The 138,564-nt window shown below is 39.5% G+C and overlaps 13 protein-coding genes, 1 long non-coding RNA gene and 3 other non-coding genes across 37 annotated transcripts; 9 read left to right on the plus strand and 8 right to left on the minus strand.

Moving 5' to 3' along the window:
• Window positions 1–1,631: 1,631 nt before the first annotated feature.
• Window positions 1,632–2,975, minus strand: LOC147151511 (N-acetyllactosaminide beta-1,3-N-acetylglucosaminyltransferase 2). The gene has a single exon (XM_086024641.1). The coding sequence runs from the start codon at window positions 2,973–2,975 to the stop codon at window positions 1,632–1,634; it is 1,344 nt and encodes a 447-aa protein (XP_085880767.1).
• A 2,900-nt stretch (window positions 2,976–5,875) lies between these two features.
• On the minus strand, window positions 5,876–9,523 carry fgl1 (fibrinogen-like 1). The gene is made up of 7 exons (XM_086023578.1): window positions 9,385–9,523; window positions 9,097–9,256; window positions 8,860–9,028; window positions 8,560–8,657; window positions 7,070–7,158; window positions 6,729–6,916; window positions 5,876–6,539 (listed from the first exon to the last, which is right to left on the minus strand). Exons 1-7 carry the CDS (start codon window positions 9,451–9,453, stop codon window positions 6,341–6,343), a joined length of 972 nt encoding a protein of 323 aa, XP_085879704.1. The 5' UTR covers window positions 9,454–9,523; the 3' UTR covers window positions 5,876–6,340.
• Window positions 9,524–9,531: 8 nt separating this feature from the next.
• Window positions 9,532–12,738, minus strand: LOC147151513 (uncharacterized). Of its 2 annotated transcripts, none has more exons than XM_086023580.1 (5): window positions 12,571–12,738; window positions 10,684–10,743; window positions 10,263–10,382; window positions 10,041–10,143; window positions 9,532–9,975 (listed from the first exon to the last, which is right to left on the minus strand). In XM_086023580.1, exons 1-5 carry the CDS (start codon window positions 12,736–12,738, stop codon window positions 9,911–9,913), a joined length of 516 nt encoding a protein of 171 aa, XP_085879706.1. In that variant the 3' UTR covers window positions 9,532–9,910. The 2 variants fall into 2 exon arrangements, with proteins under 2 accessions (XP_085879706.1, XP_085879707.1); XM_086023581.1 differs by lacking the exon at window positions 12,571–12,738 and adding an exon at window positions 11,535–12,277.
• LOC147151514 (cyclic nucleotide-gated channel alpha-2-like) lies at window positions 12,441–20,726 on the minus strand. Of its 6 annotated transcripts, none has more exons than XM_086023573.1 (11): window positions 20,549–20,726; window positions 20,197–20,286; window positions 18,521–18,631; window positions 18,258–18,449; window positions 18,070–18,177; window positions 17,825–17,931; window positions 16,901–17,392; window positions 16,515–16,789; window positions 16,331–16,429; window positions 14,975–15,352; window positions 12,441–13,362 (listed from the first exon to the last, which is right to left on the minus strand). In XM_086023573.1, exons 2-11 carry the CDS (start codon window positions 20,283–20,285, stop codon window positions 13,177–13,179), a joined length of 2,037 nt encoding a protein of 678 aa, XP_085879699.1. In that variant the 5' UTR covers window position 20,286; window positions 20,549–20,726; the 3' UTR covers window positions 12,441–13,176. The 6 variants fall into 6 exon arrangements, with proteins under 6 accessions (XP_085879699.1, XP_085879703.1, XP_085879698.1 ...); XM_086023577.1 differs by lacking the exons at window positions 20,197–20,286; window positions 20,549–20,726 and adding an exon at window positions 19,555–20,096 and having other exon boundaries at window positions 14,975–15,141; window positions 15,259–15,352; window positions 18,521–18,652; XM_086023572.1 differs by lacking the exons at window positions 20,197–20,286; window positions 20,549–20,726 and adding an exon at window positions 19,555–20,095 and having other exon boundaries at window positions 18,521–18,652.
• Window positions 20,727–22,429: 1,703 nt separating this feature from the next.
• On the minus strand, window positions 22,430–28,016 carry LOC147151515 (wee1-like protein kinase). Its single transcript, XM_086016660.1, has 9 exons — window positions 27,596–28,016; window positions 25,938–26,137; window positions 25,795–25,843; window positions 24,189–24,361; window positions 23,820–24,088; window positions 23,664–23,744; window positions 23,366–23,451; window positions 23,111–23,281; window positions 22,430–22,611 (listed from the first exon to the last, which is right to left on the minus strand). Exons 1-9 carry the CDS (start codon window positions 27,920–27,922, stop codon window positions 22,519–22,521), a joined length of 1,449 nt encoding a protein of 482 aa, XP_085872786.1. The 5' UTR covers window positions 27,923–28,016; the 3' UTR covers window positions 22,430–22,518.
• A 927-nt stretch (window positions 28,017–28,943) lies between these two features.
• Window positions 28,944–38,925, minus strand: LOC147151516 (plastin-3-like). 2 transcript variants are annotated; one of them, XM_086016640.1, is made up of 16 exons: window positions 38,761–38,925; window positions 37,872–37,940; window positions 36,678–36,829; window positions 36,324–36,453; window positions 34,831–34,963; window positions 34,262–34,343; window positions 33,807–33,972; window positions 33,495–33,634; window positions 32,714–32,809; window positions 32,091–32,277; window positions 30,993–31,071; window positions 30,745–30,865; window positions 30,523–30,656; window positions 30,271–30,394; window positions 29,947–30,071; window positions 28,944–29,805 (listed from the first exon to the last, which is right to left on the minus strand). In XM_086016640.1, exons 2-16 carry the CDS (start codon window positions 37,930–37,932, stop codon window positions 29,673–29,675), a joined length of 1,863 nt encoding a protein of 620 aa, XP_085872766.1. In that variant the 5' UTR covers window positions 37,933–37,940; window positions 38,761–38,925; the 3' UTR covers window positions 28,944–29,672. The 2 variants fall into 2 exon arrangements, with proteins under 2 accessions (XP_085872766.1, XP_085872775.1); XM_086016649.1 differs by lacking the exon at window positions 38,761–38,925 and having other exon boundaries at window positions 37,872–37,942.
• A 4,333-nt stretch (window positions 38,926–43,258) lies between these two features.
• ptcd3 (pentatricopeptide repeat domain 3) lies at window positions 43,259–52,215 on the minus strand. 2 transcript variants are annotated; one of them, XM_086057264.1, is made up of 23 exons: window positions 52,073–52,215; window positions 51,695–51,747; window positions 51,365–51,404; window positions 50,337–50,382; window positions 50,033–50,101; window positions 49,705–49,809; window positions 49,447–49,570; window positions 48,861–48,964; window positions 48,531–48,695; window positions 47,972–48,032; window positions 47,653–47,735; window positions 47,396–47,540; window positions 47,254–47,304; window positions 46,868–46,957; window positions 46,702–46,730; window positions 46,426–46,532; window positions 46,219–46,297; window positions 45,798–45,888; window positions 45,549–45,634; window positions 45,311–45,456; window positions 45,151–45,192; window positions 44,292–44,450; window positions 43,259–44,212 (listed from the first exon to the last, which is right to left on the minus strand). In XM_086057264.1, the coding sequence occupies exons 1-23, from the start codon at window positions 52,198–52,200 to the stop codon at window positions 44,167–44,169; spliced, it is 2,049 nt and encodes a 682-aa protein (XP_085913390.1). In that variant the 5' UTR covers window positions 52,201–52,215; the 3' UTR covers window positions 43,259–44,166. The 2 variants fall into 2 exon arrangements, with proteins under 2 accessions (XP_085913390.1, XP_085913382.1); XM_086057256.1 differs by having other exon boundaries at window positions 43,260–44,212; window positions 51,365–51,407.
• Window positions 52,216–52,232: 17 nt separating this feature from the next.
• polr1a (RNA polymerase I subunit A) lies at window positions 52,233–69,996 on the plus strand. The gene is made up of 37 exons (XM_086057243.1): window positions 52,233–52,581; window positions 52,862–52,970; window positions 53,165–53,260; window positions 53,409–53,558; window positions 53,860–53,964; window positions 54,113–54,198; window positions 54,436–54,524; window positions 54,801–54,878; window positions 55,055–55,172; window positions 55,258–55,399; window positions 55,494–55,661; window positions 56,270–56,392; window positions 56,888–57,115; window positions 57,269–57,376; window positions 57,455–57,601; window positions 58,161–58,352; window positions 58,853–59,002; window positions 59,112–59,295; window positions 59,370–59,452; window positions 59,790–59,948; window positions 62,029–62,127; window positions 62,253–62,405; window positions 62,510–62,592; window positions 62,666–62,831; window positions 63,370–63,493; window positions 63,587–63,687; window positions 63,779–63,978; window positions 64,231–64,398; window positions 64,492–64,627; window positions 64,754–64,914; window positions 64,993–65,122; window positions 65,220–65,327; window positions 66,148–66,405; window positions 66,603–66,803; window positions 67,612–67,729; window positions 67,803–67,967; window positions 69,590–69,996. Exons 1-37 carry the CDS (start codon window positions 52,505–52,507, stop codon window positions 69,688–69,690), a joined length of 5,064 nt encoding a protein of 1,687 aa, XP_085913369.1. The 5' UTR covers window positions 52,233–52,504; the 3' UTR covers window positions 69,691–69,996.
• On the plus strand, window positions 59,521–59,656 carry LOC147151519 (small nucleolar RNA SNORA5). The gene has a single exon (XR_015085971.1). It is a non-coding gene; the product is annotated as a small nucleolar RNA SNORA5 (small nucleolar RNA).
• LOC147151520 (small nucleolar RNA SNORA5) lies at window positions 60,834–60,966 on the plus strand. The gene has a single exon (XR_015085970.1). It is a non-coding gene; the product is annotated as a small nucleolar RNA SNORA5 (small nucleolar RNA).
• On the plus strand, window positions 62,908–63,043 carry LOC147151521 (small nucleolar RNA SNORA5). Its single transcript, XR_015085969.1, has one exon. It is a non-coding gene; the product is annotated as a small nucleolar RNA SNORA5 (small nucleolar RNA).
• Window positions 69,997–70,376: 380 nt separating the features above from the next.
• On the plus strand, window positions 70,377–81,400 carry st3gal5 (ST3 beta-galactoside alpha-2,3-sialyltransferase 5). Of its 3 annotated transcripts, XM_086057294.1 has the most exons (9): window positions 70,380–70,541; window positions 72,046–72,141; window positions 74,111–74,228; window positions 74,837–75,046; window positions 75,230–75,366; window positions 75,701–75,887; window positions 77,215–77,373; window positions 78,545–78,601; window positions 78,695–81,400. In XM_086057294.1, exons 1-9 carry the CDS (start codon window positions 70,534–70,536, stop codon window positions 78,797–78,799), a joined length of 1,077 nt encoding a protein of 358 aa, XP_085913420.1. In that variant the 5' UTR covers window positions 70,380–70,533; the 3' UTR covers window positions 78,800–81,400. The 3 variants fall into 3 exon arrangements, with proteins under 3 accessions (XP_085913411.1, XP_085913420.1, XP_085913401.1); XM_086057285.1 differs by having other exon boundaries at window positions 70,377–70,536; window positions 78,545–81,400; XM_086057275.1 differs by having other exon boundaries at window positions 70,381–70,541; window positions 78,545–81,400.
• A 3,077-nt stretch (window positions 81,401–84,477) lies between these two features.
• Window positions 84,478–99,484, plus strand: LOC147151523 (long-chain-fatty-acid--CoA ligase 1-like). 3 transcript variants are annotated; one of them, XM_086017954.1, is made up of 21 exons: window positions 84,478–84,576; window positions 88,443–88,799; window positions 89,207–89,321; window positions 91,285–91,349; window positions 93,004–93,105; window positions 93,204–93,303; window positions 93,396–93,571; window positions 93,813–93,845; window positions 93,954–94,005; window positions 94,103–94,176; window positions 94,383–94,460; window positions 95,203–95,337; window positions 95,419–95,553; window positions 95,807–95,902; window positions 96,087–96,159; window positions 96,241–96,329; window positions 96,393–96,509; window positions 96,592–96,735; window positions 96,865–96,969; window positions 97,224–97,295; window positions 97,723–99,484. In XM_086017954.1, exons 2-21 carry the CDS (start codon window positions 88,605–88,607, stop codon window positions 97,861–97,863), a joined length of 2,097 nt encoding a protein of 698 aa, XP_085874080.1. In that variant the 5' UTR covers window positions 84,478–84,576; window positions 88,443–88,604; the 3' UTR covers window positions 97,864–99,484. The 3 variants fall into 3 exon arrangements, with proteins under 3 accessions (XP_085874080.1, XP_085874089.1, XP_085874098.1); XM_086017963.1 differs by lacking the exon at window positions 84,478–84,576 and adding an exon at window positions 86,639–87,411; XM_086017972.1 differs by lacking the exons at window positions 84,478–84,576; window positions 88,443–88,799; window positions 91,285–91,349 and having other exon boundaries at window positions 89,220–89,321.
• Window positions 99,485–99,635: 151 nt separating this feature from the next.
• cenpu (centromere protein U) lies at window positions 99,636–104,355 on the plus strand. Of its 2 annotated transcripts, XM_086023265.1 has the most exons (13): window positions 99,640–99,897; window positions 100,712–100,766; window positions 100,866–100,947; window positions 101,150–101,267; window positions 101,844–101,916; window positions 102,105–102,191; window positions 102,272–102,335; window positions 102,724–102,820; window positions 102,963–103,041; window positions 103,174–103,221; window positions 103,455–103,516; window positions 103,764–103,920; window positions 104,002–104,355. In XM_086023265.1, the coding sequence occupies exons 1-13, from the start codon at window positions 99,782–99,784 to the stop codon at window positions 104,098–104,100; spliced, it is 1,137 nt and encodes a 378-aa protein (XP_085879391.1). In that variant the 5' UTR covers window positions 99,640–99,781; the 3' UTR covers window positions 104,101–104,355. The 2 variants fall into 2 exon arrangements, with proteins under 2 accessions (XP_085879392.1, XP_085879391.1); XM_086023266.1 differs by lacking the exon at window positions 104,002–104,355 and having other exon boundaries at window positions 99,636–99,897; window positions 103,764–103,926.
• A 100-nt stretch (window positions 104,356–104,455) lies between these two features.
• On the plus strand, window positions 104,456–110,023 carry casp3b (caspase 3, apoptosis-related cysteine peptidase b). Of its 4 annotated transcripts, none has more exons than XM_086055866.1 (7): window positions 104,456–104,575; window positions 105,449–105,537; window positions 106,338–106,492; window positions 107,137–107,265; window positions 107,441–107,616; window positions 109,096–109,216; window positions 109,359–110,023. In XM_086055866.1, exons 2-7 carry the CDS (start codon window positions 105,461–105,463, stop codon window positions 109,595–109,597), a joined length of 897 nt encoding a protein of 298 aa, XP_085911992.1. In that variant the 5' UTR covers window positions 104,456–104,575; window positions 105,449–105,460; the 3' UTR covers window positions 109,598–110,023. The 4 variants fall into 4 exon arrangements, with proteins under 4 accessions (XP_085911992.1, XP_085911999.1, XP_085912016.1 ...); XM_086055873.1 differs by having other exon boundaries at window positions 104,492–104,579; XM_086055890.1 differs by having other exon boundaries at window positions 104,557–104,575; window positions 106,342–106,492.
• LOC147151526 (uncharacterized) lies at window positions 109,033–112,528 on the minus strand. The gene is made up of 3 exons (XR_015090140.1): window positions 112,424–112,528; window positions 111,415–111,594; window positions 109,033–109,221 (listed from the first exon to the last, which is right to left on the minus strand). It is a non-coding gene; the product is annotated as an uncharacterized LOC147151526 (long non-coding RNA).
• On the plus strand, window positions 111,853–128,358 carry irf2b (interferon regulatory factor 2b). Of its 5 annotated transcripts, none has more exons than XM_086055837.1 (10): window positions 111,853–112,065; window positions 113,258–113,334; window positions 114,315–114,409; window positions 115,478–115,577; window positions 116,626–116,802; window positions 117,043–117,089; window positions 117,860–117,965; window positions 118,200–118,349; window positions 119,271–119,308; window positions 121,005–128,358. In XM_086055837.1, the coding sequence occupies exons 3-10, from the start codon at window positions 114,323–114,325 to the stop codon at window positions 121,272–121,274; spliced, it is 975 nt and encodes a 324-aa protein (XP_085911963.1). In that variant the 5' UTR covers window positions 111,853–112,065; window positions 113,258–113,334; window positions 114,315–114,322; the 3' UTR covers window positions 121,275–128,358. The 5 variants fall into 5 exon arrangements, with proteins under 5 accessions (XP_085911963.1, XP_085911972.1, XP_085911954.1 ...); XM_086055846.1 differs by having other exon boundaries at window positions 111,854–112,064; window positions 113,252–113,323; XM_086055828.1 differs by having other exon boundaries at window positions 111,855–112,065; window positions 113,258–113,323.
• Window positions 128,359–138,564: the final 10,206 nt, after the last annotated feature.

Consider the following 138,564-nt stretch of genomic DNA (forward strand, 5'->3'; position numbering starts at 1 on the left):
CCTGGGTTTCAAACTATTTTGAGAGTTCTATAAAAACTTAACCTGAAAAAATAACTTCCTTCATTCCAAATGTTTGAATGTGTGGTCTGATGACCACTGGAAAAGACTGATGGCAAGATGTGCCGAAAAATACAATCTACAAAACTAGTTGCAAGGAGTAATCGTATTATTATGACGTATTTCACCTACGTTTTTTTCACAATATTTGTTATTGACAACTAACACACTTATCAACAATTTATTCTTTAGGCTTTAGTCATGCAATCACAACTTCCTACAATTCTGACTTCATTTCATAGTAGTACATCTCATGCATGCACTTAAAACTTTATAATAAACAACTGTGCTGCATTTGTAGCCTCCTGGACTGAAAATGCCCACAATTAGATTTGCCTCATTGTGTACGGCAACTGACTCACTGTGTACTTGACAACTGTGTGCTACTAGTACTAGTGGTAACTTTATAAATTTCCACTAGTTAACATCTAGCATCTAACATGTAGTTGTCCTTTGGATGCCAGTAGAGTGCAGAAATGTCATACAGTTGTGGAAAAAAATGTTACTAGTGGGCTGAAATGTCTTACTTGTGAGTATAAAGACGGTACTAGGACACTTACCTTGAGCTGGGTATCAAGGATATCAAAAATATGCTCAAACTTTTCACATCTTTACATTTAAGAAAAACAAAACAACCCTGATGCGTATACTACCAAATTGCACAAAAATAACTCGCCAATGTCAATAACACAGACGTAAACAATACAGTACATTCACATAATAATAAATACAAACAATAGCAAGATTAAACATTACATAGAAGGATGAGCTGACTCTTGATTATGATGTTGATCATTTAATGACGGCCATGCCTTTTATGCATGTACCATATTTAGATCACATTTAATTTTCAATGTTTTCTCTGTTGTTAAGCATTGCAGTAGGTGTGTTAATTTATGTTTGGGCAGACATACTGTAGCTGTAAGACTAAAACCAATTCCTGTACTGTATTTCATTGATGTCAAGTTTAAGTGTAAACTGAGGGTGAGTAGGTTAAATCGAGTGGATTTAACATAGTAGTGGCATAGAAGTCACTTCTAAAGGGACAGATTAGAACCAAATCTCTCTCGTCTGATTTGCATACTTTTGCAAAACATATGACTAGCCTGCTAGCTAACACTTGCTCAACGGGGCGCTGTCACCTCAACATCAAAACAACACGTTTGTGTCATTACTCCAAGGAACAGAAAAGTCAATTAATGAGCCAATCGCTCAACAATCATGTTAACCATGTCTGAATTTCCTCTACGTCTATTTTATAATCATCTTAACTTTTAAAATGTAAATGCTAGCCGGCATCCCGTTTCCCTTCGAAGCAATTTACGGGTACGTCATTTTTTTTTTTTTTTTTTACTAAAACTCCACACATTAATACTACAGAAGTAGAGAAGAAGTTGAAACTTTCCAGTCAAGACATTTACCCTATTTTCTAAAATACTCTGCCTTGTTCAAATGACATTGACGCTTTTGTTTAGTAGGTTTGGAAGTACCTTATAGGTAGAACATCACCTGTTTTTAGATCAGTTTTGCAAGCGTTGTTAAACTATACTTTAGTCGCGCTAAAGTCCTACTCGTCAAACCCTCAGTGGCACATGCCAACACTGGTTCTGTGTCTTCGACAATTCATCCCACAGTTCAATCAGCTGCGTGGGGCTTCGTTTATGGACCATTAGGATGGTGTGGTATGCACACGGCTCCTTCTCTTCATTGCCAGGGAAGTCAAACGTGAGGAAGCCCGGGTGGTGGATGGGGTGAGCGTTAAGCCGAATCATGCACATCCCAACAAAAACGTCGTCAATAGGGAAGAGGTGAACTCTTCCAGAGATTTTGTGAAGGCGTTTAGCTAGCAGCCCTGAGTACACCAGTCCTCCGCCACCTGCGTAAGTGGGATAAAGTCCCTTGTAGAAGCTTTCTGGCACAAAGTACTTAGACTGGTGAACCCGTTTGGGAAAAGCTGCAGCGATGACATCGCCGACCATGAATTCGTTCATGGTTTGACCTGCGTTTGGCTTCTCTAGCTGGTCGCGGAGGTAGGCGATCGCGTTTGGCGTGTTGACAAAAACATCGTCGTCTCCCTTAAATACAAAGCGAGTCTGGCCGCAGTGGTGGGAGAACCAGTTCCAGAAGAGAACATCCTTCAGGGCGAGGTTGAAAAAAGTATCGCTGAAGTCCCACTGTAAAATATCGCCGTATTGTTGATCCTCCATCTGCAGCATTTCTGATGCATCCCATCCAGAGTCTTTGCCTATCAGGAACACCCGGCGGATATATCCTCCAACTTCCTGCCTTCGACTGCTGTTCTTCCTGCGTGCGGCCACCCAGCCCACTCGGCCCCAGGTCTGTCGGATGGCCTGACGGTTCTTGAAGTTCACCTCGGTGGACTTGATGGCGAAGAGGAGCAGCGGCGGTTCCTTCTCATCGACTGCTCCTGCTCCACAGGTTGCATCTTTAGACTGGATGAGGACCGGGTAGTTTCTCCGGTTCATGTGGCTCACAAAGTCTCGCATCTGCTGCGGTAGCCGCTCAATTTTTCTCCTCATGAGCTCCGAGTCAGTCACCTCAGAGAAGCTTAGCCTCAGAAGGGAATCATCAAAGGCCTTACTGTTGAACCGCTTGTGGGCGTTTTGAGGATTCAAGACGGGGTTGAAATGGAGGTCAATGGCCACCTGTAGTCGGTTCCAAAAGGCCTCTTCGTGGAGCTTCCAGAAAGTTTTAGGAATGGTGCCAAAGCTCTGATGTTTAAAACTACCATAGGCAACAAAGTGATGACTTTTTAGGGAATTCATTGAATTTAAGGCTGCCTTATTCATGTTTGAACACACCATGATGCCAAGGTAGAGGAAGAGTAGGACCAGGCAGATGCACGGACTGCACACGCAGATCAACCATCTACGCCAGCGACGGTGGCACTGTGCCATTCAACTGCAAATGCACACAAAATATCTTAGTTTGGGCAATGTATCGTTTGCAATAGAAGTGAGTTGGCTGTGGTCTTTTGACCGCTGCAAGAAATGTTACCTAACCTTAATGAGTTATTCAAACAATGAAGAGAATCTGGAAAACGACACTCAAATCCTTTGGTCTTGTTAAGAGAATTCTTGCTACTCATTGATCTCACAATGTGCAAGTACCAAGCTTTATAAACTTACATTTGAACTATCGTAAAGGTAATTGATTTTTCAATAAAACATTACTTTATTACTATTTATTTCTGTTCGCAAGAGTGAATACGTTAAAAATGTCATCAACGTACTGTTCCCGTTATTTTGATTGAATGAAATCTTAATTTTCTTGAAATATGCAAAGTGCAAGATTCAAAAGGTATTTTACATACACACATTCCTGCAAAACCAGAGGAAAAAAAGTTCAGTTATCACTTTATAATGTGATAAAGTTCATATTTTAACGTGATAAATTTCATGTTTGAACGTGATGGGACATTGCGTTAAAAAGTGATGTTTGACTTCACATTCTGCAAAAAAATACAAAGGATGTGTATCTTTTCAAACACGACCTTATTTATTTATTACTTTATCATAGTATAATATAAGATCTCCGTAGTTATGTAGCTACTAACTTTGATATGTAAGAACCAAAAAGGACTCCGCTAGTGAACCGGAAAGAATTGCTTTGTTTGGCTTTGCCGAATGCACAAGTCAAACTTATCAGGTTTTAACGCGATAAGTTAAAATTATAACATTAAACCTATCACGTTATAACATGAAACTTATTACAGTACAACATAATAAAACATCAAAATTATCACATTAAAAATGTGTAATTTACCACTTTATTACCTAAAATTTATCACACTAAAATGCCAAATTCATCACATTAAAATGTCAAATTTATCCCTATAAAATGTGAAGCTTATTATAACGTGATATTGAACTTTTGTTTTTTTGGGGGGCGGGGGGGGGGGGGGGCAGCAATAAGCCTCCGTACTTTTTAACAGATAATTTGAGATAATGAGTAAATTCAAAATTCATTTTGTTCTGCTCACCTCTTTTGGCCCAAGACCTCTTCCTTTACTGAAGCACTTCTAATAAGCAGGGACAATTAGCTTCCCTGCATGCTCGAGTGGTCACTCCAATTGTTCCTCATTCACTGAAATATTTCAGCAATTTGGTCTGTTGACCAATGAGATCCTTCCAATTTCAGGGGAGAGATAAACTGAAACCCGTATTTCTTTAGAGAAGTAAATATAGAGGCTGCCAGTATGCGCAAAAGTGGTCCACCCACTTAGAGGGGAAAGACCTGTTGCCTCGTCAGGTACAAACTAGTGGCGGAGCCAGAACATGGCTAGCGGGTGGGCCTGGAAAAATCAGGGTGGGCCCGAATATTTCTCTCACTGAGCACAATCCTCCTGTCCCGACACATCATATATTCAAATAAGATGACCAACTGAATAATATGAAGTTCAGATCTTCCTTAGACAACCAGTTATGCCATTCTTAATATTCAATAAAATAAAAATTAAAAACACAACAAAATGCAAATTAAAAAATAATTTCCTAAGCATTAAAAAAACAAAAAAAAATTTCATGAATCTCACTGGGTGGGCAGTTGTCAATCTGGGTGGGCCAGCACCCACCCAGGCCCACCCATGGCTCCGCCCCTGGTACAAACGAAGGTGCTGGCAAAATGATTTGCATAAGCGAGAAACGGCAAAGAGGAACTGCAAATGATGCCACTGCTCAGTACATCAAATTTTCTTCCAGTCAGATACTTCCAGTTCTGCCCTCTGTAGTTACTTGGTATTTTCGTTGATAGACTTTTTAACTTCCAAGTCACGTCTGCTTCCGGGTCCAAATTCTGCTCCTGATGTGATAATGTTATTTGATGTTAAAAACAATTCTTATCTTTAAAGACTGTTTCCTCCGTTGCAATATTTTACCCCAAAAACTGTAAGGTGAATAACATTTATCGAAATGCTGACCACATTGATGTTTAACATGTCCACCACCCCCACCTGAAAACAACCACCCCACCCACACCTGCCCCAGCCACCCCTGCAGAACCAGTTGAGCAAATCTTAAATGTTGCAAATCTTTCAGCGAAAGTCTCCTGAAGAAATGTATGCAGATTATTGGTTAAATCACTCTCAAGCGTCCGTCAGGTTTGACAGGAATTGCGATGTTCCCCCGCATGCTCCCGTAATCCAGTAAAACAATACTCAAGGTGACCAAAGATAGAAAACCGCACACTCATCAATCTGTCCACTGACAATAGTCACGCAAATAGAAGTCTTGCGTGATCAAACGTAACCAGATGCAGTCCTGAAACTGAATTGTCAGAGGCAGCAACCTGCCACCGAGAACATCAATCCTTCCAGATGATTTATAGCAAATCTCAGATTACACCCTGGACGCCGCCAGTCCATCACAGGGCACATATAGGGACAGACAACGTACCACTACACCAGCAGTGACCCATATAACGATCAACAACCCATATTTGACATACATGAGGAGCAATAAGAAAGCACCTAACAAATAATGCAAAACGCTATTGACAGGCTAATGAATAGCATCGGTGTCCTGACGTAATCACCCTTCAAGCAATGGTTACTTGAACATAAACGGTGGAGTAGAGGTGTCAAAATTAATTAATCAAAAACGAATCGATTATTGAATTAACTGACAACTATTTTAATATGTAATTGTTAATTGATGAAAAAAATTTATATAGCCATTGCTTGCCTTAATATTGTCCAATTCCTCTGATTTAAGCCTTTCAACAGTAATTATTGTCTGATTTCTGTAGTCTCTCATGAAAGCAGACTGACTTATCTTCTGTGTTTAATCAAAATAAGACATTGCAAGCATCTGCTTTTATTTTGAAAAACAATGGGCAGTTTGGATAATGGATGGATGACCCAACCAGTAACTGAATCAATTTCAAAAAGGTCGGTGGGTTTAACATTGATGCTTCTGTGTTATATTCCTTAATTGTTGTTTAGTTGTTGTTGTTTTATAATCGCTAATCAATACCACATAAACAACAACAATTTGTTAATCAACAGTAATCAAGGAAAAAAACGTTTTATTACACACTTAATGAGAAATAAAATGATATCTGATTATTCATTGATGGGGTAATTGATAGAATAATTGAGTCTAAAAATATTTGATAGCGACAGCCCTATGGTGGAGCAACACATATAGACAGACTATATAACACTATGCACAGGCATATATTCTTTATCCTCAGCAAAAGACAACTAATATTATTGCAGATTAATATCATTTTCATTAAACTTGCATTTCAAGACACCTTTGACTTAAGATGGAGGATCTCTGCGAACAACATTCGGGTCATCCAAAGGATCAATTTTGAAGTTGTCCGGTCGTAGTTTCATGATGCTGCTTTTCAGGGAATACCACCACCCTCTCCAGGTGTACCAAACCACACCATCATCTGTCAGTCCACTATAGTAGCCACCAGGATAGTACCTGCCATTGAGATGGGCTGAGTGGCACCTTGGGAGAAACAGAATAAAAAGAAAAGGGAGGAATTTCAGTCATTTTAAATGTGATGACCAGCCGGTTGCATGTATTTTAAAGAAAAAAAATCCCCTTCAAATAGTTTAACATTTATTTTGATAGTTCAATTGTAACCCTATATGACCGCATTTAAAAATAAAGGTACTATATGAGACAAGTACATACTTGTTGAACCACCAGCCTCCTTTATCTTCCCGCGCACAACTGCCTTGGTAGTTATCGTTGTCCTTGTCATAAGTGCTGAACTGGACACCCTGGTGACTGGCCCAGTCCGACACGCCAGCCTGGTAATTCCCCGACAGAGCGTCTCCCGCTGTGCCAGTGTAGGTGCCAAAAGTGAGTCTGTAGTGATCCTGCAAAGGACAGAAATGATCATTGATTGATTGAATTTATGGAAGATATGGCCAAGAGGAAGTACACGATAGACATTTATACTCAGAGAAACATAACGAGTGACAGGGAAAAGGATGGAACTGAAGATTTGAGTAATTATAAGCAACTAACACCTTCTCATCTGCAACTTTGAAATTCCTGTACTCAGCATGGCGTCGGTTACCCTCAAAGTCTTCCAGATGAATCATTAGGGTGTAATTGCCTAGAACCAATAAATGAACAAAGAGGATTATTATCCTCAGAATGAGCCTCCTGTTAGGCATACAGGAGTTCAACCCGAAACATTTCTTTTCAATAATATGTTCAGTGCAGCCCCACTAGTCTAAATTTATATTCTGAATAATATTGTGTTTGTGGAAATTAAGCAGCAAAATCCACCAGTTTTTGCCATCTCAGGGGGCGGCCATTTTGTCACTTGCTGTCGACCAAAAATAACTTCACAGTTGCTCAGGTAACAGCCAATCACGGCTCAGCTTCAGAAGACAGTGTAGACTAGTGGGGGTGCATACAACATATCATAGTGAAAAATACGGAGTGAAAGTTGGTTGAGGTTTGTAGACGGAAACGCAAACGGAAGCCAGTTTAAAATGATGGGCGGACTGGCCTGTCGGTGATTACTACGTATTTGTTACGGCTGGACAAAAAGGCGCATGGACGGGTACGACGGCAGGGTACCGCGACAAACAATAAACAGACCGGGAAATTTTTATGAAATGCCCAGCTCTGGTGTTTGTGGAGTATGAGTTAAGTTGCGAAATCCTGACGTTTTTGTTCATCTCAGGCGGTGGCAATTTTGTCACTTGCTGTCAACTGAAAATAACATCACTGTTGCTCAGGGCTCATAGGCAACAACCAATCATGGCTCAGCTTCAGAAAACAAGTGAGCTGTGACAACTGTGATACCATTTTCCATCGACAGAAGTGACAAAATGTCCGCCCCCTAAGATGGCAAAAAACAGGTGTAATTTGCTGCTTAACTCATATTACACAAATGCAATATTAATCATAACGGCATGTTTAAATGAGTGAAGGCGCATAGAACATAATATTGCAAAGAATTTTGTGGGGTTGACTTCCTCTTTCAAGGAAACACACTTCCCCACAATTTAAATGAGTTTCCAGATGTCTTAAAATGTAGAGTACTGCTTTCGTTGCCATGACAACAGTTGGTAGCGCTAGGGTGTTGTGATGAGGCATGTGGCAAGCTTGTTCTCAAGCTGCCAAATTCTGAAGAGAAAAGCAAGCGCCCATGAAGATAAATGGAAAGTATTATTTGTATTTCATTCATGGAGGCATCCCGTATTATTTCATAAAAACAGTTTATTTCTTTACATTTTATTGCATTATGTTTTTATACAATACAGTCCTTTCAATAACGAATGGTTTAATGGAATTTAAATTCATTTCAGTAACACTGATATGACATAAACAAAGGGGTACCAGAAAGTGCATTAGGATATTGTTTGGTAGCTTTCACAACACAAATGTAACCAAAAAAAAACAAAAAAAAAACATGTCAATCACATCTAATGTATAGTGCTGGACTGTATAGTGCTTGGGGAAATTGATGTACATACAAAGATTATGATCAATGCATACTGACCTTGTGCAGTGATAGAATGCAGGTTGTCATTCCCAAGCCAAAACTCCCCGAGGTCTGCAACCATGTTTCCGAAACCAGTCTTGTATTCCACCCATGATCTCGATCGATAGATAGATAGATAGATAGATAGATAGATAGATAGATAGATAGATAGATAGATAGATAGATAGATAGATAGATAGATAGATAGATAGATAGATAGATAGATAGATAGATAGATAGATAGATAGATAGATAGATATTCCTCATTATACAGTTTGATTTGTATTCATTTCATTATTGAGGCTACAAGAGCCACACCTGTTAAAATTCTCTGCTCCACTGCTCCTTTTTTGTATCACAGTCCAACCACCTCCTTCACTCATATCACAGTAGACTCTGACTGGAGCAGTGGAGCCATACGGTTGGATGTTGTAGTAACCACTAGCTTTAGAGCCAGAAGTGAAGAGCTGGGCGCAGTCTGCCAACACTGAAAAATAAAATAAAACTTGCCATAAACGGACGACTGACCTTGTTAATGTCGCTTTGCATTCTGACCTTCGTGTTGTGTTTGGTTGACTCTGGTATTTGCCTCATTGTCAGCTTGGTTAAACAGTCGTAGTCTGCGTAGGAGGAGGTCTTGTTTTTTAAGCTGACTTTTCAGAAGCTGCTCTTGTTCCCGCAGCCTCTTCAGTTCCTCGTCACACTGGTTTGATGCCTGCACAAGCGTACAAGAACGATTGTGACAAATTCCTGTCACTGGTATAATGCAACTCAGTTCATCAAATAAGTCCATGAAAGACTATAAGACATAGAATCAGAGAAAGTTGCCGTAGCGAGACTTACACACAGGGAATGAAAGCAAATTACGAAGACCATCAAACGAATGCCATGCAGATGGAGCTGTGCAGCCATCCTCTTCCTAGTTTGTTGGCAATTAAATGACAGAAAAAAATCAACAAACCTCTTCTCTGCATTCAGTGGTGCTTTCAATCTTTTTTTCCTTTTTCTAGCTCTTCCCAACACTTGGAACATAACAAAGCCAGGGCCAAGTCACTGACGAAATGCCCGATTATCTGCAGTGATAAAACCTTCAAAGTATGCAGGAAATATTAAGAACAGATGCACACTTAACAATTTCTTCACATGTTCATGTTATGATGTTTAACTGAGCAGATTTGAAGAAGACAAGAAATCAGTTGTTTTGATCATATTTGTTCATTCAGTTTACATTTTGAGATTATTTGGAAAAGAGTGAAATGAAAAAAAAAAAAATCTTCCACTTTCTACACTTCAGCACTTTTGTCACATTTTAGGTAGGGGGCGTTCAAGAACAGTGAAGGGGTTCGTGGATCTGTTGAATCTTCATTTCTTAGTGACTGTCACTCTGGCAACCGTGAGTGTCTCTTCTTCTTGCCAATGTTGCGTCAGCTTGGCCTAACACAAAAGAAGAGCATGTTATTTTGCATGCATGATTCAGCTTCCACTTGAAACAGAATTACCTCTGCTGTGCATGGATTGCCTCTCCTGTGAGATCTCTGGGTCATCTTGTTGTACATCATCAGACTTCTTATAGTAATATTGTTGGTCAGGGGGGCCAAACCTCTAAATTCAAAGAGGCATAGAGTTAGATACCTGATCCAACCCGAGTCAAAAATCGAGTCAAATCATGTTCGAACAGGCTGATCCAGAGAGAGGGAGAAAAAAAATCTAGCTCAACGCACCTCGTCAGGCCACATGAAGCTGATGAAAAGAATAACGGGAAGTCCAACGGTGAAAACGTAGACGCCCCAGAGCCAGGGGCGTTGATGCGTAGCCAAGAGGAGACTTTCAATGAGGTTGGGCTGCAACAAATATAAAAACTCATTAACATACTGCAACACACAAAAGCATCTCAAATAAGTGGGACCTCTTCTGCAATTCCCAAACAATTCAGGCTGCGTTTGATTGAACTTTTGGGGCTCCATTTTTTGAGACAGCCCGTCTGCGCCGTGGCTCAAAATCCGGCAGATCCTGATTTTCGCATGAGCGCAAATTTAGCGGTGCACAATTTGGTGGCAGTAAGTAACTCACTCACTCATTCACAAAATGCTAAGCTCTTCCCCTCTTCTGAGGGGCAAGATTGAAATGTATACAACTTTTTACCTGTTCTGCTGCGGACACTGGTACCACACTGGCTACTGTCAACACAATGCAAAGCTCCATCTGTGAAACATACAAGCAGTGCATACACTAAGCAGCCACAACACTTGACCGCTTGCACAATACTGAATAATGACAACCAGTACAAAAGCTGTATCAAATATCCTGTATTTACAATGATAACCAATTGTTTGTATGCTTTCTTTGTAGCTGTAGTGGTGTCTTCTTATATATTCGATTTTTTTTTACATGGATAATCATAATCAACAATCCATTGTGCATCATATAAAAATGAAGCTACATCAAACAGATTTTTGAGTTTATTATATGGATAATATGTGCACTTTGAGATTTGTTGCCCAAATGTAAAGTGCGTTATAAATTAAATTTATTATGACTATTAATATTAATTTGTTTATTTCAACATGAAAAAAAGTAATTTTCAAAAAGGTAGTGGTAATAAATTCTAGTACTGTTGATTAGGGCTACTAAGGCATAAATTATGTCTCATAAATTATACACTGCCGTGTATATAACCATGTCTATATTACCACACGTAAAGTGTGACCAGGAATAGAGCAGTAGTCAAAGTGTGCAGTGCGAAAAAAAACACGACGAAAACTAAAATCTGTGAATTGGGAAATAAACAGTGAACAAAGGACATACTGTATGTTTCTGTTTTACTCTTGATTCTCTCGATTTAGCACAATCAATCATTACACTAACACAAGGAAGGTTTCAAGAAATGTTTTTAAAAAGCAACAACACCACTTAGATGATGAAGATAAAATGAGCAAAAAATGTCCCCGAATTCATGAGAAAAAAAAAAGAAAGAATTGACAATGGTCTATTACCTTTCCCCACACACATACAACGTTCCTTTCCACAGGTCAATCTCACAGTCACTTCCTGGAGTCTTCCAGAAATGTTATGTTGGACTTTGGTCATTTAGAGTCACTAACTGACACAGAGACAGAGCATGCAGTGACCGTATCCTCAATGTCAGAAAGAAATTTCATTCATTTTGTTAATTAACAAGCAACAAAAAATACCTTTGTATTGAAACAGTATTATGACATTTCATTTAAGTGGCAAATTTGATATACAACTGAAACAGTTTAAATTTGCAAGTCAAAGTACTGTAGGATACTGATACAATAATGACAAACAGTACATACTTTCCCTAAATTCCACACAGGAAATTCTCTTTATATTCAACTGTTCTTTTTGCACGTGATACAACAAAAAAGAACCAACAGGGGGAAAATACTACTGCAAAAGGTTTTGTTACCATGTCCTTGCAGCGTTTATTGTTGAGGGATCTAAAAATATCACAATTCTTCACATTCAAACTGATGAACAAAAACATTGATGGATATTCAAAAAATCATACATAAAACGCTTCCATTAATACGTCTAAAAGCAATAGAATAAATCGAATCTGGTTTTGGGTTTGCAAATCCATAGAACTGTTCATAAGCAACTTCTAATTTAAATAGAATTCTCACAGAAAGGACTCACGCTGTGTGAGTTAAAGATTCACAGACTATGGTTAATGCAATCAAACAAATCTTACTGGCATCCCTGCGTAAACAAAGGTATATTAATAGATTTTTTAAAACGTCAACAGAAGAGGCAGACGTTTGCACAAAAGAAGTTCATTTCTCAATTTGCGAGCAGCAGACTGCAAGTTCTTCAACCTTATAATTTTTCATCTTGTGTGGAGGACAATAAGTTGGTCACAGTGACAGACAGACGGGTTCACGTGGTGGAGGGGATTTATTTCCCCAAACAATGAGGCAAACAAGGTACTCGGGGTTGGGGGGGGATAAATCTAAAGACTAAACAGGAAACTAAAGACAAGCAAACAAAAGAGATAACGAGGCACACCTGGATAAGACGCGAGTGGGTCGAGGGGACTGATTGGCAGACACAAGGAGCAGAGTTGACGAGAACAGGTGGAAACAAAAACCTAAAGGGCAAGACAAGCCGTGAACATGGGACACAAGAAAACAAGACAAGCAAAATTAAATCCAAACAACAAAATGTCAAGATCATGACATGGTTAGCAGGCCGCAGTGAACAGGACAACGAAATGACACCAGCCCCATCAAGTATGGAGGAGCCTGACAATTGAAGGCTCTGGAAATTACTATTGTAAGGTTGTACTGAATCTTACAACGAACAGAAAGCCACTGCAAACATTTCATTGATCATTCATAGTTCAGAATGAATTAAAATGGGCAAAAGTGTAGAAATATTCTTGATGAGGAAAAAACAGGAACCAATTAACAGTTTCAATGTGTTCATCAAAAAGCATGGCCTGTTTGACAACTAAGGTTTGTCAAATTCGGGCCCATATTTTTAGAAAGTGGCCCTGAACAGGTGACAACAATTAATTAATCTTCCATTGAGCTTTAATAGTCTTTTGTATTTCTTTAACTTAAACAACCCTCCATACAAAATGACTTGTAAACGTTTCCGTTGTTGAATTAATTAAAGGCGAATATTTATTTGGCTCCTCATCCCGCCGCCACCAGATGCGCTGTCGTTGCCGTCTGTATCTGACAGAAATCCGCTGCCTGTGGTTGCCGTGGTGATGTTGTGCTCGAGGGCTGTCATTCGCTGCTTCATTCGAAGCTGAGCAGAGTTGAATTCACTCTGCAGACGTGCCAGACTTGTCTGAAAATTAGAATTAGACACGACAGACATTCTTCATAAAATACAGTGGTGCTTTGACTTACGAGTTTATCGCATTATGTGACCTCGCTCGTAACTCAAGTATGGAAGCGCCATTAATCCATTCCAGCCCCCCGTCCCCTCCAAAAAAACAAACAATTTTGTTACGTGCTAAGAAAAAGAGGATTTTACACTGTTGGACTGTTAAAAATATATATAGTTATATAACATATCGTCGCTGTCCTATGAAAAACAATTTTGAAGAAAAAAGAAAAGTGTTCACGTTAATGCAATGTCTGTAACACGGAAACACCATTCACGTAAAAATAAGAAAATTGAAAAAAAATGGATGTGTTTTTCACAGGACAGCGACGATATACTGTATATATAATGAAATAGAATATCAATAATTAAACAGTGGTCGACTGGTTAGCACGTCTGCCTCACAGTTCAGAGATCGTGGGTTCGATCCCGGCTCCGGCCTCCCTGTGTGGAGTTTGCATGTTCTCCCCGTGCCTGCGTGGGTTTCCTCCGGGTACTCCGGTTTCCTCCCACATTCCAAAAACATGCATTGTAAGTTGATTGGACTCTCTAAATTGCCCCTAGGTGTGATTGTGAGTGCGGATGTTTGTCTCTGTGTGCCCTGCGATTGTCTGGCAACCAATTCAGGGTGTCCCCCGCCTACTGCCCAAAGACAGCTGGGATAGGCTCCAGCACGCCCGTGACCCTTGTGAGGATAAGCGGTATGGATAATGAATGAATGAATGAATGAATAATTAAACAGTTTTCACAACATTTTGGGCATCTGCATAGAGGCATGTTAGACTGGGCGTTGGTAATTTATCAGACACCCGCAATACGCCGTATTTAAAAAAGTGCCACTTAAGCCATTGTGGACATGAACACAGGCGACTCTATTCGCCACCAATCAAAACGGCTGCTCTCATTCCCTTTTTGTGGCACACTCACATCTTGCATAGGGAATCCGTGTGCAGAAAACAAAGCAGCGATTTTTTCTGCGGCTGGAGTATTGTTACTGCGCTTTTCCGGTGTGTCAACAGTTGCAGGCCCACTAGTTGAAGCACGGCATTCTGATTAATGTTGCGTTTGTGGAATATAAGTTTAGCAGCAAAATCCACCCATTTTTTATCCATCTCAGGGGGCGGCCATTTTGTCACTTAGGTAAACTGAAAATGACATCATTGATGATCAGGGCTCAGCTAATGGACAATCATGGTTCAGCTTCAGAAAACAGGTGAGCTGTGATTGGCCGTTCCCTGAGCAACGGTGATGTCATTTTCAGGCGACAGAAGTGACAAAATGGCATGGACAAAAACGGCTGGATTAATTCTTATTCCATAAACGGAATATTTATCAGAATGCCTTGTTTCAACTAGTGGGCCTGCATAGAACATATTCTTAAAAAATATATGTTTTGGTTGACTTCGTCTTTAAATACATAATGATCTACTGACGACTCAAATATGTCCATGGAAATCAAGTACCTTATAACCAAACACCACCCATACAAAAGTACTCGGAGCTTGAGTTGGGGTACTTGTAAGCCAAGGTACTACTATATAAGTGAATTTGGCTGGAACAGCAGTAAACTGACCTGTAGTCGATCCACACTGGTTTCCAACCTCTCCACCTTCTCCTCTAGCTCCTCCCCGGCAGACACATTGACTTCTTCCAGGAGCCCCTCCTTCTGCAGGATATCCCGACCCCTCTGCTCCAGTTGAGACCTGGCGTGGGGGAACTCCTGCAGCGCATCCATCAGGTCTTGTTTGGAAAGGCAGAAAAGGTCCGAGTACCCCAGACTGCGAATATTAGCCGTGCGTCGGTTCCCCATCTTGCTGCCACTGATATTCAGGATGCTGATTTCTCCGAAGCAGCTACCTGCTGTGAGGACAGCTAACTGCGTGGCTCCATCCTCTCCCACCACGGCAAGGCGGCCATCTTTAATTATATACATCTCCTTACCCACATCTCCCTTAGAGAAAGGAGAATTGACAATGAAATGTTAATAATAATCCTAATACTTATTATAGGTCTTGGAGCAACAAAGCTGCTGAATCATTGTATTATATTTTTCAATCATACCATTGGTTGGCAAAGCTATGGGGAGGGGACACAAATGATCGAGGGTGGAGGGTGGTCCCCAAGTGCATCTCTAAGCGCATTTAAATGGAATGAAATGTTTAAAGGTGATTGAAATTGGTTGTGAGCACTCCCACAGGAACACAGCCCTCCTTCTCACAGAACTGCCAGCCTGCGCTCAACTGAGAAATCACCAATATTGGGTCTAACTTGCCTTCGTACAGAGATACACCACGTGCTGCGCAGGATTTACACTGGTCACAAAAATAGCGCTTCAAGTGTTTGTCTCAGATTGATAAACATGATTTTCCCTAAAAAAAATTTCCAAGCACCCATTTCAAACTATTTCCACATATTGAGCACCATCATCACCTGTGAAACATATTTGATATGTCTGCATTACCCTGATATATGACACATTAAACAACCTACATTTGCAGGTGACCAAATTACACATAAATAGCTTTTAAAGCGTCAACAAAAAACAGTGAACAAATAATACAACAATTTGACAAATATTTGAATGTAACAGTGTTCAGTTGGCCTAATTACTTCACTTGCTGCCTTAGGCAATCATTTTGCTTATTTAATGATAGACATGAGTATCCGATTTTTTTTAAATCCACATTTGGCCCAATTGTTTTTATTTTACAGAATGAATCTGCATACCGGTACATGTATACATGTATACACACATGCACATATATAAACTATGCAAATCCACATTTGGAAGAGATTCTGAAGAGATCCGATTCCATGCTTTTTGTTCTTATTTACAATAATGCATTTCAGAATTGTGCCAGTTGAGTGCAAAAATTGTGTCACTTCAACCGTGCAGTGTAAATTCAACCCAAGAGTACTTCAAACTGACCTTTCTACAGATGTAGTCTCCTGGACTGAAAACCTGTGGTTGAAGTTTGAGCACCAGCTCTACCAAAAGGCCTGCCTCGCAGTCCTGGAAAATACGCACCTACATATACACAAATACGAGCACGAATATTTCCTTGTCGTAAGAGGAGCTGGATTACAACATTGCACTACAATGAGATCTATACCTTCTTTAGAGTGTCCAGGTGAACGTTGATTGCAATCTCTGCTCTTAGTTTACTAGGTAAGCTCCTCAGCACTTCCTGTTCATCGACAGTCTTCTTATTGGTCCATAGGTAGTCAAACCACCGAATGACACGCTGTTCTAACACCTTGTTGACATGCCTGAAGTGCATGTAATGTTTCAGAGAATCTACACGAGCCTGAAAGCCTGCTCTCGTAGCATTCATATTTGAGATCATGGCTCCAACATTCCCCACAATGGACGCAAAAATCAGAACGCCTACCTGGAAAGGAAAAAAAAACAGCTCTGATTGACTAAAACCACAAACCTTCAGAAAGAAAGACATTTCTGTGTTACAATAACATGGTAAGTTATTTAACGACTAATAACCTACCAGAAAGTCAAATATTAGGAAGAGATACTCCTCATCTCTCACAGGAGGTGGGGTCTCTCCAATGGTAGTCAGCGTCAAAGTGGACCAGTACAGGCAGTATATGTAACTTCGGGTCAGGGAGGCATACTCTGGATCCGAGGCATTGGGATAAACCCAGGAGTCGGAACCCAGTCCCAAGACTTTGGAGAAGCTGTAGTATCCGCAAGCATTCCAGTGGATAATCACCAGGATGTAGACGACAAGTTTACAAATGCGAAAGGTATTTGGGTAGCCTGTTCTCATTTCTGTACGTTCACAGAACTCAAAGAGCCGTGGAAAGCGCAGCAGACGATTGAATCGGAGAAGGGGAGTGAGACTGACTCCGAAAGTCAAATACAACAGATCAGTTGGAAGGATGGAGCAGATGTCCAGCTTACACTGTAAGCTTCGGATATAGGTTTCCCTCAAACGGTGGCCATCTTTCACCATCAGTCCCTGCTCCAGGAAACCTTGAGAAATAAACATACATGGATTGCAATATAATACAAGTTATCTTAATAAGATGACAATGATGACAGTCATTGATCTTTTGATAGTTGGTAGACCATCAATTTGTTTGGGTTTCCCATAGGAATGAATGGAAATAGAAACAATCGAATTGTCACCGGCTTACATCCGTTACACGCGGATCTACACGCTAATTGTTTAGTGTATTTCAGCGGATTGATGATGAAGTGCCGAGTTCACAAGTGAAATTACAATCAATGTTTTTAATCTGACAGAGTAATTCACTTGCAGTCTAGATGTGGAGGAGTGAACATATCCTGCTCTGACTACATCTGGAATGGACTTCTGCTTGAACTCAGAATAATACGCAGCTCGATGCTACCGCATCTTATCAATCTACTTATCATTTAGTCTTTCGATCAAATTTTGAGTACCTGTGTGGAGACGAACAGCGATGTCGAGCATGTAGACTCCATCGCAGATGGAGTCCATGACCAGCCACATCAAAACATTCCTCGTCTGCAGTTTGTCAAAACAGGCCCTACAAAACCACATGCATTCACGCAACAGCAACAGTAAGTGACACACGATACTGAATCCATCGCAGACCTATAGCTGAAGAAGAATCGGCAATACTTGATATTTGAGAATTAGTGGAGAAACCAAAATGATTTCTAACCTGACAACTAATAGGGTCCAGTTATAAAAAACAGCAGGACCAATCACCATCAGCCAGTGGTAATACACATCATCCGATGGCGATAAGATGATATTGTTACACTTCCTGCTAAAATAGAAAATAATAAAGAGTGAACCGCCTTGGTGTTTGTTCTACTCTCTGAAAACACGGCTGTGTATTTTCCTTACTTTCTATTTGTGCGTCTCATTTCACTATCAGTATCGGAGCCCTGGTGACTGTGACTAAAACGGCTAGGTGGGGCACGTATGTCCAAGTGGGCAGGGCCCCGGAAACGCTCCAAAAAAGAATCAGGCCGCTCTGTCTCCTCAGCTACGTTCTTCTGAGCACATTCTCTGAGAGTCATCACTATGTTCACTATCCTAAGAAAATAATAATCATAAGCAAAAAAGACACCAAAAACGTCACTGTTGCAGATCGATCAATCTCATACCTGGAGAGAGCACCTCGGCCATGTGGGGAATTCTGTGAATTGACTTCTTTCCTGTCAATAGCCGCCATTCGCTGTAATTCTGAGGATGTGTCATCACACATCGACTGCCCTCTACAAAATACAAATGCCAAGCTGCGAGTAGAGTTGACAAGTTATGACAGTAAATTTATGCTGAAAATATGAATATTTTAGATGGGACCAGTGTCTTCATACTGTTGCGCTTTGCTAGCATGATCATTTTGTATTTGTGTGTTCTACCGTTTGTACTGTCAAACAAACACACAACCAACCCTCCCCCCAGCTCCCGAAAATCAACCATGTGACAGCTGATAACTTGAAAACGTCCTAGATCTCGCTTCTTACCAACAAACTTAGTTTTTATTGCGAAAGATTATGTGTTATGACATTGTGATTGGCGGTAAACATCTGATTCTGCGTTGACGCGATGTCATTCACTTGTGAGTCAACATTTGAAATCGCAGCCAAAAGTTGCAGATAGCTTGCTGCTGAATTGTTCAGTGGCATTCAATCACATTGCTTCGTGAGCAGCTGGCTTTAGCCAAGAGAGTTTGCATGCAGTGTGAAGTCACCTCGATGCTCTCAAATTTGAAGCTTGATGATGGTACCGGCTGCCAGCTTTAGGTTTTCAAAATATACATTTGCGTCTGGCCCACTATAGCTTGCTCTCTAACAGCAAAATAAATTTACAAGTTGTTAGGGTCAGAGTTAGAGGATTACAGAGCGTTAGGGATAGGTTTAGAGCTAACTAATATAGGCCGCACGCTAGCAAGGTGCAGCGGTTTTAGTGAAGCTTGCTTTGGAGGTTGAATTTTCAAATATATCTATGGGGTGCTATTGACCCAAATTTGGGGGAACATTTAAATATGGGAAAGCCCTCAGAAAGACAATACAGTATAGACTTGGTGTTATGGCAGAAATTCTGTTTTACCATGAGCTTCAATGTTGTTAGTCGAAGGTAGTTCTGACTTGTCCATAGTAGCACATCTTATCCATGATTTAATTCAATTACTCACGCGGACTCAAAGTTCCTTTTTTGTTTTCTTGTATTGTCTTGAAGGTTTTGTAATCCAACAAAGTTAGCAATATCATTCATTACAGCAGGTGGATAACAAACATGTACTTAGACTCTGCGCACGGTCAAAAGCTGTTTGCTTCCGTGACTACCAGCACACTGTATACTAAACACTGTCTGCTATGATACTACTACTGCAAGTGCATTAAATTTTTATGACGACAGAAATTGAGATGCTACTTTATGATGACAGAATTGAGATAATACTTCAAAGCATTGGCTCTCACACTTGGCCTTAAAAGAATCACAACAACCTGAGCAATTTCAGTGGGGGCAAAAGATTCAACGACAAGCATGGAATTAGCATCAATTGTCGGATTAACCTGTGACGTCGGATCAGGATAAAATAATGACTACATAGGATTTGAATACTTCCACTTAATGTTAATATATCGCATCTACTGTATGTGTGATATGTGTTTTTATACACATGGTGACAAGTCTCAAACACCTCACATTTAAAATTGCCTCCAAAAATGACATGGAGACATACTCCTGTTTTGCGCCTTAGTTTTATATATTTGTCAAGAGGCAAAATGTTCCTGAATAACATGTACCCGATTAAAGCTGAACGTGCGTGTACCTGCTAAGTGGGCTGTCAGCATGGTCACTGTCCTCCTCTGCCCATGTTTTCACAGATAATCTTTGTGAACTGTGTACTTGACGCGGCATACTGCACACCAATGTACATAGTTACATTGTGTCAAAGGAGACATTATCATTCAGTTTGAGAACACATTTGTAAAAGTGCAAACGATTATGTCACAGTGTACACAAATTCTCATAATAAATCAAGGAAATTCATGTCAGTAAACACAGTAAGAACAGGAAGGTCAGCATGTATCACCGCGTAAACCAAAAGGCATAGCAACAAGCTGTATAGTTGTTCACATTAGGAAATGAACATGAAATAAGAAGAAACTGGTTCAACACACCTGGTAAATTTCCTGATGTAATGTTCAGCTCATGTAGAAATCTTCATCCATCAACCTTACCGTATTTGCATTCAGGTAGTACTGATTGTGAAGACTAATACATAAAAAAACGGTGAGCAAGTCTAGCATCTCTTGGATGATCACATGACATTCAAGCTTTGACAAAAGTATCCTTTAAAATGCAAATCGTGTGTATGTGCATGTGTTGGTTTTTACTCATCTGAATTCATGAGCATCGTTTGAAGTGGCCTCACAACCGCGTGTCTTGTCTTCTGATTACAGCGAGCCGTGTGACTATGCACAGATAGGCCAAACCTTCTGTTTTGAGTCCCTTGCCTAAAAGGGTTTTAATTTAAGAATTTGCAGTTTTTTCTGTATTCACATGAAACAAGGAAGAATGTTCTCCAGATCGTGATTATGTATGACATGAAATCATGTAGCCTACAGGTGAGTGGGTTGAAACAGTACTCCAGGGCACTCGTGCGTCCTCTCTGTTCAAACGGACCAGTGGTTTTGAATTAGCGTGTGCTGCTTACATAGTTATTTTTCATTTTGTCACTTTCTGTCAACTGAAAATGACATCACAGTTGCTCAGGGCTGTGATGTCATTTTCAGTCGACAGCAAGTGACAAAATGGCCACCCTCTGAGATTGATGAAACACAGGTGGCTTTTGCTGCTTAATTCGTATTCCACATTACCGGCAATTACAATACTGTATCATGTTTAGACGAGTGGGGCTGCATAGAACATAGCATTGTAAATAATTTTTGGGGTTGGCTTCTGCTTTAAGTCGAGTTATTACGATAAATGTCAACAGTTGAAACATCACTGTAATTTTGACCTGTTGACTTCTCGGAATTTTGGCCTGTAGGAGCGAACGCTGGATATTTTTAACTGAAACCCGTCAGCCAATCGGAGAAAGGTGTTCCTCGAGTCAAAGACAAAACGAAAGGGTCAAGGAGACTACTGAGAAATAATTGTTTTGAAGGTGTTTTTTTAACCAAATTTTCTACAAGCGGTATCACACAAAAAGGCCCCTTTTTTCCAACACAAAAACTCAATTTCTATGGAACCCATCGTCCGATTCTCAAAATTCTTGGTGCGTTGTACCACGGTATAGTTAAAGTGGCCATTGCATCCAGTCTCGGCATTTTGACAGACTTGGCATTTTTGGGACATCTTGTCACTTTGCCACTTCAAAAAGGTGACAGAATGAAGGTCCTATTAATAATTAACAGGAAACAACCTAAGAACACAGGACGCATCAAAGGTGCAGACCTGTACAGTTTGGGGTGACATGCTTTTCCCCCCTCGTGTTCATCTCATCTCTATCAGCTGTGAGAAAACAGAGGGATGTGCACATCCTCAATGACTGACATTGTGTTTTAGCCCCTCCGGCGTTCGTAGAAGATGACGCCGCTACTGTGAAGTTTTCGCGGTCTTCCCTGGATGAGCGACACTTGGCAGTTGTCCGCTTTGACGGTAACGTGCGGCGACAGCAAGTAGGTCCACACGTGACCCGTGTATGTGCCGTGACCCCTGTGAGCCAAGATGGATGACAGCGTGTATGTCAGCTTCTTGTGGTGCTCCACATGTATGTCTTACTCTTCACTGGCGCTAACGTACGCTCTAGCATCTCCTCGGGGCAGGTTGAACAGTCAGGATGTCAAGAAACATCCAGAAATGGTCGGTCTTCGTCTTCGTCTCTCGCTCGAAAACGGCAGCACGATGAAACAGGGAGGACACGCTGTCTTTTGTGGAATCTTTTTTTATGCCTATTGGAAGCAATGACTAGAAGGTTAATTTTATAAAGCACACCTTTGGACATGATTATGTTAATCGCGAGATACGTTTGTTAGTTTGGAAAAAAAACCACACGATTTGTGGTAATTGTTTTTAATCGGGCATATGTGCAAGAAGTGAAAATGCGACTCAAACTTTATACAAGAGTGTTCAATGATATTTGTATTTACAACATCAGTCTGTTTGCTGTCTGGATTACTGGGTGTCTGATGATGTCAGAGGTCGAAGGGCGTCTCTTTGGGTCAGGGTTTATCATCAGCTGAAAAACAAAATTGGTACAGGATATATTGATAAAATCGCTACCGTAATTTTCTCCTTGAAGAGCATAATTACCGTATTTTTCAAACTATAAGTCACACTTTTTCTTCCTGGTTTGGCTGGTCAATTTACACTCAGGTGCGACTTTTATATAATAAAATTAGAGCTTGGACTGGCACCCAAAATCCCCATTCCCTAATCATGTTGACATTTCTTTTGGCGGTTGGCAGATAATTTCCCCCAAAATGTGACTTATACTCCGGGGCGACTTATTTATGTTTTATAAATAAAGTTGAGTTGAGTTTTCCTTCTTCATGATGCATTTTCTTACTAGTGTGACTTTTTCTCCAGAGCAACTTATTGTCTGAAAAATATCGTAAATTAGCATTATCCCTTAATCCATGTTAGTGGATGGAGTACCAAATTCTAAAAATAAACCAAATTTATGCAATTGCCAACATGTTAAGGTACATGTTATTATAAAAACACTCTGCAGTCACCTCAAGAAGACTGACAAACTCTGATGCAAGCACACGCGGCATGGCGGGAAGCTCGCCCTGACGGATTTTGTGCCACTGGTGTCCGTTGGGGGGCAGAGCCTCCGCCCCCGAGGCGCCAACGACAGTGAGAGCGAGAGCAAAAATGTCGGCCTTTGTCAAGTTACTGTAGTCCTACAACAGCAAACAGGAGGGACCTGTTAATAAGTGAATTTCTCAAATGAAGAAAGTTTTTTTTTCCTTCGAATGATGACAAACCTCTTGTAGAACTTCATTGGCCAGATATCTGCTGTCACCTTCTTCCACGTGAAGACTATTTACCTGCGTCACATGACCAAGATCGCCTGGAAGTTGGAAACATTTGTTTAGATAAAAAATGTCAATGTTTATCAAGGGAAGGGTTGTCCTTAATTTACGACGGAGTGGGTACAGCTATAACCGAGCTTGCCGGATTTTTAATACCATGCACTCCGTTCGCAACCTCGGAATGTAAACCAAGAACACCCGGTAGAATGAAGCTGACAGAGCAGCGGAAGAGAAAAAACAAAATTCAAACCTATTTTGTAGGTAACACCGTTGGTCAACATGCCATCCTCATCACAGCTGCTTCCAGACCTCTTGGATACGAAGATGTTGCCTTGGAAACAAAAACATCGATCAGACTCGATCAGTTTTCACTGCATCTATTTGTAGCACAACCGCTAAAACCCACTCGGTTTGATGTCCATGTGCACCAGCGACATTGAGTGGATGCACGCGAGACCTCGCGCAACTTGCAGCAGAAGATCTTTGAGGTCCACTTCCGACATAGGGGTGAGGCGCTTAGAGTTGCGTTCAATGACATCCGCTAGCGTGCCGCCGTCGCAGTACTCGTTCTGGATGAGCAAGTGGTCGTCCTCCACCCAGGACGAGTAGTAACGCACCACGTTGGGATTCTGGGCTAGTATGGCGTGGGCAAACACTTCCCGCATGACACATTGTCTGCATGGGAAGAACAAAGACACTTCAAAATATTTTCACTGTCTATGGAGAAACCTTCAGCTTCATATCAATTCTTTGTCATATGAAATGCTCCACGTACTTATCTACTGATCCCATAAGTGGTTTCTTTGATCGCTTGATGGCGTAGATGCAGCCATCCAGCCTTTTCACACATTTGAACACTGCCGAGAACTGCCCACTGCCGATCGTCTCCAGCTCGAGGAACTCTGAGGTGTACCGGGACGTCACATCGTTTCTCATCGCAGTCAACCTCTAAACGTAGCAAGCAAAGGGGGATTACAGTCATTTCTCGTGATTTATACGGCCCCTAACATAGCATGCCCCCCCCACAAATTCACCCTTAAAAAGCATTTATTTTCTCTGTACTTGTGTATAATATTTCCCCCCGGTTTGCTGGTATCCTTCATTATCAGCGTGAATAATATGAAGGAATACAGATTCAAAACACACCCCTAAAGTGTAAATGCTTTTAAATTCAGGTTAAAAATGATGCTCTTCCCATACTCATGACTAAGGTCGTTGAAAGCCTTTTAAAAACCACGTTTTCCAAAATCTTGTTCTTGCACTGTTCGTTCTTTTACTTTAAATGTTTAACTCTTTTGTTTGTAACTGATTTTAAATGTTATACTTTCAATTATGTGAAGCACCTTGTGTATGAAATGCGCTATATAAATAAAGCTGCGTTGCCAACGCATATGCCTCACTACTGGCATTCACTAAAACATGTAGCATCATAAGAAAAGAAACTATAATGATTATCTAGTGGTGTAAAAAATAGACTCAGTGACGTTAGAAAAAGCCCACGTACATTGTAACATAAATTCTGCATCCTCCCAGTCACTTTGCAAGGAGCAACAATCGTTACAACGTTAGGCGACTATTAATTATGCAAATAGCCAACAATATGCATTTATGAGCTCAGAATAAATGCCGGGTTTCCGCAAACAGCTTGTGGCCGATGCTAGCGGGCTAATGTGGCTAACTGGCATACGGCCATTTGGACTAACTGCAGGGTACGAGCACAGGACATGTACTTATTTTTCATCATAAAATCAGTGCTAAGGAGAACATCACTTACATGAGGTAAGTAATTAGGAGTTCTATTTCATCCCTACTGACCGCCAGGGGGTGGTGCTTAAAGCACTGAATATTCCCTTCGTGCATGCGCAGGGAATATTCAGTGCTTTAAGCACCGCCCCCTGGCGTTTATTCGGGATTCATTGAACCGTAGTTACAGACGTAACTTTTGTTATAAGGGAACTAAGTTCTTATTTAGCTGTGCTGCACCAGAAACAGGAAATTAAATATCCATAACAATGGCAGATCAAACTTACTGTATTATGTATACATTTTATATTACATTAATTTGTAACATTAGAATTTAAATATGTTGGAATGCAAGCACACCTTTTATTTATTTATATCACAACCTCTATTTACTGGTACTCATCTGTTACATGTGAAAGGTTTTCATAATTTATATTTAGCCTTTCACAATATGGGGGACAATTTTGGATTTTTTTTTTTGCAAAAAGTTGCGTATTAATAATTTGGGAAATTAAGGTAAATACAATTCCCATCATACTCGGCTGCTTTGCAATAATTGGAAATAAGACGTGACTTGTGACTAGTCTAGGTTCTTTCTTGAAACAAAAAAACATCCTCTTCAGAGAAAATGTAATTACCTTAGAGTCTCCTTTAGCATTACTTGTATTTTTGTCTTCTCCATAAGACCTGGACAACAAAAACATAATCGTCAATTTTTTTAAAGTGGAGAACGCATGTGACGAAGGACATTGATCTGCAAGGCTAAGTAACATATACATACACGTGTGTTCTCTTGCGCTGGTTCTTCTGCAGTGTAGGAGACTGGATGAGGAGGGAGAGGGGACTGAATGGGTTCAAATTGACCTGAGGTCTGATGCTGTTGCCCTCTGTGCTGGACCTTGCTGAAAGTTTCCCATTCTTGAACAGGGAACGCCTGCAGGGGAATGTGAGGCTGGAGTTCTTCGCTGGGGATAACACACTCTGTGCAAACAAACACATTGTATTTTATTCAATACAAATAGTTGGGTCACTTGCATGCATGCCCACTCATCAAGTTTGAAATTTAACAATCAAACAAAAGTTTTAAAAAAATGTGATTGTGGGTTGGTTGAACTGAACTGAATTTTGCACCACACTGGGTTTGTCTACTCCTTCCTTTAAACTTCAATTTAAGTTACACTGCTGGAATACTAAGTCCAAGTCAAAAGGTAAGCAGAGCTTTATTTCGGGTGGTTTTGATAAAGGGAGGAAGGAAACAGTTTCTGGTGCTCTTTGCAATTGCATCACTTTTACAAACAAATGTAACAAAATACACTAACTTTAAATACAGTAACCGAAAGCATATTATCAGCACAGCTGCTGGTAATTTAAGATGACAGTGTCATTGTTTTCTTATGTCCCCACAAGCGTAATAGCACATACTGTAATAATTGCTAACAATGAGAAGAGAGCATGAAACTATAAAATATAAATAACGCCGGAAAAACTTTGGTCGCTACTTCGCAGATTTTCTCTAATGTGAGGGTACCTGGGACAAAACCCTCATGATAAACGAGGTATTACTGTACACTATGGGTCACCAACCAAGGTGGTGCCTACAGGCACCAGGTAGCATATTGTACAAGTGATCATTTGAAAATGCACACACTGGCAAGATTTATATAAAGTGTTGCATATTGATATTTGTCCATTTCCTAATTCTAGTGAGAAATCATGATCATGTATGGTTCATAAATACATAAATGAATAATAACAATAACATTGTGTAGGTAATTTCAGCAAGTGTGTTTCAAACTGTGTAGCCATTTCCAATCATCATTACCCAAGAAGGAGCTCTCACATTCATAAAGGTTCGTGACCCCTGCTGTACACAACTGTTCAAAAGTTTGGGGTCACTTAGTTTAATCTAAGCTTTAACACTCGATTCATCATAAAGTACAAGTCTAGTAGACGTTGAGTGCTATAAAACAGTAAACTTTTAAAAGAAAAATACATTCATTAGTTACCGAAGTTTTTCAATAGTTGTATATGTAATAAATATAATACTCTTTTTAAGATAGCAAAAAATAACTGGGGAGATCACCTAAAACATTATTTCCGACAACAATTAAAAATAATGGATCCCACTTTTTAATCCGGTTTACTATGCATTCACATTGTGAAGACTCCTGTAATACTGCATTAAATTGGCAGTTTTTTCTCCTATTTCCTTTAGAGTAATTTGCAAATAGGTTTATATTCGTTTTTACATTACATGTGTGGTAAATACGTTAATTAGCATATATTAATACAAATGACCTACCAAGGACCTGCCCCAACTGTCGGTTTTGTAACTCCAATTTGAATTCCGACCGTTAAATAACACCGCAAGCAAAAACAACAACAACAGATCGATAGCAACGGACAATGGTAGTCAGAGCGTTAACGGCCACTACTAACCGTTGCTTGATGCGGCGTGTCGAAAAGTCTTCGTCTCCTGACATTTTTGCACCGAGTGTTCGTGGATTGGGTTTGTAGGGACGCTCGTTCCGGTGAGTCCTCGTAGAAACGTGAAGGCTTCTTAGAGGGCGTGGAGCATGTGGCCAAGAGACCAGTGTTCAGGGATCCGCAGCCTTTCAGGCCCCATGGCATTACCTCGTCACCCCCGCACGAACGGTTCCTCCGGGGGCTTCTACGGTATTCCAGCCGCTTGACAGCGGTGCTTCGTCGCTCGCGCGTTGGAAAGCTCTTTTCGGTGTCCCGGCTCGGCCGCGGTGTTGTCTCCATGGCTCCGTTCGTCTTCTCCTGCACGTGGCTTTGACTAACGTTACAAAAAAACGCGTTTCAAAGCACCGCCAGACTGTTTGTGACGTCACATGGGGCAGCCAATCAGCAGCTCCTTTGTTTACTTCTGTTTGTTTGGTTGGCAGCTGGCGACTGTAGAAGTGTCGCTATCGCCACCTAGTGAGCTTCAGTATTAGTGTTGAACTGATATCGCAATAAATCAGAGCATTGTGGAAAATCATGTCATTTATTTCAGTAGCTAAACTAAACAGTAATTATATAGGCTCACCACACAGTGGAATATTTAATAATTTTGAATACAAGTGACTGATGGAAAAAAAATACCTCAAATAATTATATTACATTAAAAAATTCTGATCGTTTTAAGTGTATGAAGTTTGTACGAATTGGACTGGACTTCAAAGTATTTTCCTATGCGTTTTATAAAACTACTGCTGAACTACTGTATTCATTAAGATGCTCATATACATCTGTACAATGTAGGTGGAATGTCTATATTAGTCTGAGAAAAACATACTTTGAGTATTCAATGTATTTTTTGTTCCAAATTGTACTGAAACTTTCAATATTTACACCCACCAGGACAGCAACCCCACTTCCAGGCCTACAACGTAATGCTGCCATTTCACCTTCAGTAGCTTGCTCATTTGGTGATCCTCTGATAAAATAAATGAATAAATAAAAACACTAGAGGCGTTGTACCTGTGGTGGTTGTAGAAGTTTCAACAGTTAACACCTCCACTTTTCCTGGTAAAAAGTTTCACCATGCAGTGCACCCACACTTTTTTTTAACACACCCAGACATGCATGACGCACTCCTGTCTGTTGTCTAACAATAAGTTGTCTAACAATAAGCACAACGAATAATGATTTCATTTTCTAAATGTTCTATTTTGCTTTCAATAAAATATTCTGCGTTAGTCTGTACCACCACTAAGAAACACACTATCATTTTCATCTTAAAAGCGTATGCAGAAAATATCAATCACCTAACACACAACAGTGTATTTAACCAGTTGTTTATTCCAACATTTAACTTATTTCTTAGATTTACTAGAGTGAAGTTAGTGAACCGAATCATCTCAATGTCGGCAGTGTTTCCGCTGACTCCGCTCGTTGGAGTCAGTAAGTGAATCATTTCAAACAAATCATCGCAGCCTGTGGCGTTTCAGTGAGTCTGTGAACTCGCCTGCGTACTTGGCAGCAGCTCTCATAGGCAAGTGAATCAGAAATAATTCTGCTGCATTGAAATTCACCACTGTAATCTGTAATAATTATTCCAAATGCCATAAATTCAGCCTTATGGGAAATCAATGTTATTATTTCTGTTGTGACATATGCAAGGACTGTTTTACATTGTTTTATGAAAACATGGCCTACCTTGGTTATCTATAAAATAACTTTTCCCATGTACAACAGTACAGTATGTGTGAAAACAAACAAGGCCTTTAATTCATTTCTATTTCTAAACAGACTTATCCCAACTCACAGTGAGGTTGCAGCATTTCCCAGCATGCACTGGAGAGAGCTGTTGGCTACACTACTGCAAAATTGTGACCCTGAAAACAACTCAGACACTATGTCGCCCCTGAAAGAAAGACTTACATGAAGAAACCCCAAGCTGCTAAATTGACACCATGTACCCATTTGGCTTCCACAGAACCAACACGTCCAGTCCAAACAGCAAAAAGAGTCAGTCACTAGAAGTGGATATGAGCATCCGATCTCTCCTTTAGACCCTCTTCATGCCTCTGCCCATCAGGCAGGCGAAGATGGTCATCACCATTTTGGGGTTGACCTCCACCAAGTCCTCAGGCAGGGCATATACCTTGGCGCCGATTTTTCTTGCCATGGAAATGGCATACCTGGTGCAGGGTAAAGACAAATTTACAGTCATGCTGACATAAAATGGATGGTAAAAACTAAAATGAAAGGTTATACAGTATGATTTCATAAAATTCCCCAACATGATCTATCAGTCAAGAAGAAAGGTCGTTTTTTTTTACTTGGCATTTTTGAGTTTGTCCTCATCTGTCATTTTTTCTTTTTGAACCAGCTCGAAGTTCACACTCCCTGGTTGGATGGCATCGATTAGGTCCAAAACTGGAAGACTAGTATTGAGTGACCTGTCCTGGACAACAAAACGAAGAAAAATCTTACAATATGAGCATCGCAATTTTGTTTGTGCACATTTGTAAGGTTTAAACATTCAAACATTAACAGTGCGCTTTTAAAACACCGTCATATCGTCCAACATCTTTTTTTTTTTTTTTTAAACTAGCTCAAGAACAAATTTAAATCAGGACCACCGTTAGAAATATTTTTATTACCTTGAAGCTTTTGATAGAAGAAGTCTTGCCAGCTTCGGACAAAGTTTTGTTCACCCACGTGATAATTAAATCCTCTCCTACCACTTCGCCATCCCCGAGGTCTTCGAGCAGGTTTAACGTGTACCTGCATTAGGACCAAAAATGACCTTTGTCAGACAATAAAACGTGTAGTTTTGTTTGGAATTCTATTTAACGACTCCAATACATCCAGTCTTGCTCATGGGGGTGTCATGAAGTTGAATTTTAAATCACCTTCTCATCAGCTGCCACACCAGCGCGAGGGTGAGGGTTGAATTTCCATCATAGAGGTCCTGTCCCCCGATTCCCACTAGTGAGAAACCAGCTTGCTTCTTACCAAGCTCCACAGCATAGTTACAGTTTTCTATCTGCCACAGACAAAAACACACAAATGTATTTTTTCCCCAATGTATGAAAAGCCATAACCATGTCTAACGCGGCACGATTTAAGTTTACCTTTTTCAAATGGCCTCCCCCTACTGCCTTGAATGGAGGCAAGTTGACTCGAGTGTCCCAGTCCACTGGCACCTTGCTTTTTTCATATAATTGGAGAATCGCCATGGCATCCTGCAGATCGCTGTATTAAGCCACACACACGCACAAAAGTTAGGTGTCCATGTATCAGTATAGTGAAAGAGAGCCAAAGTGACTGCTCCAACAACTGGCTTTTTCTAGGAAGTCATTTGACAAGTAGAGAAACTGACCCATAGATGTGGTGAACACGGGGACTGACTCCCAGAGAGTTCATCCAGTTCCTGAATGTTCTCTCTTCTCTGGTCTCACCTTGGAAGTACCAGAGAAAGAAAAATAGTTTTGGGAAAATTCTAAAAAAAAATCATCAGATTTTTCTCTCTATCTTTAAAGATGAAGTGAAACTAAAAATTTTCTTTATAATATATTCTACGCAGGCCCACTAGCCTAAACACGGCATTCTGATTGATATTGTGTTTGTGGAATGTGAGTTAAGTAGTAAAATCCCACCATTTTCGTCCATCTCGCGGGGGGGGGGGGGCAGCCATTTTGCCATTTGCTGTCAACTGAAAATTACATCACAGTTGCTTTGGGCACAGGTAACAACCAATCTTGGCTCATATTCAGAAAATAGGTGCGCAAGCGAGTGACAAAATGGCTGTCCCCTGAGATGGATAAAAATCGGTGGATTTGACTGCTTAACTCCTATTCCACGCAATATTAATCAGAATGCCATGTGTAGACTTGAGGGGCTGCATAGAACATTTTTGGGTTGACTTCCGATTTAAGTTAAATATTCAAGGACAAACTATTGTAAAACAGTCAATTTTTTTCCTATAATTCACAATTTTATTTCTGTAATTGTTGAGAGACCTCAAAATAAGTCATTTTATTCATTATACCATTTTTAAATTAATCGGCCATTTCATTGGTTATCGAAATTTTATTCTGCCAAATATCGGAATTGGCCTAAGGAAAAAATTCATATTGGTCTGGCCCTAGTTTCAGGTTTCTTTATATGACAAGAAAGTAAGGAGTGATTTTGCGTCACCTGTTTCAAGAAATTCATCAATCAATTTCACACAATGGACTTAATTCTTAATCCATCAATCGATTCCTATGCCTACCCAGACAAGCCCATATTTTCCATGTTTAAGAATGTAATTGCAAAGTAAAGATGCCTGACTGTGAGACAGTTGATGTGAGTTCTCCTCGCAAATCCACAAAGTACAGAAACAATTATGAACTACAGAATTTTCGATGATCTCCTATAAAGTACTGGAAACGTTCATATGTGTGAATGTCAAGCAGTGTTACTGAACGAGTCTTACTCTCAAGATTCCAGTCTTGGTTCTCTGGTTTGGTCAGAGCCGGGTGTTTGTTAAAGAGCGTGGCCACAAAGGCCATGTTGAGCTTTGCGTTTCCGGATACCACATCAGTAGCTGTCACAAACTGTCGACAGCCAAGAAGATCGGCTTGCTGCAGCATGAGCTCTGCTCTCTTTGTAAGATCTTTCTCCTGGTGACACACATACACGTCTTTTAAAGATTGACAAAATGGGCTCGATTTTCAAAAGAAATGCTTCTGCTCGACAACCATGTCGAGATTCGATTCCGCTTTGATTGGCCATGATTTAAGTTGGCTGTGACCCCTCCCACAGCGGCGCAGGGCTCCCTCTCGCAGATCTGCACTCACTTGCGCTTGTTTATAAAATTATGTACATCGGGTCTAACCTGCCACTGTGCAGCGATACGACAGGCGCCATGCAGGATTTACGCCGGTCGCGAAAATAGAGCCCAATGTATGTGTGACATTAATTCATGAATACATTAAAAGTGTTCAGACGTTTTTTTTTTTTAACAAAATTCATCATATAATCGTAGTGACACAATAATGTAGACTATTAGAAAAAGCAAGGCTTTACATACAGTATAACTTTTCCTTTTCAGCTTACATAAAGTCCTGTCATATCGATTTCAACTCGCGCAACGTCCTCTTTGCTGCCATCTGGTGCGATCTGCTCCAGTAGGTGGAAATACGCCTTAGAGTCCTGTACACAGTAACAGAGAAAGGCACAAATAAAGTCTTGAAAGACCAAAATTAATATGAAATTCAACTGTATTGCATGACTCATGACGACAACATGAAAGCTGCAGGATTGTTCAGCCTTGGTAGAGGTCAGTGCTCTCATGAATAGCCAATGCAATGCACGGAATTTACGCACATCATTAAAGTGCAAGTCAACCCAAACTTTTTTTTTTTCAAGAATATGTTCTATGCAAGCCCACTAGTTGAAACAAGGCATTCTGATAAATATTGCGCTTGTGGAATAAGAGTTAATCCACCCGTTTTGTTTTTAGCCATCTCTGGGGGTGGCCATTTTGTCAATTCTGCAGACTGAAAATGATATCATACACCCTCAGGTCTTAGAGAACGACCAATCACAGCTCACCTGTTTTCTGAAGCTGAGCCATGATTGGTTGTTACCCGAGCCCTAACCAACTGTGATGTCATTTTCAGTCAACAGAAGTGACAAAATGGCTGCCTTTTGAAATGGCTAAAAACAGGTGCATTTTGCTGCTTAACTCATATTCCACAATCGTAATTTTAATCAGAATGCCGTGTTTCAACTAGTGGGCCTGCATAGAACATATTCCTAAAAAAATATGTTTGAGTTGACTTCCGCTTTAAAGAACTGCAGTGCTTAATCTTGCATACCAGTAATGTTATCTGACCTTAATATCCCCTGAAAAGTTTGTCAGGGTCATGCCAACTTTCTTCAGGTGGAAATTGGCCCAGCGCAGCAACAACTCCTCTGGGCTGAGTTTCATCAACTCCTCCAAACTCTCCCCTTCCTCCAGGAGCGCCGCAATCGCTGTACGTAGGAAATGAAGCGTGACAGTGTTGAAATCAACTGTTAGCATTTTTTGTATACTATTTTCACCGTTATAAGACGGCTGTAGGTTTTATGTTGTTCAGAATTTCAGGCCTACTATGGAATATATACACGACCAAGCTTATTGTGTAATGGGTCTTTGTGTCAGTACCTTCATTACGGCTCAGCTCGATATCTGCAAAAAGTCCAATCTTTATGATTTGCCAGAGGAGTCCAAGGACCAGATGAGGTTTTCCCTCTTTGAGATCTTGAGCGCCAATGTTGACAACTTGGCAGCCAATAGCCGAGGCTGAGTTCAGAGCCAAATTGAGATTCTCCTGTTTGCGAGGAGCACAATCCCGAAGAGTGAGAAAACAGACGATCATGACATATATGGAAAAAATGAGCTTCCGACTATGTTTAGTCTGACTATTTTTTGAAGTTTCCAGTTTATCGCCTACAAAATGGGCATTCGTCATAGGCGGATAGGCGGACCGGTCCGTCACATAGGCGGAATGCCCAGCTCTGCTCACGTTCATGATACATTTGTAAATAACTCGGCTACCAACACAATGGTAACGCGCATTCATGCTATTATAAACATCACAATCCAAACAAGCACCCCACCTGTGTAGTGAACGCAGTGAGTTTCTTTGTATTGATGGTTCGCTCATCAATGGTCTCAGGAACAGATTGGTTGATGAGTTTGCTGCACAAACAAACCACAGGTCCAACATGATATTCTATATCGTTTGAGGGATCAAAGTTAAGACTGAGTCAAGTCTATAGTCAATAGAACACTAGAACAATGCTAAGCTTGTATATATATATATATATATATATATATATATATATATATATATATATATATATATAAAAAAACAACTCCATAAATGTATTGACCTGAGGGACTTAATAGCTGGCAGACTACATAACAACATATCCAATTACTAATTCATATGTTAGACGGATTTCATAAACCATTGTGAATTAACTTCTTCTTGTGTCAAACTAAAAAGCTCACACCAAAGTTCATCAAAATTTGACTCAACATTTTGAGTCCCGTTGAACACTTTTGGTGATGGGAATTACAAGAATCTTTCTCATCAGCCATTTGGCCATGAAATATTAATGTGGTTCCTGTTACTATAATGCATACATATGCTGCTATACATAAAGGTCCATTAAAAATGTACCAAAGTACAATGCCGTCCGCCAGCGCTTTGAATAGAGCACCAGTGTCTGGGTTGATGGGCAGCACGTGTTTGCAGTCTGGATCCTTCTCCAAAATAGAGTTGATGTAGTTTGCAAAGGCATAGCGCTCCTGTTCTGAAAGACATGACGAATTGGTAAAACTCACTGTTGAAGTAAAATGCTGACTTGAGCATATAAATGTGCTTTTTCCTACAAGAACAGAGTTTTGGCCAGGATGCTGGCATAAAATATGGATGTTCTACAACAAAATGTGTTTGTGGTCACACTGTTTTTCTTCAGGCTTTAACATCAACATAATAAGGATTTTCAATTAAATAAAACTAGTGAACTAGTCTTACTTGCAAAAATGTCTTTAAAGCGAAAGTAAACCCCCCAAAAATATTTGCAATAATATTTTAATAATAATATTGCGCCTTCACTAGTATAAACATGGCATTCTGATTAATATTGCGTTTTGTGGAATAGTAGTTAAGTAGCAAAATGCACCTGTTTTTAGCCATTTTTTAGCCATCTCGTGGGGCGGCAATTTTGTCACTTGCTGTTGACTGAAAACGACATCAGAGTTGATCAGGGCTCAGGTAACAACCAATCACGGCTCACCTGTTTTCTGACACTGAGCCATGATTGGTCGTTATTTGATCCCTGAGCAACCGTGGTGTCATTTTCAGTCAACAGCAAATGAAAAAATGGCCACCCCATGAGATGGACGGTGGATTTTGCTGCCTCATATTCCTCAAACGCAATATTAATCAGAATGCCGTGTTTCGACTAGTGGACCTGCATAAAACACATTCTCGTAAAGAATTTTTTGGGTTGACTTCTCCTTTAAATTCTGTCTGTCTGCAGGTGTCTGTAATTATTTCCCACTATTAAATTCTGTCTGTCTTCAGGTGTCTGTAATTATTTCCCACTATCTCACCACTAAACATGACGACTTAAAGACAACTTAAAGACCGTCAGTAAACAGCTAGACAAAGCTTTGAAAACACACATTACACAACATTAGTACAAAACCTTGTGGGCTAAGCATTATGCTAGCAAGCGTTTTTAACAAATGTTGCCTGACTCGACGGCACCCATTCGTTTTTTTTGTGTGGGTGCTGTAATGAGAAGTATTGTGGTTAATTTTTCACCAAACCTTATCAGGGAATGCACAAACATTCCCACCTGTCGGTTTTGAGGAGGGGGAGAATGCGGGGGACTGACTCAAATAAATGCCTTTCAGATTTCAAAATATTTTGAGTGGAACTGATGTCAGAGTGGGTAATTTGTGTTTGTTTAAATAATGAAAATGAAGAAAAAAGGGCTGCAGCAAAAGAGCAGGTGCTTGATCGCCACCTAGTGATGACGTGTGCATGTGCCTGACCTTATGATGTCATGATGTGATTACCTGGCATTCCTACTACAGTACTTCATCCTTGTCATATAATGAACAATGTTAGATCTTAGCGTAAGAGACTTTTTCCATTCTTACCAGAGATTGAATGTTGAGTTCCTTCACTTGAGATTTCACTGGTGCCCCCGATGGCAACAATGCCTTCCTTCTTGTTGAGAGCCTTTCTGAACCCTTGGGCGATGCGGTCGTCCTTCATATCCTTAAAAATCTGAAGGAATTCACAAAAACACACAAGTTCAAAACCAAAACTTGACTTCTCTCTTTATATTATTTGTCATTCATACGGTAGTATTCATTGACAATTGATTTAATATTTGGAAGGCAGCTTTAAAATACAATAAGATTCTGAAGAGTTTGTATGCTATTTAGTTGGCTGGTTTCCTAGGTTTGTTAGTTAGTTTGTTGTTTAGTTGGTTGGTTAGTGTTACCTACAGCGGTGAACTCTTCAAAGCTGATGTGGCTGTCTTTGTCCCGGTCAAGTTTCTGAATGAGCTCCCGGATCTGGTAGCCAGGTAGAGGAGAACCGAGCGCACGAAAGAGCTCACCAATTTCCTTGACGCAGATGTACCCATTGCCGTCCATGTCTGGGAAGAAAAAAACACAAGCAAAAATGCATTTACACACTTTTGTTCTTGACTTTGTTTTGGGGTGACCTTTGCCTTATTTATTTTCAAAATGTGTTTTTTCCATTATGTCTTGGGTTTTGACTACTGAGATTAAATAACATTATGTCGAGGTGTTGTCAGTGTTACTACATTCCCTCCCTGAACCAGGAGAACAACCGTTCTATTTCATCCAAACGCCATACAATATATCACAACCTGCTGCTGACTAGTTTTTGTGTACATTTTTATACTTGTTACTACCATCAGCACTAATCTTAAATCTGCTGTCAACAAAGCTGGTCTTTACACAAGTGTGGCGAGATGAAAGCCATTGTTGGGGGGGGGGGGGGGGGGAGTTATATGGCATCCTGTTTACAGTTGGTCAAAAGCATTGGTTGGGAAACAGCAAATGTGAAAGAACGGTTCTGGGCATATTAGAGCAACATGGAAGATTGTGGCAAAAATGTAAGATGCTATGTCTGGAAAACACTGCACATCGCCCTGAACACACCACTGTAAAACATGCGAGTGTCAGCATCATAATTTTCTTTAGCCGAGAAGTGAAGCAAAAACGTTTAGTTTAGATCAAAGCAAATTCGGTCAAAGTTCAGATCTGAAAGGCATCGGGAATCGATGGCAAGACTTGAAAACTGCTGCTCACAGATGCTCTCCTTCCAATCTGATTGAGGTCGCCTCGAACTATTTTACAAAGACCGGACAAAACTTTCAGTCTCAAGATGGATAAACCTGGTTTTGACATAACTCTCATAGACTTGTATTGTAGGTCTTTAGTCCATAGCTCATAGACTTGTATTGTAGGCCTTTAGTCCATAGCTGACCTAAAACTTGTAACTGCAACGATCTGTTACTCAAGCTTCCCTGGGCCAGTCTGTGCTTGTCCTAGGTGTCTTGTCTTCCACTTTTGCCTTGTTACACCGAATGCATGTAATTCCTTTTTATCCAAATCCAAGCATAACTGACTAAATATGTGTCCTGTACCCAATATAAAGGATTTACTCACCTAGTTTCTGGAAGCTTTCTCTGATCTCCTCCATTTCCTCAGCGCTTAGCTGCTGCGACATTGTGACACCTGACAAAGAGGCCAAAGGAAAGCAAGCAGAGAGTACATTTAGGTTCTGCGGTAAAGATGTTAGCATGGCGTGTCTTTTGTGGTGGGAAATGCAAAATATTTGAAATCTATATCTTTTATCCCACTTGTCCTTGTTCACGAGTGAGCTGAGGCCTATCCCAGTTTGTGACGAATGAATTTTACTTCCACCAGAGGGCAGTGCTTCAGGAGGAACACATTTTAAAGGTTTTTTTTTTGCTCTCTATTTTTTTTTCGTTCTTCTAAACATGAGTTGCACTGTATGTCTATGCCAAAATAATCAAATACATTCCCTTTAATATTTTTACTGATAATATGATCCACCCCGCCCCTCTCCCCGTTGCTCAAACGTCATAAAGTCAAATTAACACAATGAACACAACTAACTCAGGCATCACGTTCTCAAATTGTCTCCATCACATAACGCGTATACAGAAATTCCAATTTCATTTGCATACACACATTCTCACACACTCGCACCCATGTTGACGATGACGAGGCGCCTTATCAGGGTATGATTCATTGAAATATACCCTTATTGTACAGTACCTTACATTACAGGTTAAACGCTTTCATTGATCTCATTTGTTTTACACGGTGCGAGTGTGTAAAATGACAACCCATAAAAAATTCCAGGTAGACAACATGTATAAGTGTTTGAATTAAATACCTAACCAACAAACAATGTCTAATTAATTCTGCTTTGCTTTTGCATCTTCCTAGGCTGAACTGTAAAAAAAAAAACGTGCAACGTGTCATATCACAGGCTTGAATGAGTGGAGGAGAACGCTTCAGCTCTTACCTGAAGTCCGTCAATTGATATAGTAAAATCAAATTCCCCACTGAGAGAGAAGTACTCGCTGTGTCGGCTTCGGGAAGCTCCCGGTTTTCTTCAGACACTGCCCGGCGAGGACTGTAGCTCCGCCCATCCGCGCCACCCTTCCGTCGAAATCGAACCGCGCCCTCCCTCCTCCCTTCTCCCATCAGCAGCAGCCTGACTGTGACCGCCCAATAAAATCATCAACGTTACGTCGCTAAGTTTGAAAGCAAAGTTGCCTGTAAAATAAAATAAAATAAGAGAGAGAAAGAGAGAGGGATGGAACATTTTGCCAAATAATCATTTTTTTGTAGTGGTGGGAAGAAACCGAGTAAAAAATACTCTAGTCGGCTAATGTATTTGATTACTTTCTGACGACTTTTTATTTTTACTCTCTACTTCTGTAAGCAGACATTGTATGTGTCTTTTTCAACTCTAAAATATGACTTTATTTGAATAAAATTGCAACACTAATCCTTATACCACTTATATCATGAAATTGTATTGGTTGAATAAATAAAAAAGGTACAACTTTATTGTTGTATTTCAACCTCTAAATAAACAACTTTTAACTTAAGAAATATAAAAAATATTGTAAAATTACAAATTCAAATTCAGAATTCTAGGATTTTTTTAATTTATAAAATGAAAAATATAAAATGTACAAATCACTTTTCATAAAATTATGACTTAAAAATATTATCCTCATAAAATTACAATTTTAATCACATGATTTTATATCTTAAAGATATACAAACACATTTGAGAAAATATATAATAGTGTTGTAAAAATGTACAGTTTCTCTCTCTCTCTCTCTCTATGTATATATATATATATATATATATATATATATATATATACACATATAAACATATGTTCTCATAAAATTACGACTTAAATATTGAAACTTAATTCTCTATTACAACTTGAAATTCAGATTTAGAAGCATTTTTACAAGTGACAGTTGTACAAGTTACAAGCAATTATATATTCTGTAGTCTTATGATGAGTATGATGAGTGATTGAATTGGCCATGTACAAAGTAGAAAGGAGGTAAGTTGTGGTGTTGCTGATTTGTATCTTAAACAAACAATGATTAGTTCATAAACTGATCTTGTATAATTTGACTGTGTTGTGGTTAACTGTACTACCAGTACACGTTTGCAATAAGGAGGTTCAACATTTGCACCCCCACTATCTAGTAGTGTGTCATGGAAATTCCTGCTGTATTGCGGAAATCTGCAGTTTATAGAGGTTGTTTTGTGGCTCTTTACAGGAAAGGAGAGCCACAGTCACTGATGAAAGTTTCAAATTAAATATGGCTTTTTTTGTGCAAGAATACTAAGTGTATCGTAGCTTAAATATTTCTAAAGCAAATTCTAAATGACACTCAATTACAAGACAGTTATTATAATGTTGCATCGACTATACCATTGTCTTGCAATGTCTCACTACTGCTTCTACCAGTCTCTACATGCATGAATTCCTCATCCCTACTCTCCTCATACCTTCCCAAGCAAACCCTCTGCTTTCCCCATTCTATCTCCTCCCTACTCCCCCACCAACCTCCCAGTGATCTGCTGAATCTTGTCAGAGTAAATTCCTCTTCTGTGGTAAATTCCCACTAAACACTTTTGAGAAGGCCTTATTTTTGTCAACTTTTTCTTTTAAGTAAGTTAGTGGGTTTCAGTCCATGGTTAAAAAGTTGTTTCTTGCACAAACTTGTTCACTTCACTCATGATGCTTTAAAAAAATTCTCACTGCTGAAAAAGTTAGCACTCAAACAAATCAACAAAAAGCATTCATTTGTGTCCCTGAAATGAAAACCAAACTCTATCTAATTATTCAAGCACATGGCAAGCACTAATATTGCAGTTTTTAGCAGGTCATTAGCCTGATAGCATCATTGCCATTGAACGTTCTCAGATAACATGAAAACACAACAAATTCACCAAACAAGAGCCCAGTTGCCACGATTAAACCTTTGCGGATTACCAGCACCTGGTGACTGAGAATCAACTCAAACAAAAGAATTATAATTTTTAGTCCGCCCATTTGTATTTCTTATTGATGTTGTTACAGTGTGTTAAAAGACTTGGGTAATGGGTAAAGGCTAAAAGCTCACCCGCAAACTGAATGAGGAGATGCGCTATAGTTTATGGATGGATGGCATCCAAGCACAATGGCTGTTTCGCCTCATCCGCCTGTCTTCTTACACTGATGTGCCTGTAAATCCAGTTTCACATGACCTTTTTCATTGCTCCAGAGTGCAAATGTTACGCTCCAGAGCAGCGCTTGTTCCCATTAACTTTACTGATATAATCTTTCTTAAGGCGACACAGTTGTTTAATTTCTCTTTGCATTCTTGCATTGTTTGGCAGTGACTTCTGTTGTTCATAAGCAACCACCAGTCCTGATTTTTGAAGAATTTGCTTTGATTATGTCTTGCTCCAAAGTGATGGTTCAATTGTCCGCCCCACATTTTAAAATTGCATTTACACAGTTTATACGATTTAATTAAGTTGCCAAAAATACTTCCTTGAGCTAATGGACACTCAAAAGTCAATAGCTGGCATTATTGTAGACTGCCATGAATTTAACGGACGTTAAAAGCAGCACATTAATGCATAAACTATGTGTGTGTGCTCAGGAAACTGAATTTTTCATTCGTAATTCCACAGGTATACAGAATCCAAACCAGAGTTCACAGATCAAGGGATGTGTGTGGATATGTACTCAAGTGTACAGTATTTCCCCTCAAATAAAATGTAGTCAAAGTAAAGTAAAGTCATCCTTTGTCAAAGCAACCACAAGGGTTGTCATTGTTTGCCTCTTAAAAGAGACATATTATGAGACATTGTCTACTAAAACTGTCAGGACCACAAATATTGGAAAATCGAACCAATTGTCATCTCTATGGGTCCAAACACCAAGACAAATTGTAATGGAACGAACAAGGTGTGCTTTAACTGCAGACTTTCAACTTTAAATTTGAGCATATTTGCATCAAAATGAGATGAATGAAATAAATATAAATGTTTACTGTCGATGAGCAATTTTAGGATGTAATAACAGTGTTCACCACTGACATAACATGGCAGACATAACTTGAGAGCAACTCCAACCGCAAGACTGTACTTTTCCAGCAGAGAAGAAGAGCAAGTGCTGCCAAGAAGCCAGGCCCACATTCGGTCTAGAAAATGGTGCCTTGCAGGTATGATATGAATCAGAATATATGTTCACTGAATTAATATTAATCTGCCTAGTTTGCATAGAGACACTGTCCGCCATGGAAGACTTCCACCTAAGTCTCCACTACAATGCCACTCTCAGAAATACACTGTGATTTTTTTATTGACTTTTTGTTCACAAAAACTGTTGACATTTCATTTGAAGCGCAATAGGAATTACTAAACTTGTGTCCTCCAACTACATGAATATATTCAAAAGCTTAATAGTGTTAGAAACCTATATGGTGGCATAATTGGACAATCAGTATGTCGTTTTATGGGTGGTTGAGGAGTACACATTTGAGCATTCAAATACATTAAGATACTCATATATAGTGTACATTGGATCAATAAAAGAACAAACAAATGAAAAATTGTGCTGTCACAATGACTTTCGTACCTTGTGCAGGCACAGTGATCATAAATTGCAATCATATCTCAACTTATTTCAACTGCGTTAATTATCATATTTCTATTCCATGCACAAATTCCACCTTCCATCGTGTTTTCTCACAGCCCCCTCTCTTTTTGTGCTTCCTCATCTCGCCTTTCCCTTCTTCAATTTGAGGAAGTGACTTTTAATAGCTAATCTCGTTTCCTTTTGCTTACTGTTTGAATCCCGCCAACACGAAGAGAATATCAACACGTGGGAGAGGTATTAAAAGATCAGGAGGATGTGCCATCACATCCTGTTTGTGTGACCCTCCAAGTGCAGTAAACTACAGTCAAGTTGCACGAGGCAGTAGAGAACAAAGGAATGTTGGTCAAACTGGACACTTTTGCAAGCTTGCTAGTAGAGTTATGAGTTTGCCTTTTTGTGCCAAAATATGTAGTTTGACACACTGTAGAGCACAACACCACACCCATCTAAAAAAAAAGTGCCAGGCTGCCAGCACCCTCATAGTAGACCGCATGCCCTTATTTGGTTGTGCAGTCAGCTCGGCTTGTGATTGGTGGAGGAAACGCAGCGCTCAGCTTTGAGACTCAGTCACACCTGTGTGCTGACACGCACACAAACACACACACCCAACTGAGCTTTTGACAAGTTTTTGTGCTTATGGACAGATGGACCTACTATGTCACATAGCATATTTCCTCATGCTCAAATAACAGCACATGCAATGTCCAAAGCTGGGCATTCCGCCAATGTGAAGGACAGGTCCGACTATCCGCCTATGACGTGCATGCCACTGTTGACAAGATGACATGGTCACAAAATATACTCAACAAAAATATAAACGCAACATTTTTTGTTTTTGCTACCATTTTTTATTCGATTAACTCAAAGGTCTATAACTTTTTTCAGATATACAATATCACCATTTCTCAAAAATATTGTTCACAAACCAGTCTAAATAGTGATAGTGAGCACTTCTCCTTTGCCGAGATAATCCATCCCACCTCACAGGTGTGTCATATCAAGATGCTGATTAGACAATATGATTAGTGCACAGGTGTGCCTTAGACTGCCCAAAATAAAAGGTCACTCTGAAAGGTGCAGTTTTGTTTTATTGGAGGGGGGGGGGGACTCAGAAAACCAGTCAGTACAGTACGGAAATGGGCTTCTGCTAGCGTTTCTGTCAACAAAACTGCACTTTTCAGAGTATCCTTTTATTGTTTTTTATTTGGGGGGTGGGGCGGCTCCTCCAATTCTGGAACTACCCTAGTTTGACACATCACTGCTTGTTTTCAAGGCAACAGAAATGAACGGGCGCACCAACAACATGTATTCTGACATTCTGCAGGAAATAGCTAATCTCTATTTTCAGGGAGTTGGTCTGTTATCGGCAAGAGAAAATTGGGCCTGTATATTTTCTTTCTGTTGTGCAGCATCATCATCTAGATGATGACGGAACATTATATATGAATTGGAAAGCAAAGCGCAAAGGTATAGCCACTCGTGCATTTTTAGCACTTTTTGATGATAATCCATTTTATTTTTACTACAGCATACAACACATCATTTGAGAAGTAATGGCGGCCTCTGGCGGACATAAACAACAACACAACTTAATCACATTTGTGTCCACAAATAAGGCATGGATTGTCTTTGCCCCATTTTTTTACATGGATACGAAGCTGGTATACTCGTGTATTCACAATTTCACTGAATGTTTGATAGTAGTAGTCAGTTTTAATTATGAATGCTGACTCATTTCTTCAGTCTGTGGGCTCTGCGACATTCTCCAGCTCAGACACTATGATTCTGGATAGAAGAAAAACAACTTAATTTTCTAAACGCAAACCCCAAAATGTGTTAAAACGTTGCTCGCTGCTCTCCTCACCTTTGCTCCTCACTCAAATCAAACTCAGCTAGCATCAGTTTGGCCAATTTCGGTGTCACCTGGAGACAGAAGGTGGCCGACAGCTGAACAACCTCCACGGCTCTTTGGGCAGAGCCCTCGCTACGGCATACGGACAGGAAGTCCTCCAACAGCTCATCGCTGATGAATTACACAGAAGATTTTTTTTATAGAGACAGTAATGCTAATCTGGCAAAATAATTGTATAGATCAGAGCTCCGGAAAAGTTCTGTCGGTACTTAATTTTGGTGTTCAGTGTTGCTGTTTGACATTCATTATTTGGCTACTTAAAGTGAAAATAAACCCAAACACATTTTTTTCAAGAATATGTTCCCAGCAGGCCCACTAGTTGAAACAAGGCATTCTGATTAATATTGGGTTGGTGGAATATGAGTTAAGCATCAAAATGCACCTGTTTTTAGCCATTTTGTCATTTCTGTCGACTGACATCACAACTGCTCAGGGCTCAGGTAACGACCAATCACGGCTCAGCTTCAAAAAACAGGTCAGCTGTGATTGGTCATTACCTGAGCCCTGAGTAGTTGTGATGTCATTTTCAGTCGGCAGAAGTGACAAAATGGCCGCCCCCAGTGATGGCTAAAACGGGTGGATTAACTCTTACTCCACAAACGCAATATTTATCAGAATGCCTTGTTTCAACTAGTGGGCTTGCATAGAACATATTCTTGAAAAAATATGTTTGGTGGCTTCCCCTTTAAGCTTTACTGTCATTGTTCTTTACCTCAGCCAGAGATAGACAGTTTCATAATTTATTTCTTTGGTCACTGTGGAGAAAAGCAGCTGAATGCAAGAGATGATCATCTGCCACTCGGTCACTTACAAAGGAACTCTGTTCTTTTCTTTGAAAAGCTGAAGCATCTCCCTGCGGTGAACAGAGAAGCAACTGGTAAGTTAAGCTTCATTTCAAAGTTTCCTTTGAGGCACTATTACCAGCAAAATAAACAAGATAAACGTAAACACAGTAAATCCTTGTCTCTCACCAAGCCTCTTCGATCTTGTTGGCCCGTAGCAGAAGGGAAGTAACATGTGAGAGGGTGCTGTTGCTCCACTCTAGAGTGGCCCTACTTCTGTTGCCATCAAATGCACTCTTTACATCCAGTGCACATTCAGCAAAAGACTTTTGGACCTTTAGCACAAGCAAAGTTGACAATATTTACAAATACTATTAGTGGACATGTTAAAAAAGAAAATCGTGTCGACACTAGGTATCGTCTTGACCTCAGGACTGTGCTTCTCTCTGGCCATCAAGGTGAGCAGCTCCTCAATCAGTTCTTGTTTATTATCATGACCCAGAGATCGGATATCTAGAAAGACAGAAGATCCTATCTGGTCACATTTCATTTATTGTTTTCAAGCATAATACACAACTAAAACTTTTTGTTTGGTCCCCGGCCAGACACACTGAGTGACCAACATATTAAGAATGATAATACAGTAAGTATAACATTAATATAATCTCTTAGCAACCTTTCCATATAGTAGGCAGCATGTCCAAGCGACACTCTGTGTCCAGTGCCTGTAAGAGGTCTCTCAGTCCCTGTGAGTTTGGGTAATACAACTGGAATGATAAAACAGGGGGAGGAAAATTTGACAGTATGAGCAAAGCAGTGACAATTCCAACTTTCAAGTTTCACGAAGAAATAGACTGATTCCTTACAAAAGCAACAGGAGTATGCACCTCAAAACTCACCCACAACATCAAATGTCTTCACTAAATGTTTAGTGAGTGAGTTTTTAAATAAACATCAATTGGGGATTAGCACAGTGACCTCGTGGTTAGAACACCTCATTCGTAGAACATCTCGTTCTTGTTAGATCAAATGACATTAGAGCTTAAAAAAACACATCCTAGCACATTCCAGCCCAACAGGTACAGAGACGCACTCACCGAGGGAATGAGCTCTTTATACCACTTGAGCACCACATCGATGTGCTCCATCATACACAAAAGGTTGAAGAAGCGACCACTAAAGAGGAAACAGCGGAAGTGCGCTTAATTATTTTTTGCTCCCGAATAAACAGTTGTGTACAGTTTCTGCGCAAACAAAATGTTATCCAGTAGCACACGCAGTTCACTAATGAATACGTCTCTTACTAATAAATACTCCGGTAGTAAGAATCACCCAGAAGCCTCCAGTTCTCCCCAACCTCTACCAGACTTTGGACTTTATATGCCAGCTCCAAATCTTTATAATCCAGACACTGCAAAGATAAATGTGGGGAAAAAACGCACAGTTAAATTATAATGGGGTTGGCATTTAAATACACTAACAACAGAAATGATAATATATCATATTATTATAATAACATATTCGGTGGCACTGACAAATACTGATGTTGAGGAAATTCGTAAAAAAACAAAGTGACTTACAACTCTCATGGCACTAGAGAAGAATAGAACTGATGAGAACAAGACAAAAAAGAGATAAGTGAAATTACTGTTAATGAATTCTCCAATTTGTTAATTAGATCCATACAACCAAACATAGTTGAGCAGCATAATTTTTGGATTTAACACACATACACATACTACGTACCGTCACCAGGGTCCTGGCAGGTGAAGCTTTTCCCTGCCAACTCTGACATCACTTCCTGTAAAATGTCGGTATTGCCCTGGCCAGATGATGCTAAAGACAAAACATTGCAGTATGACTTAACACATTTCAAGAGTACCATAGTCACAAAAGCCAGCAGAAATGGATGAAGAAAATTCCTCTACTGGTTTGGAAGTTGGAACATTTGAGGCACTGATTTACCGATTTACCTTTGGCATGTACAGTAAATCACCAGATAACAACCTCCTCTTTGGATGTGTAACATGTAATTCATTATCAGAGGGAAAAAATATTATTATTGTTATTATTATTATTAATAGCAGTAGTAGTATATTATAAGAGGGAAACATAATAATTACTGTGCTCACCTGCTTTGTAAAATATAGCCATCACATGGTCAAAGGTGGCCAGACTGGGAGCTACACAAACAAACAAATACAAATAACATTACATTCTTACAATTACAAGCTGGAGAAATGCTTAGCAATAACACAGTGCCTTTTGAATTACCTATCCGCAGAGCCGTCATCTCACTCAGTGTTTGCAGTCCCAATGTTCTGGCCAAAGAGCCACAGCGTCTTAAGACTTTGAGAACACTGTTAAAGGTCTGGAGGTTGGGCTGGATTTTCTGTTGACTCATCTGGGTTAAAATCTCCTGCAAAAAACAAACAAACAAACAAACCAAAAAAAAAAAACAACAACATGAGAAACAGAAGATGAAGACGGATGATGAGATGCAATATTTGCCACGTTGTGTGAAGCCTTACAGTAATGAGCTCCCATCTCTCGATGTATTTGTCTCTGACTTCTGGAACAGCTGAGATCAGGGCGTTGAAAATGTGGACATCAGCTGGAAAGAGAGCGAAGGTTGGTGGCAGCTTGAAGACAACAAATAACTATGGTACGCATTGTATTGATAACAGATTGTTATTTATATTCTAAAATGTATCTCTTTGGTACAATCTCTTGATGAAACAAAACTTGAATCAAATCAAGATTTTCTTCAATTTTTACTTCCTGAAGTGATGTTTAATGTTCCAACCATTTTGCCCATTACGTTTGACTTAGCTACTTCAAACAACTTACCTGTCAGTCTGTTGTTGAGTAGGTCTGTGTACATGCTGAAGGCCTTTGCATAGGCTCCATGCTAAAGACACAAATGCAGAATGGAAGTATCCTTATACAGTCTAGTTTTACAACACATACACTAACTAGCCACAACATTATGACCACTTGTACAATATCATGACAGTCAGTACTGCGGAATGTATCATATCTTCTGCCAGGGTGTTATTAAATTAACAATGACAAGTGTGTGGGTGTGTGTGTGTGTGCGTGCGTGCGTGTGTGTGTGTGCTTTTTTGGTTATCTTAATTAGTTGGATTAAACAGCAGTATAATTCAGTACAGTTCAATACTAAAACCTTTCTGAAAATTCTCAACCAAAACTGAACATTATTATTTTTATTTTTAAAGAAATACGATTTTACATACTGTCGCGCTAACCTTTTGCGTGAGATAACATTACATTGTGACAATTTTGTGGTTGGTCCATGTATCTCACGCAGCAATACTTGTCTAAGCAATAAAAAACAAATGTATTCATATGAAGCAGCACCAAACCAGTTCCTGATCTAAAAGCCTACCTTCACCATGCCTCTGATGAGAGCGGAGTAGCATCGAGTATCTCGCTCTGGCAGCAGGTTAAATATTCTTTCTGCATTGTTATTTTGTTTCCAGGTAAACTTGAGCAAGTCTGAGGCGCGGCGAACCTTTCCTTTCAACTTCCTGACGGCCCCCTCAGATTCCTCCTGGAAAAGCAAACATATAAGGACCTGAGCTACGATATTAACCTGAATCTTTTTGATCGTTCTCTAGATTTTCTGACAAAGCCATCTCTTTAGTTATAGTTTAATAAGTATCTTCTATTGTCCATTGTAGTCACATGTGAGAGGACTGAATCAGCAGTGACTCACCATGTCCTCTGTCTGTGGTCCATCCTCCTGGACAGGGTCTCTGTCACAAAAGAGACAGATCAAGTCTAATAGGTTGCGGGTTGTCTCCATGGAAACGGATGTCCCTAGAAGATAGAATTGAGGCTATAACGTTGCGCTGACAAATAATACTTTCCACAGGATGCATCGTTCGCACCCCGCAACATTGCAGACTTTTTTTTGTGTGGGACATCTAAATCTGTCGGAGCAATCCGAAATACATCCGCAGGGATCATTTCTTATGGGTTCTTACAGTTTACTTAGTCTTACTGATGTTATGACCTTGCATGTGGAAAAGGAATGCGATGCACTTTTCATTTACACGGCAGGAAAACAGTACAGTAGAACATACACGCAATGAACACACACAGTTGCTGCTGTCACAGCTCTCTACAATATCTATTTTTATACTTTACACAATGTTTTTGTGTTCTGACACATTTATAATGTGCTTAAAAGTGTGGAATGTGTAAATAAGGGAATGAAAAATATTTAGATTTTTTTTCCCCCTAGAGCAGTGGGTCTCAAAGGTATCCCGTGCTATTCATTGTATGCACTTTGCACTTACCAGCTTGCAGCAGTTGATCGTACATGTCGACGGCAGCCTTGACTTTTCTCAAGCTGATCCTTTCCTTCAGTGCCTCTTCGCTCACTTCTTCAAGGCGCAGTGATACTGTATCTGGCATGAGACACTACATATACATAAAGCAAAAGCATTCATTCCATTCACACTGACACGCCAATATGAACATATTTTACTCTTCATTACTATAGACACAAGTCTATAACTAAGTCAAGTTCATACTGTACTGTGTGTGTTTCTTACAGGTATATGTGGTTCAGCAAAATCTTTGGTGAAGAACTTTGGATAGCTGTTGACAAAGTATTTAGCTGCAGATCTGCCAGACTCTCGCGAGAGAGAGTAGAGCTTCTGCAAGGCAGAGAGAGAGTGAGAAACATAGTGATAGAGAGAGATAGAGAATAAGTAAAAATGTCAATGTTGTTTTATCGATGAATAAATACACTTTTAAAATTGACACAAGTACGTTAATTCAAAGAGATACAAATTGTGATAAATGACAACAAAGACTGATCAGAGGTTTAACAAAAACAAAACCAGGGTAGGTTTGTGTAAGAGTGTGAATGTTTCGCACAAACTCAGCAGCGGTCCTTGGGGAGAGGTAAGGATCATCCTGGAATTGGTAGGGATAAGCTGTAGCATCCTGGTGGAAAAATGGAACATTTATGTTAACATTTGGAATGTGAAATACAGAAGAATCATCATTATTGTTTAAATGAATTTCCCACTGTACATATTCAAAAAATGTGTCCACTGCATGTAACACATAACAATAGTGAAGAGCATACTAAAGCAGAGGTGACTTGTATTGCCCGAGGAGCTTTGTATCTTGCTCAAGGGCACAGCGGGGGCACAGAAGAAACAATAAGGCAACTCACCCTGCGCACAGTCATAGCCAAGGCATCCAATACTGACTCTTTGCCCCTTTTTTGGGAAAAAAAAAAATACATACAGTCATTTCAATGATGTATGAAAAGAAAACACTTGTGGTCATTACAGTTGCAAGAAAAAGTACTTTATGTGAACCATTTGGAATTAACAGGATTACTGCGTAAATTTGGCATACAGTAAAATGTGTCCTGATCTTCATCTCAAGTCATAACTACCGGTATTAATAAACACATCAATACTTCTTAAACTAACACCACACAAAGAAACAAAAACAGGGAGACATACAGTAAATGTTTGTCTGGTACAAGTATTAGATTAAACAGTCTCGGTTTGCCTATTCTTGTGACCGAACATTAGAAATCAGGACACATTTTATAGTCAATTTGTGATTAAATCCCGGTAATTCCAAAGAGTTCACATATTGTGTCTTGCAACTGTGTAATTATGGAAGTACATCTGTGCCATCAGCTTGAATTTGAATCAACATTGAATTTTTTTTCACCACCAAACTTCTAACACTGAATTTTCAGTGTTCAATAATCAGTTTCAAAAATTACAATTTCAGTGTCCAATTTAGCTTAAAATTCACGTATTCCACATATTCAGCTTCAAATTCAAAATGTCTCAAAATGCCACTTCTGGGTCATCTAGGGGACACCAGGCATAAGCAATAGAAGCAAGCACTGTCCAAGGTACAGTCAGTTTTTAACCTCTATTTGTAGAAAGTTCATACAGAGGTTAAACAGTTCATTACGTTTTTCACTTCCAAGATGACAGTTCCTATGACAGAATTTATAACCCTCTCAGAGTAATGGTGACACCAACACTGAATGGAATTTTAAGATGAAATGGACCCCGAGTTTTGAAGAAACTGAATATTATTCTGTATTTTTTTTTCCTGGTTAGAAAAAAAATCAATGTTAGTAATTTGATGGTAAATACATGCAGAGTTTGTAATTCCAATTCAAACACAGATGGACAGATATATGACTTCAATAATGGTACAAACACATACCATACTTTCTTTCTGGGGATGGTGATTGTCTCTGAGGAGTCTGCTACAACAAATACAAAAATGTATTGTTGGTTTATTTAGACAATTGAAAAATTAAAACACAAATTATGTTAAAGAAAAAATAACAAGGGCAGAAATACAAAATCTTCACACATTCAATTCAAATAAATGATCGATAGATAGATAGATAGATCGATAGATAGATAGATAGATAGATAGATAGATATTTTAAGATGTAATAAATTAGCTTATCACATTGTTATAGGATGTTTTATTACTTGTAATGAAATATAGAATACAAATATGGAAATATAAAAAATAATAACTTACCTTTATTGGCTTCTACAGCTTGTTGGCGTAAAGCTGAGACCCCAACAAAATTCCTTTACAAGAAGGAAAATCACAATTTTTAAACTTAAACATACAGTGGCCTACATACATACAATTTATAAAACAGACAATGGTATACATTTTAAGAAAGCGGATTCTAATCATTTGATGACTTTTCACAATCCTAATGAGGATACGCGGTATATAAAATGGGTTATGGATGGATAACAACGTTATTCTGACAGCCCGCAGTGAGTTACAGTGGCATGATGACCTCCTGTCAAAGGATGCTAATCGTAAATGAAAGAAGAAAATACAAACGAAGAAACACGTCTGGGTAACAGTCTTGTGGGAATACAAATGTGGATTTAATCTTACCTACGAAACAATACGTGCTCAAGGTTGGTCAACAAAATTCGATTGTTTTTGTACATGTATTTTCCTAATTGCCTCCCGGACGCCGCCATGTTGCGCACACGCAAAGGCGTCTGGGAGGGAGAAACCATGCTATATCGTCGAGGGGATGTCAAAATGAGACTGATTTTTTTTTCTCCGAATATGGCGCCACTGTTGAAAATTTGACTTCAAATATATTATTTCTGTTTTTAATATATATTTTTGGTCGACTTAAAATCACACGTCTTAAATCTTAATCATATATATGCCGCCCCCCATCTACTTTGGAGAATGCATGGGTCCTATGAGGCACGTGGGCGAAAACAGTACCAAGACCTCATGGCGCGTGTGTTCAGAAAACCTCGCAATCATTTTCTAGTAGTAAACATTCCCAAGTCTTAATAATCATCAAATATGCTATTTAGAAAAGAACTGCCATGGCGGCGATTAGAGGGCATGTCTTTTGGCATCTACTCTGCCGAAGAGATACGGTGAGATTGTTAGCTTTTGGCTTCGTGCTAAAATTGAAGATCAAAAGTTGAATAAACTAAATACATTTTTAAATCTATTGAGCTTCCTTACAGCAATTGACTGACCCCTTTTAAAGGTGGACTACTACCTTATATTTAGGAAGGAACTGTCGCCACTTCCTTCGAAAGTCATATTTAAACGGTGCAATTTCTATTGCTATATCTATAGTGCCGCGAAATCAACAAGTACGGTAGCAGTTGCGTATGCTGTGAGTAAATTGGTTATTTTGATCTTGTCTAGGAAGTTGAGTGTAAAGACGATCACCAACTCAAGGTTGCTTGATGGTGTTGGAAATACGCTCCCGAATAGCCTGTATGACTTGGCCTTGGGACCTGCAGACAACAAAGAGGTAAATGTATATAAGAGGCAATGCATTTCCGATTATTTATAGCAAAGAAGCAATGTCATTCTCTATCCATCCATGGTTAATGACAAATGTTTAAATCAACCAAACTTGTGGGTATGATTGACAGTGGTAGTGGTGACAATTAAATTTGAAATATTGTGAGTGACGGAGATTATTGTGTTGTTTTGTCCCATCAGGCATGTTCAACTTGCTGCCAGGACTTCAACAACTGTCCAGGACACCTGGGACACATAGAGCTACCTCTTCCTGTTTACAGCCCACTATTTTTTGACGTAAGAGTCATGAATGCACACTGTTGTCACATGCACTTTTCGTTGGACTGGTTATCACTGTCAGTGCTGGGAATTATCCTGTAAAGATTCAATAAAATGTAACCTTTCTGTTTTCCACTTTTTTTGCTGTTGTTTTTCTCACGTATAGAAACTCTACTTGTTGATTCGTGGGTCATGTCTGACGTGCCACATGTTAACATGTCCACGGGCAGCCGTCCACCTGTTGTTGAACCAACTGAAATTACTGGACCATGGAGCCATGCGGCAAGTTTACCAGATAGAGGAAGTTCTCAGCCAGGTGAAGCTTCAGCTTACCATTTATAACGTATTATAACAACATACGGAATTTTACCTTCATAAATCACAATCAATAGGATACATTTTAAGTCTATACATACTGTACATCCTTACAGCCAAAACTAAACAACATAATGCATGGATTATTATTTGAATGTGTATTCTAATATGAATAAAGTTTTTGTTGGTGTAAAACAATTTATCCTAACATTTTTATACTACTGGTATTCTTCAAAAAAAGTTTGAAAAAGATTTATATTGGTTGGTGTGAGTGTTTTTCTTTTTGATTATGGTTATGCTAGTTTATGGAGGAGAATGGCAAAGCCACTGGTGACCATATTGCAGCGGTGCTAAAAGAGTTCACAGATTCAGTTGTTGTAACTGACAGCTCAGGAAACGGCAAACCGGTCAGTAAACACATTCACTCTCTAGATATTATGTTTATGTATTGTATTGGGTGAACATGTAAACATTGTGATAAATGTATATTTGCGTGATTAACAGCAATCTAATTTATCTATCTTTTTTTGATACACGTCTGTTCCCCCCCCCTAGATAAAACACCTTGTTGAAAGAAAAAACAGTTTGATAAATGATTTCTGGAGAATTCACATGAAAAGTCGGAAATGTCCCCACTGCAGGTAACACTATATCAAAGTTTTACCATACCCAACTTCAGTATTGGACAACTATTATAAGAGTATCAGAGTCCCATATTTCCCTTTTAATAATTTTCCTATTTAATAATGCATGACTTTGGTGGAGATGTTTTCCCTTCCAATTAAAACGAATGCTTATTTTCAATTGTCATTGTGTAGGGATTTGCGTTGCATTACTTAAATGTTAATAAAACTAAAGAACACTTTGTATGCAAACAGGAGCAAGCGGTTCACAATACGACGTGAGCACAACAGCAAGCTGATTGTCACAATGCCCTCTAATACGCAAACCATTCTCAAAACTGATGGTGAGTCTTTTTCGTTATTTTCGAATCATTTTTAGGTCCCGTGCAAATTGCTGTGTAATTTCTACCCACTTAATGTTGTGTGTGCAGTCAGATAAAACAATCAAAGTTGAAAGCCATATTTGATTTGCTTTTTTTCATGAATGTCAAGTGCTATAAACTGCCTGTCACCCTAAATCAGCAGAGATGTCTCCGACCCTCTGCCCTGAAATGGATAAGTGTCCCATAAAATGGATGACAGGAATATAGATACCAATATTTGGTTGTACTTTTTTGTAGGTCTGATGACTGGAGAAAAAGCGTACTTGACTGCCAGCACTGCTAGAGAACATACCAATGAACTGTGGAAGAATGAAGGTAAGGCAACAGTGTTTTTTGAGGGGGCTAAAACAGATTAATGCCGTTTGAATTAATTTCAATGTGTCAGTGATTGTTAAAATGCGTCCATGGCTTGCCATTCCACAAGACGAAGCCAATATAGATGTGAAATTGAATTGTTTTACCAATCTAAGCCATCTCTCTTTTCTTTCCAGGTTTCTTCTTGAAGTGTCTGTTTTCTGGGTTGGTCGACAACTCTGGATCAAATGAAGAGGAGAAAGGTGTCTCTCCGGATCTCTTCTTCCTGGATCTGATGGTGGTTCCGCCTTGCAGGTCCAACACAGCCACTTTAATGACAATCTGTGCATGGTTTTGCGTAAAGATGTGTGACCATGAATGAAGTCTTTCTTATCTTCAGGTATCGTCCAATAAATCGACTGGGTGACCAGATGTTTACCAACGGTCAGACGGTCAACATGCAAGCCGTCATGAAGGACAGTACAATCGTAAGAAAACTGCTTTCTCTCATGGCTGCTGAGAAAGGTACTCAGGAGGATGAGGTACGATTTCGTCAATGTGTTTGAATAAAAAAAATGGCCCTTTATTTTAATTGTTTTGACAAATATTCATTTTGCCTTTGTCTAATTTTTTCAGTCTCAGACAACGGAAGAGACAGACCAGTCTTTTCTCGCAGAGATACCTGGAATGACATTAACAGATAAACTTTACAACATGTGGATTCGCCTTCAGACCCACGTCAACATTGTCTTTGATAGTGACATGGACAAAATGATGTCAGAAAAGTACCCAGGAATCAGACAGGTACATTGTGAAAAAAAGTCAAACATCAGCTACCAAGTCTTAATACAAAATGTCTTAAGTCTGTAACTTAGAATAAAAAATAAGTAAATGGCCAACGCCACTATTTGAGGGATAGTAATATTTAATACAGTATAGATATCATCATATTTTATCATATTTTAATTTAGTCAAGAACAAAAATTATATTATCATTCACCCAAACACAGTCTGTCATAAGCACAATAACAAAAAGTGAAGTCAGATACACTTGTATGATCCTGTAAATCATGAATAAATCACAACAAAATTGTTATCGTAATAATAAATGTAATTGAGGTAACTAATAATTCCGTATTGGTTATAAAGCATACCCAATGTACCGGTAATCAAAACTCTAGAAGCACAGATCCGCTTCCCTTAACAATTTTATCTGTTATATTTTTAATTGTTAATGACTAATTTTGATAATTAACTTCATAATTAGAACTTTATTTTTCTCAGGTGAACATATTTTATGTTGCAGTGCTTTCCTATAACCGTAGAAGAAGAGTGGGCTGACGACAGCATAATTTCACATTTTTTACATGACATTCCTGATGATTTACTGGCACGTTTTTTTTCCTTTGTAGATCCTGGAGAAAAAGGATGGATTGTTCCGTAAACACATGATGGGCAAAAGAGTTGATTATGCTGCAAGATCTGTCATCTGTCCAGATATGTACATCGGAACCAATGAGATAGGGATTCCAATGGTATGCTTGAGTTTTTTAAAATGTATCCCCATAAGTACCTATGTAGTATATGCACCTTTGGTGGAAATTAGTCACAAATAGTTAGTTTTCCTACAGTTGAGTTTCTCCATGACTGTCAATATTGGTCAACGGTAAATTTTAATCACAGATGGTTTCATGTGTCCCTAAAAGTATTTTTGACGCGGATATCAAAATGGTCTTTTTTTCTCGCACATCAGGTTTTTGAGATTTTTTTGTTGTTGTTTTTGACTTGTAAAAGTGTGCACAATACCGATTTTGCCATGTGTTGTAATTTATCACTATGACGTTTCAGAAAAAAAAATTCCACATGTTGCTGCACCTAACCCTTAATTCATAAATTACTGTATAGTTATTATGAAGACCTGATGTGCTAGAGGAAAAAAATCAGCGCAAACATTTTTGAAAAGTTTGCTTGCATCTCTGATTAGAAAAATGTAGTGCAAATTTCTTGACCAATTTGCCATGTTTGTGCAGGTTTTTGCCACAAAGCTGACCTACCCACAGCCAGTCACGCCGTGGAACGTGAAGGAGCTTCGTCAGGCTGTCCTCAACGGGCCAAATGCCCACCCCGGTGCTACGATGGTCATTAGCGAGGATGGCAGGAGAACCATCTTGTCTCCAAGCAACTTTACACAAAGAGAAGCGGTTGCTAAGCAGCTGCTGACGCCTTGTCCAGGTCCACACAAGATGCCGATGAAAATCGTGAGTCAGTGTGAAGGAATTCCTATGGTTACTCTCATTGTGTTGGACAATCTGCTACATGGACATGACTTTACTTGGACATAAAATTAAACATTCTGTGTATGCTGTCATGACTTAGTCAAGTGGTGTTATTGTCTGTCTTTGTTTCTCAAGGTGAACCGTCATATTAAGAACGGAGATGTTTTGTTGTTGAACAGACAGCCAACCTTGCACAGACCGTCAATTCAGGCTCACTGTGCACGCATTTTGCCAGGAGAGAAGGTCTGTATAGCTATTTAGTTAACAGTTTCAATGACTATGAACCATATTTTAGATTGGTTTACTTGTTTTGTGCTACAGGTCCTGAGGCTCCACTATGCCAACTGCAAAGCTTACAATGCAGACTTTGATGGGGATGAGATGAATGCTCACTTCCCTCAGAGTGAGCTTGGTCGAGCTGAGGCCTACACATTAGTCAGCACCAACCAACAGTACCTTGTGCCAAAGGTAGATGAATACATGCATGTATACAATATACCTTAGCAGTTGTAAAAACCAGCAAATCAAACAGTTGTGCTCTAATGTGATTGATTTATAGTGCTGTGAAAAGGTATCCCCCCCTTCCTTTACCTCCTTCATATTCACCACACTTGAATGTTTCAGATAGTTTAGTTAACCTTGTAACCCTTTCCAGAATCGATAGATTTCAATCACTTTGACATTCTTTCTTCAAATTCATGATGAAATTCTTTTTCAGATCTTGTAGCCTACTTTGTGTGTGAGGTACTATTAAAGTGATTTCTTGATCTAGTGGCAATAAGGCCTGGGTGTAGCCAGTAAAACTTAATTCAGCTTTACCGAAAGCTGGTTAAATTAGAGTTGTATGTATGTTCACTTCTTCGATTGTCTTTGTGAGATGAAAATTGGCTTGATGATTAAAAAAAATTAAGTGTAATAAATGTGCAGCAAAAAAAACAAAAACAGGCATTAGGAAGAACCAAACAGTTTTTTTCCACAGCATTGTGTATTTATATACTTATCACTAGTTCGTTCTTTCTTTCATCAGGATGGAAAGCCTTTGGCTGGTCTTATTCAAGATCACATGGTTTCAGGTACACGCATGACAATCCGAGGCTGTTTCTTCACAAGAGATCAGTACACTGAACTTGTGTACAGAGGACTGACCGACAAACCAGGCAGAGTCAAACTGCTCCGACCTGCAATGCTCAAGCCACAGAAACTCTGGACAGGAAAGCAGGTAGTGTGACACCTGTGATCCTTGACTTTTTATTAAAGATTTCACCAAATTTCTCTGCAAAATCATCCTGAAATTAGAAGGTCAGAAAAAAAAAATCTATTTATTTTCTTCAAATTTAAGGTGATCAGACCCACAGGCATAATTAACCAATATGTAATAATAAATACAAAAGTGAACACGCCTGTTAAAATAAATTCTTTTTTTGTGCCAAGCGTTCCTTTCGAAATTGTGGCCCAAAATATTCAACTTTGGTTCCACCAAACCAAAATACTTGTAAGATCCTTTGCCTCGGGGATTTTTTTTCACATTTACCTGTGATATTTTTCTTAGCAAGTAAAGACTGATCTGTAAACTAAACTTTTATTTTCATTGGTCATGAGCCTAGGTAATCCGCCTCGCATTCTTACAGATTGCATAAACTTGTACAAAATTAGCCATAGTTAAATGGCTACGAAGTGGACATATAAAGCTGATGTAAGTAATGCCTTGGCCCTTTATAGGTGGTATCCACCCTCCTGCTCAATGTTATTCCCAAAAATGCTGTGCCTTTAAATCTGGTCGGGAAATCAAAAATCCCCAGCAAAGCATGGATCCAAGTTCCCCCACGAGCGACTCCAGGATATCAACCTGACACCATGTGTGACTCACAGGTACATACACACACACGCACGCACACCTTTTTGTTGGTTTCAGAAATGTAAGCATTGCATCAAGTCGTCAAATGAGATTTAACAATTCAAAATGTATCGTACTTCTTAGGTGGTGATCCGTCAGGGTGAGTTGTTAGTGGGCGTTCTGGACAAAGCTCACTACGGCTCATCTGCATATGGTCTGGTCCATTGTTGCTATGAACTTTATGGAGGGGAGACCAGCGGCAAACTGCTCAGCTGTCTGGCCAGACTCTTTACTGCTTACCTTCAGTTATATAGAGGATTCACTCTGGGTAAATGAAGTCATGTTTTCTTTTCCCACGGGGATATTTGAAAATATTTACCTCCAGTATGTGTTTTCTATTAGGCGTTGAGGACATTCTCGTGAAACCAAGTGCCAACAAAAAGAGGAAACGCATTATCCAAGAATCACTGAAAATTGGTACAAGAGTGAGTTCAAGCAGCTACTCCTCATCTTTCTTGTTTGCTTCAAAAGGTCAACATACATTTGGAAATACTGCAGCCTTGTCAAATTCAGTGTATCCTCATCAGTGGGTGCTACTGGCCAAAATGGCTGCAACAGTGAAAGCTGTAGTTTGTGGGCCCCATTGTGCTCCATCATGGCCACTGGGCAAGTATGTACTCCACACAAACAGTAAATGTGACAGCTGACCGCTTACGCTCTGAAGTCTAAGATGTGTTTCCAAGGATGGTAACAACATCGGGCCTTCCCTGAGAGTGGTTTCAATTCTGACGCGGTAACATTATGCTTCTTTCCATTTCTCAGGCCCTCCAGGCAGCATTCAACCTCCCCCCTGATGTGGATGAAGCAGAGGCCAAGAGCCGTTGGCAGGATGCTCATCTCGACCCAGACCAGCGAGATTTTAGCATGGCTGACCACAAATTTAAAGAAGTCGCCAACCAAGTAAACAATGATATTAACAAGGTAACATTTCTACTTTTATACTATATAGTGCTACCGCCACTATTTTTTCTTTTTCCTCTTGTTTAAGTTTGGCATTGTTACTTATCATCAGACTCAAAACAGAAGACTCTAAGACAGGGGTATCCAAATCCGGTCCTCGAGGGCCACTACCCTGATTCTTTTGATCAGGATCATTATTTGGCTTCTGCAGAGCTTGCTGATAAGATGATAAGTTGAATCAGGCGTGTTGGGGGAGGGAAACATCTAAAACATGAAGGATGGTGGACCTTGAGAACCGGATTTAAGATAAGATAAGATAAGAATGCCTTTATTGATCCCACAGTGGGGAAATTTTCATTGTTACAGTAGCAAAGATATAGGTCACACAGGGGCGGCGGCATAATGTGGCCATTAATGTATAACATTGACGGCAAACATTTGGACCCGCTGGCTCTAAGAGTTCAAATTTTAGTTGATTTCTTAGGAATAACAGTATTTTAAAATTATTATACTGAATCCCTCAAGGGGAAATTCAACTTACACTCTGCTATTTGTACACTAGTGTACTCAAAAACAATTGGGCTTTCGGGTGAGATTTCAGGACAAACCGAAACTCCACTATCACCTCTATTTAAACTTCTGTAAACCTTGGATTCCACATTTCTAACTGTTCAGTGTTTTAGTAGTTTTTGCATGTCTTGCTGTTCTGTACAAGGAACTAAATGGACTCACTTGTGCAACAAGTATGGTATATTTTAAGGGTCTCAGATGGAAATTTGCAAAGTTGAACTTCTGATCAGTTAACAAGTCATCAGTGATACGATCTGTGTTGTCACACTAACATGGTCAGCAGTGCCACAGGTATGCGATCAAGGATGAGATCACAGCTTCCGCATTATAAACTATTGCAGCTTTGTCAAATTCAGTGCACCCTCAACAGTGGGTGCTACTGGCCAAAATGGCTGCTACATTAAAGTTGTTGCGCGTGTGCCCCACTGTGCTCTAACATGGTGGGGATAAATATGTGCTACACACAAACAGTAAATGCTACAGCTGGAATCCTATAGTAAGTGCACAGATATGGAGACCTTCACCACCTTTTCCTTGCTCTTAGTGGTTAAAAAGTTAGTGGAAGTTACCCATACTCTTCCAAGATAGCATAATCAACGGGGCTAGTAGTCGGCAACAATGTGTACCATATTATAGTAGTCTGCAATGTAGAAGAAATACAGTGATGAACCAAACACTGCAGCGAATAGCAAAAATCTAATTACAAAAAAATTATTGACAACTCTCCCCCAAAAGGGGTTTCTAATTTTGTATAGATGTCACAAGATGACGGCAATGCACTTAACACTAGGAGTAGTTATGTTAACCAAATTTTTCTTTACAATATTATGTTGTATGCGCCCCCACTAGTCTAAACACGGCACTTTGATTACAATTTGGTTTGTGGAATATGAGTTAAGCAGTTAAGCTTTTTATCCATCTCGGCACGGCCATTTTTTCACTTGCTGTCAACTGAAAATGACATCACAGTTGATCAGGGCTCAGGCAACAACCAATAACAGCTCACCTGTTTTCTTAAACTGAGCCATGATTGGTTGTTACTTGAGCCCTGAGCAACTGTGATGTCATTTTCAGTCAAGAGCAAGTGACAAAATGGCCGCCCCTGACATGGATAAAAACATGTAGATTTTGCTGCTTAATTCGTATTCGTCAAGCACAATATCAATCAGAATGTCAAGATTAGACTAGTTGCAAAGAAAATGTTTGGGTTGACTTTACCTTTAAACCAAAGAGGATCATATAGCATCAACATCATGCATTTACAATGTACACAATCATGAACTGTAATGGTTTAATTGTTGCTCTGTTATATTTGCATTGGCATTATGAACCCATGATACATAAATGGCATTTTCAGTCAATAATGGAGGATATTTCCCCCCCCCCCCCCCCCCCCCCACCCAATATACTTGTGACGTTGCAAATGACAAGCTGCAAATATTTGCAGGCTCTTCGTAATCGCCAAACTCACTTTAAAATGTGTATTGCAGAAGTCCGTAATTCCAATTGGTCTATCTTGTCTCTTTTGTAGGTGTGTATGCCAGTTGGCCTTCACACCTCTTTCCCAGACAACAACCTCCAACTGATGGTCCAGTCAGGTGCCAAGGGTTCCACCGTCAACACCATGCAGGTAAATTTCCCAACTCTTCCCCTCACGATGAGACTGAAATTCATTAGACTTTCACTGTCTTAATATTCATATCACCTTGTAAACGGTTGAGCCTGCAAGCTTCATTATTTGTGTGCATGTGTCAGATCTCGTGTCTACTAGGTCAGATTGAGTTAGAGGGTCGTAGACCTCCGCTCATGCCGTCTGGGAAATCATTACCCTGTTTCCAGCCATATGACCCAGCGCCCGGTGCTGGGGGTTTTGTTTCTGGAAGGTTCCTCACAGGCATCAAACCACAGGTGTGTGTTTGTATCCAAGCTTAGATTTTTACTAAAGATTGGATGAATTCCTGCAGGCTAAGCATTAAATCTTACTGTTAACTTTGTGGTCATGTTACCATCAGGAATTTTTCTTCCATTGTATGGCTGGCAGAGAAGGACTTGTGGATACTGCTGTAAAAACTTCCAGATCAGGATACCTGCAGAGGTAAATCAACCCTTGAGAGGCAGAAAAGGGGAAAAAAATAGATTCCACTATTCTTCCTTTTTTTACTTTGTAGGTGCGTTATAAAGCATCTGGAGGGTTTGGTGGTACAATATGATCTGACAGTGCGGGACAGTGATGGATCTGTAGTCCAATTCCTGTATGGTGAAGATGGGCTTGATATCCCTAAGACGCAGTTCCTGCAGCCAAGGCAGTTTCCCTTCATAGAGGACAACTTTGAGGTGAGCCTGCAGATGTTGCAAATAAGCCATACTCAAATGATAATTTTCTGACAGCACTAGATGAGCATTGAAAAACGGCAGCCTTGTCAAATTCAGTGCATCCTCTTCGGTGTGTGTCACTGGCCAAAATGGCTGCCACAGTGAAAGTGTAGTAGATGGGCCCCACTGTGCTATAATATGGCCTTTGGGGATAAATTATACTACACACAGATTTCGTAGCTATTAAATCATTGTTATCCATTGTTAATGATGTAATGTGAGGTGTTATCATATTGTTTTAATGTGTTTGCATAATTTAGGTATTACCTAATGCGGGTGCTTAATAGACATGTAGTTGTACATTATGTAAATTAGCATTCCATCTGCTCAGGGTGAAGCTAAAGTCGGGAAGTAATTTTTTTCATTTTCATGTACGTGAAACAGCAGTTATGGTGTAAATTCCTCAAAATGTTGAAAAACCACACCTGGATTAAGCAATTACTGGGAACCTTTGTATAATTGAAACATACTGGTAGTAAACATTTTGCTGTTGCTGTAGGTGATAAGGAAGTCCCAAGGCTTGGATGAGGTGTTAGCACGGTTGGACCCTCAAGGTGCCAGTCAACATTTTTCAGCCATACAACGCTGGAAAGCAAAGAGAGAGGTGGCTTGTCCTCGCAGAGGTACATAATTTATGTCCACATTTCAAATGTGACTTGTTTTCCTTCATATCATTACCGACCACAGTCATCCTATTTTATTGTAACCTGTTATAGGAGCATTCCTATTATTTTCCCAAAAGAAGATGGCCAAACTGAAGCAGACTGAACAAGGCGCAATGCAAAATGTGTGTGGCAGAGATGCAGCTGTTCTGAAGGTATTGCTGTCATATTTATTTATTTTTTTGTTAACACCTCAAATGGGTTCAAATTCACACATTTTCATCGGCACTGCTTATCTTTCCCCAGCTGATAGAACAGTGGCGTGCTCTTGATAAAGCTGGACAATCAAAATACACAAAAAAGTCCTCCCGCTGCCCTGAGCCCAGCCTTGGCATGTTTAGGCCCGATGTAAGCTTTGGATCTGTTTCTGAAAGCTTCCACGACATCACCGAGAAGTACTTGCAGAATCGAGACACAATGAGTCAGCATGGCTTGGATTCGGACAGGTGAATGACAGTGATAATGAGCAGTCTTGTGATAAGAATTATGGACACGGCATCTTTTGTCGTGTATATATACATAGAAGGAGTCAAGAATTGAAATTGCTCAACCTTTTCATAATGTACATTTAAATACTTACTCACTTGACCTTGGCAGGGGTCTGTGCCAAAGCATACTTCTTGTTTTGGTCTCAGTACCCTTGTTCGGCAAACATTGTCATTACTATGATGATTATTATTGCTGCTATTTGTTTGCAGACTTCGACAACTGTTGCATTACAAGTGGCAACGGTCACTGTGTGATCCAGGGGAAGCGGTGGGTCTGCTGGCTGCTCAGTCCATTGGTGAGCCCTCCACCCAAATGACCCTCAACACCTTCCACTTTGCTGGCAGGGGAGAGATGAACGTCACATTGGGAATACCTCGGTAATGTCAATTTCAAGATGCTGTGACCGCGATTGCAGTCAATGTATGCATTAAAAGAAAAGTGGATAATGATTATCTTTGGCTGTGTCACAGACTCAGAGAGATCCTGATGGTGGCCAGCTCCAACATCAAGACTCCCATGATGAGTGTTCCAGTGCTGAACAGCAAGAAGGCCTTAAAGAGAGCTCAGAAGCTCCGCAGAAACCTTACCAGGGTCTGCTTGGCTGAGGTAAGAATGGATGCTCTTGTTTGTTTTTGGACAACCTGACATCCTTCTGTTTATTTTCCATTCATCTGTTGTTCTCCTGTCCCTTTGTATTTTCTCATGTACTTTGTGGACTGTGTGCGAGGGCAGGTATTGCACAAAGTCGATGTGGTCGAGACACTGCGAATTGAGAGTCTCCCTCAGTCAAAGATGCGGACATTTAAAATTACTTTCAACTTTCTTCATCCTGACCGTTACACTGAAGATAAACAGCTCTCACCCCAGAAAATCCTCCACTACATGGAAACTAGGTTAACCATTAACATCGTACCATCGAAGACACTGATGATTCAAACCACCTAACCCTGTTGTAATGACTCTTTCCTCAGATTTTTTGAACTCCTTTTTAAAGCCATTGAAAAACGGAGCGCCAAGCTGGCATCCATTGCTGTGGAGACCAGGAAGGCCACCCTCAGGGATAAAGACAATGATGGCAAGGAATTTGCTGACACAGCAGGGGTAAAGCTTGACATATATATTAATAATCTGTGTTTCATGTTTTTTATTTCTACTTCTTGTTCTTCTGTTCTTCATGTTACCACATTTCTATTGTCAGGGGGATGGTGGGGAGGAAGAGCCAGAGAAAGAAATAGTTGATGACCAGGCGAATGAAGGTGACGCTGACGCATCAGATGTCAAGAGAAAAGACAAACAGGAAGAGGAAGTAAGAGGATGAATGGACAGATGTATCGCACTATATTGTAGTGTTGTAAAATATTTCTGGAGGAAAAATATCATTCTTGAAGGAGCCTTCATCAATCTTCGACTGTAACACTCAGTTCAACGAATAATCCAGTGATCCTTCCCATCAAGAAAACCCATCCATCCACCCATTATCCTAACCTATCCTCACAAGGGTCGCGGGCGGGCTGGAGCCTGTCCCAGCCGTCATCGGGCAGTAGGCAGGGTACACCCTGAACTGGTTGCCAGCCAATCGCAGAGCACACAGCAATAAACAAACACACACGTTCACAATCACACCTAGGGGCAATTTAGAGTGATCAATTAACCTACCATGCATGTTTTTGGAATCTGGGAGGAAATCGGAGTACCCGGAGAAAACCCACGCAGGCACGGGGAGAACATGCAAACTCCACACATGAAGGCCGAGGCCGGAACCCATGACCTCAGCACTGTGAGGCGGACATACTAACCAGTCGACTGCTGTGCCGCCCAAGAAAATCCATATTTTAAAAAGAAATACTGTATAGATCTAAAATCGACATTATTACGTGGATATCATTTTCAGTCGAGAGAAGTGACAAAATGGCCGCCCCCGTTGATTGCTAAAAACGGGTGAATTTTGTTACTTAACTCATATTCCACAAACACAATATTAATCAGAATGCTGTGTTTCCACTAATGGGCCTGCGTAGAACATTCTTAAAAAATATATGTTTGGCTTGACTTCCACTTTAAGGAGAGTATTTGCCACTTATCACCTGTACTGGACCTGCAATCAGCTCTGCTCTCCTCCTCTGTAGGTCGATTATGACAGCGAAGAGGAAGGTGAGGATCAGGACGATGTGGAGGAGGAAGAGGAGGCGGAAGAGAATGTGGAGATGAGCGCGGAAGAGTCCCATATGGAGCCCACGGGCGTGAAATTGCAGACGAAAAAGAAACAAGCAAAAAGTGGGGGCGGAGAAGAGTCTATTGATCAGATGAGAGTGAACGTTGTTCTGAATTCCCACCCATCAATAGAGGGCTACTGCTATGACCTCAAGCATGAACTGTGGTGTGAAGTAAGTTTTCATGAAATTAACGCAGTCTTGCATTTGTTATTATGCTTTTTTTCTGCATTCTTTAATCTTCTGTTAGAGCCTCTTCCATTTATAACTGGAGGCCTCCGTACAAATGTTCTCGGTTCTAAGTGTCACTAAAACGAATTCACCCATCAAGTAATTAAACCTACAGTATTCGATATCACCCTTGTTGACAGGTGGACCTGGCTTTGCCAGTGAGCAATTTACACTTCGACCTGACGTCAGTTGTGTCAACAGTGGCGCAGAACGCCATCATCATGGAAACCAGGGGCCTGACGCGATGCCTTCTGAGTGAGACCACAACTAAGACGGGAGAAAAAGAGATGGTTCTCAACACAGAGGGCATCAACATGCACAAAATGTTTGAGCACAGTGATGTACGTGGACAGTGTCCTCATTTTGAATAATTGATTTTTGATGTATATCTAATTGAGTGCACTGTTTACAAAGCAACCAGACAAATCTGTTGAGCAGGCATCCTGGTGAAAGGGCGTGTGCAACGCTGCAATAATAAATACAAATCCACTTTTTTTTTCCTCTACTGATATTGAATGACTTTTTAGCGTAAGCATTGCGGTTAGCCACCAAGTATGACACTGTCAAGGCACTTACATTCGTTGACGAATCAGTTTTGAAGTCTGCATTGACTCTGTACATGTTGTGCAGAGCGGGCTTACTTTGTGCATGGGAATCACTTGTCGCGGTAAATCCATATTTCATGTTGGTCTTCTGGTACAGTTTGTGAAATGTACCTTTCTTTTTCTTCTTGGGCATAGATTCTTGTGTTGACTTCTCGCTGGGCCTTTTCCCTATTGCAAAGAAACTATCCAAATATGTCTGTTTATTTGACTAATTTTACTAGCTTATGCGTTTAATATTGCGACGGAGACAACATGACATGCATCAAGAGACAGTCATAGATGGATGTAACGGAGAGAATACAAATTTTTCAGCCTCTGATAATGGCTAAACCGGAAGTACTGGGGTTTTTTTCGGGTTTTTTTTTTCATTAGTGCGGCCTGCTCCTAAGTGAACCGGTGGTTCGGGACCTCTGATTTAAGTCATCCTCTGTTGTTCTGATTAATCTTTTTTTTTGTTTTATAATTGTTGGCAACATACAATTAATATTCCTAAAATCTCATCAATGTCTTATATGATAATCTTTGTAACTGTATTATCCACCAGATCCTGGATGTCAACAGGCTGTATTCCAACGAGGTCCATGCCATGGCGAACACCTACGGGATTGAAGTGGCTCTCAAAGTCATAGAGAAAGAAATCAAAGATGTCTTTGCAGTTTATGGTATACATACATACTGCAAAAACCCTGACAAGTTCAGAACCACTCTGCTCACTATTTTTCTGTCTTCCTCTAGGTATCGAGGTGGACCCCAGACATTTGTCACTCGTTGCAGACTATATGTGTTTTGAGGGGGTGTATAAGCCACTGAACCGCCATGCCATTTCGTCCAACTCCTCCCCGCTGCAGCAGATGACTTTTGAGACCAGCTACAAATTCCTCAAACAGGCTACCATGCTGGGTAAGCATCTGATGATACAAATGAGAACGAACATGCCGTGAATATTCATTACATACGCAGGGTGCTTTCACATTAGCAAAAATGTGCTTTGTATGATTCCAAATATACTCTAGATGCGTTTCTGTTGTGGTGGGAAGGTGTTCCAACGCAGTAGGCAAATGCAAAAATTAGGTTTGACTCTAAACGCCATCATGATCACAATGTGTGGCATGTCTGCGGTCAGAATGTTGTCAGATTATTTCTCATGACGCCCTCGCAAAACGCCCTGTGCCAGCCATACGTGTGCATAATTCTTCATGTTGTGTATTTAGATGCACTTCACACACCACTTGGACACCATTTGTTTTCTGTTTACATCCATGAAACAATGAAAACAATGATATAGCAGTATTTTGTGGTGACCATATTTACCAACCCATCTGTGGATTCGAACCAGCAAATGTTAACTAGAAGTGGTGTGAAAGTGCACTGCAAAGTCAAAGAAAATGCTATGTGGGTGTTTTTTCCTATGACTTATTCCTCATGACACAATAGTTAGTGTGGGAACACAGGTAACATGAAATAATGTAGAAAGTATCATTAGTTCAAATACTTTTAAACAATTAAATCATAGCTGTGTACAGTATATTATGTGTTGAACTGAGAAAAGATCTCTAGTACAATATTTTTATGACAGCTCTCATTTTATGATAAAAGTATTTGGACAAAATGTCTGAACTGGAAAAACAAGCTAAAAGACAAAAAACAATACATGTAGTCGATGGGACAAAGGAATTTTATATTCTGACACAAGTCAAGCCAGAGCCAGCTGAGGCACCAGTGAACTAATAGGCTGCTTGGGGGTCCTCAAAAAATGTGATCATTTTTACAGGGGAAGTCAACCCCAAAATTTTCTTTACAATACTATGTTCTATGCGCTTCCACTAGTCAAAAGACGGCATTCTGATTAATATTGTGTTTGTGGAATGTGAGTTAAACAGCAAAATCCACTTGTTTTTGTCCATGTCAGGGGGTGGCCATTTCGCCACTTTCTGCCAACTGAAAATGACATCACAGTTGCTCAGGGCTCAGGTAATGACCAATCATGGCTCAGCTTCAGAAAACAGGTGATTGATTGTTTACTACCTGAGCCCTGAGCGACTGATGGACAAAAACGGCTGGATTTTGCTGTTTAACTCACATTCCACAAGCTCAATATTAATCAGAATGCCGTGTTTTGACGAGTAGAGGCTCATAGAACATATTTTTGTAAATACATTTTTGGGTTGACTTCCACTTCAAAACACATCAAAGAAATGAACAAGGTGACACAATCATCAAAATCCTACGTATATACAAGTGTCACACTTGTATCCGTAGAAGTCAAGCACTGGTGTGAGGCTGTGATCACTCAAATTCTGCTTAGGGTAACATAAAGAGTTCAGCAGTAGCAGTACAGTAAACTGAAAATTCAAGTAAATAGAGTGAAACTGAAGGAAAGTCAGAGTTGGTGGATTCCTGGCTCAATATGACAGCCCAACTTAGATTTTGAAAAGGGCAAAATGCAGAGGACTACAACATTGAATTTGTTTAAACAGTGGGAGTTTGTTGTCATCATATGCTCTTGGCTTTTTATTTTTCAGGCTCTTGTGATCAGCTAGTGTCACCATCAGCTTGCCTGGTGGTGGGGAAAGTTGTCAAAGGAGGAACAGGACTTTTTGAGCTCAAACAACCTCTGCAGTAGAAGGGACGCCAGGTTGTGCAATCATTGTACACATTTTGGAGAATCATGCTTTTAATTGCACAGTGACAGTACTCACGCTCAGGTTGCATGGAGAAAAAAAAACTGTTATTGACATCACAAAGTACATGAGACAAGGGTATCATGACATGTATGGATTAAACTAATGAATAAATAATTATAAATATTAAATCATTCGCCTGAATCACTAGATAAGGTGAGTTTGTACAGCACAGTTTCTACTCAAGATTGTGTTCTGACAGATAATGTTGGCTATAATTAAATGTTGAAACTACATCATGCTTTAAATACAGTGTCTTGAACTTTTTTCTTAATCTCAAAGTATTTGTGAAATAGTTGTATTTAACTTTTAGGGACTGTATATATTTGCATTTAATCTTTTAGAATGTTATTTACGCACAATGTATATCAAACGTTTCTATGCAATACATTTGAATTGATCAATGAGAACAGTTTTTCTTTTTTTCTTTCCGACTTGCCTTGCAGTTACAGATACGCACAACGGTATTTCATTTAGTTATAAATCGATTTAAGATACAGTATATGAATATGCATGTGTATATATATTAGCTTTATGTGAATCAAAAATATATTGAACTGGAATAACTAGTCAGAATTAAATGAACACATTTCACGCTTGGTAAAACGTTTAGAAGGCTTAATCTCGCGTGGTTTTGTGTGGTTTGGATGGGTTTTGCGCCACGCCCCATTGTAACTGCGGGAATCCGCCAAGACCAGTAGAGATGAGAGTCTTGCTGGATCTCTACAATTACAACAAATGATCTCGAGTCAAAACATACCCGACACGATGAAGTAGTGGGATCCATGGTAAGGTAAACCACCTCCACTCACACAAACCTGACGACACGTGCTCAATCTTCAATAACGTTGTTTCATCAGTTAATTTGCTTATCTGCAGCAAGGACGGAAATGGAGACTAGCAGCAGTAAAATGTCGATGTTCGTGCTTTTAGAACACATTTGTCGAACATTCACAGCGCCATCTGATTTAAATATGACTGAAATGTATGTATGACTCCTTTGTGTTCGCCGCCCTTTAATTGTGTTCTGGTAATGGTCTACTCTTGTAGCGTTTACGAAAACAAAATTTGTAGGTATGTGACCATAGCTATATATATTTATCAGCAAGACCAATGTCATCCAAAAGAGCTCGAAAAGGGAAGTAAACTGTGTTCATATTTTGTCTATGTTGAGGATTAAGGAAATTATGGCGTTTTAAAGACGCCACAAAGCGGGCAGAAATTACCCATTATTTCTAACCTCAAGATATGGCACGTGTGGCTAAAACTCAGCAAGGAGAAGCATTTTGAGTCAAGATGAGCATAGGTAATAACTACCATTGCCATAAAATCCCTTTGTACGTCTTCCCGTTGTTTGTTTGGCTGCCGCACCATCGCTGGCAACTGATGACTGCTCCCCTGCGGGTGTTCCTGCTCTGTCACGTCCCCTCACGGTGAAAATGTGTCCCATCCCGTCCTGCTCCCGTTCAGCCCAACTCCCACTCCCGTATCTAATATGATACAGAGTTTTTGGAAGTAGCTCATGCTTCTCAGTCTAAAGCCATGAGAGACCTGCCTTTGTGCAGTGGTGCGTCACCGGCATCCGATGAACTTATACTGTAACAGCGCAGTATAAGTGACATTATTGCCACAGGGGGACGCATTGTGGGTCTTATTTCTAAAATATACAGATAATCCATGTGATCGGTATCGGCCGATCTCATTAATGAATAATCGGCATTGGTGTTTTAAAAATCCCTGATCAGAACATCCCTTGAAATACCCGATCTAAACAGGCTAAACAGATCTAAACGTACGGACAGCGTCCTTCCTACTTTGTGTCGTCAATAAAACACTTTTATTTTCATGTCAATCACCACAGGAATAAAGCAGTCAGTTTCCTCCTAGCTCCAAAAGTGTGGTCTGAGCTTAGTCTGAGTTTGTTTGTTTGCTTTTTTGTTTGTTTCCAAACAAACCTGTTTGTTGTTTTCCGTCTGCTTGTGTCGAATCCTCCTGACCTAGCCAGACCTTTGCATATTCTTGTGTGTATGGGTTTCTTTTGTCCACTCACTCTGGTTTCCTGCCAAATTAAGAATAAGAAACATGATGCTAGGTTAATGGAAGACTCTTAAATTTGCAAAGTGTGTGAATGTGAGTGCACAGTTGCCTGTCTATATACTGTATGTGCTCTGTGATTGATTGGTGACCAGTCCAGTGTACCCACTTTTCACTCAAAGTAGGAGAAGCAGCACAGAATGGATGGATGGATGACTTACTAACTACTTTTACAAGTTATAATTTCATTCTCGCATATACAGGACAAGATCTTTGCTTCATCACCGTAAGCAGATCAGCTCTTATTATGGTGTAAATACTGGGAACATGAAGCTCCCAAAACGCTGGGTAGCACACAGGTGAGGTGCATGTAACACAAATTAAATAACTTTTCAAGTATAAATACATGGAACAACAAATAGATGTGAACATGAACAAAAGAAAAATCATCAATCATTGTTTTATTTCAGTCAGGCCACTTCATACACAAATATCAACCATTTTCAACAAAGTGCAATTAACGGGGGAGTTAAGTCAACAATTTTCTATGCGTCTAAACACAGCATTCTGATTAATGCAGGCTTTGTGGCATATGAATTAAGCAGCAAAATACACCCGTTTTTACCCATCTTTGGGGGCGGCCATTTTGCCACTTGCCAACTGAAGTGGCAAAACGGCCATTCCCTGGGATGGATAAAAACCGGCGGATTTTGCTGCTTAATTCATATTCCATGAGCACAATATTAATCAGAATGCCATTTTTAGACTAGTGGGCGCGCATAAAACATATTATTGTAAAGACAATGTTTGACTTGACTTCCACTTTTAACTCATTCACTGCCAGGCATTTTCAGACCCTCTTTTACCCTAACATTTGTAAAAAAATATCAATAAATTCCTGGGATTGAATGGCTGGACTGTGAAATGACAAATTTGTCAACGGCATTGAATAGGTTTTAAAGGGACCTACATTTTGAGGTGACAATATTGTCAATGCTCTAACTCATGAATTCAATAAGGCTATTACAAGCTGTTTTAAGGACTTTTTGTAGACTCTAGCACTTTGATCTATGTGTTAGCAGTTCTATTGGTAGGTCTCCAAACATGACTTCCCAACTAGTTGCTACATTTACAGCCAGTGAGTTGTTGAACAACTGTGATTCATTTTGTATATCCCTTCTGAGTCAGTCTTAAAGACCTGTTGCCTAGTTGGAATGTGGTCAGGTAGCTACACCAGAAAGGCTTTGTGGAGTGTCTTGTTCATTTGTTATTTTAACAGTAAAAACCACCGGATGCGAGTGGTGTTAATTAAAATAAAGTATTACGTAGGGCTGCACGATGTTGGAAAAAAATGACATTGCGATTTTTGGGGCGTTTGCGATATATATTGCGATGTTAAAAATAGAATTTTCACCACAGGATTTGAATAGATTTTTTGGGAATAATTTGGTTAACTCACCGTGACATCATTGTATTCATATAATATCGTTTAATCCAGACTAAGGGGATTCATCTGTGAATGATGATTGCTGTAAATAAAAGGGATCACAGCGGTCATGTCTCTGTAACATAATAGATTATTTAACATTGTATTTCACACTTCAATGTAAACAGCAGCAAAATATTAAACATATTTTAAACAAAAAAATAAAAAGAGCAGGTGCACTCGACCCTTGAGTCGTTTAAAAAAATAGAAGAAAATAAAAAACCTCTAAAGCAGCAGCAGAGTTATAAACATCTTTAAACTAAACTATAAAATATTGATACTATTTTTATACTGACTGATTGGCAGGAAGGAGGGGGTGAGCGAGACAGGCTGTGTAAGAACACGGAGTAGCTTGCTGCTTTTTTGAAGCAAAACAAAAGTTTGCATGTTCTAAGGAAAAAAAAAAGTTAAAATATCGCACGTCCCACGATGTGACTATCGCGCATGCGCACATCGCAATCGTAATGTTCAAAAGACACATCGTGCAGGCCTAGTATTACGTACTCAGAAAAGAGAGCAGAGGCAATGACAGGAACATTCTTCAACCACTTCTGACTTTTTCAATTCCGGGTATTATCTGTTGTATTTGTGTGACAGTTTGAATGGAAGGTTAAGAAAAAAAATACCTTTCTCGTTGAAGCCATTGATGACAGTGTCGGTTACAGAAGAAGTCTGGTTTAATTGCAATGCATGTGACAGTTAGTAATTGTGTGTGATGTATTTATGCCACTTTTTTACATTCATCTATGTAAAAATCATGGTTGGCATAAAGGAAATTGATGTAATGAAAAATAAAAAGGTTGTTCTTTCTGTTTTGTGGGTGTGCTTGTCTGCCTTTCTAGACGTGCGTTTCTATTGGTGGGAGTTTTCTGTGTGCTATGTCTGGTGATAGTTTCATCTCGGTCAGGGAAAGACACACCGAAACCTCTGGATTGGCATGTCAGCCCTGAGTATAAAAAGGTGAGGATACATTGTTTTTCCTTCTCAGTGTTCAAGCCGATTTACTTTTATTTAGAGTACATTAGAAGAAATGAGGGAAAGACAATCTCAATATGCCACTTTTTATCAACAAGTCTGCATGCTATGATTTCAGAGATTTTTTTTCAATTAAAATAGGCCGTGTACAGTAATAGCTATGAATGTTGCGACTTTCAGCTTGTCTATAAGGGGACACCAGGGCAAGTAGCTCGCATGATTAGTTTGGCCCATTTTTTTTTTTTTTTAATGCCAGATGCCCTTCCTTATTCAACCCATCCATTTTTTTCTGTGATCTTGCGACACAGGTCTCAACAGACTTGATTTATCCATCCGGCTAGGGAGTGAATTGTTCCCCCCAAAAGACATTTGTTTATATACTTCAAGTATCTGCAGTATCGTAAGAATGTTTAACAGGAAAATAGTGACATTGTGTACAGTTCAATACTACTGCAACTACAACCACAATAATAAACATATTGTTTTCTTAAGACCTTGTCTCGCTAGATTGTGCAAGTCATCGTGTGATGGCTTGTCATTGTAATTATCTTGTCTTTGTGATTGTGATTAAATGAATGTTACCTGTCTTGTAGCTAGTGCACCAACATGTTCACAAAGTACTGGAGCGTGAATGTCACCGCGGAAGCACCAGGCGTGGGCTTTTGGCTCGACTCCCCGCTTCCAGTCACATGACCCAGCCCTTCCTGTGGAAGAACACACCACTTTCAAGCAACCTTTTCAAGTATCCACCCCCTTTTGGGTTCAGAGGTCTTTGGGGAAAAGTACCGTCTCTGCTTCAGCAGGTGATCTGTGTTTACAGATTCTTATACAGTATTCATTCAGTCATTTACTTCACATATCCTCCACTTGTGTAGCAGCACTTTCATGACAACATACTAATTATTCCAAACAGTTCCTCGTGTTTATTGCACCACTGATTGCGGTTCTGTGTGTCAATTTTTTAACATGCTCATTTCTTTTTAAAGCTGCCAGAGTCCAGCGAAGCCCCCTCATTTAAAAAGGGTCCTGATACATGTCAGCGCTGTGTGGTCATTGGAAATGGAGGTATTTTGAAAGGCTTGGAGCTGGGTACTTTCATTGATCGTTTCGACACCATTATAAGGTTGGTACACTTGCAGATCATTTTCTCTAAGGTATATTGTTTACATGGGGATTGGGTTGGCTGTCAAACATTAAGGATTATGACTTAATCATTTATATGAACTTGGAAGTCAACACTGACGGCCAACAGCTGGCCCCTTTCTGCCTTTGAGACAAATAAAGACCATTTTATTGTCATGAGCACACGTAATTATTTTACCTTGCATTCATCACTGAATTTACCACAGTTGCCGCTAAAGGCTACTTTCAAAACAATAAACCCTTGAGTATCTGTGCGACTGAATTGGTGTGTTGCTAATGCTGGACCCTGCCTCCTTGTGTTCCGGATACGCCAGGTTGAACAGCGGTCCTCTAGGAGAGTTCAGTGTTGATGTTGGGAATCGAACCACCATCAGGATGAGCTATCCAGAAGGCACGCCCACTCACTGGCTTGACACGGACCCAGAAACAGTGTTTATAGCTGTGGTATATAAAGGTGCAGATATCAGCTGGATCTCTGCAATGATCAACAAGCTCACTGTGGTGAGGACTGGTGTTTGTACTTATTTGATTTTTTTTTTTTTTTTTTTTTTTTTTTTTTTAAATTTTCAGTAAATATGACAGAGGTAGCTGGAAGGCAGTTTTTCATCTACAGTCCCTCGACAGACCGTCAATGTCACTGTAAAAGAATAAGAATAAAATACCGTATTTTCCGGACTACAAGCTGCACCCACTCAATTTTTTAAAAATAATGTCACTGTAAAAGAATAAGAATAAAATACCGTATTTTCCGGACTACAAGCTGCACCCACTAAATTTAAAAAAAATAATGGGAATAAAACATATATAAGCCACACCTTTTATATAAGCCGCACCTATGTTGAAAAATTAGACATTTACTGCATTTACAGAACGATTTTGAAGTTTAAATGTACGTATGCACCTGAATAGATTCTTTCCTAACTGTGCCTTTTAACACGGCAGCAACTTTGCTGATTAAAACGGAACAGAACCAAGAGCAAATAAACAGTACTTATCTTCATTTCACTGCCCGCTGCCACTCCAGTTTGTCAGTTAACGTCCACCTTTGCTCTATCGGATACCACCTAATTCATAACCTAGCGCATAACACCCTCGCCTGTTGAACTCCTTCAACTGCTGTCACATCTTGTTAATGGCTATTGTATTGTATTGTAATTCCAGTTAGAGCGCCCACAGATGGTTGAAGACCTAGGAAAAAAGTAGCGGCTTATAGTACGGAAAATATGGTATATAATTCCAATACATGTACTAAAAGTACTATTAAGCTAAGATTACATGTTTACGTAACAAAAACAATACATTTACTAAAAAGGCTAGGCTAAAATGTACATTACAAACACAACGGACCAACAATTAGACAAATATACCTGTAGACAAAAACATGAAAACACAACTTTCCCTGCTGTTCTGATATCAGAAGAGTCATCAGCATGCTGACTTTAACTAGTAGGACAGAAATATGTAAGAAGCAGCATTTAATGAGGTTTCCAAATTTTTTTCTTTTGTCCTGCCATACATTTACAGAAAGATTACACAGACTTGAAATCTCTGCATTGTAGCAATAATAATGCTATTGATAACAAGGAATTCAATACAAGCGATGAAAATTACTTGAGTAATTCTGAATTTGGGAGAGAAAATGCACTATGGCCTTTGGGGTATTTTTTTTTTACTTTTTGTTGATCAAGTTAACCAAATCATATATCATATGTTGCATTGGTTTTTCAGACATACTGTTTGTGTTCTACTTGTGTGCTTCTTTTATCACTGTTAAAGCATCTGCAATTAAGAAACAAGTAACATGATACATGTGTGCTTTCTGCTGCAGCCATTGTGGGACTGGTTGTTCTTCTGGCAGGATGTTCCAGAGGAAATCCCGCTTGACCGCAACAAGTTCAGACTCTTAAATCCACTCGTCATCAAAGAAACGGCGTTAGGTTTACTAAAATTCTCCCCACCTACAACACGCTTGTGGGGCTGGGACCAGGTAAGACACTTTCCAAGACAGCAACATCTGACACCAAATATATTTGTTGTCAGATGCGGGAATTCTTTTCTTTTTTGGCAAGATTAAGACGAGCCATGTGGTGTCCAAACTTTCCTCCGAGGGCCGCATACAGAAAAATAGAAAGATGCCTGTACCACTTTGACATTTTTAAACTTTGACATATTAAACACAGTAATACCAATCAGTCAATCAAGCAATTATACATCGTAATAGTTATTTTGAAGGACTGTTACGTTCAAGGCTTTCTCTGAAAGTTGTTCAGACAAACAGCTGAGGATTTTTTCCGATTTTGGGGTAGATTGAATAGATTCACCCCTCCACTGAGAAACAGCTTAATCCCATCTCCACATTCAGAACCAAAACAAGAGCAATCTGTAGTAAGATGACCATACTTGAAGACTTTGTGATATGTTCACAATTTGGACCTTGACTCAAAGCAGAATGTGGAGGAAAACATTGTTTCTGAATCTGAATTATCTGTATTCTCAATAGTTTTATGAAGAGAAATTCTGTTACTATTTTAGCTATGAATTTATTTGTGTCTTTGCATATGTCAAGAAGTTTATTACAGGGAGTCCTCATTTGACGAATGAGTTCCGTTCCTACACTGGCGATGTAACACGAATTTCCGCATATGGCAGATTTCACCGTTAGTCGAAATTTACGTCAAAATACTTTGTATAAAAAAAAAACGAAAATACATTGACTGCATGTAAACGTAATTACTATGGTGTTGGGGACAAAATGGCGGAAGAGTCACGGGTGTCGTAAAGTCAAAACGTCGTAGGCTGCGTACGTCGTAATTCGAGGACTGCCTGTATTGGGAGCTGTGGTAGTCTCCATTACTCACGTCCCCCCACTTTTTCGACAGCTACACATCTAACACTTTTTAAATAGCACTGCGGGCCATGTCAAAAGTTATTCTTTGTATATGCTACAGGCTGCTAAGAAAATGGATGGTGGGCCACAAATGGTCCTTGGACTATAGTTGGGACACCACCGCACTAAAGACAGATATCTGTTCAAAATTAGATTTTGAAGAGCTCTTACTCATTTCCTCAGACCACTCCAACATGTTGTCTATGTTCTATTTTTCTATTATTGAATTCTTGGAATGATGTTTAATCTTTGTTCTTGTCATGTTCTGTAGAATGTACCCACCCTGGGCGTCTCTGCACTGGATTTAGCTAGTTTGCTGTGTGACGAGGTGAGCCTGGCAGGCTTTGGCTACAACCTGTCCCAGAATAGGATTCCAATGCATTACTATGATCAGCTGCCTATGAGTTTCATGCTTTGGCAGGGGATGCACAATGTGAATGAGGAGACCCAAGTCCTTAAAAGTCTCGTCAAAGAGGGAACCATCACTGACCTCACAGGGGGTGTCCATTGTTCCTTCTGCCCCTGATTACCTCCAAACTACAGTCCCCTCCAAAAGTATTGGAACGGCAAAGTCAATTACTTTGTTTTGTTGTATACTGAAGGCTTTAGGGTTTCAGATAAAAAGATGATTATGAGATAAAAGTGCAGAATTCCATATTTTATTTCATGGTCTATTTTTCACGTGTCTAGATGTGTTAAACAACTCAGGACAAAGCACCTTTTTGTTTGAAGCCACCCAATTTCTAAGTGAGCTAAAGTATTGGAACATACATTATTAAATTACTTTAAAGTGAATAACATTTAAAATTTGGTGGCATAACCCTTAGTTTCAATAACTGCATAAAGCCTGCGACCATTTGACTGTATATTCCTTCTCTCCAAGTCCTCACCGAACTGTGGATTGTGATACCGTTAACCCTACCCTGTGGAGGCTGGCAGTGATGTCATTGACTGTTGTCTTTGGGTGTTTCTTTACAGCTCTCACAACGTGTCATCAACTGCTGTAGATACCCTTGGCCGACCTGTTTGATGTCTGTTGCTCAGTACTAACAATAGTTTTTCTTTTTCAGGACATTCTGATTTCTTGTATTGGCTCTGACAATTGTTTGTGCGATAGCTCTGATCGATTTTACCCTTTCTCTCAGCTTCAAAAGGGTTTGGTTTTCACCCTTAGACAGCTCTATTGTCTTTGTGTTTCCTTAACAACAAATGCAGCTTTCACAGGTGAAACCCAAAGCCAAAAACAAGCACCATCCAATGTTTAAATAATAAATCAGAAAACGGCGCCAACAGCTGTCCAACTAGAAACAGCCATCAGTCACGTGTTCTAATACTTTTGGTCACCTGAAAAGTGTGTGGCTTCAAACAAAAGGTGCTCTGTCCAGAGTTGGTGAACACATCTAGATCTAAATACCATAAAATAAAAGATGGAATTCTGAACTTTCGCCTCATATTCATCTTTTCATCTGAAACCCAAATGTCTTCAGGATACAAAAAAAGAGTTGACCTTGCCGTTCCAATACTTTTAGAGGGCACTGTGTATATAGTACTGTCAAGCATTATTTTATATAACAGTGCATGGACAAGATTCTGAAACAGAAACACTAAAACACTTTGTTGAGATGTTTCAACAAAGCATTATGCAAGCAAGCATGTGAGAAACATTGTTATTGAAACATGTTTCCTGAAAGTGCTTGTTGAAATCAACAAAATTACTCTTCCTTACTCTTTACATCAATTTTAACCATCAGACCAATTTGAATGCGACCAACGACATTTTCCTTCATATAAAGGTATTTTATTCCACACGTACATGAGCACATTCCTTCGCTAGATATCCTCCTGGCTGCCTAAAGACTACTTTATATTTTAATGTTCTACTTAATTTTATGTTGTAATTCAGTATTTGTCTGTGGACTGCTGTTTGTAATAAACCTGAATAGTTGCTGTTTACCTTAGAGAGGAAGTCAACCCAAAACAATGATTTGCAATATGCTCTATGCGCCTTCACTTGCCAAAACACGGCATTCTGATTAATATTGCATATGTGGTATATGAGGTAAGCAATAAAATTCACCCGTTTTTTTGTACAGCACAGTTACTCAGGGCTCAGCTGACCAATCATGGCTCACCTGTTTTCTGAAGCTGAGCCATGATTGGTCGTTAGCTGAACCCTGAGCAACTGTGTGGTCATTTTCAGTCAACAGCAAGTGGCAAAATGTCTGCCCCCTGAGAAGTACAAAAACGGCGTGGATTTTATTGCTTACCTCATTTTCCACAAACGCAATATTAATCTGGATGCCGTGTTTAGACCAGTGGGGCTGCATAGAACATATTCTTCTAAAGAACATTTTGGGGTTGACTTCCTTTAAGTAAAATGGGGGCTGAGCAAATCGAACCATACTCGGTACATTCTTTTTTTTTTTTCTTTTTTTTTTTTTTTTTTAACATCACTTAGTAAAAATTATTTGACAAAGTATTTTTTTATATTGACACTAGACAAATCTGCAATGCAGATTTATTGTATAGCTACTGAAAAGGTGAATTTGTGTTTTTCCAAAAGTCTGTTTGATAAATAGAAATCTAATTTAAAAGCATTCTCTCAGTGCCATGTGCAGCACCATATATTTCTTGAAAACTAGGATAACACTACAACTATCGCGTCACTTATTTTACATGTCATTATTTTACATGTCATTATTTTTTTGTGACTCCGTTTCCCAATATGTCAATTGTTAATCTTTCAAGAAGTTTTCACACTAGGTAGTTTGTGAGTTAGTTTATCAATAGAAATATTAATTTATTGATGTCTTCATTTTTTTTTTAAATTGTTTTTGGGCTCTGTTTTTATTTATAAACTTCAGGGAGATGGCTGATTTTTTTTTTGTCTGTGTGTGTTTGTGTGTGTGTTCATAAAATCAAAGCTACCACAAAGCCTAATAGTAGCCTTGCTCTGTTCGGACCTGAAAATGTCCTTTGTGTCATAAGCACATAGATGAGAATGAAAATAGACAAAAATGCACTTATATGCACTGATTACCATGTGTTAATGTCTCGAATTGTTTTATCACACACTTTATACACTGTTGGTTCTTTTTACTCAAATAAATGCATCTTAACTTCAAAATGTTGTGATTGTTTTTGTCTAAATAATACCAGAAATTTGTTTTTGTCCCACAAGTGTAATTTCTCAATTTTATGTAATGATATATTGATATTGAAATATTTTTCACACATCCTGTATATACCTTTGAGGCAGGCCACCCAACCACATGTACTTGTACACCTATAGGGGTATATGGAAACATTTAATAATTGACCAGAGCAATACTCTGCAGCACAGCCACGCCAAAATCACAGCAGCTGTGTGTCAACTCAAGTGTCTCATTAAAGTTTAGATGACTGATGAAAAGAAAGCAAACTGCTACAGTGTCGGAATATTTATTTTCAGTTTTGTTCCTGATATTTAAAGGAGAAGTCAACACATTTTTTTCAAGAACATGTTCTATGCAGGTCCACTAGTTGAAACCAGGCATTCTGTTACTGCGTTTGTGGAATTTAAGTTAAAAATTATAATGCCCGATTATTAAATCAAAATGGTAACAAAATAAAATGGTTTTCATTTAAAAAATCAGTTATGTTCTACTCTTGGAGAAGCATCAACATGTGAGTTAGCGGTGACTCACGGTATAACAAAAACATTAGCCAAAACAAGATGGGAACCGGGCGGCACGGTGGTCGACTGGTTAGCACGTCTGTCTCACAGTTCAGAGGTCGTGGGTTCGATCCCGGCTCCGGCCTCGCTGTGTGGAGTTTGCATGTTCTCCCCTTGCCTGCGTGGGTTTCCTCCGGGCACTCCGGTTTCCTCCCACATTCCAAAAACATGCATGGTAAGTTGATTGGACTCTCTAAAATTGCCCCTAGGTGTGATTGTGAGTGCGGATGTTTGTCTTTGTGTGCCCTGCGATTGGCTGGCAACCAATTTAGGGTGTCCCCTGCCTACTGCCCGAAGACAGCCGGGATAGGCTCCAGCACGCCCCGCGACCCTTGTGAGGGGAAGCGGTATTGATAATGGATGGATGGATGGAAGATGGGAACCACTACCTTTCGGGAGAGGAAAAAAGTTGGGACTGTACACAGAAGTGGTTCCCCTGGAGCAACTCTGGTCCTTAATCAAAGCATCTTTTGATAGCTAAACAGGCCCACCCAGATTGACAGACTGCCCACCCAAGTGAGATTCATGAAAAAATATATACTTTACATATTTTATAAATTATTAAATTATTTTTGAATTTGTGTTTTTTTATTTTATTGAATATTAAGAATGACATAATTATGGTTGTCTCAGGAAGATCCGAACTTCATATTATTTAGTTTGCCATTTTATTTGAATATACAATGTGTCAGGAGAGGAGGATTGTGCTGGGTGAGAGAAATCAGGCCCACACTGTTTTTTCCAGGCCCACTCACTCGCCACGTTCTGGTTCCGCCCCTGTTTGACCCACACTCCCACCCGTTTTTCTTTTTCGCTAAGTGAAAATTTCTTTTAGGCAAATGGTCATATTACAAGGATGAAAGAATGATCCGTGTCCTTATCAGATTGCTATAGGTCGCACAGTACAATACACTTTAATATGATAAATAGCTTAACACCAAAACATGAACTTTAGATACGACAGGTTTGTATTTAACAGCAGTTTGCAATTATGTTTTGTTTAATAAATTGCTATGTGTATCGAAAATTGTATAGGAAGAAGGGCCTATTAAAAAACAGACAATCGCTGTGTCATGTTGGCCTGGAATGAACCGTTCAGGAGTTGCCCCAAATTTCAGCAAGTGTCACCGGCCACTTGCTGACAAGGTCCCTATGAAACGATCACTGATTAGCAGTAGACCATTGACCTCTTCCACTGAAAGCAAAATGGTTCTTACAGTGACATGGAGTCAGCTGATTGCACATCCACTTTTTCGCCAGACTTGGCCCATGAGAGCACTGACGAGGACCATCATGTTCCTTCTATAAGACCTTTGACAAGATTGCTGTGTAGCAATGTTAATTTCTGAAACTTTGAACCAGTTTATCTAAACAATGAGCTGGTTGATTACATTGACAAAAATAAATAAATAAATAAATAAATACATTATCTTGACTTACCTTCCTCTTCAAGTTCCCTATCACAAGTATGACTGAAGTACCACTGTTTGGTGTTTCTTTATTATAAGCAGAATGGGCTCCTGTAACTTTTTAGCCCTGGAATTAAAAGTTCCTTGTACTTTTGGTGTGATCTGTAGTTGGAAAGCTTATCAAGGGTACTCAGAAAGTGCAAGCTGGAGATGATCTGCAGAACATGTAACCTTTTATCAGCATTCTTGAAGTGACTCCAGGCTGTATTAGCTGCCAAATTAAGCAATACAAATGTGAAGCAAACATTGTGGTCTGACTTGTGCCCCATTTTTCACTTTCAGGAAATTTAGAAATATACAGATATTGCCGTCTTATTGTACAGTTATCAATTTAAAACAAGGTAAATACTAGCATAAATTGACCATAGGTGTGGATTTCAATATGAATGGTTGGTTGTCTTTATCTGCGATGTCATTTGGTACCAACCAGTCGAGGATGTACAACGCTTCTCACTCAAAATCAGCCAGGATAGGCCTTCAGCTCAGCCATGATCCTAATGAGTAAACGAAAGAAAATGGATAGAAGATTTGACATGGAAAAAACAAATAAACGCTGACCTCCATTAAGGCAGAACACATGTACTGTATTGGGTGTTAATTTCTTCTTCCATCCACTATCCACAGCAAACTATGACTGGGGGGCACTCAGTTCTTTGATCTGGCCCATTTAGCATTTATATCATCAAGAGCCTTGTTATCATTATTAGTTTTCATTCATCTCATTCAATAATTTGTTAATTGATTTTGACCAATTTTACATATATTCCTAACATGATTTTATTCTATTACATTTTTGGTTGTTAAAATGTATCATACATTAATCACAAATAACATAGTTTAAAATGAGCAGGAATTATTCAAATAAAACCTAATTTATTTGTTGCATTACTTTAGCTGGTTTTGGTTTTCTTGAAACTGCTTGATTGAAATTATTTTTTTTGCTACGCACAGGAAAGTTACGTAATGCACTTTACTGTATAATGTTTAACCGGAAAAGTCACTTTACCATCTAAGACTTGACCGGAAGTTGTACTTTGTGACACGCCCACATACTAAGTGTGAGCGTGGTCAACAAGAAGAAGCAGAAGAAGAAGCCGGGTGCCGAACTGCAGCAAACAGGTGGGAAGTTCCTTAAACGTGTAATTTTTACCACCACTGAACCTAAAACAGTATGTTTTGAAGTCGTCGTAATTGAACCGCATACATTTTATTGTGATCAACGAAATGTTTAATTGTTTTACACTTTTTTCGCAAAATACAAACCGATGAATCGTAACACACGTGTAGTAAAGGCAGCACATTGTTGTACTGTTACACACGCGCTGTCATTTTTAACTGCCGTTTTAGGAATTGGTAAATTTTTTGGTAGTTTTGTTTTTGCCTAGTGTCCACTTTATTTTCTCCTGTGTTAATTAACATATGGCTTCGTAACGCAGCTTTATAATGTTCCATTTTTTTTAGCTACTTAGTTTCTCGTGTGCTTTCGCTGTGAGCGTTGCTGCAGTTCCACACAGAAACACTGCAGTAAGTAATTGAAGCTTGCATTAAATGAAGATCATTATGGCCTTACATGGGTGTGCTGTCTTATTGCAGGTGTAATTGAGTCGTGGAGAGTAAATTATAACGTTTTCAGTGGTCTGCCCTGTGGTTCGATGTTAGTACAGTATGCTACAGGTACCATCGTCACTAGTCAAGATTACGTCACTAAACGCAAATACATACACTCACAGAAGTATCTCAATTGCTGTGGTGGAAGATGACCTGTTTGTTATTGGCTGACGCAGTGACACTCATGTACCATGCACTAGTTGCCTCCTAGATTCTTTTAGTATCACCAAAATGACCACTTGTAGTTTTTGCCTTACTAGTAAAATGGAGTTGTATTATTATGCCAAAGTTGTCCTACGAGTGAGGATAAAGAGCGTATTAGTAGATGGACCTTATTTAACTTAGATATCAATGACATCAAAGAAATGCTTAGAAGATATCTTGGAAATACTGAATCTTAATTTTGGACATCCATTCATTATCCGATCGATCCGCTTATCCTCACAAGGATCGCGGTATTTTGGACATACAGTATTTTGCTATTATGTTTTTTTTCATTTATAATTGTTGCTCGAAGGGTTGCAAATGTGGCAAAATATAGTGACAAAGCTGACAATACTAGACACACTTTGGTGTTTGGAGGCACTTATGGCCAGGTAAACGTGGGTCTGGCTAGTTTTGGTCAGGCTCAGGATACATGTTGACTTTCCGGTCACATTTTCCATAGTACAGAGGGGGACATTATGTCTAGGAAGGGGTGAGTACTGATTTGATCAGTATTGAGCAAATACTGGCCTTATTTCAATGTATTGGATGAATGCTGCTGATATTTAAGGCAATGATTTAAGGTAAAAAAAAAAAGACATTAAGTAAGTCCTACTTGCCAGTAGTCGGCGGTACACTGTGGCAGTTTGAAATATCGGCCAATCATCGTGTGCGTCAGAAAAAAAGGTCTTTATTTACAATTATCTGTCGTTGTATTAATTGAAATTTCATTAAAAGTACTTTCAAGTACTGATACCAGTACTTGATGTCATATCGGTGTCAGTCTAAAAACGAAATGGTATCGAACATCTCTAATTATGTCCAATACACTATCTATCATGTACTTGCAGTTTTTTAGAAGCTGGTTTTCCGGGTGACATTTTGTGTATGCTTTCACACGTCATTGAATAGCATTGCTGCAAAACTGGGATCCCACCATGATGAAATTCTTATCATATGTACACTTTGTATTTACTTACATGAATTTGTTGAAATGTATTTTGTTGTGGTGTAGCTGAAGTGTGTCAATGTTGCCTGGTTTCTGAATTAGCTGCTCTGTCAATCTGGTCTGTTTTCCAGATAGTCAGTCAGCAAAATACAGCATTGTGTCTCTGTGCACAGAGTGAAATGATCTAATAATGTCACAGCATTCAGCTTGCATTAAGGAGGCATGGACCTTAAAAAAAAATCACAGCAATCATGGAAACCCAGGAATTCCATAAATCATTATGCAGTGATTGCGAAACACTACTTTGCAGAGTTGGACTTTGATTTGAAATACTTAAGTGTTGTGTGAGCAACCAATTTGCCTAAGTCATCAATTAGCATGGTTTCATGGACCTTGTCTATCATTTCTGAATATCAGTCGGCAGAGCTGGGCATTTTACTAAAAACTGAGTGTCTGTTATTCTTCATCCGTCTGCAGCGTGGGTACCCTTCCGTTGTCAGTCATTCGCCTTTTTTTCTGGGGGGAAAAATAGCACCCGCCTATAGGCCGGTCCGCCTCTGATTTCAAATGGGCTTCCGTCAGCGATTCCGACTGCAAACCTCAATAGCACCCTCAGCTATATCACTCATTGTATTGCTTCCTTCAATGATCACTGTTTACCTCATCCAGTCTAATCATCTCAGCTGACCGCAGAGGTCAGAGGCCACTGGGGTAAAGTTGAGTGGGCAGAGCAACTTGTTTTGAGTTGTGCAATGTACTTATCTTAGAAAGTTCTGCTTTTCTTATCTTGAAAAATGCCTTTGTAAAGCGACAAAATAATGTGTAGATACACAATGCAACTCCTTTGGATTAAACAGAAGCACAGAAATGTACTCGTGAAACGTTATATCAGCGATGTCAATGGTAAATTCACTACTTCTTTATGTCACTTCTTTGACTCAGTTAAGCTCACTGCTCGGTGACAGACATTCACTGAGAACCCTCACTGGAACCAACCTGGCCTTAATTCAATCAAATTGCAAATGAATCAATAAGAGAGAGAGACAAACAGGAGTGTTGCTGTGAAAGGAGCAAATCATTGCAAGGGCGGGGTAAGTGTGTGCCAGTTGCAGTAGCAGTGGTCACAACGGAGAAAGAGAGGAAATTGGTCACAACGGAGAAAGAGAGGCAACGGTCTTACCTGTCTGTTACAGGTGAGTGGGTAACACAATCTTAGACTATGGATGCGCACGTTTGTGTGAGAATTTGTGTTAATAATATACAAACATAGGTGCGATCCTCAGACAAAGTGACACTTTTGATTTGTTAAAGAGTAACAGTTAAGAAAGTTGAGAAGCTCCGCTGTCAAACTCAATTTACTTTTACAGTGTATTGTATCCTGTAAAATAATTAATATGGCAAAATGGATCTATGCAAGTAAAGACCTTACAGCTTTCTTTAAGTGGACCTTCATCATATGTCTTGGATCCTTTTTTTTTTTTTTTTTTTTTTTTTTCCAGCTGTCAGAACTGAATTAGTGTGCAAAGGCAACACACTGAGTCCTGTCCAGGAAACTAAAGACAAGAAGGGCAAATAATTGTAAATGTTAAAGACTGAAGTTACACACTAACCTACATTGGCTGTGTTTGAATGTGAAATTCAAGACTGGATGTCACAGGAATGTCATTTTTATTTTCATTTTTTAGACGATTTTCTTGTCAGAAGTTGCCTGATTGGTTGAAACTACTTTGATTATCCCAGTCTGCGATTGTTCTGTTACTTTTGAATCTGTGTTTAAGGTCATTTTTTTCATCCACAGGGTTTCCATGGAGGCAAACCTCTCACTAATCTTTTTATGGTCAAACAAACACCCCTGCTCGTCATGTTTGTAACTTCAGATGCGTGGGTGTGCGTGTGCGGGTGCGTGCGTACGTGTGTGTGTGTGTGTGTGTGTATGAACTTGTTCAACAAGGTTTGAGAGAAACACAGACACTCTCAAAGGACATTTGGGAACTTTTGGGATAATACTGTTTCACTGGTTGTGTGGATGCTTTCCTATAAACATTTGCTACATTTTGCCGCCGGTCGCCACATTTAAAAAGAAATTAATTTGGAAAAAATAAGGACTTCAGAAAATGGATGGCTGGATCAAAATTGACGTTGAAAGTAAGATCAGCGGGTACATTGTAACAATTTGCAATGTTATCATGCACACCAACATTGACTAATTCCCTCCACATTACAGGTACCCTCCTGGCCTGAAGCGCTTCATACACTCCTTTACCTCAGGGTGTCCAAAAACCACTCCGACCTTGAGAGTCCAAATTCTTCCTGCATTCATCAACCACTCCACCTCCACCAAGTGCAGATCCCAAACACCACCATCTGATACCTCATCATCAGAATCATGCTGAGCCAGGAGTTCTTGCAGAAGCTGAGACTGCCAGACGTGGATTCTGTCAGTCAGTACTTCAGGGGTCTGTCCACATCCACATTAATCAGCATGGGGGCCATCACAGCTGCAACAACCTTCTACATGGCAACACGGCCAAAGGCCCTGCCACCCATCTGTGATCTCAAGATGCAGTCAGTCGAAATTCCAGTGAGTTTGGGGTCACTCTGCTTGGATGCGAACAAACTCTTGTTCTTGTTCAAATTGTATTTAAATCTAAGGCACATGTGTCAAACTCAAGGCCTGGGGGCCAGATCTGGCCCGCAACCTCATTTTGTGGCCCACGAAGGCAAATCGTATGCGTCAACTTCACGTTTCTTGCTAATTGTTTTCACTTTTAATAACACTGAGATATGATATATTATTTGTTACCAATCCTCCCCGATACAATAAAGTGAAAAATAATTGAACCATTTCAAATAATTACATCAACAATTTCAAAACTATCTATCCATCAATTTGTGTATATGTGATCCTATACGGTGATCATACATTTATATGGTTTCATAGACATAACGGCACTCCGAGGGACACCATTTTTTTTTTTTTTTGCACAGGGTGGAGAGTTTGTGCACCAATCCACTCTGCTAAATGGTGACGAGCTCTTGACACATCTCTATGACGACGCAAAAACAATGTATGAATTCTTCCTGAGGGGCGCTCAAGTATCCAGTAAGTGATTTGATGTATCCAACTGACACGCCCACACAAAACTATTGCAATAAAGTAGCACATAACAAGTTGATATACAATATACAAAATTTTAAGATGTTTCACTTTTTTTAAATTTTTTTTTTTATGTGAGAAACCCTACACATGATGGGGAAAGAATTGCCACATGTTCTTACTGCTCTTATGGTGTGTGGTGAACTAACACAGCACATAATGCATGATGCCCGTGATGACTAACACAGCACATTATACCCAACGATACCGCCACCGATAATAGTAGGTCTCCTTCCCTAACCCAGGTGTCTGTTGTATCACCAAGATGGAGCTATGAGGAGCAGCACGATTTCACAGGGTGGTCAGAATGCCGGAAAATACAGAGAAGAGAAAGTAGTTGCACAAAACGAGCTAGAGGAAGCTAGGCTAACTTTTAGGTGGTTACTACACTGCGGTTACAAGCACTTCTCATTTCACCCTTTTTTGTGGTTGAATGACTTGGGAGACATGGTATACACTCACCAGAACAAAATTCTCTGCCATCTATGGAGTCTTACAACAGCGCAAACTTCATGGCGAGATAAACGGTCAGATTATCGTTCAGGGACAAATGAGAATTGGGCCTTAGATTTCATTATGGGAAGTGTGGGCGTCCCTTTTTAATATAATATATTATATATATAATATAATTTTAATAAAATAGCCATAATGCAACAAGTGAAATCAATGATTTAACACAAAACACTACTGCATATACAATAGACACCGGAAAAACAGTTGAAAATTTGTCTCAGGTCAGATCAAAAGCCAGCGAATAGAAATGTGTCTTCAAATGGGTTTTAAAAATGGACAGAGAAGGGGCTTGCCTAACATCCAATGGAAGGTCATTCCACAGGGAAGGACCAGCAACAGAGAAGGTTTGATCCCCTGTCAGGCTCCGCTCAGTCCTTGGCACCTCGAGCAGCGCCTGGTCCGCAGACCTGAGGCTGCGGGAAGGTGCGTAGGAATGGAGCTCGTAGAGGTATGCCGGGGCGAGGCCATGTAATGACTTAAAAACAAATAAAAGAATCTTAAATTGAACCCAGAAGTGCACTAGGAGCCAGTGAAGGGAGGGCAGAATTGGTGTTATGTGCTCCATTTTCCGAGCTCCAGTTAGGAGGCGAGCAGCAGCGTTTTGGACCAGCTGGAGATGTTTGAGAGAGGACTGACTGACTCCAAAATAAAGTGCATTACAGTAATTTAGCCGAGATGTAACAAAGGCATGGATGACTGTTTCTAAGTGCTGATAGGAAAGGAGGGGCTTTACCTTAGCCAGCTGTCTAAGGTGAAAGAAGCTGGACTTTACAACAGCGCTGATTTGCTGGTCCAATTTAAGATCACTGTCGATTTTGAAACCCAAATTTGAGACTGTTGGCTTCAGATATGGTCTTTGATTATATTCTGAACCATGCAATGTTTAGGTGGCATGTTATTTATTTGACGTTTTGCATAATTAAGTCTTTTGAGACTACTGATTGATCTGTTAAAAACTGTTACTAAAAGCTGGTAGATTTTAGTTTTTCAGTTTTCTATGTGACTGAGTAATTGTTGTATTGTGCCAGCAACGGTTTTGTATTTCTTCATGCTTTTGAAAATATATATAGATTTTTGTCAAATTTTCGGCAATAATATGGCTGGGTTTTTTTTTTCAGATGATATCGCATAATAGCAGTCACCATAAATAAATGGAAAAATATACAGATATTCCATGTGATCGGAATCAGTATCGCTATCGGCCGATCTCACTCATGCATGGTCGGTATCGGTGTCATAAAACCTGATTGGAACATCCCTACTTCAAACCTTGAGTATTAAAACAGCAGAATAGAGAGAAATAGTGATTGAATCATTGCATTAAGTTGTAAACCCCACAGTTTAATTCAAAATTGCACCTCTTAGTTTGTGTTTTCATTTTGTTTTTTTCTTTGAGATAATGGTCCTTTCCTGGGCTCCAGAAAACCCAAAGGTCCCTATGAATGGATGTCCTACCAAGAGGTAAGACTTAAACTTGACAACAGTGTAGCTGAAATACAGGGAAAGCTCTGTTGTGACAGATGCTATTAATTTCATTCCTACTGAGAAACTGGAGTGGTAGGGTCAAGTTATGTTGAACCAGTTATATACAGTTCTTCAATGCCTTCACTGAGTGCGTAGTTTTGAACATAGCGCGCACAGTTTTTTTCTTTGCTCCTCACATGGCGCCCTGCTCATGAAGCATCAATTGAACATTATCTTAATGTGCTGCATTCTTTGAAGTCGTTTTTTTATTTTTGTTTTTATTTTTAAACATTTTGCCCTTAGCTTTTGAATATGGGGTTCCCCGGATATTTTTGTTAAATAACATTGCTGTACGGCAGGGGTGCCCACACTTTTTCAGCCTGAGAGCTATTTATGACATGACCGAGTCAAAATGATCTACCACCTACTAAAAGTTCAAAACACATTATTTATAAATACATTGAGAATTATTTTTATATGTACCGTATATGCTGGTGTACCTTGCATGACTGCATCAACCTACATAGCACAATACAACAAAAACAATGTTTTGTAATTACCTTACTCTGATGATAAGATAAGATAAGATAAGAATGCCTTTATTGATCCCACAGTGGGGAAATTTTCATTGTTACAGCCGCAAAGATATAGGTCACACAGGGATGGCGGCATAATGTGGCCATTAATGTATAACATTAACGGCAAACATTTAGGATCAAACCTATGTAAATATAAGCAGTAACATGTGTATATACACATGTATATACACACCAACCTACATCTACATAAAAAGTATGAGGAACACTCATTTCGGCCTGTACATAGTACAGAGGAAAAATACTCTAAGTAAGTGACAGTGCTGTAGTGAAATGTAAGGAACAGCATTGAATAAAAATAAAACTAGACTAACAGTAGTGGGGAATGTTGAGTATTGCACGGTATTTACAGTAGTGGGGAATATTGGGTATTGCACGATATGAGCTCAGGTGCAGGATTGCACAATTGCACTAATGTTACACCCTCACTGTGCAAAGGAGAGATTCCGTCGTTCCTTCTTGCCTGAATGGAATCAGCCAGGGGCGCATAGTCGGGACAGTAGCTGCTGATAGCCAGCCTCAAGCAGATTTGCAGCAACAACAATCCGCCCAATCGCTCCGTTCGGCGCGTATAAAGCAAGTCAACTTTTTTGCACACTTTCAATAGTGCTGTCTTGGTAAAGTTCAAGAACTGTTAAAAAAAAAAAAGCTCCCGAGCGAACAGGATGCTGTGTGGCTGTGTGTGACGTATAGTATGCCCGACGCCGACTGGCTGCCGCGAGGCGGAATGGCAAAAAAGTTGACGTGTTTATATGCGCCAAGTGGAGCGAATGGGCGGGTTTCCGGTGCCTCGCTCCGCGTTCCACCGCTTCAACGCATCAGTCGCGCCACCCCGCACGCAACCGCGCCAGCCCGCGCGAACTACATTGACTCCAATTGAAACGCACCGCCAGAAACGCTCCCAACGCAGTTGGTGTGAACGTAGCAATACAGTAGTGAGGACGGATGATAGGCTGGCGATTTACTCACGATGCCTTTGTGATCGACATAATGGGCACCCCTGCTCTACGGAGTCACAATAAGCAAAAAGAAACACTTATGTATATGTGTTGTAGGTAATGGAGCGAACAGAAAATCTTGGGTCTGCTTTTCTTCATAAAGGCCACTCCAAGACCACTGACCCCAACATTGGCATCTTCTCTCAAAACAGAGCTGAGGTAAAAATATTTCCACCTGGCGACAACTTAAACGTCACTCAAATACGAACTGTTAATCGTCATATTTGTGTTGCCACTTTTTTTGTGCGCGAATTTAGTGGACTATCACTGAGCTGGCATGCTACACCTATTCCCTGGTGTGTGTTCCGCTTTATGACACGCTTGGTGTGGAAGCCATCAACTACATTATAGACAAAGGTAAGGATTAAGTATTTTATGTATAGAGTATGTGCTGTAGGTTGTGCCTACGACTTGATTGTGTTTGTTGTCCTTGTTGATGTTTCCTGTAGCCTCCATCTCAACCATAGTATGCGACGTGGCAGATAAAGTCAGCCTGGTACTTGACTGTGTAAAAGACAGGAAACACACTGTGAAAACCGTTGTTGTAATGGAGAGTCTCAGCGATGCGCTGGTGGACAGAGGCAAGCAAGTTGGAATCAATATCCTCAGCCTGCGTGAGATGGAGGTCAGCAAAGTGCTTCTCGTCACTCTTAGCTAGCTTGTACCTTTCGCATTCTTGGAAATATCGCACTTGCGTCCGTTTGCTTCTGTATTTGGTCCTTTATGTTTGAAACATATCCTTTTTGCCGATTTCAACACACTGCCTTTTCATTATGTTATTTTTGCTCTTCTCATTTACTACTACTTACCTATTTCTGTTTGCTTTCATTTGGATTTGATCGATATCTTTTTTTCTCATTGGGCAGGCCATTGGAAAAGCAAACTATCATCAACCTGTGGTAAGTGGGTATTAGCTTGTTTGTACATTTTCACCAGCCAAAAATCACAAGAATTTATGACTGGGGATTATTATTATTTTTTCAACCTAAATACTCCAATGTCTCCAGCCTCCCAGACCTGAAGATATGGGTGTTATCTGCTTTACTAGTGGAACAACAGGTGATGCTCATACTCACATATACAAACACACACACACACACACACACACGTACGTACTTATTAAAAGATATGCTATTAAATGTATATGCGCTTTCAGGAAACCCAAAGGGAGCAATGTTGTTGCATCGGAATATTGTGTCCAACTGCTCAGCGTTCCTTAAAATAACACAGGTGAGGCACCAATGTCACATTTGACATTAATGCCTATTGCCAACCAAGTCTTCACAGATTGAGCTACTGTTGACATCAAAGTTTCTTTTTTGCTTTTGGTCCTCGAGTTGCAGAGGATAGATTAGGTTCAACACTGTTTTTAATTTATCACACTGCTTGTGTGTCTCATTGGGAATGGCTGTGTAACCCCTCTTTGTGCGTATTAGGCCACCTGTCCATTGGGTCCCAAGGATGTCCATATTTCATTTCTTCCCTTGGCTCACATGTTTGAGAGAGTTGTACAGGTATGTTTTGTTATTTTCTACTATACACTCTTAATAGAAGGTACTACTGTAGTTCTTAATATTTAACTTAATTGAATGTAATTCATGAGACAACCACTGAATTCAAGGGATAATGCCACAGCTGCCCTAAATTCACGTTGGTAGGTGAAATAATTTTTGCTTTGATATACTGTACGTGAGTTGTTTTTTTGTTTTTTTACTTATCTGGAAGCGCAGATCTGGCCATGAATTTGTCATACTTGCTGACAAGATAAATATCCACACAACCAACGTTGTTTTAATCATCAAAATGTTATTTATGTTTTTGTAATGGTAATTTACCAGAAGCAATGTAGAAGCGCCTTTTCCCAAATTATATGTTCATGCTAAAATATAATCATTATTGTTATCAATACATTTTCTGGTGTACAAAACAATTCAAAAAATAGCAATGCACCGTATAGTCTTGAGAATTATGTCAAATTGTAAATATTTACTTGCATTCCCAAACAAAATAATTTGTTCCAGTGGTTGAATGTGATGCTTGGTTAATTTTCTGACATCTGAAAATGTTTGAAATTTCTCTTTTGTGTTCAAAATGGCAAAACACGGCAAACTCACTGAAATCAAATGTGTCTGCGTGAAAGCGCAAATGGTTTCTTGTCAGGTTTCTGACAGATGTAAATATTGTCTTATGCATGGTATTGTGACATTTTATTTCTCATTCACATTGTTCTTCTGGGTCTTTAAATTTGGTATATAGGGAGTGATGATGGTTCAGGGAGCCAAGATTGGATATTTCCAGGGAGATATTCGTCTTCTGATGGATGATCTCTGTACACTTAAACCTACCGTGTTTCCTGTGGTACCTCGACTTCTAAACCGGATGTATGATAAGGTGGGTGATAAGTGGGGCTTTGTAATATGCAATCTGTGCGTTTAATAAAACCCCAAATGGCATAAAAATGCACTTTTACAGATCTTTGGACAGGCCAACACTTCTGTAAAGCGGTGGCTGCTCGATTTTGCATATAGTCGGAAGGAGGCTGAGATGTTGAAAGGCGTTCTGAGGAGAGACAGCATCTGGGATAAACTGATCTTCAGAAAAGTTCAGGTGAGTTGAGCTCCTTTTGTTTCACTCTCTAATTGCAGCTGACAGCACAGGGCTTTATAATGTCAAAATGGCTGCACCCTGAAATGGCTGAAATCGAGCACATTTATATTCTTGATTCTTATTCCACCAACGCAATGCTAATCAGAATACCGTTTAGACTCGTGGGGACACAACATATTGCAAAGACAACTTTTGACTTGACTTCCACTTTAACGGATACAGCATTAATCGCATAGTGTTGTGCCCTCTCCAGGCTAGCCTTGGGGGTCGCGTACGCCTGATGATAACAGGGGCTGCCCCCATCTCGCCTACTGTCCTCACTTTCCTCCGAGCTGCATTAGGATGTCAGGTATCGACTGCATTCCTTACAAGATTGTCTCACATTGACCAAGTATAACAAATTCTGGCATCTCGACTGTAAAAACCATAATAACAATCTGTCTTTATCGTGATCTTCTGTCGTTACTGTATTAAGACGAATACAAAATCACTTTTACGACGCTAGTAGTTATACCAGTTCTGTTTGATCTAAGTTCTATGAAGGCTATGGACAGACAGAGTGTACCGCTGGTTGCACCATGACATTGCCTGGCGACTGGACTGCAGGTATAACACTCTTTCAGAGTTAACAATAAAGTATTGTTTTACACTAGCAGAAAAGTGAGGGATTGATTTTGCATTTTCCAGGTCACGTTGGCGCTCCTCTGCCTTGTAACTCTATCAAGCTGGAAGATGTGGCTGAAATGAACTACCTGGCTGTAAACGGCGAAGGAGAGGTGAGAGACACGTCTAAACTTACCAAACCTGCATTCACAATTCTAACTTTGCGTGTGTTGTAGGTGTGCGTGAGAGGTCCCAACGTCTTCCAGGGTTACCTTAACGATCCAGAGAAGACTGCAGAGACGATCGATGCCGATGGTTGGGTTCACACTGGAGACATTGGGAAATGGCTTCCGGTACGGATTGGGATCTACTCTCTTTGCACTCTTTGCAGTACTTCTGATTGTCTGGACAAGTAATGGAAATAGTTGTTTGCAGAACGGCACACTGAAGATTGTGGATAGGAAGAAGCATATCTTCAAACTGGCTCAGGGGGAATACATAGCTCCTGAGAAGATAGAGAATGTCTATGTGAGAAGTGATGCAGTGGCACAGGTTTTTGTGCATGGGGACAGTCTACAGGTAAGTGAGGTTTTGTAAAATGATCACTTGTGATTGTGCCAATATTCCGCCAATTCTGTTTTATGTAATCAATGTAAAGTCCTTGCAGCAGCTCATCTTGCAAAATTGAATTCTTGTTCTTCTCCATAGGCTTTTCTGGTAGCAGTGGTGGTTCCAGACCCTGACTTCCTGTGTGGTTGGACCAAAAGGACCATGGGAGTGGAGGGCAGCTACAATGCACTTTGCAGTAGAGCGGTAATCATAACTACACTATGTATTAATATCAGTGGCAGCTGGTGGAGTTTTGTCAAAGGGGTTGGGGGGGGGTTTGTCTTTCTGTCTCTCTTTCGATGTCTCTCACCGTCTCCCTCTTAAAGTAATATGGTGACAACGACCATGCGCCCTCTATTGTGTAGTAGCCTACTACTCTGTCAAAAAATGTTTCTCATCAGAATAATAGCTTGATTGCACTACTGTATTTATTGAGACTTCTTTTTCTGTCTGCGCAGGATGTCAAGGCAGCCATCTTGGAGGACATGGTGCGACTTGGCAAGGAAGCCGGCCTCAAGTCATTTGAGCAGGTCTAAAAAAAATTAAGTTCATTATGAACCATCATGAACAGTTGGTGTTTTAGCTAACTCGCTTTTAAAAAAACAAAACCAACAAAAGCTCCTCCGTTCTCATCAGCACTTAGTAACAGTCATACATGCCTTTGTTGCATCTCGGCTAGATTACTGTAATGCACTTTATTTTGGCGTCGGGCTGTCCTCTCTCAAGCGTCTCTTGTTGGTCCAAAATGCTGCTGCTTACCTCCTAACTGGAGCTCGGAAGACAGAGCACATAACACAAATACTGCCCTCCCTTTTTTACAGCTCTAGCTGTTATGAAATGCCCTCTATTAATAAAGTTGTATTGTATATTTTTTTATATAGTATTATCCAACTTTGTTGTTGTATCCTTGAAATGATTGTCTTCTGTAACATTTTTTTAAATGTATGTGTCTTCCAGGTTAAGGCCATATATCTCCATACCGAGCTGTTCTCAGTCAACAATGGTCTGCTCACGCCAACACTGAAAGCCAAGAGGAATGAATTGAGACAATACTTCAAATCACAGGTAGATGAGCTATACGCTGGCATCAAGATGTAGAAGATCAGGAAGAAGTGTGAATGGAATGACAGCCAAGAATGAAGCAGGAACGGGAATACGCACACCAAATGTTGGAACATGCCATTTCACTCCAAATGATTTTTTTTTTACTTCAGACCTCATACTGTGGGCTTTGATGTAGCTTTTAATGAAAGATTTGCATTTTTCCCACAATTTAAACCATTTCCCAGTTGTCTTAAAAGTATGTATGTGACATGATCTTTTCAAAATACTCTTAATAATCAACAATTATAATACACTACATCCATTTTTAACATACTGTAGTGTTTGAGTTACTCAAGGTCCAATCCCTTACGGCTTTCATTACTATGATTGAGGAGTGGAGCTTCTTGACCTTTAATCTAAAAAAGTGAGTGCAAACTACAAAGTGCATGCGAGCCACCAGCAAACTATTCGAGAGGGGTTGTCAAAATGCTGCAGAATTACATGTGGATGTGCCTGTACATGTGGCGCACGCTGCGGACACATTGCCAAACTCAAATATCTCACTTCAATTTTGCCAAACATTTGAGTACCGACAAGTGCCATTTATCAGAAGCTAATGCCAGAGCGGGGCATTTTACTAAACATTCAGCATCCATTTTACTAAACATTCAGCATCTATTCGTCATCCGTCAGCAGTGTGGGTGCCCTTCTGTTGTTCGTCGTTCACCTTTTTTTCCGGGTGGAATAAAATAGTACCCGTCTCTAGGCCGGTCCACTTCTAATTTTAAAAGGCCGTCCATCAGCGAGTCCGACTAAACTTTCACGAGGGGTTTCCGTCTATGCTTAATCCGTCTATTTTAACATTTTCCCGTCATTAGTCAACCGTCAGCAAAACTGACGTCCGTCAGTGACGGATAGACGGACCGGTCTGTCACATAGACAGAATGCCCAGCTCTGGCTAACGCTAATCTGTGCAGCCAACAAAATTCAGTGCTGCTCTTCTTACATTTTGCCTTTGACATAGTGTTTCACTCAGTGTAGTCCATCTGTTGTTTCTGGGCAGAGAAACTCGGAATGGGCTGCCGTATTATGTACAGTAAATTCGCCACACTGTTGCTTACTTGAGTGGTAGGCACTCCAAAGACACAGTTATTTGTATAGTATATACAAGCAATCCAAAATACCTTTTTCATATTAGTGATGATAAGCAGGACAGAGAATAGATGGATGTCTCCTTTACGCACGCACACGCACACACACACACACACACACCGAGACACACACTTTTTATTTAAAAAAACATTCACTTGCACTACTAAACACGTTCAATGAAAAAGCACATTCCATTTGTAGTAAAGTATTGTTTTTTTGTGAACAATATGACCAACTTGATTTAGGATACAACTAACAGAAAAAGCCATAAATAATTATAAGCCTTGGGAACCTCAGGAAAGAAACAATGACAGGACAAAGGGAATTATTTCAATGATTTTTAAAAAAAATTATTTGAACTAATATGATATGAATGTGATTAGATTTCTTTATAATTGAATTATATTATTATTAAAATGTTTTAATCGAAATGAGTTGTATGCTTGATGATATAATTATTTTTGCTGTATTTATATGTATTGACAACGTACGTTTTTAATTAAAAACAAGATGGATGAATAAACGAGTTGTTTGTGTGTGGTACTTATTGTAATTTCTAATGCCCCATCTTGAAAAGTTCCGCCCTTGTTCCTAGTCGGACCTTCTTTAGAACGGACGTTTCCCGACCCCTTGATCATAATTCTATTTTCAAAACGTAACAGCCGTTTCCAGCTATCATACCAAAATTCCCTCCCTTCACAAATTGTACTATTTTATTATATAGTACCATGTGTAGTGATTGAAAACACCAACGCTACCACGATTTCTTGTTCACGCACAGCCATTACATAAACCACAACAACACCCCTGTAAATTAGAAATGGTACAACCCGGAACTCAACTGATTTTGCGGGAAGATTTGTCGGTTTGGAATGGATTGTATTTTGTTTGTCATCAGTATACTGTAGTTCAAACTATTTTAAACTCCAAGATGAGGTGAGATAAATTGACGAATAACGACACGCTATGTTTTATTGGCAACTGCCTCGTAAAACTACCAACATAATCTTTTATACTGTTGGCTTTCGTGTTTATTGTTTTTAGTATAGTGACGGGAACGGTTTATTTCATTACGTGGTTGTATAAAGGGATTGGAAATAAAAAACATGGAAATTTAATTATTCATATTACTTTATTAATTTACACAGTTGGAGTGCTGCAAACAATCACAAAGGATCATCAAAAAGGTTTAATATTTTTCTGTATTGTGGCTCTTGCATGCTAACTGGCGGCAGGTTTTGAGTTACAGTATTCATTTATATGAATGATAACAGGTGTATGCAATAAAAGAGCATTTAATGGTTCTGGGTTTCACTATACATCGCTGGCATAGATAGATGAATAAAGGTGTAGCCTATGTCATTAATAAATTATCATTTTTGTACAATTTAAGTGAAACTGGATAATTTCCCATTTGGCAAACCTTTTATGGAACCCTGATTGGGAATCACTGAATAAAACTTCTCAGCCACTGCACGAACAAAAATGTCACAAAAACTGGATTCACAGCTTAAGTGTACTTCCTGTCATCTAGTAGAAGAGCATTTCATTGGATAATTTTCTCTCTGACCCCACCTGATGATCACACAGGTCACAGCAGACCAATGTGCAGCAAATCTATTAGCTGTTTTCAGTTTTGCTCTCATAAGGCCATCTATTTGCCTATTATGTTGAACATTGTCTAGCTTTCCTAATCCTGAACTTTGAAATAGTATGAACTGAGATGTAAATAAATGCCTTGTTTTCACAGTACCAGAAAGGGAAGAGGAGTCAAAGTGGCGCCCGTTGCATCAGTTGGCAACAAGGTGACCTGAAATAGAAATGCATTTTGTTACTATAATAAATCTGTTACTCAATTTGTTATGATGAAAGAAAATGTTTTTTCCCGTATGTTCGGCATCCAGAGAACATCCTCTCTGGATTCTGGCAACCAATCTACCATTGGTACTTGTGCGAGTTTCATAGAAGGGCTACAGCAAAAAACTGGTGAGTGTTTAAAAGGCAGGTCCATGTCACTATAAACATTGTGTCCATCTTTCCACCAGCCAACTATTGGTGAGATGTCCAATAGGAAAATTAAAAAAAAAAAAAAAAGAAGAAGCAATGTCCAAAAACTTCTGGACCAAGCTGTAAGCATCCAGAGTCTGTAACAGTGAATGACAGGCTTATGCTACCATGTGTTGCCTAGGTAACCTTCTGCACAGTACTGCCATAGAAGATTTAAACAAATCAGAGGAGACCCAGACGGCAAAAAGTCAAGTGGGGAAGAACGTCACTCAGAAAGTGAAAAAAATAGGCAATACCAGGTAGGTTCTGTTAAGTAAACCATTAAACTAATGAGTGCAAATCACTATGTAAATCAGAATTGTTTGCAAAATCATTATTGGAAAACATATGGGAAAAAAATGGGTTTAAAACATTTTTTTAAACATCATTCAGCTCTCAAGATCAGCGAGATGCTGAATCTTTGATGGAAGAAAATTAGCACGTCAATTTTTTGCTGCATTGGAGTACAGTTGTGAGAAATTATACACAAACAATAAAATCAAACATTGGAGTCCCTTGTATGCTGTTAGGTTCAGACCTGTTTAGAGTGGTTCTAACAATTATTATGAAATCTACAATATATAAAGGATTTTAAAGCAACAGCAAAGAATTGCATGCAAGATGAAGTAATTATGTAATAAGAAATTCGTTATTGCTATTTTGTCACTTCTGTCGAGTGAAGACGAAGTTGCTCAGGGCTCAGATAATGACCAATCATGGCACTTTTCTAACCAAATTAGTCTCAAATTCAGGTCGAATTCACAAAATTGTTTGACCAGCTCACCATAACACTTTCAAAGTTGCACTGCAGTACTCATGGTATGTCTTTCTTTAAGGCCTTCGAAGAATGAGAAGGCAAAGATAGAAAAGAAGATAGGTTCAGCCAACAGAAGGTCAAGTGATTCACAGGTACTGTAAAAAGGTTTGTCTTCTCCAAAAAGAATACTGTGCACCATGCTTGTGGTGCTGGTAATGTATTTCACTGAGGATTTGAGGATTTGCAGTGTGGTTTACCAGGACCTTGCGCCATGATGATGATGATGATGATGATGATGATGATGATGATGATGTTGTTGTTGCCAAATGTATGTCCTCAGGAAAAATCTGACACTGGTGCTAGCTCCAAAAGGAGACGAAATCAAGCCCTGTACTCTGATGATGACACAGACGAGGACACAAGCTGGGTACGCACTTACCTCAGCTTTGATATTTTTGGGTGGTAGTCATCTTGTTGTAATCTTGTGCTTCATTTTGATTTATTTAGAACCCAAGCGCAAAGAAAGCAAAAACAAGAAGTCTGGAGAGAACCACAAAAAAGTCATCCTCAGGTAAAGGGGTAATGATTTATCATTATACTTCACAATTCTTTTTGAAATTTGATGGCAACTTTGTTTCAACAAATTGTTAGATAATGGATATTGACTTGTGACTTTAATAGCAGCAGACTATTTATAGGGAAGTAAACCCTAGATGTCTAAGCTTTTTGTTATATTTAAAAATGTGCATATCTTGTTTATCAGGTGCTGTTACGTAATTCTACAAAGTATTTATTTTAAAAAAAAAAAACATACCATCTACCTTGCGTACTCGCTTCTGGCCAAATGACAACCAAAACTATGTGTTTATTTTTCAACTTTGTCCAGTTGTTGGACGGGTATTTGTAATTTATTAGTTTATTGTACCTGTGTATGTAATGCAACTTTTACTTTAACAAAGCAGACAAGGTCCAAAGGGAGGACAAGAAAATATCTCAGGGAGGAACAGAGTTGGAAGTGGTGATGGAGGCCTTCCTAGATTTCTGTGATGAGTACAAGTAAGTTGCTCAAGAACATCCAAATGAGCAGTCTGTAAATACAAGCGTCTGCAACTTTAAATATTTACTTGCAATCACACAGGTTTATAAATATTAATGACAGAAATACTTGTGAGAAATATGTGAACTGTTTCTTTTGTAGGGATTCTGTAGAGTCTAATGCAGTCAAGCAGTCCATTGACTGTTTCTCCAACAATGTTAAGGAGCAACTCTTTGAAAAGGTTAGTCTACTTTCTGGCTGTTTTGTGAGAAAGGAGGAGGAGCTCTAGTTGTATATCATGTATTGCAATCTAACAGTACACAATTATTGCAAGGATGAAAGCTTATTTTCTGGTATTGCAATTTTCTTTCAGGTTGCCTCATATAAAGAGTTTAAGGTTCTGAAACGGAAAAATGCCAAGGTAACCAGGACAATAAGTTTTGTCAGTGAGCCTTTACGTTTTTTGCAGCAAATTTGTGTAGAAGTAACAGCAATTTAACATATGGTTATTGTGTTTTTGAATAAAACCTTAGCAACTACTTACAACTTAAGTCCGGTGAATGACTTGTAGGAAAATTGCATTTTTATGATCTCTTTGTGTTTCCAAAGTACATTGCTTCATTTACCATCGTTGTTTTTATCCCTGTGTGTCAGGTGTGCTCCATGATCCGTACAAAGACACAGAGACTTTTGGATGCCAAGCATGAGCTTATTAGGTGAGGCATTTCCACATAAAGTAGAACATCCTCCGTCATTGTTTTTTTTTCTTCCAAACGTTCAAATAATCACCTACAAAATTAACAAGATTTATGAATAACAATTAAGCGGATTAATCCATCCATTTTCATCAGTCTCATTAAATTGAGGGTTTGACGTTTTGCTCAGGAGCTCTTGTTTTTCACGCAGTTTCATGCAGTTAATAATTTATTGACCTGGAAATTATCACTGTGTTTGAGCCAATAGGGCAGGGAGGCAAGTGGGCCTGATGCAAAAAGACAAAGCTGACCTTGAACTCAGATTAGAAGATCTGCGAAGAAGCCAGGCTTTCCTCAAGGATGTTAGAGAACTCACCAAAGTGTATCTGAACTACCGGACTGCACATCCTAAAGAGAAAGAGACAGTATGAACACACACACTTGAAGGCATGATTAGCACCCACAGTGAGTTACACGTCTTATTTTTTTATTTTCTAACTTTGCAGTATGGTGTGTCCAGTTTACCAGCTCTATTACTGGAGACCAAACATATTCAAGAAGCACAGGACCAGCTGAGACTGATCACCAACAAACTGGAGACATAACTGAAGGGGGACGGAATATATAATGTGCGGACCATGGAGTCATATACCACACACAACTAAACGTTCACAAAATCGACGGATAAGTGTAATATTTGCAAATGTCAAAATGGAACGTGTCTTTTCAAACTATAAAGTGAGCATAAGGTTTATTCAATGTAAAGAAATCCAATAGTCAAATGAGCCTAGTTGAATGATTTCTTCTTCAATCCGTAGATGCGTGTATGTATTTTACGCCTATGTAAAAAAAATGAAAATAAATTGTTTTGTTTCAAAAGGTCTCAAATTACTACGTACCTGGATCGACTCGCGAGTTGACTGGTTCCCAGTTGTCCAATCACGTGTCCCTTCAGGCAAACTGTTGTCCAATCAGGTTTCTCTTTTGTCAAGGTGTTTCGACTTCCATCGGCTTCTGTTGCTGAACGTTTTAGGTTGTGCTCGCCATTCAGTTTGGCGGAGTTTACACGAATCGTGTCACGTAAGTACGTGCCATTTTCGTCCTTGTATTTGTTTATGCTTGTGAATATTTCGCCTTAGTCTTCAATTGTACGCAGCGAAAAGTGAAGTTGCAGGAAAAGTTACTCAATTGATTGGTCAACACACCCCAGTGCTATTGTAATGCACGAACCTTGTGGGGTGATGGGTCCACAGAACTTAATCACTTTTAAGAAGTAAGATTCAATATAGAAACTTGTTCGGGACTATTATTATTTGTCCCCTAGCCGAATCAGCACAATCTCCAGGAAATGCTTCCCACACTCTTCGGTTTACTAGGGTAAAGGACAAAAAAAACCTTCAACTTTTAACAGACATTTTCCCTTCTACAGTAATGTACTTAAGTTATCTGTTCTTTCGATTTGTGTAATCGGGGGAGTCATTTACTACCCAGCAATACAGTTTCATTTTTGTTGTGGTTGCAAGAATTGTGTGTAAAACGTCAGCGCACCGTTTTGTCAAAATCATTGATCAAGATTCAAATGTATCTACTGTAGGTTGGGTTGGAATGTGTTGTGAATTTTACTTAATTACCAACTATTTACTTTCAGTGTTTTATTTACTCACTTTTAAGGCTAATTCCACCAAGTAGGAGTGTAGTCAATAGTCATGTTTTTGCCTCGATCTTTCCTGGCTCCCATCCCATTTCCACACCAGTAGGAGCTTTTAATGAAATTAATTTGGTAGCAATTGACCTACTCAATGGAACGAAAGGCATTTTTTATCTTTAGCTAAAGACTCACGAAAGGTATTTTGAATGAATGCACTTTACTTTAAGATTTGATCACCCTGCAAAGAAATGGGTTGAGGGATTCAACTTTCACTTTTCAGTAGACTCTTACTGTATGTTTTTCAGTCAGAAGAAAACATGGCTGCAACCGAAGATGCTCGTTTTGCGGAGAGGTCTGAGGACACATTGGACGCCCTCAAACTATTTTCAAATAGGTACATGATATGGCACACCAATTCCCTGCAGGCTCGAGTTAATGACTTTTAACTAGGCAAAGGAAATGTTTTAATTTAAGTCATTAATTACTACTATTTCAACTGAATGCAACCACTACCTTTTAACTTTATGATTTAGTTGCTGCCCTTTAGCTTTTTCTTGACTTGAACGATTTGTTGTCATTGGCGGAATTTATAGTGTATGGTTCCATTGACAAAACTACAACTTTTTGCTTTTTCTGCACCCAGTCAATGAAATGCAAGTACTGTAAATGAAACTTTCTCATATGGCCAAACAATACAAATAAACACATTAAAATGCAGCAGATATAAAGCTAAACTCCAGGGAAAGCATAGACCTTTTATAGGGTCTAAATACTGTATATTACAGGTGTATAAAACCTTAAACTAGCAAAGTAATTTTAGTTGAGTAATATGTGGAGGTCAACCTTGTTAAATCAATGGGGGCAAGTCATTTCCATTTTGAATAACTTTTTCACGTTATTTCTTAATTATTTACAAATTGTCACTGTCAGTGCTTGGACCTTGTGGATTTACATATGTATTAAAAAGCTCTCAAATGAACAACGGACATGTACCATCAGATGAGGTTTTATTCCATCAGTGGAAAAACTGCTGCTTTACTGAGTGAACTGTTTGACAAAACCACTAAATTGGTTCACTGAGCTGCCAAATCGAGTTAAAGGGCACGTTTGAGTTGAAAGCCATTTAGCAGGTTTCTCAACCTCATCTTCATAATCTCGAATGTTGCTCATGACTGACTGTGGACCTTTTTTCAGGAAGAATCCATCCGATGCTAGTAAGACAGATGAGGAAACATACTATTTACCCAGCAGAAATGCATCAGCCCACAACCCATACCAGTACAAGATGGACTACCCGCACATGGGGATCTGCCTAATTATCAACAATAAGAACTTCGACAGCAGCACAAGTAAATACGCCCATAAAACCTGTCTGGTGGTTCTAATGAGTTCTCGGCTGTCTAATTCAATTCATAGCCACTTTGACGAATGCTTTGTGAATTCATGCTTCAACGTTTTTTTACTTCCCCAAACTGTCAGTCAGGCCTGCTCTCCGACATCGGTGTGTCAGGTGCGAAGTAGTGAAAAGCCCCGAGGAAATTGTCACAAGATATTTTATGTTTCTCACAGTGCTTTAATAACAGCCTCCTCTGTACTGTGTGTCTGCTCAACTGATGGAGATGTGCATACACATTACAGTTGGATGGGGTGTGACTAATATAGTGGCCCTACGATTACATCAGGTATTTTTACCTCTTTTGTTTATGGTCTTCATTGCAGATTTTCACTCATTACAGGTGGATTTGAAATGTGTCTGCTGTGATAAATGGGGGTTCACTGTACCATGCAGAAAGCCAGTATTAGATTGGCTTTAGTGCTTTAATGACCACATATAAGTAGAATATCACTGACAAAGTGCACATCTACACCAAAGCTAAATTTATGGGAAAAAAGATGGGTGGTGCCTTCATGTTTAGATATCCATTTCTTTTTATCTTCCATCTTAATTCCATCAGTTATCGAATGGACTATTTTTGTTTGTGTATCTTCCCAGGGATGAGCACTCGTAACGGCACAGACGTCGACGCTGCTTTTGCCCTGAAGACTTTTTCAGAACTTGGTTATACCATTAAAGTGGCCACGGATCAGACTGTAAAGCAGATGAAGAGTTTACTGTTGAGTGGTAATAGATTTTTATTGTTTCCGTTATTGCTCTGTGGTTATCAATGTAACTCAAACATGCATTTGGAATTTTGAATGCCATTTAAATCCAGAACCAAAAATGTCTGCGCTTTTATATACGTAGGAATCAAGGGTGGTAAAGTTACTGTCTTGTTTCTTTATGTCTGTGTCTGCAGTATCCCAGGAGGACCACAGCAGCAATGCATCGTTTGTGTGTGTGTTGCTAAGTCATGGTGAAGAAGGTGTGATTTTTGGAACTGATGGATATGAATTGCTTGAAAACCTGACAAAACCTTTCAAAGGACATCGTTGCAGGACTCTAGTGGGAAAACCAAAGCTCTTCTTTATACAGGTTAGTTAACCCTCTGAGCAATTCCTTTTTTTCTTTTCAAACATTTTAGCTGTTTTGATGCACAAATGCAATGAAACTTCCCAAGAGAGGAGATTTTTTTTTTTGATTTTGTCATTTCAACACCAGTTTTGGCCAATTGACAACTTTTTTTGTAATCCCTTATTATTTTCTGGATTGAATCATACAAATTTGGTTTTCAGTTTAGAATCATCTCTTGACCATTTTGCTTTTTTCTGTGTTTTCTACAAGATGATATAATGTAGCATGTTTTGGACAAGGAAGCAGTTTCATGTCATACAGACACAGTCACAGACACAGCAGAGGTGGCTGAACAATTTGTGGAGTGCTCAGGAGGCACATCACTCTGATGGTTGCTACATGTACAGTAATTATGCTACTGATAAGCAATGCATGCTCAGATAGGCACCGCCCAGTGCAGTAAATAAGTGGTGTGGGTGATAAGAGGAACAAACGGGTACATCAAAGGCAGGCCAGTAGGTGGGCAATACAGTCTGGGGCATTGTTCTGCAGCTTCTGATATTCTTAATTTCAGAAAAATGTGTTTAATGGCATGCTGCACTCAAGTAGAGAAAATGAAAGCGGCAATTTTGATTTTATGAAGCGTGCATACCCTCTTCTGACCAAAGAACATTGGCATTTCAAATTTATAAGTGCACACTTTTTCTGTAGGCCACAGAATGACTGCACTATTAGCAATACAAGTAAAAAGGCGGTACTGAGAAGATATTCAAGATTCATTTTTGTGGTTGTTTTCCAAACGGCTCATTTCACAACAAGCTTGAATTTGAAGAGTTAAAAATTAAAATGAATAGATGATTTATTCTAACCACAAGTGCTGATGTTGGGTAACATGTAGTAAAAGAAGGCAAAAACAAAAAGGAAAAAACTTAAACTCTGGAGTCTCTGCCCACCGATGAAGATTGAAAATAAACATGAAGTAAACCTTTATCTGCCTGTTTATGAAAATATGTCTGTGAGCCAGCCATTCTGAACTTCCACCCAACTATATATGTAACAGTACTAATTTACTACCAGTATATTTAATTTGCCAGTGGTGACTTTGCTCAAGCACCATTCATTTGCAGTCTTGATGTGGAGGGATGAACAAGTGCACTGTAGGGAGAATCTCCAGACGTCTCCAGTAACGCCACAGATGTTGCTAGATTCGTTGCTCATCACTTCTTTTGGAAAAAATAGCCAAGTAGATGAGTCGGAAAAGTCTCTAAATAGAGCAACAGAGTTGCTAAATTGGCAACACTCAGTATAACAAAAGCCGTACACTTTACTTGCATGAGACAGAACCCACCTCCTCCACACACACACACACACACACACATACGCACACACACCCCACCATCGATGTTATTAAAAAAAAAATCTATATACCGAAAGTAATCATGGAGGATTTCCTTTTATTTGTACTCAGTAATTTAGAAAGCACAAATGTGTCCATTTCAGGCATGCCGTGGCTCAGAACTGGATGGCGGGACCGACCTCCAAGCCGACAGTGTGGAGGAGCAAATGTCGGAGAGGATCCCTGTGGAGGCCGACTTCTTGTATGCCTATTCAACAGCTCCAGGTAGCCTGCAATAAGATTTTGGATAGGAATTTTCTGAATAGCCTGTGAAAACACTTTGAGAAATGCAAGAAATTTCAATGTTAAATGTAGAGACACAATGCTTGAATTAGTACCATTGCTAACAATGAAAATGATCCAACAGGCTATTACTCCTGGAGGAACACACAAAACGGTTCGTGGTTCATGCAGGCATTGTGTGAGATGTTGCATCGTTTCAAAGGCGAGTTGGAACTGATGCAGATCATGACTCGGGTCAACCACAAGGTGGCAATGCACTTCGAATCCAGCTCCAACCTTCCTGGCTTTACGGGCAAGAAGCAGATTCCCTGCATTGTCTCACTGTTAACCAAAGACCTTTACTTCCCTAAACAAACTGATTGATAGTGCTTATCATCTGAAACTATTGAGTAGCCCTTTTAAGGGAAATTAATAAGTGGTGTTTGAATGCATGGTCATCCTTTTTTTTTTTTTTTTTTTTTTTTTTTTTTTGGGGGTCGCTATCAGGTTTGAACATTTCTCAACACAATTTAAAACACTTCCATTAGGATGCCAATACAGTAAGTCAAGGGGTTTTATTTTAATGGAGGAGCAGGGTCTAATTCTTTAAAAATCTTAAATTCTGTGTATCTAAGGAGACACCTCGCCATTTTCACACATGAAAGTGTGGCATTGCCAACGAACACTGAAAATACGTTAAGTAAATCTCATTAAGTCAGAGTGGGAAATTAATTTTCGATGCTCTACAAAAATCAGGCATTAAGTACTCAAAAATTAAACAGGCAAAATAAAATTATTTATGCAAATTGACTGTTGTGTTCTTTTTTCAGTACCCACCACTGTTTTTTGGCGTCATGACTCAATTTCATTTATATGCTGTATTACACTACCCTACTGTAACTCAGAAAAATACAATACAACTTTCAAGACACAAACACACAGCTAATACACAAGAATGGCTAAGAACAAAACGAATGTCCAATAAATGTGTGTATCTCACCTGTTGCCAATCATTCAAAAGAAAACGTCATGGCTCCCTGCAGGATTATCATCTTTGTGTTCAATTAAAACGAGATCATCATTATTTCAGTATTCCTAATTTGTTATACAGTATATTCGTATGGTCGCATTTGTGTGATTTTTTTTTTTTTTTAATGTCGCGGCTCAATAAAGGCTGGTAAACACCACTTTATGCCTCTGTGTGCTTACATGCATGACAAAACAATTTTCTATACGATTTACATTTCCTGTTCCTTCATCTCTGAAGAAATTTGAAAGGTCACATCTCCGCACTCTGTCCGCCTGCCCCTTAATAGATGGGTAAATATGTAAATAATGTTTGTATGTCAACTGGTTGTCACCAAATTTAAAATTGTGTCACACATGTATTATTTTTAAAAATATTTTAACAAAAGGCACCCGATGCTCATTTGTTATACTTAATGCATTTTTTGGTAACAATGATCGTCTGGATTGAAGAACTCAACTCACAACAACCCCAGCTGTAACAAAGTGATGTACATAAAAACAATAATCTGCATTGACTGTAGTTTTAAGTTGTAATATCACCATTCACCACTAGATGGCATACATGGTTTAGTCGCGCTATCTTATACTTCCCTATGCGACAACGTGAGTAGGCCTAATATTTTTGGGGAGGATTTGGAATGATCTGCAGGACAAACAAAGTTACTCGATGATATTCAAATTTAGAATGAGTTGATTTTTGGCGGTGGTGCGGGTGGGGTGGCGGGGGGTGGGGGGGCGGTAGAATGCACAAAATGAGTTCTTGCTTGCCGTTCAACAATTTTGTTCCGTTCTTGAATGCCGATTTTTATGCCTGGAGCCCCCTTGCACTGGGAAAAAAATCGCAACATGTGGTTATTTTGTTGTTTGCTTCAAACCCTTTGTTGTTGGGTTAGGATAGTGGGTCTTTTACACATGCATAGATAAATGCGTTATCGCAACTGAACTATATTAACAGCACTTATTGGCACAAATGCGCATATTTGCCCATATCTAAAATAGTATTTTTGTCATACATCTGGATAGGAAGTTTAAAAAAAGTAGCCATGATGAAAAATTGTCCCCCCCCTGCAGTTTTTTAATTTCCCATTGCAGAATTCAATCATGCAAGATCTCCCATTTTTACTTTGACATTTACCATACAATAGTGAGTAGTAGCATTGCATCTGTCATACCATATCATTGGGCCGAATGGAAACTTCAAGAACAACGTTAGTTTGAATATACTGGTTGAATTAGCACACTGAAATTAACTGTCAATGGCAATGCACGTAAAAAGGCCCTCAGTCCTCCTTTCGTTTCCTGCAACATTTGATCCTGAAAGAAGCAAAGACAGGCTGCAGACGTGCAGAACCCTGCAAAGGAGGAAATGAAAATGAAATTCAGCACAAAGATCGTCTGTACAGGTTCAATGGCGCATCTGGCAGAACATTTTGCGTTTCAGTTTTAGTTTTTTTTATAACTCGTGAAGACGCTTGGGCAGCTTTGTTTTGGAACCAGTGCAGAGCACCGTGCGTTTGTTTTGACAAACGCTTGACGAAAAGTGCTTGTTTTGCAACGGCAAAAACAAGCGCAGTGAGCCCTCTTCTAACGATATCTTTTAGGGGCCACACACTTCCGCGTTGGCGAGTGGGGAAGTAGGAGGGGGATTTCCAAGTGGAGCCCCCGCTACTCCCGCTAAGCTTGTTTTGCTTTCGCTCTGGACAAGAAACATAACCTAGCAGCGCTCTCACTTTCCCTTTTCTTCTAAAGCCCACAGCCCCGTCAAAATTGCCCCCCAGCCAGTGGTGCATGTTATTCTGACAAAAGCTGCCCAAACTCGACAGGTAACACAATTTCCGCATATCACCAGCACCGCTGCTGTTGCCGCTGCTTTTTACTTTTGACAGACTTTTCTTGCAGGCTTGCTATGACGGATCCTTGTTCGCCGTGTAAGCGAAAGTATTCCTTTTACGCTCGCTTTTGTTTACGTGGACTTGCTTTTATTTTCACTTTTGGCTCAACTTGTTTGCTCCTGGCCATCGGAGGAGTGACTGGCAGCGGTTAAGTGGTCGTGGTTGTTATAGACTGAATTCTTAATTACGTTCGTGGGTGTCATTGTAGATTTCATGAAATGTAAAATTAGCAAATAACGTGTTTCCCATTCAAATAAAAAACGCGGAACAATGTTTTTATACAACTTACGTAAGCCCGATGCGAGTTTACTGCGTTTCTCGTCGGCATATTTAGCGTAGTGAAAATGCATTTTGAAACATCTGCGCTGATGTATTTATTTAATCTGCACCACTTCTTTTGCAAGAAAAGTAAATGTCCCATATTGTGCAATCTGCCAACTCGCCGTGGTTCAAATAAGCGTCAGCGTTAGTTAATGGTTAAACCATAATCGTATCGATCGCAAGTACTTTTATAAATGTTGCTCTGTACTTTTGTTATGCAAATACATATTTAATATATGTACTATGGGAATAGTGGTGTTTCACCCTGTTTGACCTGTTCAGTTGGCATGCTGTACCACTCACGGGGAGTGCCACTGCCTTATCTGGCCTGACGGACTGTGATCAGATCACATTGCACATAAATAACAACGTTGTTTTTATATCAAATGGAGTGTGCATGGGGTTAAATTCCACGACTGTTTGTTCTTTTCAGGTTTATTCATAATTATATCTTAATAGCGACAATTCATTTGCATGCATGTGTCAAACTCAAGGTCCGGGTTCATCATATACTTTTTGTGGCCCATTAAAGAAAGTAGTGTCTTGCAGTGTATTTGTTATTTACTTTGAATTTTCTCTGAATTTCTTTTCTCCCCACCAAATTACCATAAAATAATTTGAACATTATTATTTATAATTGGTTGCAGGGATATGCAGTCAAGGGAAGCAGAAATAATTGCATATACATCTTTTCAATTTTAGTTCTGTGGTCTCAAATTTTCTTTATAAATCCAAAAATGTCCATGATTTCACCGTCAAGATTGCTAACTTTGTGTATTTCCTCTTCCATTACATGGGCAAGACTCAAGAGTGGCAGCAAGCAGCCTCACCTCAGATTGCACAATCTCTCACGAACTGGATTGAGGAGGTTTGTAACTGGCAAGTCCCTGTTTCTGTCCCTCTTCACATCTCCAACTTAATGAGACTTTTAATATGCACTTTAATTTTCCATAGTCAGGCTAATGTATTCATTATTTGTGTGTTAGATATTTACTTTTGCTGGGTGCTTTAAGTGGAAAAAATATGCGTATAAATAAGTGCTGGTGTTCTGCCAAAATGTCCTACGCATGCAAAACGTCATACCGTATGCTTATTTAATAGCCTAACCCTAACCCAAACCCAACCTGAGCATGCATGCACAAGCGCACTGGGCATTGATAGGATGTCTCGACGGGTAGGAAGGAATTTCAGACTACCTGTACTCCCCTTATTCGACTGTTGCCGGGTTAATTAGGCCCTCAATATAATATAATGTAATGTAATATAATGTTATTATAATCAAATCTAATATATTGTACGCATTTTATTTATAAATGATATATAACACAACATGATATGTAATACAACATCTGGTTCATGAAGCATCTAGAAGCTTTATTTTCCTATCACTAGTTAGCATGTCCGCTTCACAGTTCTGAGGTTCTGTGTTCAGATCTTGGCTCTGTGTGGAGTTTACATGTTCTTCACATGTTTGCGTGGGTTTTGTCTGGTTCCTCTCGCTTCCTCCCACGTCACCAAAACCTGCAAGTCAGGTTAATGGAAGGCAAAACTGTCCATAGGTGTGAATGTGAGTGAATGGTTGTCTCTGTGCCCTATGATTGGCTGGCGCCCAGTCCACAGTGTATGCCGCCTCTCGCCCAAAGTCAGCTTGGATGAGCTCCAGTTCACCTGCAACCCTGATAAGGATGAGCTTGATTGAAAAATAAATGGAGATCAAAATGTTTCCTTCATAAAACTTTGAACTGAACATTCTTCATATTCATTATTGTTGACGACGCTTTGTCCAAAGATGTGCCATATACAGTACAGTACCTCGAATAAATGCCGACGTGTGTGTGTGTGTAAACACTTGTGTTCAGATACCGCAATGCCTGTGGATAGAAAAAGGATGCGGCCGTGGCTGGAGGAACAGATCAACTCCTGCGAGATACCGGGCCTCAAATGGGTAAACAAAGTAAGTACTTTCACTGGTACACATCCTCTATGACAGGCATGTCCAAAGTCTGGCCCGGGGCCCGAATGCCGCCCGTGCTCACATTTTCGCCGGCCCGCAGTCTCTGGCATAAAATTAATAATGTGTGGCCGGCAGTAGTGTTGACCACAGTAGAAAATACACATGTAAAAAAGCTATTTAGATTTCACCAGAAGATGGTAGCAGACCTGTGGCCACACTTTCGTGAGTTTTCAGAAATGCACCCCGAGCGCACTCTGCCTCTCCGAACACACCTATCTGTCGCCGCATGACCTTTGTGTGGCCCTTTCCAGCCCATTTCTAAAACAAGAGACTAGCGAAGAAAAAGAAAGTTGACAGAGAGGGCCGTTGAATGGAAATTGTCCTATTTTTTTCACTGAAATACAAAACAACTGTGTCTGTTAAGTTAACTAAGAGACTGTGGTTGTTTTCAAGAAATTAAATATCAAGATTCACTACCAGACGAAACATGCCAAGTACGACAAGGTAATGAACGCCGTAAAAAATTAAAGCAACTGAAAGCTGTATGGTCGGCCCCCACACATTTTCACCTCACCAAATCTGGCCCTCTTTGCAAAAAGTTTGGACACTCCTGCTCTATAAGAATGCGCAACACAGAAATGGTTTACTGATAGCTATTGAAATGACAAATCGTTATTGTACGATTGGACTGAACAAAATGATCCGCACTGCACAGCTCACAGCACAGCAGCTGCCCACTAACATTGTGCAGAGCAAGTTAACTCAGCGTTCTCGAACAGTCACGAAAGCAAGGACTTCTGGGAGGATGGGTGACAGCGTGATGTGGACACTTTTTTTTTACCAACTCAGGTGACTGATTAGCATGACCTCCCCACGATTAGCATACTACTTCTGATTTGTAAATTTCGGGGGATTACAGGGCTTAAAAAACAGCAAAAAACAGCTCTGATGAACACAAAATTACATCCCTAAAAGATAAATTGTTCAGTCCTATTATACATTGTATTTTGGGCAAATGTGCTGAAAAAAACCCCTCAAACCATTGTTGACGGTGATATTTATCTCTAGGAGAAAAGGATCTTCCAGATCCCTTGGATGCATGCTGCTCACCACGGCTGGGACTTGGAGAAAGATGCTCCTCTCTTCATGAGATGGGCCAAGCATACTGGTAAGCACACTGGCTTTATTTTTGTCAGTATTGAAAGTAAAATCTGGTATAAAACTAAATTAATGTTTGAGTTAATTGACATATTTAAGGTAAATCACCACAATTAAATTTTTTAGGAGACTTTATGGAACATTGTAACAAAAAAAAAAGAAAAAAAAAAAAAGAAGCTCACCAGTAATGGGACATTGTGATTTCCTCACAATGTTGTTGAATTTGAAAAAGCAAATGGATGCAGAGGATACAAATAAAACGTTGCATATTTGTATTGATCTTTTTCCTGATTTGTAGTGGTGGGCAAATGAAGCTTCAAGATGCTTGTTAAAGAAAGTGTTTTAAGAATTAGCAAGTCAGTGTGCTTTTAACCCTATGGTGAACAGAGAGCGCCATCTAGAGAAGCCAAAAATACAACAACTAGTTCATGAAACATCTTGAAGCTTCGTTTTCCCATCGCTACTGCTTTGTTAATTCATGATTGTGAGAAATCATGAACATGACCAGGGTCTTTACTTAGATGAATATCCATCCAATTTCTGTTCCGCTTATCCTCATTAGGGTTGTGGATGTGGCAACCTAATTCAAGCTAATTTAAGCAGAAGTTCAAATCAAACTAGTAGTCCTTTGTGTATATCCTTACACAAGAAGTAGCTTTCTGGTTTCAAAAAATGCGGTGACCCCTGGTTTACCAACACTAATTTTAACTGACAAAGTCTGACTTATTTTCTAAAGCAGCTAAAACCATTCGCTGCAATGTGAAACTGACATTCTCGATAAATGTAGACCAAACAGTATTCCAAATGGGTACTGTAATTATTATTTATAGTATTTAATGTGATAGCAATGACTATTTTTTCTCTTTAGAGGGGGGATTGTCAAATGAAGCACATTTCATCCTAATTAAGTGAAAATGAAGTTGAATAAAATAAACTGAGGAGATCACAGGGACATGTTTTTCTGCATAGTGCTTGGGGGAAAAAAATATTTTTAGTAATTATTCAAGTTAAGTTGCAACCATGTGTCATGATGCTATGTCTCATCTGTGTATGCATAGGTAAGTACCAGCCAGGAAAAGACCGGCCAGATCCAAAGACATGGAAGGCAAATTTCCGCTGTGCAATGAACAGCTTACCTGATATAGAGGAGGTGAAGGATAAAAGCAACAAAAAAGGAACAAACGCCTTCAGAGTCTATAAGATGCTGTCATCTTCGGAGAGAACTATCAGGAAAGGTAAGTGTTGCTGCTGGCCATCAACAATTTGCCGTGTGTGCGACCACTTACTATGAAAACATTTATAATGGTTCAAAGTGGTTCAAACTGGATTTCGTTGCGACGTCAGTGGTTTACTTTTCTCAAATTCTGGTCTTGACTTTGGAGGTTTCATTGGAATTTCATTTGTTTTGTACTAAGGAAAGAATGTGGCTTTTCCGTGACTCTCTGAATGGTGTTTTCCTCTGGATATGCATTTAGGAAAGAAGAGGACCAACAAAGACAGTAGGCCCAAAGGAAATAAAGAGGTAGATGAACACAGACATGCCACCCACAGCATTATAGTGTATTTTTTTGCACACAACACACAGATGCTGTACCTCGACACTCTTAATCATTGGTAAAATCACTTAATGTTTTTCTTACATACAAAAAACACACTATTCTACTATTGTTTGCTTACCACAACTGATAGCATTGCTAAGGACGTGCCGCGTGTTTCTAGTCCGATTGTGCTAATCTCAAACCGTAATTTACATGTGATAACATGCTTGTTTCAATAGTTACTGTCTGTTATTAGGTCACTGCTGCTGTAAGGTTGGGGTACAGTTTCACATTGTCTTAGTCAGTGTTCAACGTTGGATACTTGCTGTTAAGTTCCTCAAAATATTGTAGGCGCACTCACAGTCTCAGTTCCATTTATCATTGAAGGAAGTTTTGGAATAAGTTGCTTGCAACTTTTCTACACAATATGTCATCAAATGAGTCAAGACAACAAGAAAGTGCAACAGCAAGCAATTACGTGCGCATTCATTTAGTTTTTGTCTTAAACATTAATAACAAACATTTTATGAGACAGTCTTTATCATAGTTAACTTTCTCTTGATACATGAAGCATTTTCGATGCATCCTGTGTTGTCATGGCTGAGTAACGATGATATTCAGACATGATCTTGCATTTAAATGATGTTCTTGTGTATTGGTCATCCATCAGTATAACGTCAACACAGTTGAGTCGACATTCAATTTAAGCACTGACTCCCTGTCCTTATCTTCCCCCCTACTCGCTCTCTCTCAGGGAGCGTCTCCTTTTGACAGGACACCTCCTTTCGTTGATGATGTACAAGTTGACGACTTCAAACATGACTCGCAGGATGCAGTAGAGATGCCCCACACAACCAAAGGTGCCATACCAGCGCTTTAGGCTTTGTTAAGTTATACTTGAATGTGACATATGACACTTTTAATACTTGCAAGTTGTGGCATATGTAGTAGTTTTAATATTAAAAATACCAGGGAAAAAAAGGGAATTCAGCACTTTGATTAGAAATGTCACAATGTTGCAGCGTGTGCTATATTTGTTCTTACGTTTGCCTTTCAAGAACAGTCACACTGATATCTTCTGTGTCCATGTGCAGATATTCCAGGTGAAGAAGATAATGTGATTGCAAGCGAGCTCTTACCATTTGTCTGTCAGACAATTGAAGTGAAAACAGAGAATGAAGAGGAGACCGTTAGCTCCTCCCACTTGTACCCTTTTCAGATCTCTCCTGTGTCTTCATGTGGCGGTGAGTGGGCACACAAGCACGTCACATTTCACCAAATTCGTGGGACAATTATAAGTGGATTAGTTATTATTGTAATTAATAGTGTTTTTTTTTTAATGAATGAACATTGAAAAATCTATACATTCTACACACTGTACTTTAAAAAGAAGCACAGTGAGAGAAGTGCGCTATGTCATCGATAAATAGTTGACAGGAGTTGCAAAACACTGTGACATAATCAATCAGCAAATTGGCAGTGAGTCATGAGTGCAGGTGTCTGGTTCCTTTATTTTTCTTATATTTATCAAGCATCAATAACACATGAATGAGACGGATAGAGTGGTTCACTTTTGGTTTGGGTTATTGTTTTTTTCGTGCACACAAGGGCAGATAAAAACATTGTCTATTGTCAACTGTTACCAAGTTACATAATTTATTCTTGATGTCAGCAGATTCTGTATCGCTTTCGTCTTATCTTATCTTGAGCCGGGAACAGAATGTTTATACTTGTGAAACAGACCACAACTGCTTAACAGTAGTTCAGTGTTCTCAGCTTGTAGTAATAAGCCAAGTGTGAAATGAAAGCATCATTGTGACATCCTTAACCATGCAGTTTCTCGAGGCTCAACATACCGTTGTTATTTCTGAAATGGCTTTCGGAATTGACTTTCTCCATTTGGCATCAAAGGTTGTGGTTGCAGTTGTCGTTTTCTTGCTTTTCGAACCAGTCATTCAATCTGTTATCAGTACATTTGTTCTGCTTCTTTCAGTATTATCTGAGCTTTAATTGATGGGGGCGACGATACAGGTTTTGAATCAATATCAGATGTGTAGCTGTCCTTCTCGTCACTGTTTGTTTTGGTTGTAAGAATCAAATTTCAGGGTGCTGAGTTCAAAATGTGCCATTTGCTGTGTGCAAGTTTTAATTTATTCTCTTTACAGGTAGTGACACAGACAGCGACACTGAGGACACCCAACAGGTGAGTCCATTGTTCTACACAAATGCACCCCGCCACACACACACACCCCCCCCCACACACCCCCACACACACGCACACACACACACACACACACACACACGAGATGGCCTTTTCCATGAACGCTTGGTGTCAAACATTAACAGTCTTGCTTTATAGTTAAATGTATCTGTGTCGAATTGAACACACAGAGGGCCATGCACAAACACATTCAATTGCCCTTAACCATTTCCTAAAAAAATAAACTTTAACACTATGTTGAATAATTTTCATGATGAATCAATGTAAAATTAGAATGCATATAAGCATGCTTGATTCATGACCTCATTTGGAACCATTTATTGTGTAAACCTTTTGTGTATAAATTAGTAATAATTAACTATCCGCCCATCTATTTTCAATACACTTATCCTCATTAGGGTTTCGGCTCCAGTTGACTTCATGCGAGAGTGAATGAGGTACAACTTGGACTGGTCACCACACAACCACAGGGAAAATAATTAACTAATCAGTTTCATTTAGTGAATCGTGGTTAAAATAACTAAGATGGAATAAAGTAGGTAATATTTCACCGATGACTGATGTATTAAAATCTATAGTGTATATTAAACGGCTAGCTAAGTTGACAACTGAGTACTGTTCTTACAGCGGCGACGCAACCTGAATTTGTTCTTAAGTCAGAATACTATCCATTTGCAGTGCCAACTAGTCACAATAACAGTAAACATGGAAAAAGTAAGTACAGCAGTAACAGGGTGTGCTGGCTCATGCCGTGTGACAATGTATTACTATGCCATGTGCCGTTCATAACCTCGAAATGCCGGGAATGTCATAAAGCAAGAAGAGGGCAGGCAGATTGGATCTTTATACCCCCATCCCCTTCCCTCCCCAGCTGAAGGTAGGATAACGGAACGGCTAATAGCAACAACTAGCTTTAGGCCGTTAAAACAAAATGCGTTAGCGCAACAACATTAGCTCCTTAATGTCTGCCCAGCGTGTGGAGGTGAACATGAGCCTGCATCTTCATGTCGCGGGGTTGCCTCCCAAGCAGTCGCGTGCGGTGTCCGACACTGCTTCTGTGTTGTGGTCGGATTTGTGTGTTGCTGAGTTGTGATGTTTCCGAGGTTCATGAATGCATTGTACGGCAAGCGTGTGGAGCAGTGGAGAAAGAAGAGCGCGAGCAGTTGTACTTGGATTAATAAAAACGTGATAATTAAACTACGTCTGACGGCGTGTTCCTGGAAGACGCTACAATATGATAAATCTCACTATTTAAGTTTGACATTTTTGCTCCCTCATCTAAGAAACAGTCACAGTCGGATGATGCTGTGCATGTTAGACGTGCTACCTGCCGCCCATCTCAAGTAGCAATGTGGGCACACAACTTTCGGACTTAACCACGTACCTTTTCCCCGATTTTAACAGGACAGCCAGCATGTTCCCAAACAGGAGACTGCAGTGCTCTGGCTCTTTTCTGGCTCTCACTTTTGTGACTCTCCTCTCCCGCACGCAACAGTCAATAGCGCCCGTGCGTAAGCTTGCGCTAATAAGTGGACTGGACCGAACCGAGCATGCCATAGCGAAACGCATTAATACACCCACGTGTACCGTTATACCCCTAATATTTATGTATGTTTTCCTTCCAGTATGAGCACTTTTACCATCCTTGTAATTTTCTGCCATTTGCTGTGACTCACAGGGTGTCAATCCAGCCTGGAGGCGGGATCATGGCAGGTCAGTTCTTAAGGTGTGCCCCTCTTCCCTCCCTGGCATGGCCACCTTTGTTAGAGGAAGCAAACCTTGCTGTAGAATAACCACCACGCGAGACCCTGACCCCCTCATCAGTTATCACACCGACAGCTGGCCAACATCCTACAGCCAGAACTCGCTCACGTCTTCCATAACCAGCCACACTCATGAGATGCGGGCCAGCGTTATTATGAAAACCTCAGATGTCACCTCCTCCTAACCTCAAGACGACAAGTTCCTAGTTTTATTTAAGTCAGACATTACCAAGCAGGGATCAGGCCACCGCTTGACTGGTGCGTTTATTGGCGAGCACATAGCCGCATTTATGCATCTTCACGACAAAGATGCTCTGTTTGAATTTGCCTCCTGCCACTCACTGCAAATGCACTGCCTAAATTCAAGACAATACACAGGTATTTTGGTATTTTGCGCCATAACCAGTGTAGCTGCTTGGAAGTGTGTCTTTCAGAGGGATGCCTGCAATTCAGTGTATTAATTATAATTACAATAACTATTATAATAATTATCTATGAAATTATTATTTACAAATGAATGCCATTCTTTAAAATAGCATTTCCCACACTTTGAGCTCGAGATCCAAATAGGAAAATATTTCTCCCGACTCCCCAAAAAAATCTGCATTTAATATTGTACTTTACATACTCAATCGGTGACACAATTGAAACTAACTTCAAACCTGTTTTAGGTCCCAACCTAAATTTGGGGTAGGCTATAGGATTGTGAAGTCCCTGATTGGTAGTAACGTATGCACTTACCGAAACATGACCCATCAAATTTAAATTCAGTGCCACTCAAACCATTGCTTTACACACATTGTTAGTTGGCCCATTATTTGGCTCTTAAGACCGTGGTAAAAGAATGGACTATAAATGTGTGATTTTTAAAACAGTAATTGGGTGACAGCATGCATAGAACCAGTTTGACTAGCTTGTATCCATTCCTCCAGTTCAAACCTGAAATACGATATGACTTAGTGTAGTTATACTGTATACCATTTCACAAAATGTGTCTTGTGTAAAAAAAAAATATATATGTATCTGTGTTTTATTTACAAAATAAGTGATCTTGCACATTTAATGTCCTTTCAGTACAACATTTGTGCCATGGCAACTCCCCACAGAAAGATCTGTTCTTAGACTTACCAAACTAACTGACTCTTTAGTAATTGTAGCAATTACATGTTTATATACAAAACTTACTTAATCATATAAACTAAATTTTGTATCTATGCAAAATCCATGTGGCTGTTATTTGAATTTAAAGCACATTAAGAAGTAGTTTAATAGCCACTGTGAAAAGGAGAAACCATAACGGCATGCAGAACCTGTTCAAGCATTCATGCAAACACCAGACTATTGTTTTAAAATATTCTTGGAACATTGTAAAACCTGTTTAATTTGACTTCATGCGAAGGAAAATCATTGTTTTTATTAAGAAACAACCAAAAAGTCATCTGGTTTAAATGCTTTGTGCACTGCAGATTGATCCAAATATTGCGTGAATGCTCAGAGATGCTGTTGTATAAAGTGCAAAATACGCTATGGAGAAATTAATTCAGGGAACATAATCAGAGTTAATCTGTCACAACTTTTTATATTGATACCCAGACGGCATGCAATTTTGCTCCATGTACAGTAGATGGGCCTAGTCACATTAGGGAATCATATTGTGCTCTCAATGTAGACTGCCTTGTGTGTACAGGTTGAATCATACAATTGCACTCAAAATTATTCAAATGGCATTGCAAAAGGTTACAAACTTCGACTCGTTTGTAAGGAGCCAACAAAACAAGAACATTTTTGATAGAGGAACACAACTAATATTGCTAGTGAGCATTATTTTGTCACACATTTATAATGTTCATTTTGAATACAACCGTACATACAATATAAGTGATGTAAAATGAGGAAAGCTTGCAGCACTTCAGCATCATATGAAGGGAAGACACAAAAATGCTTGGATGAGCAAAAAAAGGTGGGGTAATAGTCAGCATAGAACAGGATGTTGTGAGTTTGCCTTTCAGGGCAATGCAGTGGCATCATTGCTGTACATTTGCTGACTTTTGAGGAAATACTTTGTAATCACGAAGGGCCTGATTTACTTAAATGAGTGCAAACCTGATTGCGCACACAAACAAAAGTCAAATATCCTGACCAGGCGCTCCCAGGTGCAAAAAAAGCCTTCCAATTTATTTTGGCCGTTTGAAAGGTAGGCGTAGACTGGCACCGCTGTGTAACAAAAGCCACTTTTCCATTGTACCGGTTCCACCAGACCTGAGTGGCTGCTTTTCCGTTACACTATTTTGGGGCCGTGCAGCTACAGATAATTCATCACCATTATGCCAATTTCCTGAATTCTTTCAAAATCATGCGCAATGAACCACCAACGGCGTGCATAATTTAGCCCCTGCGTATTTGGGATTTTAGTAAATCAGGCCCTATGTGGTGTAAGACTGGGGAAAGTACTGTAATAGCTTGCACGTTTTGTTCTTTAATTGCATCAATATATGCATCTGACTATCTCAGGACTAATTCCCCCTAACGCACAGACAGATGAACTGACACTCACTTCTGGATCTTGTTGACAAATGTACATACAGTATCTCACGTGCGCTTACAAGCTGCTTCAGCACTTTATATTCTGTTTGTTTGTTTGTGTGTGTGTGTGAGTGTGTGTGTGTGTTCTTAATATGTGCCTTGGACACTGTGTGTGGCATTAAGCCATCTGTGCTTTAGCCTCCAATCAATGACACATGCAGGTAAGAGCATTGCAGGGATAAGAAACATTGCAAATATTCCTCGCCTAGTTACTCAGGTTATAGTGTAAGATCCTCACATGGAGGATCCTCAGGGCTTCAACTCTTTAACCATGCACCTTAATCAGTGAAAGTTTGTATAGACCATTTAAATGACTTGGGAGTCTTGAGCCAGTGATGGCTCCTTGAAGTTAGAACCAGAAGTATTTTGAATGATTTGAATTATTCATGAATAATTATTCAGAACATGAATTATTAAGAAACAATCACAGCATGATTCAAGGCTTCAAGCTTTTGGCTTGAGAGTAAACAACTACTGTTAAATATCTGTGGCTTTGAAAGGTCGCTGTCCATCTGCACTGCAAAGCACCGTCATGACTCCTGGGAGTTTTGTCACGTTTTGCTGAATGTGAGCAGAGCATTCGTTCCGATCTTCCCCTGTTAAATCAAGAAGCACCTATGGCACCAATCAGTTTGTTCTATTGGCATCCAAGAATCTGATTGCAGCAGCTGGTAGATTTTTTTCATGATTAAGGCAAACTGCAATTTGCAGCTTTTTGTAAACCTTCTGTATTTACATTCATGGTGTCATGACATCAAGGTGTGTCTTGATTTTCCAGAATAATCTTGACTTTGTGTTGAAAAAGGATTTCTTTCTAAAATAAAGTGTCAGCGAACATTCACTTTTGTGTTTCAACCAGCTATTTTACAGAGGTGGGCATTTTACTAAAGTTCGCCGGTCCGCCATCCGTCATCCATCAGCAGCCTGGGTACCCGTCCATCACCTGTCGATCCGTCTATTTTTCAAGCCGAACCAAACTGTAATCGTCTGTCGGTCAGTCCGTCATGTTATTTTTAACCGCGCTTCCGTCAGCAAACGTCAAAGTTCTGCTACTACGTCTATCGTCAGTCCGGGAAAAAAAAGGTCCAACAGTTGAAAAATCCATGCATTCAACCGTCCATTATCTGAACCGATTTGATTCAAATGGTAAATGGAGAGCACTATGTACATCATGTCGGCTTTTTCTTCTGTTCTTTAGCGGATGGCAAACAACTTTTGGTGCATTACTGCTACCTTCTGAAATGGAGTGTGGGGGGCGGCAAAATACAGTTTAACAACCTCCTAACCCCACTCTTTCCCAAGATAAAAATTCAAATGTAAAACTTAACTCACAAGAACTGTCTATTCTAACTATTCAAAGCTCCTGGTACTTTATTACTTCTTAGATAAGCGGTTTGGATAAATGCATGGTCAACCTGACTAACACATGATTCTCTCTTTGGTGCTTACCGCCACCTGCTGTACATATACAGTCAATGCAGTCTGGGCCGTGTTTCCGTCTCTCTTCAAAATGGACCGTGAGGTCCGTTAGGACTTGACCAGGTTAGTTATGATTACACAGACAGATGAAAATCCACTTCAGTCTGTGCTTAGTCCCATGTTTTTTTTTTTTTCCCGTTTCCCGTCTATCGTCTAAAGTCAGCAAAATGGGCGTCCGCCATTGTAGGACAGATGGACCGGTCCCTTGGTCAGACGGAATGCCTACCTCTGCTATTTTATGACACTTGTCCTCATTAGTGTGACATGGAACCTGCACGAAAAAATGATGGGTGAACTCAAAATTTCGAGACAATAAACTTTGATCACATTTTTAGTTGGCCAAGTCAACAAAACATTTTACGTTTTGCTCTTGTGAAAATTGGCTTTCCCGCATTTCACAACAAAAAAAAAAACAAGAGTTCACGGAACTAATTGTTCCTTGTGTTGTCCCCCAACTTAAAGATATAAGTAAAAACAACTCAGCAAATAACTTTGGAGCAAACTCGTTTGCCATGTTGTGCTAATGAACATTGCTGACATAAATGTCGATTTTAAAGTTGTTCCAACTTAAGTTACTCTTTTAGCCCCCAAAAATACAAGTTGTGTTTTTTTTTTCACAGTGTAGCCTATCTTACTTTGGAGATGGGGTACACTCTAGCCTGATTTCCAGAGCTGGGCATTCCGTCCCAGGGATGGAATTGTCTGTTTGTACCATGGATAATGCCACAGGAGTCACTGACTGACAGAAAAACGCCCAGGCTGTCTTGTGTGTGTAATCCGGGATAGCAATTTGTTTTGTTAACTAACTGTTCATATTTAGTACCTTATCCCGTTGCATGCGAATTAAGTATTTCCTTGTGTGGGACATCTTTAGACCATAAAAATCTCTACCAATGACCCGGAAATGGAAGTCTTTGTTTCCACTTCAAATAATCTTATTATTTTGCAGTAATTATTTTATAGAAACTGAAAACGTCTTGCGTTAAAACGCAAATGTTTTGTAATAAAACAAAATAGTATTTGCGTTATTACTCAATTTCAAATATTCTCCTGACGTCCCCTGGTTTGCTCATCATCATCGTCATCATCTTCATCACATCACAACGGTCTTGTGTTGCAGCTAAATGCTATCTTGGTTAAACAGTTGTAAACAATTGAATCCACTCAGGATATTCCTAGCCGGTAAGTGGATGTGCACATCTTCACTCGTCTGTGTTACTAAGCATTAACCTCACTAAGTCAACATTGAGCGTAAGATAGCAACCAATGTTAGCAAACTTACAGTCAAACTTGCAAAAGTACGATAAGACATCCATCCATCCATTATCTGTACCGCTTCTCCTCACAAGGGTCGCGGGGCGTGCTGGAGCCTATCCCAGCTGTCTTTGGGCAGTAGGCGGGGGACACTCTGAACTGGTTGCCAGCCAATCGCAGGGCACACAGAGACAAACATCCGCACTCACAATCACACCTAGGGGCAATTTAGCGTATCCAATCAACTTACCATGCATGTTTTTGGAATGTGGGAGGAAACCGGAGTGCCCGGAGAAAACCCACGCAGGCACGGGGAGAACATGCAAACTCCACACAGGGAGGCCGGAGCCGGGATCGAACCCGCGACCTCTGAACTGTGAGGCGGACGTGCTAACCAGTCGACCACCGTGCCGACGATAAGACATAAAACTTAAAATAACTAAGACAGCACATGAATGTTACTTGACTTGACCCTAAATTGTCGTATTATTTTTATTTTTTGGGGGGCTAGGGTTAGGCGGGGGGGCGGATTGACGGAATGTGAGGACGGAAGCTGTTTGAGGATGAACATTTTTACTTCTTAAGATGTACTGAAGGCAAACAACTTGCCAAGGCTAATTTGTTGGCCTATCTCAACCTAATATACCGTTAATATGGTTTTACTCACCGCTGAACAGGAAAAAAAAAGCAAATGATAAAATTCACTTGTCAAAATACTTCTGGTATCAACTGTATATCGAAAAAATGATCAAATACTCACTAAAAAGAGGTCATTCTACTTTTTAATCACGAAATGTATGTACTTAGATAAATTATGTTAGATAACCCTACTTGCTAAAGTTGTACAATGGAGGGCAAAAGTACAGTACACAAAACAAAGTTGTAAAATTCAGACATGGACATGGTATCTAGAATTTTTTTGTAATTACCCATTTCTCAAATAGGCAGCCAAGCTATTTGTCTTTGCTTATAATGCCAGCAGCAAAGAAGCTAAAGCTTGGCAACCCCATGACGCATTTATGACAGATTACAAAAGATCACTTGGGAATCTGCTATTTTTTTATTCTTTTAAACAAGCCCTAAAACCAATTCACACTGGAAGCGTAGACAGTAAGTGACATGATTCTTTTATGTGAGTCTGTTTTTTAATCAATTTAAATGGTAAAAATGGTTTTAAGAGAGAGCTGTGATAGCCTTATCAAATGTGCCTTTTAATTTTGATTTCTTTGTCAAACATGTCGTCAATTTTTCCATCCCCTTCAGGTATTTCACTTACTCTGCTTTACTCACCACTGGCATATATGAAACAATTGTTCAAAAGACCAAATTAGACTCTTGTTCTTTATTGTACCAATTGTTCATACAGTGACTGTGCTAAAGGGCTTGTATTAACTCACTTTCCAAAATAGGTTATGTTAGACCTAAAATGATTGCAGTGTAATGCAAGAGCACTTAACATGTTTCTAATGTTCTGTCTTTGTTGAATGGAAAGTATTGATTTATTTCATGCATTTGTGAGTTTATGTTCTTAAAGGGGAGTGTGTTGTTTTATGTCTATCACACTTTATATAAATTCAATTGCATTTGTTTTATTGGGGTGAAAATGGCAAGTGAGTTCATCAGTTGACCTTTAGAGACAATGCCTTACTCAACTTGACATCTAGCAGTGCTCTTAACCGCCCATAAGCCAATAACGCACAACAGTGAACTTGGGTTGTCTGCTGTAAAATAATTATAAAGAAGCTGTTTAATGTACAATGTAATGTACTCTATGAATACACAAATGAAAAACCAATGCATTTAAGTTATGTATCTGTCTCACCCATAAAGAACAATTTTTACTTGAGTAGGAAGTGTGAACAACTGGGCTGTGTGCCAAGTTTTTACAATGCTGGTGATATTGTGAATCACTGTGTAAATCTGAATAAAGACTTTTGTATTTTTTTCCAGGTACCTCGTCTTTACAATGTTGAACAGAAGCAGATTGCTTAGTTTATCTTTTTCGCCCATTAAGGTCAGAGTCCAGTTTTACAGGACTTCTAAAAGAGGTTAACTTGTACTTGTGGTAGACTTTGAAACAAAATCCTCAGTACTACTGGAAGCTAGTACTGTGTGTTACTTTGTGAGAAAAGATACATATGTTTAGTGCTTACATGTATGGCCTGTGCAAGACTGAAAGTGTCTTTATGCACACAGAATGCCCCCCCAACACCATTATTTTGCACTTCTTTGTTTGACCAAAAACAAACTGCTGTTTCAGTTACTGTTCTCATGTTTCGACTTCCTTCCCGTCTTACACTATTCCCTTTTGATTTTCTTTTCTAGACCATTTGGATCGCCATTTCCTCAAAAACTTCCTGCTTTACTTCTCCCACTTTCCTCTAATTCAAATAACACAGTATCACCTCTTTTTCTGTACGTTTTCAGGAGTGGACAACAATCTCTACAATTTATTTTACCAGCATATTCAGGAAGCGCTTCTAACCTTCAATCACATTTTCTTCAATCCCCTTTGCACTATAAATTGTGGTGTAACCACTGATGGGCGTAGAACCATGGTGATTTCTATAAGCCTATAATAAGGAAAACATTTTACTGTAATTCAATGCAGTATTCTATAATGATTTATTCATATTGAAAATTGAAGGATTAAAACATGTAACAAAGGAATGTACATAAATTGAGCTGTTTTGTAGCGTGGTTAATGAAACAAACGTTTTTTGTTTGTTTATGTAGTACTGCAACTGTCCAGCAGATAGCACTGTAGGTTTAGCGATTGTTCTGTGACTAAACTCCACTCGTCTGACGTTGCTTGAATGATCCCGGGCGCCCCCACCCCATGTACTGTATAAATCTCTCTCTCTCTCTCTCTCTCTCTCTCTCTCGCTCTCTCGCTCTCTCGCTCTCTCGCTCTCTCGCTCTCTCGCTCTCTCGCTCTCTCGCTCTCTCTCGCTCTCTCTCTCTAACATATGTAGGCTACATAACATATGTAGGTTACATATCGTTAGCTACATGGCATAATTGTTAAGTCATTTTTGGGCTAAATTGTGATATCTGCATTTGGCGTACACCCCTTCCATCTTTCATTCACAACACTTATTAGATTCCAAAAACACTATCTGCCTAAGTTATCTATTTGACTTGGCAGTTTTGATGCTACAAACAAAATGGCAGAAAGCATGAGAACAGTGTTGCCAACTTAGCGATTTTTTTGCTATATTCAGCCAGTTTTCAGACCTCTCTAGTGACTCTTTTTTTTAAGAAAAAAGCGACTGGCGACTTTTTCTGGTGTTATTGTAGACTGATGTGAAAGCACGTATCGTTCTTATTGTTCTCGACATGCAGCGGGTGCTTCTGTCAGCCTCTCACCTGTCCCAGAGCACTCACAGGTGGCCCAGTCCTCTCGCAGCCGCCCCTCCCAGCTGCAGTCAGGGCAGGAGATGTTCGCCCCTCGGTGTCCAGAGTATAATGCAAAAGAATTGCGCATGCGAACCCGCCGCTTTTTCTCCACCTACAGTTTACAGTCACGGTGTGATAAATGTGATTTTTTTTGTCTAAATAGATAACTGAATTTAAAGATACTCACCTTATCCAGACAGTGTGTTTGCATTTCTCAGTGACACAAGCTAAACTTCTACCTTTAGCTCTCTAGTTTAACATGGCTCAGACTAAACTGTACAGTCAAAAGTACTAGAGCTATTGAAGTTTGTGGTCAGAATCGCTGACGGAAGGCGAGTATTTAGTCCCCCCCCACCCCTGAAAAAAAGGTGAATGACGGACGATGGAAGGTTACCCACGCTGCACACGGATGAATAACGGACGCTCAATTTTTTGTAAAATGTCCAGCTCTGAAAAGTACAATTATGCAAATTGGGTGATGGCATCATTTGGCGACTTCTAGGGACTTTTAGGACAGCCAATAGCTACTTTCTTTCCTGAGAATTTGGCAACGCTGCATGAGAAAGAGCACAAGGCTGTCCACAAGTGGAAGCATCAGCTCTTCTCTTTGATTCGTTTTCATCTGGTAAGAGTTAATGTTTCTTCAATTTTCCAGACACTAAATATCATTTCAGTCAATTAAATGGAATACAACAATGTATTTAAACCTTAAACCGCATGTTTTGTTTGCAAATAACTAACAAAGACTAGCAAACACTGCTGATGTTTCTTAAGATGTGCTGAATGCAGTCATATCAAACGCATAAAATCACAACTGAGTTTTTCGAGCGATGAATTTGAGTGCTGACATCATTTTTACAGAGACCTATTATATAAGTGCCAATGTTCAACTCAATCAAGTGTCTCTTTAAGCGTGGGAAAGAAAAACTGGTTAAGGTTGAACATGAAGAAACAACTTGGTGAATTTACTGGTTACATTTCGGAGAGTAAAACAACTTTGGTTAGGTTATGTTTGCATTTATATGCAATAGAAAAACATGCCTAAGTCATTGTATTTGTGACATAATAAGTATTTGTTAAGGCATTAATGACATCTATCTATCTATCTATCTATCTATCTATCTATCTATCTATCTATCTATCTATCTATCTATCTATCTATCTATCTATCTATCTATCTATCTATCTATCTATCTATCTATCTATCTATCTATCTATCTATCTATCTATCTATCTATCTATCTATCTATCTGAATGGATGGATGACTGGATAGCACGTCCGTCTCAGTGCAGAGGTTATGGGTTCGAATCCGGCCAAGGTCTTGTGTGGAGTTTGCATGTTGTGCCCGTGCCTGTGTGGGGTTTCTCCGGGTATTCCTGTTTCCTCCCACATTCCAAAAACATGCATGGTAGGTTAATTGAACACTTTAAGTTGTCCCTATGTATGAATGAATGGATGGATCTATACTGTATATTGAAGTGGAACAATTTGGTTTGATTTGATGCAGTCACACCTTTTAAATCATTTTTTCTTCAGATTTAATTTATGTTTTTTTTTTACACCCCTTATATATATATGCACACACACACACACGCACACACGTTGTTGTCCCACGAGAGAAGACAATAGAGCGGACGAGTACATGAAGGTTAAGCTGGATATTAAGGATATTTCATAATTGCATAGGCTTTCCCTATCGTACTGTATACTAGAACAGGCTTTAGTTGAAGTGGAGAACCACCCTTCATTTCCTGCTGTTTATTTCTAATTAAGTCGCTCTGCAGTGAAAGCATTGCATTGAATCATTCATGTACAAAGAACGACAAATGTGCAAATGTCAACGTTTGACCCCTGCGGATACTCCCGAAGAGCAATGCTGCAGCTGTGTTGTAATGAGGGTGCCAGACCGCGTAAAGTGGCAAGTTACCACATTGAGTGACTCACCAGCAGAGGCTTCAGAGAGCAAGAGTGTGAAAGACACAAACTTTGGTTTATGGATAGATGAAGAGGGGTGCGGTGGGCATTGGAGGGGGTGGGAGAAAAAGAAAACGACAGTGTCACCAAGGGGAGAGTTAAATGACGGTAATGATGCGTTGGTGTGAAGTGGCTGCGAATCCCAACAGTCTCTTGCTCTTTTGTTACCATGGTTGCTGCAGCTGACATTGTGATCGTAGAGCACACAGATAATGAAGTCAGGTTTGTGTGTGTGTGTGTGTGTATGTGCTGGGGACTGGGGATGCCGATGAGGGGGCTGATATCTATGCATGTGTGATGGATCATACCACAGTGGATTGGTGTTTATGCCTCTTTCTACATCAGAGGGTCTGTTTCCTATTGTGTGGGTCAGTGAGCCTTCCCTCAGGGAACATAAAACAGCTGGTCCTCCCCTAACCCCCCCCCCCCCCACACACACACACACATACACATACTCACACACCCTCTCAACTGCATTCTAAATGTTACATTGGTGATAATGTGACTCTGGTTGTTGTTGCTTTAACTATCCATTTGGCCATAAAAGATGTTTATGGAATTAATGCTGAAAATGACTGCCCCCTCTGAAAGTCTTACAAACTAACGTTTTTGTTTAGTGCTTGTTCTCATTAGGGACGTGAGTGACCTGGAACCGATTCCAGCTGACAACCATTCACACTCACATTCACACCTACGGGCAATTTACAGTCTTCAATTAGCAGCACTTCAAAAAAGAGTTCACCTCCTGCATCCATGCACATGCACACAAACTGCAACGCATTACAGGCAGTGTTCGGTTTACAAACAAAGGCTTACAGAGGCAAACAGCAATAAGAAAAGCACTGAATCGATGGTCATATTAATTAATGTCAGTTACCCTGGCAACCACCGGCTGAAAAATAAGATCGAGCAAGAGATGAAAGTACGAGGGAGGGAGGGAGCGGGCGAAGGAAACAAAGGATAAGCAGAAGTCCAACATGTTGGCCATCATTTCAAATAACCACAGAAAATACATGAAATGATTCTTGCAGTCAAAAAAAAAAGTTTTTATCATGATTCGTCAGGTCTGTGTTGCATGTTACCTGTCTCTTTCTCTGTGGTGGTGACCGGGCTTCCACAGCCAAAAACAGTAACACACTACATCTGCGGTAATTAGTTAAATGAACAGTTTAGCATTTTCAGTAGTTCAATTTAAAAGGTGTGTTCAATGTTTCTTACGTAATAGTCTAATTCCTTCACACAGTGAATTGTGGTCTTTTGTTAGCTTGTAGCTACAACTAGTGATTGACAAATGAAGCTTTATGAAGCACTTGTGATAATTGTTGACTCCTCTAGATGACGCTCTTGGTTTGAGGATACAGTGAAAATTTAATACATTTTATACTTTATCTTTAAGATAAGTGTACCAGAGGAGTAAAAAAAAAAATTCTTCATGAAAGTGCTTCATGAAGCCTCATTTTCCCATCACTAGCTACAACCATAATTAAAAAAAAAATCACTATGTATATAGTGAATTTAGAGGTGTCAAAATTAATCAAGTAATAAATAACTAATTGATTATCGAATTATCGACTATTTCATAATCGAGTAATTGCTTAGAGCCCGCTTACAAAAGATGACTTCCTGATAACTGTAAAGCCCACTGGCTGTTAAAAAAGATAATGATATGCCCTAATGACATTCTTCAGGTGAAGCGTAACGCTAATTTTAACAAGGTTGATCTAATTCACCCTAACCTTAATGTCTCTCAGTATGGTATAATGAGCAAAAACAGTCCCACTGTTCCCCAAATTATTTGTCATGTTCATGAAATGCTGTTATTTTATATTATTACTGGAAACTGTTGTGATCTAAATGAGATTCGAGGCATTTCACATCATCATTCATCCATCAACTGCCATAAAAAAAACCTTGTCAAGCTCACAAATTGAATGTAAAACAATTAGAGTAAGTTATTGTTTACAAAATGCAATAAATATGAAACACTATACATTTTATGTATTGTTTCTATGCATCGATAACCTTGCAGGTGCAACCTAGTATAGTGGTGACTTAATTTAGGAGTTCAATCTGTTGCATAACCGTCCTCATGACTCAAAACACTCGTATCTCAAATTATCTTTCGTTATTAAAATGAATGGAAATGTAATGAATTCATTCCGGCTATCCCCAAAACACCAATGAAAATGTGTTAATGTGTTTATTGCACTTCTTAAAAACATTCAGTAATAACATAATTAAATAGAAAGTAAAGAACTAGACAGTATATACTGTACATGTATGAGTGCATATGTAATGAAAACCACCAAAGGCGTCGTTCTCACTCTGTCGTCAGGTAAGATGATCTCCTCTCCTCTATTTTTAATTGATTGGCTGTTACAAATAATACAACATCAAATTGGTAATATTTCGTGTTTTGCAAATTTGCCTTTTTCCCCCCTTGGAATTATTAATGAATTAAAACTAAGAAAGAATTTGGGTAAAGTTTGTAAGTAATTACGAAAGAATTTGGCTAAAGTTTGTAAGTAATCTACATTATAATACAATACAAGCACATCTACTTGTATTGTAAAGTGAGTGTACAGTGTCCATTTTCACAGTTAACACAAAGTACATTCGTATTTAATCAAATCTAAGTTGTATTGGTGCATTTTTAAAAATGTATCATAATAAAATCACAAACACTTGTAGTGTAACTAAAGCAAGGCTGCGGTATCCCTTTTGACAGTTAATTCAAAAGTGCATTTATGTTCAATTAAAAGCTTAACTGCATATTAATGTAATTAATAGTTTAAATAATTTAAAGCTGCTTGTAATATAAACACAGCAAGTCTACAGTGGCGCACGTATATGCTTTTTGAGTTGGCTAAAGTAACAACTGACCATTTGCAAATGTTGCAGATTGCTTTTGTATCATTTCATTTTCATTTTGCCTGAAAATAAAGCCACAAGGTGTTTCTCTTCCTCTCTGCATTCACCAGGTCACCTTTATGTGCTGCTTTAATTTGTTTGTGCGTACTGTTGGCCGAATCATGCTGGCCGAACCTACTTGCTTGTTAAGAGGGCACAGCTCGCGTAAAGGGTGGGCCAACATCAAAACAAAATTGGGGGAGGGCGAGCAAAGTGTGTCCGCTCTACCCTGTCACCGCCCGGAGCAATACTTAAGTTGTAGGTAGTGTGTAGTGACACACAGACGGCGCTATGTTAACTCTTCGATAAAACTGTCGCAGCTCATACAGGAGACAAACTCAAGTATCCATCTACTAACGATCAAATTCAATCAATGTCAATACCAATGTCCGTATCGATATGTCGATTGATCCGCTCACCACTAGTAGTCACGGAAGATCTGTTTGCAGTAACTATGTCACCTGCTGTTGAGAAAACCCTCTCGCTGGGGACTTAGGTGGTGGGTACTGTCGGCTAACAATGTGCCAACATGGCTAGATTAGAATAAACACATTCATGAGCCTTCCAGAAGGCAATGCACTCCTTTGCCATGTAGGCAAATACTTCCTCTCTCAACTGCAGGGCGCCCTAATGGATCGGTATTTATTATTTCCCACTCTGTGTTTATGAAGTGTGCAGTCACTGTGAGATAACTTTCAATGGCCGAGGAAGTCCATCCATCTGTTGTTAGTTCAACAGCAGGTGCAGTGAAAAACAACTGCATGTGTAAGCCTGTATTGTATTCGTCCCGAACCGTTTCGGTGCTGGATTCACGGTTCGGTGCACGCTGTCATACAACGAATATGTCTGATGGGGGAAAAAAAAAAAAAAAAAAAAATCAACACCTGATGTAAGGCTGCTCGTTTAAGCGATTTTGAACCGTTACCGAATTTTCGGGATAAAACGATGTTAAAAACGTTCAAATAGGCACATTCTATTTTGTTATTTTTGGTGTACCTAAGCCACCGTAGCCTCCTCTGCATTTCCGCTTCCTCCCACGAGCGCGCAGTCCGAAACAACGACAACATCCGTGACTACAGGCGATTCTGCTATTTGCTCAGGCAAGTGAGCGTTTAGTTAATAAATCGGGCAAAAATAGATCTGTGGTGTAGTATGTGCTCCTCTCCATCGGACCTCTGGTCCAGCCGGACTATATGCATCCGTACTTAAGCTTGACAGTGCATTGTATTATTGAGTGACAGTTTTGCACTAATCATTTAAGTTAGACCAGGGAGAAAGGTGAAAGGTTAGTCACTAGCTGGTTGGCAAAATGACTTGTTGACAGACTGTTTGCTTTACAGACTTGACTGTCTACCTTCTCTCATGTTGATGATTTCGTTTCAGATGGTATATGCACTTTCTTCTTTCATTATTGTTTTAATTAAGAACAGATCTGAAATCTATTGTGTAAGTAAAATGCTGTTGATCCCAATGGATTGTTCTGCGTGTATTAAGTTAAATTGACTGGCATTTTGAGTTCAAAGACAGAAAAATTAAGTTTAAATAAAAGACATTTAAAATACTTCATTTTTAATTATTTTTTATTTTACAAAGAAATCGTAATCGTAAAATCGGGTTTGAGAGAAAATAATCAGGATTTTCTTATTAGGCAAAATCGAACAGCCCTAGCCTGATGCTACATTTATGCTACGTCACACCAACTGCGTTGGGAGCAAGAGCGTTTCAGGCGGCGTGTTTCAACTGCAGTCAATGTAGCTCGCGCAGGCGGGCGTGGTTGCGTGCGGGGCTGTGCGAATGATGCGTTTGGAGCGGCGGGACGCGAGCAAAGCAACGGAAATCCGTCCATTCACCCCATTTGTCACATATTAAACAAGTCATCTGTTTTGCCATACCGCCTCGCAGCAGCCAATCAGCATCGGGTATACTACGTCACACATAGCTAAACATGATTGGTTTTTATTGATACTTTTGAGCTGCAATTGGTCGTGACCTGAGCTCTGAGCAACTGTGATGTCATTTTCAGTCCAAACAAGTCGCAAAAACAGGTGGATTGACACTTATCCCACATATATATATATATATATATATATATATATATATATATATATATATATATATATATATATAGAATAGAATATATTCAAACAAAAACTAAAACTAAATCTAACTAACTAATCTAACTAAAACTAAGAGTTTAAAAAAAAATGTAAACTAATAAAAACTAACAGAGCTGCCCTGAAAACTAATTACAACTAAATTTAATAAACAAAATGAAAACAAGCTATAATTAGAATTCCTAAACTATAATAACCCTGGATGGGAGTCAGTCCATGTTTCGTAAGAAATGCCTCAGTTCTTGAGGGGAATAAATGAGAAGAGCTGTTTCATTACAACTAAACCTCACCAGGTTTGGTGGTCCACGGAGACATATGACAAAAAAGGTGAGTCATAGCATCTCACAGGTGTAAGCATGACTCATTCTCATTCTCCCACTCAGTCAGCACACAGACTTCACAATAACCTGCAAAATCCAATGACAGCCAATAAAGGGACGATTGTTAAGAAAATAAAATAAAATAATGAACTTCCTTTACAAAGGTAATAATGCTCAATTTCAGTTGACAATGTCAGTGATGTATTATTGCTGTTATCGGCAGGGTGAAAAACGGCACTGCATCAGACTGAGTTATAATATTTGGGTTATTTTCGCTACATGAGGCATATCTGAAACACCTTTACGCCACATGAATTGACTATCCCAACAAACATATTGCTGAAATAAATGTTTCAGGGTGTCAGTTATAAACGGAGCATTATGTTTGCCGCCACTGTGTATCGTGGTGTTGATGAGTCCTTAGCTTTACACATGCTTTTTTTTGGCAAGAGATTTGTGTGCACTCGTACGTGCATGTGTGTGTGTTGTGACGGCCAAAGGAATGTCCCAGCAGAGTCATTAAAGACTCCAGACGTGAGTCATTGACTCCAATTATGATTTAATCTGCATGTGGGTGAATAATAAGAGGGAGGATGTTAGTCACAGTAAGAATAACTGTGTGTACACAAACGCACAACACAGACTGCTCGGCCAAAAGGTTCTTCTGCTTAATCGTGGACATCTGTTCTCTCAATCAAGTAATTAATTGCCATGGTCGACACATTCAAACTAAGACCCACAAATTCACTTATAACCAGAGGTGGGTAGAATAAAAGTTAAAAGTAACTCTCCAAATAATTACTTGGGTAAGAGTAAGTATATGACTCAATGCTAGTCAAGCACTAGCGATGCTGGTAATGCGTTAAGCTAATAAATACATTTTTACAATAATGACCATGTTTCAGTCGACGGAATGGTCCATCCTGGACAAATCAACAAATTAAATCGTTATAAAATAGCATTAATTCAGCCACAAGAAATTCTCTTGAATTATATCTTTTTTTTTGACACACTTGAAACACACAGTACAATAGGTTCACCACCAGGCAGGTATTAATGTACGTAGAAAAACAGGAATAAGGCAGCTCAGTGCATGACTTTAATGCTCCTTTTCATGCTTCACCTAATGAGTCAGTGTCACTTTGAAAATGTTGTAAGCACCAGTCAAACGTCATTAGTGGTTATGATGGATTGGTGAAAAGGTGAAATGACATGGAAAGAAAAGAATGCACAGCATAAAAAGATAAATATAAAACAGTGTTTCTTTTTAACAGAAACAAAGAAAAAGTATGTTGCATTAAAGCTACTTTGACACAATTGATCCAAAAAGTTACTTAATTATAACAGAATCAAGGTAGGTCGTCACTACCCACCTGTGCTTGTACTTTGACATGCTGATTTAAAAAAAAAAAAAAAAGTGAAAATTTGTTGAGTAGTGTGT

The sequence above is a fragment of the Filicampus tigris genome, chromosome 2 (assembly GCF_054856515.1).
Source record: "Filicampus tigris isolate MCC_2025a chromosome 2, RoL_Ftig_1.0, whole genome shotgun sequence".
Lineage (NCBI taxonomy): Eukaryota > Metazoa > Chordata > Actinopteri > Syngnathiformes > Syngnathidae > Filicampus > Filicampus tigris.

Excerpts from the sequence above, each read along its gene's own strand:
- LOC147151511 (XM_086024641.1), bottom strand. The coding sequence starts at position 2,975 with ATGGCACAGTGCCACCGTCGCTGGCGTAGATGGTTGATCTGCGTGTGC.
- fgl1 (XM_086023578.1), bottom strand. The coding sequence starts at position 9,453 with ATGGCTGCACAGCTCCATCTGCATGGCATTCGTTTGATGGTCTTCGTA. Across the intron at positions 9,257-9,384 it reads TTTGCTTTCATTCCCTGTGT|GCATCAAACCAGTGTGACGA; the intron begins GTAAGTCTCGCT and ends ACGCTTGTGCAG. Across the intron at positions 7,159-8,559 it reads GCATTCTATCACTGCACAAG|GCAATTACACCCTAATGATT; the intron begins GTCAGTATGCAT and ends TATTGGTTCTAG.
- LOC147151513 (XM_086023580.1), bottom strand. The coding sequence starts at position 12,738 with ATGATCTTGACATTTTGTTGTTTGGATTTAATTTTGCTTGTCTTGTTT. Across the intron at positions 10,744-12,570 it reads CCCACTCGCGTCTTATCCAG|ATGGAGCTTTGCATTGTGTT; the intron begins GTGTGCCTCGTT and ends TATGTTTCACAG. Across the intron at positions 10,144-10,262 it reads GCTTCATGTGGCCTGACGAG|AGGTTTGGCCCCCCTGACCA; the intron begins GTGCGTTGAGCT and ends CTTTGAATTTAG.
- LOC147151514 (XM_086023572.1), bottom strand. The coding sequence starts at position 19,634 with ATGAATGATATTGCTAACTTTGTTGGATTACAAAACCTTCAAGACAAT. Across the intron at positions 17,393-17,824 it reads CGCTGTTCGTCTCCACACAG|GTTTCCTGGAGCAGGGACTG; the intron begins GTACTCAAAATT and ends TTATTTCTCAAG. Across the intron at positions 16,430-16,514 it reads ACCTGGACACTCTAAAGAAG|GTGCGTATTTTCCAGGACTG; the intron begins GTATAGATCTCA and ends GTGTATATGTAG.
- LOC147151515 (XM_086016660.1), bottom strand. The coding sequence starts at position 27,922 with ATGGAGACAACACCGCGGCCGAGCCGGGACACCGAAAAGAGCTTTCCA. Across the intron at positions 23,282-23,365 it reads CCAATGAAGTTCTACAAGAG|GACTACAGTAACTTGACAAA; the intron begins GTTTGTCATCAT and ends TTGCTGTTGTAG. Across the intron at positions 22,612-23,110 it reads AGTTTGTCAGTCTTCTTGAG|CTGATGATAAACCCTGACCC; the intron begins GTGACTGCAGAG and ends TTTGTTTTTCAG.
- LOC147151516 (XM_086016640.1), bottom strand. The coding sequence starts at position 37,932 with ATGTCGCAGCAGCTAAGCGCTGAGGAAATGGAGGAGATCAGAGAAAGC. Across the intron at positions 34,344-34,830 it reads GCGGACGGCATTGTACTTTG|CAAACTCATCAACCAATCTG; the intron begins GTACATTTTTAA and ends TTGTTTGTGCAG. Across the intron at positions 32,810-33,494 it reads ACTTTTCAGGGGATATTAAG|GACTCTAAGGCGTATTTCCA; the intron begins GTCAGATAACAT and ends TACTGTGTACAG.
- ptcd3 (XM_086057256.1), bottom strand. The coding sequence starts at position 52,200 with ATGGTTTCTCCCTCCCAGACGCCTTTGCGTGTGCGCAACATGGCGGCG. Across the intron at positions 45,635-45,797 it reads GCTGCCTACTATATGGAAAG|ATATCCGATCTCTGGGTCAT; the intron begins GTTGCTAAGAGA and ends CTGTCTTTCTAG. Across the intron at positions 44,451-45,150 it reads GAAAAGAACAGAGTTCCTTT|CGATGAGCTGTTGGAGGACT; the intron begins GTAAGTGACCGA and ends GTAATTCATCAG.
- polr1a (XM_086057243.1), top strand. The coding sequence starts at position 52,505 with ATGCTATTTAGAAAAGAACTGCCATGGCGGCGATTAGAGGGCATGTCT. Across the intron at positions 55,662-56,269 it reads AGTACCCAGGAATCAGACAG|ATCCTGGAGAAAAAGGATGG; the intron begins GTACATTGTGAA and ends TTTCCTTTGTAG. Across the intron at positions 65,123-65,219 it reads AATTTGCTGACACAGCAGGG|GGGGATGGTGGGGAGGAAGA; the intron begins GTAAAGCTTGAC and ends TTCTATTGTCAG.
- st3gal5 (XM_086057275.1), top strand. Across the intron at positions 72,142-74,110 it reads AAACGCTGGGTAGCACACAG|ACGTGCGTTTCTATTGGTGG; the intron begins GTGAGGTGCATG and ends CTGCCTTTCTAG. Across the intron at positions 74,229-74,836 it reads TCAGCCCTGAGTATAAAAAG|CTAGTGCACCAACATGTTCA; the intron begins GTGAGGATACAT and ends CCTGTCTTGTAG.
- LOC147151523 (XM_086017954.1), top strand. The coding sequence starts at position 88,605 with ATGCTGAGCCAGGAGTTCTTGCAGAAGCTGAGACTGCCAGACGTGGAT. Across the intron at positions 93,846-93,953 it reads CAAACTATCATCAACCTGTG|CCTCCCAGACCTGAAGATAT; the intron begins GTAAGTGGGTAT and ends CAATGTCTCCAG. Across the intron at positions 96,970-97,223 it reads ATGCACTTTGCAGTAGAGCG|GATGTCAAGGCAGCCATCTT; the intron begins GTAATCATAACT and ends CTGTCTGCGCAG.
- cenpu (XM_086023265.1), top strand. The coding sequence starts at position 99,782 with ATGGTACAACCCGGAACTCAACTGATTTTGCGGGAAGATTTGTCGGTT. Across the intron at positions 102,821-102,962 it reads GATTTCTGTGATGAGTACAA|GGATTCTGTAGAGTCTAATG; the intron begins GTAAGTTGCTCA and ends TTTCTTTTGTAG. Across the intron at positions 103,042-103,173 it reads AGGAGCAACTCTTTGAAAAG|GTTGCCTCATATAAAGAGTT; the intron begins GTTAGTCTACTT and ends ATTTTCTTTCAG.
- casp3b (XM_086055866.1), top strand. The coding sequence starts at position 105,461 with ATGGCTGCAACCGAAGATGCTCGTTTTGCGGAGAGGTCTGAGGACACA. Across the intron at positions 107,266-107,440 it reads GAAGAGTTTACTGTTGAGTG|TATCCCAGGAGGACCACAGC; the intron begins GTAATAGATTTT and ends CTGTGTCTGCAG. Across the intron at positions 107,617-109,095 it reads CAAAGCTCTTCTTTATACAG|GCATGCCGTGGCTCAGAACT; the intron begins GTTAGTTAACCC and ends TGTCCATTTCAG.
- irf2b (XM_086055820.1), top strand. The coding sequence starts at position 113,193 with ATGTCCATGATTTCACCGTCAAGATTGCTAACTTTGTGTATTTCCTCT. Across the intron at positions 114,410-115,477 it reads GCCTCAAATGGGTAAACAAA|GAGAAAAGGATCTTCCAGAT; the intron begins GTAAGTACTTTC and ends ATTTATCTCTAG. Across the intron at positions 118,350-119,270 it reads TCCTGTGTCTTCATGTGGCG|GTAGTGACACAGACAGCGAC; the intron begins GTGAGTGGGCAC and ends TTCTCTTTACAG.